Raw genomic sequence first — 144179 nt, forward strand, 5'->3', positions numbered from 1 at the left:
TCCCCAGATTGTACAAACACCTTTCTACACTCTTCTCTGAAGTTGCGAAGGCATATTCTCTTGTCTCCCAACTATGTTTTACAGTTTACTGCTACTTTTTAGGAAATCTAGTGGTTTCAAAGACTGCTTTAATGTGCTTATTGCTCTATTTCAAGGATTTTCCACATTGTACGAAACCCTTTCTATACTATATCCTAACATTGTTAAGTCTTTTGCTCTTGTTCTCTAACTATTCTCACCAATTTACTGCCATTTTCCACTGAATTCCTAGTGGTTTCTTGCACTGTCCTATATTTAGCTTTCTGCTCTACTTACGGGACTTCTCCGCATTGTATAAACACCTTTCTAACTCTTCCCTGAAGTTGAGAAGCGATATTAACTTATCTCCCAACTATGTTTTACCATTTTTTGCTACTTTTTGGGAATTCTAGTGGTTTTAAAGACTGGTTTAATGTGCTTATTGCTCTATTTCAACTATTTCCCGCATTGTACGAAACCCTTTGTATACTATATCCTGACAGTTAGAAGGCTTTTCCACTTGTTCTCTAACTATTCTGTCCAATTTGCTGGTATTTTCCACTGAATTTTCAGTGGTTTCTTGCAGTGTCCTATAAGTGACTGTCTGCTATACCTATGGGACTTCCCCGCATTATACAAACACCTTTCTACACTCTTCTCTGAAGTTGAGAAGCGATATACACTTGTCTCACAACTATGATTTAGAGTTTGATGCTACTTTTCAGTGAATTCTAGTGGTTTTCAAAGTCTGGTGTAATATACTTATTGCTCTATTTGAAGAATTTCGTGCATTGTACGAAACCCTTTGTATACTATATCCTGACATTGAGAAGGCTTTTCCACGTGTTCTCTAACTATTCTGTCCAATTTACTGCCATTTTCCACTGAATTGATAGTTGTTTCTAGCAGTGTCCTATAATTGGCTTTGTGCTCTTTATAGGACTTTCCCGGATTGTACAAACACCTTTCTACACACTCTTCTCTGAAGTTGCGAAGGCATATTCTCTTGTCAACCTACTATGTTTTACAGTTCACTGCTACTTTTTAGGAATTCTAGTGATTTCAAAGACTGATTTAATGTGCTTATAGCTCTATTTCAAGCATTTTCCACATTGTACGAAACCCTTTGTATACTATATCCTGACAATTAGAGGGCGTTTCCACTTGTTCTCTAACTATTCTCTCCAATTTACTGCCATTTCCCACTGAATTCCTAGTGGTTTCGTCCACTGTCCTATATTTAGCTTTCTGCTCTACTTACAAGCCTTTCCCACATAGTAAAAACACCTTTCTACACTCTTCTCTGAAGTTGAGAAGCGATATTCACTTGTCTCCCAACTATGTTTTACAGTGTACTGCTACTTTTCAGTTAATTCTAGTGGTTTCAAAAACAGGTTTAATGTGCTTATTGCTCTATTTCAAGGATTTCCTGTATTGTATGAAACCCGTTTTATACTATATCCTTTCATTGAGAAGGCTTTTCCACTTGTTCTCGAACTATTCTGTCCAATTTACTGCCATTTTCCACTGAATTGCTGGTGGTTTCTAGCAGTGTCCTATAATTGCCTTGGTATTCTTTATAGTGCTTCCCCGGATTGTACAACCACCTTTCTACACTCTTCTCTGAAGTTGCGAAGGCATATTCTCTTGTCTCCCAACTATGTTTTACAGTTTACTGCTACTTTTTAGGAAATCTAGTGGTTTCAAAGACTGGTTTAATGTGCTTATTGCTCTATTTCAAGGATTTTCCACATTGTATGAAACCCTTTCTATACTATATCCTGACATTGTGAAGTCTTTTGCTCTTGTTCTCTAACTATTCTCTCCAATTTACTGCCATTTTCCACTGAATTCTTAGTGGTTTCTTGTAGTGTCCTATAATTGGCTTTATGCTCTACTTACGGGACTTATGTGGATTGTACAAATACCTTTCTAATGCTTCTCTGAAGTTTAGAAGCGATATTAACATGTCTCCCATCTATATTTTACTGCTTAATGTTACTTTTATGTATTCTAGTGGTTTCAAAGACTGGTTTAATGTGCTTATTGCTCTATTTCATGGATTTGCTGCATGGTATAAAACACTTTCTAAACTATATCCTGACACTGAGATGGCGTTTCCACTTGTTCTCTCACTATTCTGTCCAATTTACTGCCATTTTCCACTGAATTCATAGTGCTTTCTTGCACTGTTCTATATTTAGCTTTCTGCTCTACTTACGGAATTCCCCGCATTGTAAAAATACATTTTTACACTCTTCTCTGAAGTTGAGAAGGGATATACACCTGTTTCCAACTATGTTTTACTGTTTATTGCTACTTATCGGAAATTCTAGTGGTTTCAAAGACTGCTTAATTGTGCTTATTGCTCTATTTCAAGGATTTTCCACATTGTACGAAACACTTTCTATACTATACCCTGACATTGCGAAGTCTTTTGCTCCTGTTCTCTAACTATTCTGTCAAATTGACTGCTATTTTCCTCAGAATTCCTAGTGGTTTCTTGCACTGTCCTATAAGTGGTTTACTGCTCTACTTACAAAACTTCCCCACACTGTACAAACACCATTCTACACCCTGCTGTGCAATTGAGAACCCATATACACTGGTCTCCCAACTATGTATTTCAGTTTACTGTTACTTATCAGGAATTCTAGTGGTTTCAACGACTGGTGGAAGATGCTTTTTGCTCTATCTCAAGAATTTCTGGCATCGTACAAAATCCTTTCTATACTGTAGCTTTACATTGAGAAGTCTTTTCCACTTGATATCTAACTATTCTGTCCAAATGACTGCCATTTTCCTCTGAATTCCTAGTGGTTTCTTGCACTGTCCTATAAGTGGATTACTGCTCTACTTACAAAACTTCAATGCATTGTACAAACACCATTCTACACTCTGCTGTGCAATTGTTTCAGTTTACTGCTACTTTCCAGGAATTCTAGTGGTTTCAAAAATGGATTAAGGTGCTTATTACTCTATTTCCAAGAAATCCCGCATTGTACTAAAGCCTTTCTATACTATAGTCTGTCATTGAGAAGTCTTTTCCACTTGTTCTCTAATTATTCTGTCCCATTGACTGCTATTTTCCTCAGAATTCCTAGTGGTTTCTTGCACTGCCCTATAAGTGGCTTACTGCACTACTAACAAATCTTCCCCAAATTGTACAAACACCCCTGTACACTCTACTCTGCAGTTGAGAACCGATATTCACTGATCCCCAAAAAAAATATTTTACCATTTATTGCTACTTTTCAGGAATTCTAGTGGTTTCAAGGACTGGTTGAATGTGCTATTTGCTCTATCTCAAGAATTTCTGGCATCATACGAAGTACTTTCTATACTGTAGCCTGACATTGAGAAGTCTTTTCCACTTGATCTCTGACTATTCCTTCCAATTGAAGGCTATTTTCCTCTGAATTCCTAGTGTTTCTTGCACTGTCCTATAAGTGGCTTACCGCTCTACTTACAAAACTTCCCCACATTGTACAAACACAATTGTACACTCTTCTCCGCAGTTGAGGACACTTATACACTTGTCTTTCAACTATGTTTTACAATTTACTGCTAATTTTAGGAATTCCAGTCATTTCAAAGACTGGTTTAAGGTGTTTTTTGCTCTATGTCAAGGATTTCAGGTATCATACTAAATCCTTTCTATACTGTGGATTGACATACAGAAGTCTTTTCCAGTTGTTCTCTGACTATTCTGTCCCATACATTGTGATTTTGAATTACTGTTCTCCTTAAAAAACTTCACTGCATTGTACAAATACCATTGTACACTCTTTACCGCAGTTTAGAACCCTTACACACTTGTCTTTCAACTATGTTTTACAATTTACTGCTAATTTCAGGAATTCCAGTCGTTCCAGACAGGTTCAGGGTGCTTATTGCTCTATGTCAAGGATTTCTGGTATCATACTAATTCCTTTCTATACTGTGGATTGACATAGAGAAGTCTTTTCCACTTGTTGTCTAACTATTCTGTCCCATTCTTTCCTATTTTCCTTTGAATTCCTAGTGGTTACTGGCACTGTCCTATAATGGTTTACTGTTATACTTAAAAAACTTCCCTGCATTGGACAAACTGCATTCTAAATGCTTCTCTAGATTTGAGAAACAATATACACTGGTGCCTAAAAATATTTTACAGTTTACTGCTACTTTTCAGTAATTCTAGTGGTTTCAAACATCCCTGCATTATACTAGCACCATTCTAAACTCTTCTCTGCAGTTGAGAACCCTTAAACACTTGTCTTTCAACTATATTTTACAATTTAGTGCTACCTTTCTGGAATTCCAGTGGTTTCAAAGACTGCTTTAAGATGCACTGTCCTATAAATGGCTTACTGTTCCTCTTAAAAAACTTCCCTGCATTGTACAAAAACAATTGTACACTCTTCTCTGCAGTTTAGAACCCTTATACACTTGTCTTTCAACTATATTATGCAATTTACTGATACATTTAAGGAATTCTAGTGGTTTCAAAGACTGGTTTAAGGTGCTTATTGGTCTATTTCCTGGATTTCTCGCATCGTACGAAATCCTATTTATACTACAGCCTGACAGTTAGAAGTCTTATCCACTTGTTCTCAATTATTCTTTCCCATTGACTGCTATTTTCCTTTGAATTCCTAGTGTTTTATGGCACTGTCTTATAAGTGGCTTACTGTTCTATTTCAAAAACTTCCCTGCATTGCACAAACACCATTCTAAACTCTTCTATGCAGTTGAGAACCCTTAAGCACTTGTCTTTCAACTATATTTTACAATTTATTGCTACTTTCTGGAATTCCAGTGGTTTCAAAGACTGCTTTAAGATCCTTATTGCTCTATTTCAAAGATTCCTGGATCATACTAAACCCTTTCTATACTGTAGCTTGATATAGAGAAGTCTTTTCCACTTGTTCTCTAACTATTCTGTCCAATTCACTGCGATATTCCTCTGAATTCCTAGTGGTTTCTTCCACTGTCCTGTAAGTGGCTTACTGCTCTACTTACAAAATTACCCTGCATTGTACAAACACGTTAGTACACTCATCCTTGCAGGTGAGAACCCTTATACACCTGTCTTTCAACTATGTTTTACAATTTACAGCTACTTTAAAGGAATTGTAGTGGTTTCAAAGACTGGTTTAAGGTGCTGAGTGCTCTTTTTCAGGGATCTCTAGTATCATTCTAAATCCTTTCTATACTGTGGCTTGACATAGAGAAGTCTTTTGCACTGGTTTTCTAACTATTCTGTCCAATTGACTGCAATTTTCCTCTGAATTCCTAGTGGTTTTTTGCACTGTCCTGTAAGTGGCTTACTGCTCTACTTACAAAACTTCCCCACATTGTACAAACACCATTGTACAATTGTCTTTAAACTATGTTTTAAAATTTACTGGTAATTTCAGGAATTCCAGTTGTTTCAAAGACTGGTTTAAGGTGTTTATTGCTCTATTTAAAGGATTTCTGGTGTCATACGAAATCCTTTCTATACTGTGGATTGACACAGAGAAGTCTTTACAACTTGTCCTCTAAGAATTCTGTCCCATTCATTGCTATTTTCCTTTGAATTCCCAGTGGTTTCTGTCACTGTCCTATAAGTGGCTTATGTTGTCCTTAAAAAACTTCACTGCATTGTATAAACACAATTGTACACTCTTTTCCACAGATTAGAACCCTTACACACTTGTCTTTCAACTATGTTTTATAATTTACTGCAAATTTCAGGAATTCCAGTCATTCTAGACTCATTCAAGGTGCTTATCGCTCCATGTCAAGGATTTCTGGTATCATACTAATTCCTTTCTATACTGTGGATTGACATAGAGAACGCTTTCCTCTTGTTCTCTAACAATTCTGTCCCTTTCATTCTTATTTTCCTTTGAATTCCTAGTGGTTTCAGGCACTGTCCTATAATGGTTTACTGTTATACTTAAAAAACTTCGCTGCATTGTACAAACTGCATTCTAAACTCTTCTCTAGATTTGAGAAGTGATATACACTGGTCCCCAAAAATATTTTACAGTTTACTGCTACTTTTCAGTAATTCTAGTGGTTTCAAAGACTGGTTTACGGTGCTTATTGCTCTATTTCAAAGATTTCTGGTATCATAATAAACCCTTTCTATACTGTAGCTTGATATAGAGAAGTCTTTTCCACTGGTTCTCTAACTATTCTGTCCAATTGACTATGATTTTCCTCTGAATTCCTAGTGGTTTTTTGCACCGTCCTTTAAGTGACTTACTGCTCTACCTACAAAACTTCCCCGCATTGTACAAGCACCATTGTACACTCTTCTCTGCAGTTGAGAACCCTTATACAATTGTATTTAAACTATGTTTTACAATTTACTGCTACATTTAAGGAATTCTAGACTTTTTTAAGGTGCTTATTGCTCTATTTCAAAGATTTTTGGTATCATACTAAATCCTTTCTATAGTGTGGATTGACATAGAGAAGGCTTTTCCACTTGTTCTCTGACTATACTGTCCCATTCATTGTGATTTTCCTTTGAATTCCTAGTGGTTTCTGGCACTGTCCTATAAGTGCCTTACTGTTCTCCTTAATAAACTTCCCTGCATTGTACAAACATCATTGTACACTCTTCTCTGCAGTTTATAACCCTTATACACTTGTCTTTCAACTATATTTTACAATTTACTGATACTTTTAAGGAATTCTAGTGGTTTCAAAGACTGGCTTAATGTGCTTACTGGTATATTTCCTGGATTTCACGCATCATACGAAATCCTGTCTATACTATAGCCTGACATTTGAGAAGCCTTATCCACTTGTTCCCTTAACTCTTCTTTCCCATTGACTGCTATTTTCCTTTGAATTCCTAGTGGTTTATGGCACTGTCCTATAAGTGGCTTACTATTCTATTTCAGAAACTTCCCTCATTGTAGAAGCACCATTCTAAACTCTTCTCTGCAGTTGAGAACCCTTAAACACTTGTCTTTCAAATATATTTTGCAATTTACTGCTACTTTTGCAGAATTCTAGTGGTTTTAAAGACTGCTTTAAGGTGCTTATTGCTCTATTTCAAGGATTTCTGGTATCATACTAAAACCTCTCTATACTGTGGATTGACATAGAGAAGTCTTTTCCACTTGTTCTCTAACAATTCTGTCCAATTGACTGCGATTATCCTCTGAATTCCTAGTGGTTTCTTGCACCGTCCTTTAAGTGGCTTACTGCTCTACTTACAAAACTTCCCCGCATTGTACAAACACCATTGTACACTCTTCTCTGCAGTGGAGAACCCTTATACAATTGTCTTTAAACTATGTTTTACAATTTATACCTACTTTAAAGGAATTGTAGTGGTTTAAAATACTGGTTTAAGGTGCTTATTGCTCTATTTCAATGATTCCTGGATCATACTAAACCCTTTCTATACTCTAGCTTGATATAGAGAAGACTTTTCCACTTGTTCTCTAACTATTCTGTCCAATTGACTGCGATTTTCCTCTGAATACCTGGTGTTTTCTTGCACTGTCCTGTAAGTGGCTTACTGCGCTACTTACAAAACTTTCCTGCATTGGAGAAACACCATTGCACACTCTTCTCTGCAGTTGAGAACCCTTATACACTTCTCTTTCAACTATATTTTACAATTTGCTGCTAATTTTCACTAATTCTAGTCATTTCAAAGACTGGTTTAAGGTGCGTATTTCTGTAGTTCAAGGATTTCTGGTATTATACTAAAACCTTTCTATAATGTGGATTGACATAGAGAAGTCTTTTCCACTTGTTCTCTAACTATTCTGTCCCATTCATTGCTATTTTCCTTTGAATTCCTAGTGTTTTCTGGCACTCTCCTATAAGTCGCTGTCACTTCTCCTTAAAAAACTTCCCTGCATTGTACAAGCACCATTGGACACTCTTCTCTGCAGTTGAGATCCCTTTTACACTTCTCTTTCAACTATATTTTACAATTTGCTGCTAATTTTCAGTAATTTTAGTGGTTTCAGATACTGGTTTATGGTGCTTATTGGTCTATTTCCTGGATATCCCGCATCGTACGAAATCTAGTCTATACTATATCCTGACATTGAAAAGTCTTATCCACATGTTCTCTTAACTATTCTTTCCCATTGACTGCTATTTTCCTTTGAATTTGTAGTGGTTTCTGGCACTGTCCTATAAGTGGCTTACTGTTCTATTTCAAAAACTTCCCTGCATTGTACAAGCACTATTCTAAACTCTTCTATGCAGTTGAGAACCCTTAAACAGTTGTCTTTCAACCTTATTATAAAATTTACTACTATTTTTCTGGAACTGTAGTGGTTTCAACGACTGCTTTAAGGTGCTTAATGCTCTATTTCAAGGATTTCTGGCATCATACTAAATCCTTTTTATACTATGGATTGACATAGTGAAGTCTTTTCCACTTGTTGTTCTCTAACTATTCTGTCCCATTCTTTACTATTTTCCTTTGAATTCCTAGTGGTTTCTGGCACTGTCCTGTAAGTGGCTTACTGTTCTATTTCAAAAACTTCCCTGCATTTTACAAACACAATTCTAAACTCTTCTCTGCAGTTGAGAACCCTTCTACACTTTTCCTTCAAGTATAGTTTACAATTTACTGCTACTTTTCTGGAATTCTAGTAGTTTCAAAGACTGGTTTAAGGTGCTGATTGCTCTTTTTCAAGGATTTCTAGTATCATTCTAAATCCTTCCTAAACTGTGGCTTGACATAGAGAAGTCTTTTCCACTTGTTCTCTAACTATTCTGTCCAATTGACTGCGATTTTCCTCTGAATTCCTAGTAGTTTCTTGCACTGTCCTGTAAGTGGCTTACTGCTCTACTTACTTAACTTCCCCGCATTGTACAAACACCATTGTACACTCTTCTCTGCAGTTGAGAACCCTTATACAATTGTCTTTAAACTATGTTTTACAATTTACTGGTACATTTAAGGAAATCTAGTGGTTTCAAAGACTGGTTTAAGGTGCTTATTGGTCTATTTCCTGGATTTCCCGCATCGTATGAAATCTTGTCTATACTATATTCTGACATTGAAAAGTCTTATCCACGTGTTCTCTTAACTATTCCTTCCCATTGACTGCTATTTTCCTTTGAATTCCTAGTGGTTTCTGGCACTGTCCTATAAGTGGCTTACTGCTCTATTTAAAAAACTTCCCTGCATTGTACAAGCACCATTCTAAACTCTTCTCTGCAGTTGAGAACCCTTAAGCACTTGTCTTTCAAATATGTTTTACAATTTACTGCTACTTTTAAGGAATTATAGTGGTTTTAAAGACTGGTTCAAGGTGCTTATTACTCTATTTCAAGGATTTCTGGTATCATACTAAATCCTTTCTATACTGTGGATTGACATAGAGAAGTCTTTTCCACTTGTTCTCTAACTGTTCTTTCCCATTCATTGCAATTTTCCTTTGAATTCCTAGTGGTTTCTGTCACTGTCCTATAAGTGGCTTACTGTTCCCCTTAAAAAACTTCCCTGCTTTGTACAAACACCATTGTACACTCTTCTCTGCAGTTTCGGACACTTATACACTTGTCTTTCAACTATGTTTTACAATTTACTGCTCATTTCAGGAAATCTAGTGTTGTCAAAGACTGTTTTAAGGTGCTTATTGCTCTATTTCAAGGATTATTGGTATCATACTTAATCCTTTCTATACTTCGGATTGACATCAAGAAGTCTTTTCCACTTGTTCTCTATTCTGTCCCATTCATTGTTATTTTCCTTTGAATTCCTAGTGGATTCTGTACTGTCCTATAAGTGGCTTACAGTTCTCTTTAAAAAACTTCCCTGCATTATTGAAACACCATTCTAAACTCTTCTCTGCAGTTGAGAACCCTTATACAATTGTCTTTCTTTTTTTATTTTATTTATTTTTATTTTTATTTTTTTCATTGTTTGAAGTATTACAAATAGTAGTACATCTGTCTTCTTTTTTCCCCCCTCATTGACCTCCCCCCGGCCTCCCCTTCTCCCCACCCCAGTACATGCCTTTACCTGCCCCCCCACCCCCAGTGTCTTGTATCCATTGGTTATGCTTAAATGCATGCGTACTAGTCCTTCGGTTGATCTCTTACAGCCCCACCGCCCAACCTCCCCTGCCTTCCTGCTGTAGTTTGACAGTCTGTTCAATGCTTCTTTGCCTCTGTATCTATTTTCCCCCCATTTCTTTCCTTTAAAAAATCTTGCCTCTGCAGACTAGAAATAAACATATAATAACAAAAAATGTTTGAGTCCCAATTTCAATGTCCAACAGTTCTGAGTCCCCGTTTCAATGTCAAACAGTTCCTTATGTGTACATGTCAGCAATGATATCTGGATGGTGGTCACATGGTGGCAATGCAGGTCCGACCCTCTCTGGTTTGGTCCTAGTCAACCTGCTGCGTCACACAGCTGCTGACTGCTACCGTGGCAAAGCGTCGTCAGCGTCTTCCATCTCTGGACTGTTTCTCCTCTTGTCTTTATGGTTGGAGCAGACCTGTCAATTCCTCTCTGTTGCAGGAATCCACATGGTCTTGGAGTTGTTTTCTGAAAATATACAAACATATTCTCGACCAAAAGTTAATAAAGGAATCTTTTCTATATAATTGATTTGGGATCCTTTTTATTTTTGTCCAAACGATTTTCCTTTGTCTTATTTAGACACCATGTGTGTTTTTCATGGGTGTCCTGCTATTAGCATCACAAATGAAAATTAATTTTGTAAAGTAAAAATTTTCTAGATGTAATTTACTTATAGGATATTTTCCTTACATGATATTACCCTACCATCCCCCCTTTTTTGATTAATGGAGGCTTTTGTAAATTTTATAATGCAGTCTTGATAACTTTAAATTTTAATTTTTTGCACAAAAATATGACTGCTTTAGTTTTATTGCATGTTCAGGAATTTTACCATGAGATGAACTACCAATAGAAATTTTAGTTACCACTTTAGGAACAGCTTTTTGTCCAGTACAATTAAATTTTCTTGAATATTCACTTATTTCAATTAGCCTATTTAAATTAATCTGAAAACTTGATTATTATTTTACTGTCAAATTTAATACTCTACCAACAATCTTAGTTTACCCTGTAAATATTAGTGGAAAGGATTATTTGCATTCTTGAGTAGGCCCTGAGCATTCCTGGTGCTAGGCTGGATTTAGATATAGGGCAGCTGCTGTCGGCCAAGTCTCTGTTACCTAGGTCCCAATCTGAGCTGGTCCAAGTCACTGTCTGTCACTTGTAACCAGATCTGAGCTGGGCGTGGGAAGCAAAGCAGCCATGGGGGAAGGAGACCTCCCTCAGACGGGGTGAGGGTTCAGGCCCCTGCAAGGTTGGGGGGGTGAAGGTCTGTGCCCCACCTCTGTTGATCCCCATGTTCTCTCCTGATGGCCCCTCTGCGACTGTGCCTGTCAGGTTGTTCCTTCCCTGAGGAATCTTACCCGTCTCTGGCTAACCAGTCATCCTCCGGGGCCAAGCAGGGTGATGTGAGGTTCAGTTCTGTCTCCTTGGTAGCCTATGCCCCCGTGGCCTCCATGCCCAGCACCTGCCTTTGGATCTCCTGGCCTGCTGGCGGTGCCCCAGCACTGATCACATATCTCGGGGAACTCAGGTTTCTTCTCCAGGGAGGCCCCAGTTCACATGATTGGGCGAGAGACAGATCCATGGTACCAGCCACCACGAGGCTTCAAGCTCAGCATGAACAGAAAGCTCAGGCAATAGCTGAGGGCAATTGGATTGTGAGAAGAGGGTCCCTCTTGGCACAAAAGGCAAGAGGGGCCAATATAGAATGCTCAAATGCCTTCCCAGCACCTTAATTCCTTCTGAAAGGGATTAAATCCTTTGATGTCCTTTTTTTTAAAATTGCTGCCAAACATTCAAAGAATTAGTTTGTAAGTTTGTTTGGGATAATTGTACAATATGCTGTTGTAAAATATCTAAAATTATAATGACATTGTAGAATAATATCATGTAAGGATATACTTTGCTCTAGGCCATGGCAATTCAATTTCAAACTGGCTGTCAATTTCTTTTTGTAACTTTATATAAACTTTGTCAGGGAGGCAAAAATACAAATTACTTACTTTAGTTCAAGAGGCCAAATATATTGACTTTCAATTACAATCCTTACGACTTTTGAATGAAACTTCTCTTTGTTTCCTTCCAAAATAATTTTCGGGCTACAGAGAGTTTCATTTAAAAATCTTTGTCACATGAAGTAATTTCTCTTATGGTTATGGTGACCACTAGTATGGATTAGATTTAATATTTTATTTAAATTTAATTTAATTTTTTAATAATTTTTTTAAATTGTTATTTTTTACATATGTGTCCTTATTCCCCCATAACCCCCCACCCCCACTTATGCCCCACCCCCTTGTTGTCTGTGTCCTTTGATTAAGCTCATATGCATGCACACAAGTCCCTTGGTTGATCTCTCTCCCTTACCCCCACACTCCCCTACCTTCCCTGAGGTATGACCTGCTATTTGACGTTTCTCAGTCTCTGGATCTGTTCTTGTTCATCAGTCTATGCCGTTCATTATATTCCACAAATGAGTGAGATGATGTGATATTTATCTTTCTCTGCCTGGCTTATTTCACTTAACATAATACTCTCCATCTCCATCCATGTTGTTGCAAATGGTAGGAACTCCTTCTTTTTTAACGCAGCGTAGTATTCCATTGTGTAGATATACCACAGTTTTTTAATCCACTCATCTGCTGATGGGCATTTAGGCTGTTTCCAAATCTTAGCTATGGTGAATTGTGCTGCTATGAACATAGGGGTGCATATATCCTTTCTGATTCGTGATTCTAGTTTCTTGGGATATATTCCTAGAAGTGAGATCACTGGGTCAAATGGGAGTTCCATTTTTAGTTTTTTGAGGAAACTCCATACTATTCTCCACAGTGGCTGCACCAGTCTGCATTCCCACCAGCAGTGCACGAGGGTTCTTTTTTCTCCACATCCTGGCCAGCACTTGTCATTTGTTGATTTGTTGATAATAGCCATTCTGACAGGTGTGAGATGGTACCGCATTGTTGTTTTGATTTGCATCTCTCTGATGATTAGTGACTGTGAGCAGGTTTTCATATGTCTCTTGGCCTTCCTTTTGTCTTCTTTCAAAAAGTGTCTATTTAGATCAGTTGCCCATTTTTTGATTGGGTTGTTTATCTTCTTTTTGTTAAGCTGCATGAGTTCCCTGTAAATGTTGGAGATTAAACCCTTATCGTTGATATCATTGGCAAATACGTTCTCCCATGCAGTGGGCTTTCTTGCTGTTTTATTGATGGTTTCCTTTGCTGTGCAAAAGCTTTTTATTTTCATGTAGTCCCATTTGTTTATTTTCTCTTTAGTTTCCATTGCCCTAGGGGCAGTATCAGTGAAGAAGTTCCTTTGGCATATGTCTGAGATTTTTCTGCCTATGGATTCCTCTAGTATTTTTATGGTTTCCCGTCTTATGTTTAAGTCCTTTATCCATTTTGAGTTTATTTTTGTGTATGGTGTAAGTTGGTGTTCTAGCTTCATTTTTTTGCATGTATCTGTCCAATTTTCCCAACACCATTTGTTGAAGAGTCTGTCTTGACTCCATTGTATGTTCGTTCCTCCTTTGTCAAATATTAATTGAGCATAGTGATTTGGGTCAATTTCTGGGTTCTCTATTCTATTCCATTGATCTATATGTCTGTTCTTGTGCCAGTACCAGGCTGTTTTAAGAACAGTGGCTTTGTAATACAGCTTGAAATCTGGTATTGAGATCCCACCTACTTTGTTCTTCTTTCTCAGGATTGCTGCGGCTATTTGGAGTCTTTTTTTATTCCAGGTGAATTTTTGGAAAGTTCGTTCTAGGTCTGTGAAATATGTCATTGGTATTTTAATGGGAAGTGCATTGAATTTATAGATTGTTTTGGGTAGTATGGACATTTTGATTATGTTGATTCTACCAATTCATGAACATGGTATGTACTTCCATCTGTTTATGTCTTCCTCTATCTCTTTTTTCAGTGTCGTGTAGTTTTCCGCGTATAGGTCTTTTACCTCCTTGATTAAGTTTATTCCTAGGTATCTTGATTTTTTTGGTGTGATGGAAAATGGGATTGCTTTTTTAGTCTCTCTTTCTGTAAGTTCATTATTGGTGTATAGAAATGCCATAGATTTCTTGGCATTAATTTTGTATCCTGCTACATTGCCAATTTCATTTATTAAGACTAGTAATTTTTTGATGGAGTCTTTAGGGTTTTCTATGTACAGTATCATGTCATCTGCGAATAAGGACAATTTTACTTCTTCTTTTCCAATTTGGATGCTTTTTATTTCTTCTTCTTGTCTGATCACAATGGCCAGTACTTCCAGCTCCATATTGAACAGGAGTGGTGAGAGTGGGCATCCCTGTCTTGTTCCTGTTCTTAGGGGAAATGGTTTTAGTTTTAGCCCATTGAGTATGATGTTGGCTGTGGGTTTGTCATATATGGCTTTTATTATGTTCAGGTATGATCCTTCTATTCCCACCTTGCTGAGAGTTTTTATCAAGAAAGGGTTTTGGATTTTATCAAATGCTTTTTCTGCATCAATTGATATGACTATGTGGTTTTGATCTCTCAGTTTGTTTATGTGATGTATCACTTTTATTGATTTGTGAATATTGTACCATCCTTGCATCCCCGGGATAAATCCTACTTGGTCATGGTGTATGATCTTTCTGATGTACTGCTGGATTCGATTTGCTAGAATTTTGTTGAGGATTTTGGCATCTATATTCATGAGGGATATTGGCCTGTAATTCTCTTTCATTGTGTTATCTTTATCTGGTTTTGGTATTAGGTTGGTGCTGGCTTCATAGAAGGAGCTTGGAAGTGTTCCTTCCTCTTGAATTTTCTGGAATAGCCTGAGGAGGATAGGTTTTAGTTCTTCCTTGAATGTTTGGTAAAATTCCCCTATGAAGCCGTCTGGCCCCGGGCTTTTGTTTGCTGAGAGCTTTTTGATGACCGCTTCAATTTCTTCCATAGTTATCAGCCTATTGAGATTTTTAGAATCTTCCTGAGTGAGTTTTGGAAGATTGTATTTTTCTAGGAATGTGTCCATTTCCTCCAGTTTGTCTAGTTTGTTACAATAGAGTTGTTCATAGTATTTTTTAACCATCCTTTGTATTTCTGTGGGGGTCTGTTGTTATTTCACCTCTTTCATTTCTGATTTTGTTTATTTGGGTCCTCTCTCTTTGCTTCTTGGTGAGCCTGGCTAGAGGTTCATCAATCTTGTTTATCCTTTTGAAGAACCAGCTCTTGGTTTTTTTTTATCTTTTGTATTGTTTTTTTTTTTTTTGTCTCTATGTTGTTTATCTCTGCTCTGATCTTTATTATGTCCTTCCTTCTGCTCACTGTGGGCTTTTCTTGTTGCTCTCTTTCTAACTCTTTGAGTTGTTGAGTTAGATTATTTATTAGCATTTTTTCTTGTTTTTTGAGATAGGCTTGTAGAGCTATAAACTTCCCTCTCAGGACTGCTTTCATTGTGTCCCATAGGTTTTGGATTGTTCTTTTTTTATTGTCATTAGTCTCCAGGATGTTTTTAATTTCTTCTTTGATCTCGTTGCTCACCCAATCATTGTTTAATAGCATGCTATTCAGCTTCCAAGTGTTTGAATTTTTTTGGAATGTTTTCATTATAGTTTATTTCTAATATTATGCCATTTTGGTCTGAGAAAATGCTTGATATGATTTCAATCTTTTTGAATTTGGGGAGACTTTGCTTGTGACCCAGTATGTGGTCTATTTTTGAAAATGTCCCATGTGCACCTGAGAAGAACGTATATTCCATGGCTTTGGTGTGAAATGCTCTGAAGATGTCAGTTAGGTCCATTTGATCTAGTGTGTCATTTAGAATTGCTGTTTCTTTGTTGATTTTTTGTCTAGAGGATTTATCCAGTGATGCCAGTGGTGTATTAAAGTCTCCTACTATGATTGTATTGTTGTCTATCTCTCCCTTAATATCTTCCAGGAGTTTTTTTTTATGTATTTGGGTGCTCCTGCATTGGGTGAATATATGTTTACCAGAGTTATATCTTCTTGTTGAATTGCTCCCTTTAGTATTATGTAATGGCCTTCCTTATCTCTTGTTACGGCCTTTACTTTGAGGTCTATTTTATCAAATATAAGTATCACAACCCCAGCTTTTTTCTCATTTTCATTTGCCTGAAAAATGTTTTTCCATCCCTTTACTCTCAGTCTGTGTGAATCCTTTGCTCTGAGGTGGGTCTCTTGTAGACAGCAAATATATGGGTCATGTTTTCTTATCCATTCAGCTACCCTATGTCTTTTGATTGGTGCATTTAATCCATTTACGTTTAATGTTATTATTGACAAGTACATGTTTGTTGTCATATTTTTCCTTAGTGTTTCTGTTTCTTTTTGCCTTTCTCTTTCTTCTTTTTACAGCAGTCCCTTTAGCATCTCTTGCATTGCTGGCTTGGTAGTGATAAACTCTCTTAGCCCTTTTTTGTCTGTGAAGCTCCTGATTACACCTTCAATTTTGAATGATAGCCTTGCTGGGTATAGTATTCTTGGATTCAGACCCTTGCTTTGCATCACTTTGTATATTTCATTCCATTCCCTTCTGGCCTGGTGTGTTTCTGTTGAGAAATCAGTTGATATTCTAATAGGAGATCCCTTGTAGGTAACTTTCTGTCTCTCTCTGGCAGCCTTTAAGATTCTTCTTTGTCGTTAGTGTTCGCCAATTTAATTATGATGTGTCTTGGTGTCGGTCTTTTGGGGTTCAACTTGTTTTTTTGGGGTTCAACTTGTTTGGGACTCTATGTACTTCTCGGACTTGCATAGTTTTTTTCTTGCCAATATCAGGGAAGTTTTCTGTCATTATTTCTTCAAACAGGTTTTCTATTCCTTGCTTCTCTTCCTCTCCTTCTGGTATCCCTATTATTCTAATATTATTTCATTTTGTGTTGTCCCAAAGCTCCCTTAGGCTCTCCTCTTGTTTTTTAAGTCTTCTTTCCAGTTGCTGCTGTGTTTGTGTGTTTTTTCCTACCTTGTCTTCTAATTCGCTGATGCGGTCCTCAGCCTCTTCTAGTCTACTGTTTAAGCCTTCCAATGTGTTCTTTATTGCAGCTGTGTCATTCTTCATCTCCTCTTGGTGTCTTTTCATGTTGGTGACATTCTCATTCAGCTCCTTATAGTTCTCAATGAGTTGTGTGTATTTGTCATTGAGTTGTGTGTATTTGTCATCCATCCGTTTAAACATCCTTATAACCATTACTCTGAATTCTTTCTCTGTTAAACTGCTAGCGTCAATTTCATTTAACTCCCTTTCTGGTGATTCCTCTTTTTCTTTCCTTTGGGAGTTGCTTTTTTGTCTCCCCATGTTTTCCTGTAATGTTTTAATTGTAGATCCAATTGTTTTGCTACCCAGGTTCTTTTGGTGATGGTGCTACTGGTTTAATTTCTCAGTTCTCCTGGGCTTGGTAATCTAGTGTAGCTCCCTACTTGAGCTGTTTGGGTTCTCTTGATGTAGGCCTGCAAGCTTGAGAGGCACAACTGCGGTGTCTAGAAGTCAGCAGCCGTGGAGGGAAGTGTCCCAATTTTTGCTGTCTTGCACCCTTAATTGAATTCACGTGTGCCCAGTGGGGACTCACGGTGGCACCAAGGAACTGTCTGTTGGGGTGATGAGGCTCAGGGGGCCTGCACTCTGGAAAGGTGTGACTGTGATGCCCAGAGTTCTGTAGTATGGAGTGGGCAGACTCAGCTTTCACTGCTGCCCCTGTGGTGGATAGGCACTTATTCCCAGTGGCAGCTCACAGGAGCACCCGTGGTAAGTTTGCCAGCGAGGCACACTGAAGCACTCTGAAAGGCCCTGGCAGTGTAGCTGTGTAATTGAGGTGCCTAGCTTCTAAAGATTTCTCTTTATGGCAGATCCTATGGCCTCAGGGAGTATTCAGATTCCATGGTGTTAATCAGTGTGGGATCTGGGTGTGGTTATATTGGTTGCCTGGAGACTGGAGGGAGGGGCTATCTCTCAGGAGAAAATGGTGACTGGGGCTTAGATATGACTCAGCACCAGACTCTCTACCACATCTCCTGGACCGACCGCTGCCTACTCTCCCCAGATTCCAGAACCCCACACCTTCTTCTGCACCTCAGCCTCAGGTAAGTGTCTGTATCCTAAAGGTCCTACGAACTAGGTTCAGTGGAGAAAGGTGCAGGCCCCAGTGCGAGGAGGGACCGCGTCTCTGCAAGTTCCTCTCTTGCCAGCCCTGCGTGGTCCAGCAGCTCTTCAGGGCTGCCTTTGAGCTCAGATCCCTAATCCAGACTCCAAGGTCTAAAATCCCCTACCTCCCGCAGTCCCGTGGACCCTTTTTTTTTTTTTCAGTCAGAGGCTTTGCGTGTCCTCAGGGACTCGGCTTGGCACCCTGTAGTTTCTCCCTGACCTTCTGGGCACAGAGGTCCTGCAGATTCTACTGCCTAGATCTTTGATTTTACATTTATCAGGGGGATCTCTGTCTTCCCGGCTGCAAAGTGTCTCACCAGCTGTGCCTCCTTTGCCAATTCGGGCTGGATTCCACTCTTTCAGCTGCTCCCTCTATTTGCTCCGGGACAAGGTTCAGGACACATCCAGCTATTCCGCCACCATTTTGTCTCTCCTATACAATTGTCTTTCAACTGTGTTTTAAAATTTACTGCTACTTTTAAGGAATTCTAGTGGTTTCAAGGACTGGTTCATGGTGTATATTGGTCTATTTCCTGGATTTCCCGCATCGTACAAAATCATGTCTAGACTATAAGTGGCTTACTGTTCTACTTAAATAACTTCCCTGGACTGTACAAACACCATTCTAAACTCTTTTCTGGAGTTGAGAACCGATATACAGTGGTCCCCAAAAATATTTTACTGTTTACTGCTACTTTTCGGTAACTGTAGTGGTTCCAAAGACTGGTTTACGGTGCTTATTGCTCTATTTCAAAGATTCCTGGATCAAACCCTTTCTATACTGTACCTTGATATAGAGAAGTCTTTTCACTTGTTCTCTAACTATTCTGTCCAATTGACTGCGATTTTCCTCTGAATTCCTAGTGGTTTCTTGCACTGTCCTATAAGTGGCCTACTGCTCTACTTACAAAATTTCCCTGCATTGTACAAACACATTAGTACACCCTTCCTTTCAGGTGAGAACCTTATACACTTGTCTTTCAACTATGTTTTACATTTTACAGCTATTTTAAAGGAATTATAGTGGTTTCAAAGACTGGTTTAAGGTGCTTATTGCTCTATTTCAAGAATTTCTGGTATCATACTAAATCCTTTCTACACTGTAGATTGACATAGATAAGTCTTTTCTTAAACTATTCTATCCAATTGTCTGCGATTTTCCTCTGAGTTCCTAGTGGTTTCTGGCACTGTCCTATAAGTGGCTTACTGTTCTATTTCAGAAACATCCCTGCATTATACAAACACCATTCTAAACTCTTCTCTGCAGTTGAGAACCCTTATACAATTTTCTTTAAACTATGTTTTACAATTTACTGTTACATTAAAGGAATTCTAGTGGTTTCATAGACTGGCTTAAGATGCTTATTGCTCTATTTCATGGATTTCTGGTTTCATACTAAATCCTTTCTATACTGTGGATTGACATAGAGAAGTCTTTTCCACTTGTTCTCTAACTATTCTGTCCCATTCATTCCTATTTTCTTTGGAATTCCTAGTGGTTTCTGGCACTGTCCTATAAGTGGCTTACTGTCCTCCTTAAAACACTTCCCTGCATTGTACAAACTGCATCCTAAACCCTTCTCTGGAGTTGAGAAACGATATACACTGATCCCCAAAAATATTTTAGATTTTACAGCTACTTTCCAGTAATTCTAGTGGTTTCAAAGACTGGTTTACGGTGCTCAATGCTCTATTTCAAAGATTTCTGGTATCATACTAAACCCTTTTTATACTGTAGATTGATATAGACAAGTCTTTTCCACTTGTTCTCTAACTATTCTGTCCAATTGACTGTGATTTTCCTCTGAATTCCTAGTGGTTCCTTGCACAGTCCTGTAAGTGGCTTACTGCTCTACTTACCAAACATCCCCTCATTGTACAAATACAATTGTACACTCTTCTCTGGAGTTGAGAACCCTTATACAATTGTCTTTCACCTATGTTTTACAATTTACTGCTAGATTTAATGAATTCTAGTGGTTTCAAAGACTGATTAAAGGTGCTTATTGCTCTATTTCAAGGATTTCTGGTATCATATTAAATCCTTTCTATACTGTAGATTGACATAGAGAAGTCTTTTCCACTTGTTCTCTAACTATTCTTTCCCATTCATTCCTATTTTCCTTTGAATTCCTAGTGGTTTCTGGCACTGTCCTTTAAGTGCTTTATTGTTATAGTTTAAAAAAATTCCCTGTTCTGTACAAACTGAATTCTAAACTCTTCTCTGGAGTTGAGGACCGAGATACAGTGGTCCCCAAAAATATTTTACAGTTTACTGCTAATTTTCAGTAATTGTAGTGGTTTCAAAGATGGGTTTACGGTGCTTATTGCTCTATTTCAAGATTTCTGGTATCATACTAAACCCTTTCTATACTGTAGCTTGATATAGAGAAGTCTTTTCACTTGTTCTCTAACTATTCTGTCCAATTGACTGCGATTTTCCTCTGAATTCCTTGTGATTTCTTCCACTGTCCTGTAAGTGGCCTACTGCTCTACATAAAAAATTTCCCTGCATTGTATAAACACATTAGTACACCCTTCCTTTCAGGTGAAAACCTTATACACTTGTCTTACAACTATGTTTTACATTTTACAGCTACTTTAAAGGAATTGTAGTGGTTTCAAAGACTGGTTTAAGGTGCTTATGGCTCTATTTCAAGGATTTCTGGTATCATACTAAATCCCTTCTATACTGTGGATTGACATAGAGAAGTCTTTCCCACTGGTTCTTAAACTATTCTATCCAATTGTCTGTGATTTTCCTCTGAGTTCCTAGTGGTTTCTGGCACTGTCCTATAAGTGGCTTACTTTTCTACTTCAAAAACTTCCCTGCATTATAAAAACACCATTCTAATCTCTTCTTTGCAGTTTAGAACCCTTATACAATTGTTTTTCAACTATGTTTTACAGTTTACTGCTACTCTTAAGGAATTCTAGTGGTTTCAAGGACTGGCTTAAGGTGTATTTTGGTCTATTTCCTGGATTTCCTGCATCGTACGAAATCCTGTGTAGTCTATAGTCTTATATTCAGAATTCTTATCCACTTGTTGTCTTAACTATTCTTTCCATGGACTGCTATTTTCCTTGGAATTCCTAGTGGTTTATGGCACTGTCCTATAAGTGGCTTACTGTTCTATTTCAAAACTTCCCTGCATTGTACAAGCTCCATTCTAAACTCTTCTCTGCAGTTGAGAACCCTTAAACACTTGTCTTTCAACTATATTTTACTATTTACTCCTACTTTTTTGGAATTCTAGTGTTTTCAAAGACTGCTTTAAGGTGCTCATTAATATATTTCAAGGATTTCTGGTATCATACTAAATCCTTTCCATATTGTGGATGGACATAGAGAAGTGTTTTCCTCTGTTCTCTAAGTATTCTGTCCCATTCATTGCTATTTTCCTTTGAATTCCTAGTGGTTTCTGGCACTGTCCTATAAGTGGCTTACTGTTCTACTTAAATAACTTCCCTGGACTGTACAAACACCATTCTAAACGCTTATCTGGAGTTGAGAACCGATATACAGTGGCCCCAAAAAATATTTTACAGTTTACTGCTATTTTTCAATAATTCTACTGGTATCAAAGACTGGTTTACGGTGCTTATTGCTCTATTTCAAAGATTCCTGGGTCATACTAAAACTTTCTATACTGTAGCTTAATATAGAGAACTCTTTTCCACTTGTTCTCTAACCTGTCCAATTGACTGCGATTTTCCTCTGATTTGCTAGTGGTTTCTTGCACTGTCCTGTAAGGGCTTACTGCTCTACTTACAAAATTTCCCTGAATTGTACAAACACATTAGTACACCCTTCCTTTCAGGTGAGAACCCTTATAACACTTGTCTTTCAACTATGTTTTACATTTTACAGCTGCTTTAAAGGAATTGCAGTGGTTTCAAAGACTGGTTTAAGGTGCTTATTGCTCTATTTCAAGGATTTCTGGTATCATACTAAATCCCTTCTATACTGTGGATTGACATAGAGAAGTCTTTCCCACTGGTTCTTAAACTATTCTATCCAATTGACTGCAATTTTCCTCTGAATTCCTAGTGGTTTCCGGCACTTTCCTATAAGTGGCTTTCTTTTCTATTTCAAAAACTTCCCTGCATTATACAAACACCATTCTAAACTCTTCTCTGCAGTTGAGAACCCTTCTACACTTTTCTTTCAACTATGTTTTACAATTTACTGCTATGTTTAAGGAATTCTAGTTCTTTCAGAGTGGATTAAGGTGCTGATTGCTCTTTTCAAGGATTTCTAATATCATTCTAAATCCTTTCTGTACTGTGGCTTTACATAGAGAAGTCTTATCCACTTGTTCTCTAACTATTCTGTCCATTAGACTGTGATTTTCCTCTGAATTCCTAGTGGTTTCTTGCACTATCCCGTAAGTGTCTTACTGCTCTACTTACAAAAGTTGCCCGCATTGTACAAACACCATTGTACACTCTTCTTTGCAGTTGAGAACGCTTATACAATTGTCTTTAAACTATGTGTTACAATTTACTGCTACATTTAAGGAATTCTAGTGGTTTCAAAGACTGGTTAAAGGTGCTTATTGCGCTGTTTCAAGGATTTCTGTTATCATATTAAATCCTTTCTATACTGTGGATTGACGTAGAGAAGTCTTTTCCACTTGTTCTCTCACAATTCTGTCCCATTTTCTCCTATTTTCCTTTGAATTCCTATTGGTTTCTGGCACTGTCCTGTAAGTGGTTAACTGTTATAGTTAAAAAACTTCACTGCATTGTACAAACTGAATTCTAAACTCTTCTCTGGAGTTGAGAACCAATATACACTGGTTCCCAAAAATATTTTACAGTTTACTGGTACTTTTAAGTAATTGTAGTGGTTTCAAAGACAGCTTTACAGTGCTTATTGCTCTATTTCAAAGATTTCTGGTATCAGACTAAACCATTTCTATACTGTAGGTTGAAATAGAGAAGTCTTTTCCCTTGTTCTCTAATTATTCTGTCCAATTGACTGCCATTTTCCTCTAAATTCCTAGTGTTTTCTTGCACTGTCCTATTAGTGGCTTATTGCTCTTCTTACAAAATTTCCCTGCATTGTACAAACACATTAGTACACTCCTCCTTTCAGTTGAGAACCATTATACACTTGTCTTTCAACTATGTTTTCCAATTTACAGATGCTTTAGAGGAATTGTTGTGGTTTCAATGACTGGTTTAAGGTGCTTATTGCTCTTTTTCAAGAATTTCTGGTATCATACTAACTCCTTTCTATACTGTGGAGTGACATAGAGAAGTCTTTTCCACTGGTTCTTAAAGTATTCTATCCCATTGATTCCGATTTTCCTCTGAGTTCCTACTGGTTTCTGGCACTGTCCTATAAGTGGCTTACTATTCTCCTTAAAACACTTCCCTGCATTGTACAAACTGCATTCTAAATTCTTCCCTGGAATTGAGAACCGATATACACTGGTCCCCAAAAATGTTTTACAGTTTACTGCTACTTTCCAGTAATTCTAGTGGTTTCAAAGACTGGTTTACGGTGCTTATTGCTATATTTCAAAGATTTCTGGTATCATACTAAAGTTACTAAACACTTTCTATACTGTAGCTTGATATAGAGAAGCCTTTTCCACTTGTTCTCTAACGATTCTGTCCAACTGACTGCGATTTTCCTCTGAATTCCTAGTGGTTTCTTGCACCGCCCTTTAAGTGGCTTACTGCTCTACTTACAAAACTTCCCCGCATTGTACAAACACCATTGTACACTATTCTCTGCAGTTGAGAACCCTTATACAATTGTCTTTCAACTATGTTTTACAATTTACTGCTACTTTTAAGGAATTCTAGTGGTTTCAAAAACTGTTTTAAGGTGCTTATTGCACTATTTCAGGGATTTCTGGTATCATATTAAATCCTTTCCACTTGTTCTCTAACTATTCTGTCCCATTCATTCCTTTTTTCCTTTGAATTCCTAGTGGTTTCTGGCACTGTCCTTTAAGTGGTTTACTGTTATAGTTAAAAAACTTCCCTGCATTGTACAAACTGAATTCAAACCCTTCTTGGAGTTGAGACCCGATATACACTGTTCTCCAATAATATTTTACAGTTCACTGCTACTTTTCAGTAATTCTAGTGCTTTCAAAGAGTGGTTAATGTGCTGATTGCTCTTTTTCAAGGAATTCTGGTATCATACTAAATCCTTTCTATACTGTGGATTGACACAGAGAATTCTTTTCCACTGGTTCTTAAACCATTCTATCCCATTGACTGCGATTTTCCTCTGAATTCCTAGTGCTTTCTGGCACTGGCGTTGGCTTACCATTTTATTTCAAAAACTACCCTGCATTATACAAACACCATTCTAAACTCTTCTCTGCAGTTGAGAACCCTAATACAATTGTCTTTCAACCATGTTTTACAATTTACTGCTATTTTTAAGGAATTTTAGTGGTTTCAAGAACTGATTTAAGGTGTATATTGGTCTATTTCGTGGAAGTCCCACATCGTACAAAATCCTGTCTAGACTATAGCCTGTCATTGAGAAGTCTTATCCACTTGCTGTTTAACTATTCTTTCCATTGACTGTTATTTTCCTTTGAATTTCCTAGTGGTTTCTAGCACTGTCCTGTAAGGGGCTTACTGTTCTATTTCAAAAACATCCCTGCATTGTACAAATACCATTCTAAACTCCTCTCTGCAGTTGAGAACCCTCATACACTTGTCTTACAACTAGAACACTAAGCCACTTATATGAGAGTGCCAAAACCACTGCAAATTCAGAGGAAAATAGCAGTCAAAGGCACAGAATAATTAGAGAACAAGTAGATAACACTTCTCAATATCAGGCAATAGTATAGAAAGAATTTCGTATGAAGCGGAAAAAACAGGAAATAGAGCAGTAAGTACCTTAAACCAGTCTTTGAAAGAACTAAAACTCAGGAAATGTAGCAGTAAACAGTGGTTTCTGGCACTCTCCTGTAAGTCGCTAACTTTAATACTACTTTCATCTTTATTTTATAGTTTATTGCTCATTTTCAGGAAATCTAGTGGTTTCAAAAACTACTTTAAAGTGCTTGTTGATCTATCTGAAGGATTTCTGGTATCATACTAAGTTACTTCTATACTGTAGCTTAACATAGAGAAGTGTTTTCCACTTGTTCTCTAACTATTCTGTTGAATAAACTGCTATTTTCCTTTGAATTCGCATTGGTTTCTGGCACTGTCCTATATTTCGCTTACTGTTCTACTTGAATAACCTATGTGCATGAACAAACACAATTGCACACACTTCTATGCTGTTGTTTCAAAGAGTGGTTTAAGGTCCTCACAGCTCTATTTCCTGGATATCCGGCTTCGTACGAAATTCTTTCTATACTATTGCCTGTTATTGAGAACTCTTATCTACTTGTTCTCTAACTATTCTGTGCCATTAACTGCTATTTTCCTTTGAATTTGCGGTGATTTCTGACACTGTGCTATAAGTGGCTTACTGTTCTACTTAAATAACTTCCCTGCATGTACAAACACCATTGTACTCTCTTCTCTGCTGTTGAGAACCCTAATATACTTGTCTTTGAACTTTGTTTTACAGTTTATTGCTCCATATAAGGAATTGTAGTTGTCGAATACTACTTTAAAGTACTTGTTGAATTATCTGAAGGATTTCTGTTATCATACTAAGTAATTTCCATACTGTAGCTTGACATAGAGAAGGGTTTTCTACTTGTTCTCTAACTATTCTGTTGAATTAACTGCTATTTTCATTTGAATTCGCGGTGGTTTATGGCACTGTCCTGTAAGATGCTTAGTGTTCTACTTGAATAAGCTTTGTGCATGTACAAACACCATTGTACACTGTTCTGTGCAGTTGTGAACCCTCATACACTTGTTTTCACTCTATGTTTTACAGTTTACTTCATTTCCCTCGTCGTACGAAATTCTTTCTATTCTATTGCCTGTTATTGAGAATAATTATCTACGTGTTCTCTAATTATTCTGTGCCTTTGATTTCCACTTTCCTCTGATTTTGGTCTGGTATCTGGAACTCTCCTATAAGTGGCTTACGGTTCTACTTGAATAACCTTGGTGCATGTACAAACCCAACTGTACACTGTTCTATGCAATTGAGAACCCTCATACACTTGTCTTCAAACTATGTTTTACAGTTTACTTCTATATTTCAGCAGTTCTAGTGTTTCAAATAGTGGTTTAGGTCCATTCTGCTCTATTTCCCGGATTTCCCGCTTCTTACGAAATACTTTCCATACTATTTCTAGTTATTGAGAAATCTTATCTACTTGTTCTCTAACTATTCTGTGCCATTGACTGCTATTTTCCTTTGATTTGCGGTGATTTCTGGCACTGTCCTATAAGTGGCTTACTGTTCTACTTAAATAACTTCCCTGCATGTACAAACACAATTGTTCTGTCTTCTCTGTTGTTGGGAACCCTAAGAAACTTGCCTTTTAACCTTGTTTTACAGTTTATTGCTCCTTATAAGGTATTCTAGTGGTCGAATACTACATTAAAGTGCTTGTTGATCTATCTGAAGGATTTCTGGTATCATACTAAGTTATTTATGTATTGAAGCTTGACATAGAGAAGTGTTTTCCACTTGTTTTCTAACCATTCGTTCGAATTAACTGCTATTTTCATTTGAATTAGCGGTGGTTTATGGCACTGGCCTGTAAGTTGCTTACTGTTCTACTTAATAACCTTTGTGCATGTACAAACACCATTGTACACTGTTCTGTGCAGTTGTGAACCCTCATACACTTGTTTTCACTCTGTTTTACAGTTTACTTCATTTCCTCGTCATACGAAATTCTTTCTATACTATTGCCAGATATTGAGAACTCTTATCTACTTGTTCTCTAACTGTACTGTGCCATTGATTGCTATTTTACTCTGATTTTGAACTGGTATCTGGACTCTCCTATAAGTTGCTTACTGTTCTACTTAAATATCTTCCCTCCATGAACAACCACCATTGTATTCTGTTCTCTGTTGTTGAGAACTCTAATACACTGTCTTTCAACGTTGTTTTATATTTAATTGCTCCTTTTCAGAGATTCCAGTGGTCAAATACTACTTTAAAGTGCTTGTTGATCTATCGAAAGGATTTCTGGTATCATGCTAAGTTATTTCTGTACTGTAGCTTGACATAGAGAAGTGTTTTCCACTTGTTTTCTATCTACTCTTTCGAATTAACCGCTATTTTCCTTTGAATTCGCGGTGGTTTATGGCACTTTCCTGTAAGTTGCTTACTGTTCTACTTGAATAACCTTTGTGCATGTACAAACAACTGTACACTGTTCTATGCAATTGAGAACCCTCATACACTTGCCATCAAACTGTGTTTTACAGTTTACTTCTTTATTTCAGCAGTTCTGGTGTTTCAAATACTGGTTTAGGTCCTTTCTGCTCTATTTCCCGGATTTCCCGCTTCGTACGAAATTCTTTCTATACTATTGCTAGTTATTGAGAAATCTTATCTACTTGTTCTCTAACTATTCTGTGCCATTGACTGCTATATTCCTTTGAATTTGCGGTGATTTCTGGCACTGTCCTATAAGTGCCTTACTGTTCTACTTAAATAACTTGCTTGCATGTACAAACACAATTGTTCTCTCTTCTCTGTTGTTAGGAACCTAAGAAACTTTCCTTTCAACCTTGTTTTACAGTTTATTGCTCCTTGTAAGGAATTCTAGTGGTCGAATACTACTTTAAAGTGCTTGTTGCTCTATCTGAAGGATTTCTGGTATCATACTAAGTAATTTCTATACTGTAGCTTGACATAGAGATGGGTTTTCCAGTTTTTCTGTAACTCTTCTCTAACTAACTGCTATATTCCTTTGAATTCGAATTGGTTTCTGGCACTTTCCTGTAAGTTGCTTACTGTTCTACTTGCATAACATTTGTGCATGTAAAAACACCTTTGTACAGTGTTCTGTGCAGTTGAGAACCCTCATACACTTGTCTCCAAACTATGTTTTACAATTTACTGCTACGTTTAGCCATTCTAGTGTTTCAAATACTGCTTTAAGGTCCTTACTGCTCTATTTCCTGGATTTCCCGCTCCTACGAAATTCTTTCTATACTATTGCCTGTTATTGAGAATAATTATCTACGTGTTCTCTAATTATTCTGTGCCTTTTATTTCCACTTTCCTCTGATTTTGGTCTGGTATCTGGAACTCTCCTATAAGTGGCATACGGTTCTACTTGAATAACCTTTGTGCATGTACAAACCCAACTGTACACTGTTCTATGCAATTGAGAACCCTCATACACTTGTCTTCAAACTATGTTTTACAGTTTACTTCTATATTTCAGCAGTTCTAGTGTTTCAAATAGTGGTTTAGGTCCATTCTGCTCTATTTCCCGGATTTCCCGCTTCTTACGAAATACTTACTATACTATTGCTAGTTATTGAGAAATCTTATCTACATGTTCTCTAACTATTCTGTGCCATTGACTGCTATATTCCTCTGATTTTGAACTGGTTTCTGGCACTCTCCTATAAGTGGCTTACTGTTCTACTTAAATATCTGCCCTGCATGAACAACCACCATTGTACTCTCTGCTGTTGAAAAACCTAATGCAATGTCTTTCAAGTTTTTTTTTACCTTTAATTGCTCCTTTTCAGAAATTCCAGTGGTGAAATACTACTTTAAAGTGCTTGTTAATCTATCTGAAGGATTTCTGGTATCCTACTAAGTTATTTCTATACTGTAGCTTGACATACAGAAGGGTTTTCCACTTGTTCTCTAACTCTTCTCTAATTAACTGTTATATTCCTTTGAATTCGCATTGGTTTCTGGCACTTTCCTGTAAGTTGCTTACTGTTCTACTTGCATAGCCTTTGTGCATGTACAAACACCTTTGTACAGTGTTCTATGCAGTTGAGAACCCTCATACACTTGTCTCCAAACTATGTTTTACAATTTACTGCTATATTTCAGCTGTTCTAGTGTTTCAAATACTGGTTTAGGTCCTTTCTGCTCTATTTGCCGCTTTGTACGAAATTCTTTCTATACTATTGCTAGTTATTGAGAAATCTTATCTACTTGTTCTCTAACTATTCTGTGCCATTAACTGCTATTTTCCTTTGAATTTGCGGTGATTTCTGACACTGTGCTATAAGTGGCTTACTGTTCTACTTAAATAACTTCCTTGCATGTACAAACACAATTGTTCTCTCTTCTCTGCTGTTGGGAACCCTAAGAAACTTTCCTTTTAACCTTGTTTTACAGTTTATTGCTCCTTATAAGGAATTCTAGTGGTTGAATACTACTTTAAAGTGCTTGTTGATCTATCTGAAGGATTTCTGGTATCATACTAAGTAATTTCTATACTGTAGCTTGACATAGAGAAGTGTTTTCCACTTGTTTTCTAACCATTCGTTCGAATTAACTGCTATTTTCCTTTGAATTAGCGGTGGTTTATGGCACTGGCCTGTAAGTTGCTTACTGTTCTACTTGAATAACCTTTGTGCATGTACAAACACCATTGTACACTGTTCTGTGCAGTTGTGAACCCTCATACACTTGTTTTCACTCTATGTTTTACAGTTTACTTCATTTCCCTCGTCATACGAAATTCTTTCTATACTATTGCCAGATATTGAGAACTCTTATCTACCTGTTCTCTAAATGTACTGTGCAATTGATTGCTATTTTACTCTGATTTTGAACTGGTATCTGGACTCTCCTATAAGTTGCTTACTGTTCTACTTAACTATCTTCCCTCCATGAACAACCACCATTGTATTCTGTTCTCTGTTGTTGAGAACTCTAATGCACTGTCTTTCAACATTGTTTTACATTTAATTGCTCCTTTTCAAAAATTCCAGTGGTCAAATACTACGTTAAAGTGCTTGTTGATCTATCGAAAGGATTTCTGGTATCATGCTCAGTTATTTCTCTACTGTAGCTTGACACAGAGAAGTGTTTTCCACTTGTTTTCTATCTACTCTTTCGAATTAACCACTATTTTCCTTTGAATTCGTGGTGGTTTCTGGCACTTTCCTGTAAGTTGCTTACTGTTTTACTTGAATAACCTTTGTGCATGTACAAACAACTGTACACTGTTCTATGCAATTGAGAACCCTCATACACTTGCCTTCAAACTATGTTTTACATTTACTTCTATATTTCAGCCGTTCTAGTGTTTCAAATACTGGTTTAGGTCCTTTCTGCTCTATTTCCCGGATTTCCCGCTTCGTAGGAAATTCTTTTTATACTATTGCTAGTTATTGAGAAATCTTATCTACTTGTTCTCTAACTATTCTGTGCCATTGACTGCTATTTTCCTTTGAATTTGCGGTGATTTCTGGCACTGTCCTATAAGTGGTTTACTGTTCAACTTAAATAACTTCCTTGCATGTAGAAACACAATTGTTCTCTCTTCTTTGCTGTTGGGAACACTAAGAAACTTTCCTTTCAACCTTGTTTTACAGTTTATTGCTCCTTGTAAGGAATTCCAGTGGTCAAATTCTACTTTAAAGTGCTTGGTGCACTATATGAAGGATTTCTGCTATCATACTAAGTTATTTCTATACTGTAGCTTGACATAGAGATGGGTTTTCCAGTTTTTCTGTAACTCTTCTCTAACTAACTGCTATATTCCTTTGAATTCGCATTGGTTTCTGGCACTTTCCTGTAAGTTGCTTACTGTTCTACTTGCATAACCTTTGTGCATGTACAAACATCTTTGTACAGTGTTCTATGCAGTTGAGAACCCTCATACACTTGTCTCCAAACTATGTTTTACAATTTACTGCTATATTTCAGCCGTTCTAGTGTTTCAAATACTGGTTTAAGGTCCTTACTGCTCTATTTCCTGGATTTCCCGCTCCTACGAAATTCTTTCTATACTACTGCCTGTTATTGAGAATAATTATCTACGTGTTCTCTAATTATTCTGTGCCTTTGATTTCTACTTTCCTCTGATTTTGGTCTGGTATCTGGAACTCTCCTATAAGTGGCTTACTGTTCTACTTGAATAACCTTTGTGCATGTACAAACCCAACTGTACACTGTTTATGCAATTGAGAACCCTCATACACTTGTCTTCAAACTATGTTTTACAGTTTACTTCTATATTTCAGCAGTTCTAGTGTTTCAAATAGTGGTTTAGGTCCATTCTGCTCTAGTTCCTGGATTTCCCGCTTCTTACAAAATTCTTTCTATACTATTGCTAGTATAGAGAAATCTTATCTACATGTTCTCTAACTATTCTATGCCATTGACTGCTATATTCCTCTGATTTTGAACTGGTTTCTGGCACTCTCCTATAAGTGGCTGACTGTTCTATTAAATAACTTCCCTGCATGTACAAACAAAATTGTTCTCTCTTCTCTGCTGTTGGGAACCCTAAGAAAATTTCCTTTTAACCTTCTTTTACAGTTTATTGCTCCTTATAAGGAATTCTAGTGGTCGAATACTACATTAAAGTGCTTGTTATCTATCTGAAGGCTTTCTGGTATCATACTAAGTTATTTATGTATTGTAGCTTGACATAGAGAAGGGTTTTCCACTTGTTTTCTAACCATTCGTTCGAATTAACTGCTATTTTCCTTTGAATTAGCGGTGGTTTATGGCACTGTCCTGTAAGTTGCTTAGTGTTCTACTTGAATAACCTTTGTGCATGTACAAACACCATTGTACACTGGTCTGTGCAGTTGTGAACCCTCATACACTTGTTTTCACTCTATGTTTTACAGTTTACTTCATTTCCTCGTCGTACGAAATTCTTTCTATACTATTGCCTGATATTGAGAACTCTTATCTACCTGTTCTCTAACTATACTGTGCCATTGATTGCTATTTGCCTCTGATTTTGAACTGGTATCTGGACTCTACTATAAGTGGCTTTCTGTTCTACTTAAATATCTTCCCTCTATGAACAACCACCATTGTTTTCTGTTCTCTGTTGTTGAGAACTCTAATGCACTGTCTTTCAACGTTGTTTTACATTTAATTGCTCCTTTCAGAAATTCCAGTGGTCAAATACTACTTTAAAGTGCTTGTTGATCTATCTGAAAGATTTCTGGTATCATACTACGTAATTTCTATACTGTAGCTTGACATAGAGAAGGGTTTTCTACATGTTCTCTTACTACTCTGTTGAATTAACTGCTATTTTCCTTTGAATTCGCGTTGGTTTCTGGCACTGTCCTATAAGTGGCTGACTGTTCTATTAAATAACTTCCGTGCATGTACAAACACAATTGTTCTCTCTTCTCTGCTGTTGGGAACCCTAAGAAAATTTCCTTTTAACCTTGTTTTACAGTTTATTGCTCCTTATAAGGAATTCTAGTGGTCGAATACTACATTAAAGTGCTTGTTGATCTATCTGAAGGATTTCTGGTATCATGCTAAGTTATTTCTGTACTGTAGCTTGACATAGAGAAGTGTTTTCCACTTGTTTTCTATCTACTCTTTTGAATTAACCGCTATTTTCCTTTGAATTCGTGGTGGTTTATGGCATCCTGTAAGGTGCTTACTGTTCTACTTGAATAACCTTTGTGCGTGTACAAACAACTGTACACTGTTCTATGCAAATGAGAACCCTCATACACTTGCCTTCAAACTATGTTTTACAGTTTACTTCTATATTTTAGCCGTTCTAGTGTTTCAAATACTGGTTTAGGTCCTTTCTGCTCTATTTCCCGGATTTCCCGCTTCATACGAAATTCTTTCTATACTATTGCTAGTTATTGAGAAATCTTATCTACTTGTTCTCTAACTATTCTGTGCCATTAACTGCTATTTCCCTTTGAATTCGCGTTGGTTTCTGGCACTGTCCTATAAGTGGCTGACTGTTCTATTAAATAACTTCCCTGCATGTACAAACACAATTGTTCTCTCTTCTCTGCTGTTGGGAACCCTAAGAAAATTTCCTTTTAACCTTGTTTTACAGTTTATTGCTCCTTATAAGGAATTCTAGTGGTCGAATACTACATTAAAGTGCTGGTTGATCTATCAGAAGGATTTCTGGTATCATGCTAAGTTATTTCTGTACTGTAGCTTGACATAGAGAAGTGTTTTCCACTTGTTTTCTATCTACTCTTTCGAATTAACCGCTATTTTCCTTTGAATTCGCGGTGGTTTATGGCACTTTCCTGTACGTTGCTTACTGTTCTACTTGAATATCCTTTGTGCATGTACAAACAACTGTACACTGTTCTATGCAATTGAGAACCCTCATACACTTGCCTTCAAACTATGTTTTACAGTTTACTTCTATATTTCAGCCGTTCTAGTGTTTCAAATACTGGTTTAGGTCCTTTCTGCTCTATTTCCCAGATTTCCCGCTTCGTACGAAATTCTTTCTATACTATTGCTAGTTATTGAGAAATCTTATCTACTTGTTCTCTAACTATTCTGTGCCATTGACTGCTATTTTCCTTTGAATCTGTGGTGATTTCTGGCACTGTCCTATAAGTGGCTTACTGTTCTTCTTGAATAACTTCCATGCATGTACAAACACAATTTTTCTCTCTTCTCTGCTGTTAGGAACCCTAAGAAACTTTCCTTTCAACCTTGTTTTACAGTTTATTTCTCCTTATGAGGAATTCTAGTGGTCGAATACTACTTTAAAGTGCTTGTTGATGTATCTGAAGGATTTCTGGTATCATACTACGTAATTTCTATACTGTAGCTTGACATAGAGAAGGGTTTTCTACTTTTTCTCTTACTATTCTGTTGAATTAACTGCTATTTTCCTTTGAATTCCCGTTGGTTTCTGGCACTGTCCTATAAGTGGCTGACTGTTCTATTAAATAACTTCCCTGCATGTACAAACACAATTGTTCTCTCTTCTCTGCTGTTGGGAACCCTAAGAAAATTTCCTTTTAACCTTCTTTTACAGTTTATTGCTCCTTATAAGGAATTCTACTGGTCGAATACTACATTAAAGTGCTTGTTATCTATCTGAAGGCTTTCTGGTATCATACTAAGTCATTTATGTTTTGTAGCTTGACATACAGAAGTGTTTTCCACTTGTTTTCTATCTACTCTTTCGAATTAACCGCTATTTTCCTTTGAATTCGCGGTGGTTTATGACACTTTCCTGTAAGTTGCTTACTGTTCTACTTGAATAACCTTTGTGCATGTACAAACCCCACTGTACACTGTTCTATGCAATTGAGAACCCTCATACACTTGCCTTCAAACTATGTTTTACAGTTTACTTCTATATTTCAGCCGTTCTAGTGTTTCAAATACTGGTTTAGGTCCTTTCTTCTCTATTTCCCGGATTTCCCGCTTCGTACGAAATTCTTTCTATACTATTGCTAGTAGAGAGAAATCTTATCTACTTGTTCTCTAACTATTCTGTGCCATTGACTGCTATTTTCCTTTGAATTTGCGGTGATTTCTGGCACTGTCCTATAAGTGGCTTACTGTTCTACTTAAATAACTTCCCTGCATGTACAAACACAATTGTTCTGTCTTCTCTGTTGTTGGGAACCCTAAGAAACTTGCCTTTTAACCTTGTTTTACAGTTTATTGCTCCTTATAAGGTATTCTAGTGGTCGAATACTACATTAAAGTGCTTGTTGATCTATCTGAAGGATTTCTGGTATCATACTAAGTTATTTATGTATTGAAGCTTGACATAGAGAAGTGTTTTCCACTTGTTTTCTAACCATTCGTTCGAATTAACTGCTATTTTCATTTGAATTAGCGGTGGTTTATGGCACTGGCCTGTAAGTTGCTTACTGTTCTACTTAATAACCTTTGTGCATGTACAAACACCATTGTACACTGTTCTGTGCAGTTGTGAACCCTCATACACTTGTTTTCACTCTGTTTTACAGTTTACTTCATTTCCTCGTCATACGAAATTCTTTCTATACTATTGCCAGATATTGAGAACTCTTATCTACTTGTTCTCTAACTGTACTGTGCCATTGATTGCTATTTTACTCTGATTTTGAACTGGTATCTGGACTCTCCTATAAGTTGCTTACTGTTCTACTTAAATATCTTCCCTCCATGAACAACCACCATTGTATTCTGTTCTCTGTTGTTGAGAACTCTAATACACTGTCTTTCAACGTTGTTTTATATTTAATTGCTCCTTTTCAGAGATTCCAGTGGTCAAATACTACTTTAAAGTGCTTGTTGATCTATCGAAAGGATTTCTGGTATCATGCTAAGTTATTTCTGTACTGTAGCTTGACATAGAGAAGTGTTTTCCACTTGTTTTCTATCTACTCTTTCGAATTAACCGCTATTTTCCTTTGAATTCGCGGTGGTTTATGGCACTTTCCTGTAAGTTGCTTACTGTTCTACTTGAATAACCTTTGTGCATGTACAAACAACTGTACACTGTTCTATGCAATTGAGAACCCTCATACACTTGCCATCAAACTGTGTTTTACAGTTTACTTCTTTATTTCAGCAGTTCTGGTGTTTCAAATACTGGTTTAGGTCCTTTCTGCTCTATTTCCCGGATTTCCCGCTTCGTACGAAATTCTTTCTATACTATTGCTAGTTATTGAGAAATCTTATCTACTTGTTCTCTAACTATTCTGTGCCATTGACTGCTATATTCCTTTGAATTTGCGGTGATTTCTGGCACTGTCCTATAAGTGCCTTACTGTTCTACTTAAATAACTTGCTTGCATGTACAAACACAATTGTTCTCTCTTCTCTGTTGTTAGGAACCTAAGAAACTTTCCTTTCAACCTTGTTTTACAGTTTATTGCTCCTTGTAAGGAATTCTAGTGGTCGAATACTACTTTAAAGTGCTTGTTGCTCTATCTGAAGGATTTCTGGTATCATACTAAGTAATTTCTATACTGTAGCTTGACATAGAGATGGGTTTTCCAGTTTTTCTGTAACTCTTCTCTAACTAACTGCTATATTCCTTTGAATTCGAATTGGTTTCTGGCACTTTCCTGTAAGTTGCTTACTGTTCTACTTGCATAACATTTGTGCATGTAAAAACACCTTTGTACAGTGTTCTGTGCAGTTGAGAACCCTCATACACTTGTCTCCAAACTATGTTTTACAATTTACTGCTACGTTTAGCCATTCTAGTGTTTCAAATACTGCTTTAAGGTCCTTACTGCTCTATTTCCTGGATTTCCCGCTCCTACGAAATTCTTTCTATACTATTGCCTGTTATTGAGAATAATTATCTACGTGTTCTCTAATTATTCTGTGCCTTTTATTTCCACTTTCCTCTGATTTTGGTCTGGTATCTGGAACTCTCCTATAAGTGGCATACGGTTCTACTTGAATAACCTTTGTGCATGTACAAACCCAACTGTACACTGTTCTATGCAATTGAGAACCCTCATACACTTGTCTTCAAACTATGTTTTACAGTTTACTTCTATATTTCAGCAGTTCTAGTGTTTCAAATAGTGGTTTAGGTCCATTCTGCTCTATTTCCCGGATTTCCCGCTTCTTACGAAATACTTACTATACTATTGCTAGTTATTGAGAAATCTTATCTACATGTTCTCTAACTATTCTGTGCCATTGACTGCTATATTCCTCTGATTTTGAACTGGTTTCTGGCACTCTCCTATAAGTGGCTTACTGTTCTACTTAAATATCTGCCCTGCATGAACAACCACCATTGTACTCTCTGCTGTTGAAAAACCTAATGCAATGTCTTTCAAGTTTTTTTTTACCTTTAATTGCTCCTTTTCAGAAATTCCAGTGGTGAAATACTACTTTAAAGTGCTTGTTAATCTATCTGAAGGATTTCTGGTATCCTACTAAGTTATTTCTATACTGTAGCTTGACATACAGAAGGGTTTTCCACTTGTTCTCTAACTCTTCTCTAATTAACTGTTATATTCCTTTGAATTCGCATTGGTTTCTGGCACTTTCCTGTAAGTTGCTTACTGTTCTACTTGCATAGCCTTTGTGCATGTACAAACACCTTTGTACAGTGTTCTATGCAGTTGAGAACCCTCATACACTTGTCTCCAAACTATGTTTTACAATTTACTGCTATATTTCAGCTGTTCTAGTGTTTCAAATACTGGTTTAGGTCCTTTCTGCTCTATTTGCCGCTTTGTACGAAATTCTTTCTATACTATTGCTAGTTATTGAGAAATCTTATCTACTTGTTCTCTAACTATTCTGTGCCATTAACTGCTATTTTCCTTTGAATTTGCGGTGATTTCTGACACTGTGCTATAAGTGGCTTACTGTTCTACTTAAATAACTTCCTTGCATGTACAAACACAATTGTTCTCTCTTCTCTGCTGTTGGGAACCCTAAGAAACTTTCCTTTTAACCTTGTTTTACAGTTTATTGCTCCTTATAAGGAATTCTAGTGGTTGAATACTACTTTAAAGTGCTTGTTGATCTATCTGAAGGATTTCTGGTATCATACTAAGTAATTTCTATACTGTAGCTTGACATAGAGAAGTGTTTTCCACTTGTTTTCTAACCATTCGTTCGAATTAACTGCTATTTTCCTTTGAATTAGCGGTGGTTTATGGCACTGGCCTGTAAGTTGCTTACTGTTCTACTTGAATAACCTTTGTGCATGTACAAACACCATTGTACACTGTTCTGTGCAGTTGTGAACCCTCATACACTTGTTTTCACTCTATGTTTTACAGTTTACTTCATTTCCCTCGTCATACGAAATTCTTTCTATACTATTGCCAGATATTGAGAACTCTTATCTACCTGTTCTCTAAATGTACTGTGCAATTGATTGCTATTTTACTCTGATTTTGAACTGGTATCTGGACTCTCCTATAAGTTGCTTACTGTTCTACTTAACTATCTTCCCTCCATGAACAACCACCATTGTATTCTGTTCTCTGTTGTTGAGAACTCTAATGCACTGTCTTTCAACATTGTTTTACATTTAATTGCTCCTTTTCAAAAATTCCAGTGGTCAAATACTACGTTAAAGTGCTTGTTGATCTATCGAAAGGATTTCTGGTATCATGCTCAGTTATTTCTCTACTGTAGCTTGACACAGAGAAGTGTTTTCCACTTGTTTTCTATCTACTCTTTCGAATTAACCACTATTTTCCTTTGAATTCGTGGTGGTTTCTGGCACTTTCCTGTAAGTTGCTTACTGTTTTACTTGAATAACCTTTGTGCATGTACAAACAACTGTACACTGTTCTATGCAATTGAGAACCCTCATACACTTGCCTTCAAACTATGTTTTACATTTACTTCTATATTTCAGCCGTTCTAGTGTTTCAAATACTGGTTTAGGTCCTTTCTGCTCTATTTCCCGGATTTCCCGCTTCGTAGGAAATTCTTTTTATACTATTGCTAGTTATTGAGAAATCTTATCTACTTGTTCTCTAACTATTCTGTGCCATTGACTGCTATTTTCCTTTGAATTTGCGGTGATTTCTGGCACTGTCCTATAAGTGGTTTACTGTTCAACTTAAATAACTTCCTTGCATGTAGAAACACAATTGTTCTCTCTTCTTTGCTGTTGGGAACACTAAGAAACTTTCCTTTCAACCTTGTTTTACAGTTTATTGCTCCTTGTAAGAATTCCAGTGGTCAAATTCTACTTTAAAGTGCTTGGTGCACTATATGAAGGATTTCTGCTATCATACTAAGTTATTTCTATACTGTAGCTTGACATAGAGATGGGTTTTCCAGTTTTTCTGTAACTCTTCTCTAACTAACTGCTATATTCCTTTGAATTCGCATTGGTTTCTGGCACTTTCCTGTAAGTTGCTTACTGTTCTACTTGCATAACCTTTGTGCATGTACAAACATCTTTGTACAGTGTTCTATGCAGTTGAGAACCCTCATACACTTGTCTCCAAACTATGTTTTACAATTTACTGCTATATTTCAGCCGTTCTAGTGTTTCAAATACTGGTTTAAGGTCCTTACTGCTCTATTTCCTGGATTTCCCGCTCCTACGAAATTCTTTCTATACTACTGCCTGTTATTGAGAATAATTATCTACGTGTTCTCTAATTATTCTGTGCCTTTGATTTCTACTTTCCTCTGATTTTGGTCTGGTATCTGGAACTCTCCTATAAGTGGCTTACTGTTCTACTTGAATAACCTTTGTGCATGTACAAACCCAACTGTACACTGTTTATGCAATTGAGAACCCTCATACACTTGTCTTCAAACTATGTTTTACAGTTTACTTCTATATTTCAGCAGTTCTAGTGTTTCAAATAGTGGTTTAGGTCCATTCTGCTCTAGTTCCTGGATTTCCCGCTTCTTACAAAATTCTTTCTATACTATTGCTAGTATAGAGAAATCTTATCTACATGTTCTCTAACTATTCTATGCCATTGACTGCTATATTCCTCTGATTTTGAACTGGTTTCTGGCACTCTCCTATAAGTGGCTGACTGTTCTATTAAATAACTTCCCTGCATGTACAAACAAAATTGTTCTCTCTTCTCTGCTGTTGGGAACCCTAAGAAAATTTCCTTTTAACCTTCTTTTACAGTTTATTGCTCCTTATAAGGAATTCTAGTGGTCGAATACTACATTAAAGTGCTTGTTATCTATCTGAAGGCTTTCTGGTATCATACTAAGTTATTTATGTATTGTAGCTTGACATAGAGAAGGGTTTTCCACTTGTTTTCTAACCATTCGTTCGAATTAACTGCTATTTTCCTTTGAATTAGCGGTGGTTTATGGCACTGTCCTGTAAGTTGCTTAGTGTTCTACTTGAATAACCTTTGTGCATGTACAAACACCATTGTACACTGGTCTGTGCAGTTGTGAACCCTCATACACTTGTTTTCACTCTATGTTTTACAGTTTACTTCATTTCCCTCGTCGTACGAAATTCTTTCTATACTATTGCCTGATATTGAGAACTCTTATCTACCTGTTCTCTAACTATACTGTGCCATTGATTGCTATTTGCCTCTGATTTTGAACTGGTATCTGGACTCTACTATAAGTGGCTTTCTGTTCTACTTAAATATCTTCCCTCTATGAACAACCACCATTGTTTTCTGTTCTCTGTTGTTGAGAACTCTAATGCACTGTCTTTCAACGTTGTTTTACATTTAATTGCTCCTTTCAGAAATTCCAGTGGTCAAATACTACTTTAAAGTGCTTGTTGATCTATCTGAAAGATTTCTGGTATCATACTACGTAATTTCTATACTGTAGCTTGACATAGAGAAGGGTTTTCTACATGTTCTCTTACTACTCTGTTGAATTAACTGCTATTTTCCTTTGAATTCGCGTTGGTTTCTGGCACTGTCCTATAAGTGGCTGACTGTTCTATTAAATAACTTCCGTGCATGTACAAACACAATTGTTCTCTCTTCTCTGCTGTTGGGAACCCTAAGAAAATTTCCTTTTAACCTTGTTTTACAGTTTATTGCTCCTTATAAGGAATTCTAGTGGTCGAATACTACATTAAAGTGCTTGTTGATCTATCTGAAGGATTTCTGGTATCATGCTAAGTTATTTCTGTACTGTAGCTTGACATAGAGAAGTGTTTTCCACTTGTTTTCTATCTACTCTTTTGAATTAACCGCTATTTTCCTTTGAATTCGTGGTGGTTTATGGCATCCTGTAAGGTGCTTACTGTTCTACTTGAATAACCTTTGTGCGTGTACAAACAACTGTACACTGTTCTATGCAAATGAGAACCCTCATACACTTGCCTTCAAACTATGTTTTACAGTTTACTTCTATATTTTAGCCGTTCTAGTGTTTCAAATACTGGTTTAGGTCCTTTCTGCTCTATTTCCCGGATTTCCCGCTTCATACGAAATTCTTTCTATACTATTGCTAGTTATTGAGAAATCTTATCTACTTGTTCTCTAACTATTCTGTGCCATTAACTGCTATTTCCCTTTGAATTCGCGTTGGTTTCTGGCACTGTCCTATAAGTGGCTGACTGTTCTATTAAATAACTTCCCTGCATGTACAAACACAATTGTTCTCTCTTCTCTGCTGTTGGGAACCCTAAGAAAATTTCCTTTTAACCTTGTTTTACAGTTTATTGCTCCTTATAAGGAATTCTAGTGGTCGAATACTACATTAAAGTGCTGGTTGATCTATCAGAAGGATTTCTGGTATCATGCTAAGTTATTTCTGTACTGTAGCTTGACATAGAGAAGTGTTTTCCACTTGTTTTCTATCTACTCTTTCGAATTAACCGCTATTTTCCTTTGAATTCGCGGTGGTTTATGGCACTTTCCTGTACGTTGCTTACTGTTCTACTTGAATATCCTTTGTGCATGTACAAACAACTGTACACTGTTCTATGCAATTGAGAACCCTCATACACTTGCCTTCAAACTATGTTTTACAGTTTACTTCTATATTTCAGCCGTTCTAGTGTTTCAAATACTGGTTTAGGTCCTTTCTGCTCTATTTCCCAGATTTCCCGCTTCGTACGAAATTCTTTCTATACTATTGCTAGTTATTGAGAAATCTTATCTACTTGTTCTCTAACTATTCTGTGCCATTGACTGCTATTTTCCTTTGAATTTGCGGTGATTTCTGGCACTGTCCTATAAGTGCCTTACTGTTCTACTTAAATAACTTGCTTGCATGTACAAACACAATTGTTCTCTCTTCTCTGTTGTTAGGAACCTAAGAAACTTTCCTTTCAACCTTGTTTTACAGTTTATTGCTCCTTGTAAGGAATTCTAGTGGTCGAATACTACTTTAAAGTGCTTGTTGCTCTATCTGAAGGATTTCTGGTATCATACTAAGTAATTTCTATACTGTAGCTTGACATAGAGATGGGTTTTCCAGTTTTTCTGTAACTCTTCTCTAACTAACTGCTATATTCCTTTGAATTCGAATTGGTTTCTGGCACTTTCCTGTAAGTTGCTTACTGTTCTACTTGCATAACATTTGTGCATGTAAAAACACCTTTGTACAGTGTTCTGTGCAGTTGAGAACCCTCATACACTTGTCTCCAAACTATGTTTTACAATTTACTGCTACGTTTAGCCATTCTAGTGTTTCAAATACTGCTTTAAGGTCCTTACTGCTCTATTTCCTGGATTTCCCGCTCCTACGAAATTCTTTCTATACTATTGCCTGTTATTGAGAATAATTATCTACGTGTTCTCTAATTATTCTGTGCCTTTTATTTCCACTTTCCTCTGATTTTGGTCTGGTATCTGGAACTCTCCTATAAGTGGCATACGGTTCTACTTGAATAACCTTTGTGCATGTACAAACCCAACTGTACACTGTTCTATGCAATTGAGAACCCTCATACACTTGTCTTCAAACTATGTTTTACAGTTTACTTCTATATTTCAGCAGTTCTAGTGTTTCAAATAGTGGTTTAGGTCCATTCTGCTCTATTTCCCGGATTTCCCGCTTCTTACGAAATACTTACTATACTATTGCTAGTTATTGAGAAATCTTATCTACATGTTCTCTAACTATTCTGTGCCATTGACTGCTATATTCCTCTGATTTTGAACTGGTTTCTGGCACTCTCCTATAAGTGGCTTACTGTTCTACTTAAATATCTGCCCTGCATGAACAACCACCATTGTACTCTCTGCTGTTGAAAAACCTAATGCAATGTCTTTCAAGTTTTTTTTTACCTTTAATTGCTCCTTTTCAGAAATTCCAGTGGTGAAATACTACTTTAAAGTGCTTGTTAATCTATCTGAAGGATTTCTGGTATCCTACTAAGTTATTTCTATACTGTAGCTTGACATACAGAAGGGTTTTCCACTTGTTCTCTAACTCTTCTCTAATTAACTGTTATATTCCTTTGAATTCGCATTGGTTTCTGGCACTTTCCTGTAAGTTGCTTACTGTTCTACTTGCATAGCCTTTGTGCATGTACAAACACCTTTGTACAGTGTTCTATGCAGTTGAGAACCCTCATACACTTGTCTCCAAACTATGTTTTACAATTTACTGCTATATTTCAGCTGTTCTAGTGTTTCAAATACTGGTTTAGGTCCTTTCTGCTCTATTTGCCGCTTTGTACGAAATTCTTTCTATACTATTGCTAGTTATTGAGAAATCTTATCTACTTGTTCTCTAACTATTCTGTGCCATTAACTGCTATTTTCCTTTGAATTTGCGGTGATTTCTGACACTGTGCTATAAGTGGCTTACTGTTCTACTTAAATAACTTCCTTGCATGTACAAACACAATTGTTCTCTCTTCTCTGCTGTTGGGAACCCTAAGAAACTTTCCTTTTAACCTTGTTTTACAGTTTATTGCTCCTTATAAGGAATTCTAGTGGTTGAATACTACTTTAAAGTGCTTGTTGATCTATCTGAAGGATTTCTGGTATCATACTAAGTAATTTCTATACTGTAGCTTGACATAGAGAAGTGTTTTCCACTTGTTTTCTAACCATTCGTTCGAATTAACTGCTATTTTCCTTTGAATTAGCGGTGGTTTATGGCACTGGCCTGTAAGTTGCTTACTGTTCTACTTGAATAACCTTTGTGCATGTACAAACACCATTGTACACTGTTCTGTGCAGTTGTGAACCCTCATACACTTGTTTTCACTCTATGTTTTACAGTTTACTTCATTTCCCTCGTCATACGAAATTCTTTCTATACTATTGCCAGATATTGAGAACTCTTATCTACCTGTTCTCTAAATGTACTGTGCAATTGATTGCTATTTTACTCTGATTTTGAACTGGTATCTGGACTCTCCTATAAGTTGCTTACTGTTCTACTTAACTATCTTCCCTCCATGAACAACCACCATTGTATTCTGTTCTCTGTTGTTGAGAACTCTAATGCACTGTCTTTCAACATTGTTTTACATTTAATTGCTCCTTTTCAAAAATTCCAGTGGTCAAATACTACGTTAAAGTGCTTGTTGATCTATCGAAAGGATTTCTGGTATCATGCTCAGTTATTTCTCTACTGTAGCTTGACACAGAGAAGTGTTTTCCACTTGTTTTCTATCTACTCTTTCGAATTAACCACTATTTTCCTTTGAATTCGTGGTGGTTTCTGGCACTTTCCTGTAAGTTGCTTACTGTTTTACTTGAATAACCTTTGTGCATGTACAAACAACTGTACACTGTTCTATGCAATTGAGAACCCTCATACACTTGCCTTCAAACTATGTTTTACATTTACTTCTATATTTCAGCCGTTCTAGTGTTTCAAATACTGGTTTAGGTCCTTTCTGCTCTATTTCCCGGATTTCCCGCTTCGTAGGAAATTCTTTTTATACTATTGCTAGTTATTGAGAAATCTTATCTACTTGTTCTCTAACTATTCTGTGCCATTGACTGCTATTTTCCTTTGAATTTGCGGTGATTTCTGGCACTGTCCTATAAGTGGTTTACTGTTCAACTTAAATAACTTCCTTGCATGTAGAAACACAATTGTTCTCTCTTCTTTGCTGTTGGGAACACTAAGAAACTTTCCTTTCAACCTTGTTTTACAGTTTATTGCTCCTTGTAAGGAATTCCAGTGGTCAAATTCTACTTTAAAGTGCTTGGTGCACTATATGAAGGATTTCTGCTATCATACTAAGTTATTTCTATACTGTAGCTTGACATAGAGATGGGTTTTCCAGTTTTTCTGTAACTCTTCTCTAACTAACTGCTATATTCCTTTGAATTCGCATTGGTTTCTGGCACTTTCCTGTAAGTTGCTTACTGTTCTACTTGCATAACCTTTGTGCATGTACAAACATCTTTGTACAGTGTTCTATGCAGTTGAGAACCCTCATACACTTGTCTCCAAACTATGTTTTACAATTTACTGCTATATTTCAGCCGTTCTAGTGTTTCAAATACTGGTTTAAGGTCCTTACTGCTCTATTTCCTGGATTTCCCGCTCCTACGAAATTCTTTCTATACTACTGCCTGTTATTGAGAATAATTATCTACGTGTTCTCTAATTATTCTGTGCCTTTGATTTCTACTTTCCTCTGATTTTGGTCTGGTATCTGGAACTCTCCTATAAGTGGCTTACTGTTCTACTTGAATAACCTTTGTGCATGTACAAACCCAACTGTACACTGTTTATGCAATTGAGAACCCTCATACACTTGTCTTCAAACTATGTTTTACAGTTTACTTCTATATTTCAGCAGTTCTAGTGTTTCAAATAGTGGTTTAGGTCCATTCTGCTCTAGTTCCTGGATTTCCCGCTTCTTACAAAATTCTTTCTATACTATTGCTAGTATAGAGAAATCTTATCTACATGTTCTCTAACTATTCTATGCCATTGACTGCTATATTCCTCTGATTTTGAACTGGTTTCTGGCACTCTCCTATAAGTGGCTGACTGTTCTATTAAATAACTTCCCTGCATGTACAAACAAAATTGTTCTCTCTTCTCTGCTGTTGGGAACCCTAAGAAAATTTCCTTTTAACCTTCTTTTACAGTTTATTGCTCCTTATAAGGAATTCTAGTGGTCGAATACTACATTAAAGTGCTTGTTATCTATCTGAAGGCTTTCTGGTATCATACTAAGTTATTTATGTATTGTAGCTTGACATAGAGAAGGGTTTTCCACTTGTTTTCTAACCATTCGTTCGAATTAACTGCTATTTTCCTTTGAATTAGCGGTGGTTTATGGCACTGTCCTGTAAGTTGCTTAGTGTTCTACTTGAATAACCTTTGTGCATGTACAAACACCATTGTACACTGGTCTGTGCAGTTGTGAACCCTCATACACTTGTTTTCACTCTATGTTTTACAGTTTACTTCATTTCCCTCGTCGTACGAAATTCTTTCTATACTATTGCCTGATATTGAGAACTCTTATCTACCTGTTCTCTAACTATACTGTGCCATTGATTGCTATTTGCCTCTGATTTTGAACTGGTATCTGGACTCTACTATAAGTGGCTTTCTGTTCTACTTAAATATCTTCCCTCTATGAACAACCACCATTGTTTTCTGTTCTCTGTTGTTGAGAACTCTAATGCACTGTCTTTCAACGTTGTTTTACATTTAATTGCTCCTTTCAGAAATTCCAGTGGTCAAATACTACTTTAAAGTGCTTGTTGATCTATCTGAAAGATTTCTGGTATCATACTACGTAATTTCTATACTGTAGCTTGACATAGAGAAGGGTTTTCTACATGTTCTCTTACTACTCTGTTGAATTAACTGCTATTTTCCTTTGAATTCGCGTTGGTTTCTGGCACTGTCCTATAAGTGGCTGACTGTTCTATTAAATAACTTCCGTGCATGTACAAACACAATTGTTCTCTCTTCTCTGCTGTTGGGAACCCTAAGAAAATTTCCTTTTAACCTTGTTTTACAGTTTATTGCTCCTTATAAGGAATTCTAGTGGTCGAATACTACATTAAAGTGCTTGTTGATCTATCTGAAGGATTTCTGGTATCATGCTAAGTTATTTCTGTACTGTAGCTTGACATAGAGAAGTGTTTTCCACTTGTTTTCTATCTACTCTTTTGAATTAACCGCTATTTTCCTTTGAATTCGTGGTGGTTTATGGCATCCTGTAAGGTGCTTACTGTTCTACTTGAATAACCTTTGTGCGTGTACAAACAACTGTACACTGTTCTATGCAAATGAGAACCCTCATACACTTGCCTTCAAACTATGTTTTACAGTTTACTTCTATATTTTAGCCGTTCTAGTGTTTCAAATACTGGTTTAGGTCCTTTCTGCTCTATTTCCCGGATTTCCCGCTTCATACGAAATTCTTTCTATACTATTGCTAGTTATTGAGAAATCTTATCTACTTGTTCTCTAACTATTCTGTGCCATTAACTGCTATTTCCCTTTGAATTCGCGTTGGTTTCTGGCACTGTCCTATAAGTGGCTGACTGTTCTATTAAATAACTTCCCTGCATGTACAAACACAATTGTTCTCTCTTCTCTGCTGTTGGGAACCCTAAGAAAATTTCCTTTTAACCTTGTTTTACAGTTTATTGCTCCTTATAAGGAATTCTAGTGGTCGAATACTACATTAAAGTGCTGGTTGATCTATCAGAAGGATTTCTGGTATCATGCTAAGTTATTTCTGTACTGTAGCTTGACATAGAGAAGTGTTTTCCACTTGTTTTCTATCTACTCTTTCGAATTAACCGCTATTTTCCTTTGAATTCGCGGTGGTTTATGGCACTTTCCTGTACGTTGCTTACTGTTCTACTTGAATATCCTTTGTGCATGTACAAACAACTGTACACTGTTCTATGCAATTGAGAACCCTCATACACTTGCCTTCAAACTATGTTTTACAGTTTACTTCTATATTTCAGCCGTTCTAGTGTTTCAAATACTGGTTTAGGTCCTTTCTGCTCTATTTCCCAGATTTCCCGCTTCGTACGAAATTCTTTCTATACTATTGCTAGTTATTGAGAAATCTTATCTACTTGTTCTCTAACTATTCTGTGCCATTGACTGCTATTTTCCTTTGAATCTGTGGTGATTTCTGGCACTGTCCTATAAGTGGCTTACTGTTCTTCTTGAATAACTTCCATGCATGTACAAACACAATTTTTCTCTCTTCTCTGCTGTTAGGAACCCTAAGAAACTTTCCTTTCAACCTTGTTTTACAGTTTATTTCTCCTTATGAGGAATTCTAGTGGTCGAATACTACTTTAAAGTGCTTGTTGATGTATCTGAAGGATTTCTGGTATCATACTACGTAATTTCTATACTGTAGCTTGACATAGAGAAGGGTTTTCTACTTTTTCTCTTACTATTCTGTTGAATTAACTGCTATTTTCCTTTGAATTCCCGTTGGTTTCTGGCACTGTCCTATAAGTGGCTGACTGTTCTATTAAATAACTTCCCTGCATGTACAAACACAATTGTTCTCTCTTCTCTGCTGTTGGGAACCCTAAGAAAATTTCCTTTTAACCTTCTTTTACAGTTTATTGCTCCTTATAAGGAATTCTACTGGTCGAATACTACATTAAAGTGCTTGTTATCTATCTGAAGGCTTTCTGGTATCATACTAAGTCATTTATGTTTTGTAGCTTGACATACAGAAGTGTTTTCCACTTGTTTTCTATCTACTCTTTCGAATTAACCGCTATTTTCCTTTGAATTCGCGGTGGTTTATGACACTTTCCTGTAAGTTGCTTACTGTTCTACTTGAATAACCTTTGTGCATGTACAAACCCCACTGTACACTGTTCTATGCAATTGAGAACCCTCATACACTTGCCTTCAAACTATGTTTTACAGTTTACTTCTATATTTCAGCCGTTCTAGTGTTTCAAATACTGGTTTAGGTCCTTTCTTCTCTATTTCCCGGATTTCCCGCTTCGTACGAAATTCTTTCTATACTATTGCTAGTAGAGAGAAATCTTATCTACTTGTTCTCTAACTATTCTGTGCCATTGACTGCTATTTTCCTTTGAATTTGCGGTGATTTCTGGCACTGTCCTATAAGTGGCTTACTGTTCTACTTAAATAACTTCCCTGCATGTACAAACACAATTGTTCTGTCTTCTCTGTTGTTGGGAACCCTAAGAAACTTGCCTTTTAACCTTGTTTTACAGTTTATTGCTCCTTATAAGGTATTCTAGTGGTCGAATACTACATTAAAGTGCTTGTTGATCTATCTGAAGGATTTCTGGTATCATACTAAGTTATTTATGTATTGAAGCTTGACATAGAGAAGTGTTTTCCACTTGTTTTCTAACCATTCGTTCGAATTAACTGCTATTTTCATTTGAATTAGCGGTGGTTTATGGCACTGGCCTGTAAGTTGCTTACTGTTCTACTTAATAACCTTTGTGCATGTACAAACACCATTGTACACTGTTCTGTGCAGTTGTGAACCCTCATACACTTGTTTTCACTCTGTTTTACAGTTTACTTCATTTCCTCGTCATACGAAATTCTTTCTATACTATTGCCAGATATTGAGAACTCTTATCTACTTGTTCTCTAACTGTACTGTGCCATTGATTGCTATTTTACTCTGATTTTGAACTGGTATCTGGACTCTCCTATAAGTTGCTTACTGTTCTACTTAAATATCTTCCCTCCATGAACAACCACCATTGTATTCTGTTCTCTGTTGTTGAGAACTCTAATACACTGTCTTTCAACGTTGTTTTATATTTAATTGCTCCTTTTCAGAGATTCCAGTGGTCAAATACTACTTTAAAGTGCTTGTTGATCTATCGAAAGGATTTCTGGTATCATGCTAAGTTATTTCTGTACTGTAGCTTGACATAGAGAAGTGTTTTCCACTTGTTTTCTATCTACTCTTTCGAATTAACCGCTATTTTCCTTTGAATTCGCGGTGGTTTATGGCACTTTCCTGTAAGTTGCTTACTGTTCTACTTGAATAACCTTTGTGCATGTACAAACAACTGTACACTGTTCTATGCAATTGAGAACCCTCATACACTTGCCATCAAACTGTGTTTTACAGTTTACTTCTTTATTTCAGCAGTTCTGGTGTTTCAAATACTGGTTTAGGTCCTTTCTGCTCTATTTCCCGGATTTCCCGCTTCGTACGAAATTCTTTCTATACTATTGCTAGTTATTGAGAAATCTTATCTACTTGTTCTCTAACTATTCTGTGCCATTGACTGCTATATTCCTTTGAATTTGCGGTGATTTCTGGCACTGTCCTATAAGTGCCTTACTGTTCTACTTAAATAACTTGCTTGCATGTACAAACACAATTGTTCTCTCTTCTCTGTTGTTAGGAACCTAAGAAACTTTCCTTTCAACCTTGTTTTACAGTTTATTGCTCCTTGTAAGGAATTCTAGTGGTCGAATACTACTTTAAAGTGCTTGTTGCTCTATCTGAAGGATTTCTGGTATCATACTAAGTAATTTCTATACTGTAGCTTGACATAGAGATGGGTTTTCCAGTTTTTCTGTAACTCTTCTCTAACTAACTGCTATATTCCTTTGAATTCGAATTGGTTTCTGGCACTTTCCTGTAAGTTGCTTACTGTTCTACTTGCATAACATTTGTGCATGTAAAAACACCTTTGTACAGTGTTCTGTGCAGTTGAGAACCCTCATACACTTGTCTCCAAACTATGTTTTACAATTTACTGCTACGTTTAGCCATTCTAGTGTTTCAAATACTGCTTTAAGGTCCTTACTGCTCTATTTCCTGGATTTCCCGCTCCTACGAAATTCTTTCTATACTATTGCCTGTTATTGAGAATAATTATCTACGTGTTCTCTAATTATTCTGTGCCTTTTATTTCCACTTTCCTCTGATTTTGGTCTGGTATCTGGAACTCTCCTATAAGTGGCATACGGTTCTACTTGAATAACCTTTGTGCATGTACAAACCCAACTGTACACTGTTCTATGCAATTGAGAACCCTCATACACTTGTCTTCAAACTATGTTTTACAGTTTACTTCTATATTTCAGCAGTTCTAGTGTTTCAAATAGTGGTTTAGGTCCATTCTGCTCTATTTCCCGGATTTCCCGCTTCTTACGAAATACTTACTATACTATTGCTAGTTATTGAGAAATCTTATCTACATGTTCTCTAACTATTCTGTGCCATTGACTGCTATATTCCTCTGATTTTGAACTGGTTTCTGGCACTCTCCTATAAGTGGCTTACTGTTCTACTTAAATATCTGCCCTGCATGAACAACCACCATTGTACTCTCTGCTGTTGAAAAACCTAATGCAATGTCTTTCAAGTTTTTTTTTACCTTTAATTGCTCCTTTTCAGAAATTCCAGTGGTGAAATACTACTTTAAAGTGCTTGTTAATCTATCTGAAGGATTTCTGGTATCCTACTAAGTTATTTCTATACTGTAGCTTGACATACAGAAGGGTTTTCCACTTGTTCTCTAACTCTTCTCTAATTAACTGTTATATTCCTTTGAATTCGCATTGGTTTCTGGCACTTTCCTGTAAGTTGCTTACTGTTCTACTTGCATAGCCTTTGTGCATGTACAAACACCTTTGTACAGTGTTCTATGCAGTTGAGAACCCTCATACACTTGTCTCCAAACTATGTTTTACAATTTACTGCTATATTTCAGCTGTTCTAGTGTTTCAAATACTGGTTTAGGTCCTTTCTGCTCTATTTGCCGCTTTGTACGAAATTCTTTCTATACTATTGCTAGTTATTGAGAAATCTTATCTACTTGTTCTCTAACTATTCTATGCCATTAACTGCTATTTTCCTTTGAATTTGCGGTGATTTCTGACACTGTGCTATAAGTGGCTTACTGTTCTACTTAAATAACTTCCTTGCATGTACAAACACAATTGTTCTCTCTTCTCTGCTGTTGGGAACCCTAAGAAACTTTCCTTTTAACCTTGTTTTACAGTTTATTGCTCCTTATAAGGAATTCTAGTGGTTGAATACTACTTTAAAGTGCTTGTTGATCTATCTGAAGGATTTCTGGTATCATACTAAGTAATTTCTATACTGTAGCTTGACATAGAGAAGTGTTTTCCACTTGTTTTCTAACCATTCGTTCGAATTAACTGCTATTTTCCTTTGAATTAGCGGTGGTTTATGGCACTGGCCTGTAAGTTGCTTACTGTTCTACTTGAATAACCTTTGTGCATGTACAAACACCATTGTACACTGTTCTGTGCAGTTGTGAACCCTCATACACTTGTTTTCACTCTATGTTTTACAGTTTACTTCATTTCCCTCGTCATACGAAATTCTTTCTATACTATTGCCAGATATTGAGAACTCTTATCTACCTGTTCTCTAAATGTACTGTGCAATTGATTGCTATTTTACTCTGATTTTGAACTGGTATCTGGACTCTCCTATAAGTTGCTTACTGTTCTACTTAACTATCTTCCCTCCATGAACAACCACCATTGTATTCTGTTCTCTGTTGTTGAGAACTCTAATGCACTGTCTTTCAACATTGTTTTACATTTAATTGCTCCTTTTCAAAAATTCCAGTGGTCAAATACTACGTTAAAGTGCTTGTTGATCTATCGAAAGGATTTCTGGTATCATGCTCAGTTATTTCTCTACTGTAGCTTGACACAGAGAAGTGTTTTCCACTTGTTTTCTATCTACTCTTTCGAATTAACCACTATTTTCCTTTGAATTCGTGGTGGTTTCTGGCACTTTCCTGTAAGTTGCTTACTGTTTTACTTGAATAACCTTTGTGCATGTACAAACAACTGTACACTGTTCTATGCAATTGAGAACCCTCATACACTTGCCTTCAAACTATGTTTTACATTTACTTCTATATTTCAGCCGTTCTAGTGTTTCAAATACTGGTTTAGGTCCTTTCTGCTCTATTTCCCGGATTTCCCGCTTCGTAGGAAATTCTTTTTATACTATTGCTAGTTATTGAGAAATCTTATCTACTTGTTCTCTAACTATTCTGTGCCATTGACTGCTATTTTCCTTTGAATTTGCGGTGATTTCTGGCACTGTCCTATAAGTGGTTTACTGTTCAACTTAAATAACTTCCTTGCATGTAGAAACACAATTGTTCTCTCTTCTTTGCTGTTGGGAACACTAAGAAACTTTCCTTTCAACCTTGTTTTACAGTTTATTGCTCCTTGTAAGGAATTCCAGTGGTCAAATTCTACTTTAAAGTGCTTGGTGCACTATATGAAGGATTTCTGCTATCATACTAAGTTATTTCTATACTGTAGCTTGACATAGAGATGGGTTTTCCAGTTTTTCTGTAACTCTTCTCTAACTAACTGCTATATTCCTTTGAATTCGCATTGGTTTCTGGCACTTTCCTGTAAGTTGCTTACTGTTCTACTTGCATAACCTTTGTGCATGTACAAACATCTTTGTACAGTGTTCTATGCAGTTGAGAACCCTCATACACTTGTCTCCAAACTATGTTTTACAATTTACTGCTATATTTCAGCCGTTCTAGTGTTTCAAATACTGGTTTAAGGTCCTTACTGCTCTATTTCCTGGATTTCCCGCTCCTACGAAATTCTTTCTATACTACTGCCTGTTATTGAGAATAATTATCTACGTGTTCTCTAATTATTCTGTGCCTTTGATTTCTACTTTCCTCTGATTTTGGTCTGGTATCTGGAACTCTCCTATAAGTGGCTTACTGTTCTACTTGAATAACCTTTGTGCATGTACAAACCCAACTGTACACTGTTTATGCAATTGAGAACCCTCATACACTTGTCTTCAAACTATGTTTTACAGTTTACTTCTATATTTCAGCAGTTCTAGTGTTTCAAATAGTGGTTTAGGTCCATTCTGCTCTAGTTCCTGGATTTCCCGCTTCTTACAAAATTCTTTCTATACTATTGCTAGTATAGAGAAATCTTATCTACATGTTCTCTAACTATTCTATGCCATTGACTGCTATATTCCTCTGATTTTGAACTGGTTTCTGGCACTCTCCTATAAGTGGCTGACTGTTCTATTAAATAACTTCCCTGCATGTACAAACAAAATTGTTCTCTCTTCTCTGCTGTTGGGAACCCTAAGAAAATTTCCTTTTAACCTTCTTTTACAGTTTATTGCTCCTTATAAGGAATTCTAGTGGTCGAATACTACATTAAAGTGCTTGTTATCTATCTGAAGGCTTTCTGGTATCATACTAAGTTATTTATGTATTGTAGCTTGACATAGAGAAGGGTTTTCCACTTGTTTTCTAACCATTCGTTCGAATTAACTGCTATTTTCCTTTGAATTAGCGGTGGTTTATGGCACTGTCCTGTAAGTTGCTTAGTGTTCTACTTGAATAACCTTTGTGCATGTACAAACACCATTGTACACTGGTCTGTGCAGTTGTGAACCCTCATACACTTGTTTTCACTCTATGTTTTACAGTTTACTTCATTTCCCTCGTCGTACGAAATTCTTTCTATACTATTGCCTGATATTGAGAACTCTTATCTACCTGTTCTCTAACTATACTGTGCCATTGATTGCTATTTGCCTCTGATTTTGAACTGGTATCTGGACTCTACTATAAGTGGCTTTCTGTTCTACTTAAATATCTTCCCTCTATGAACAACCACCATTGTTTTCTGTTCTCTGTTGTTGAGAACTCTAATGCACTGTCTTTCAACGTTGTTTTACATTTAATTGCTCCTTTCAGAAATTCCAGTGGTCAAATACTACTTTAAAGTGCTTGTTGATCTATCTGAAAGATTTCTGGTATCATACTACGTAATTTCTATACTGTAGCTTGACATAGAGAAGGGTTTTCTACATGTTCTCTTACTACTCTGTTGAATTAACTGCTATTTTCCTTTGAATTCGCGTTGGTTTCTGGCACTGTCCTATAAGTGGCTGACTGTTCTATTAAATAACTTCCGTGCATGTACAAACACAATTGTTCTCTCTTCTCTGCTGTTGGGAACCCTAAGAAAATTTCCTTTTAACCTTGTTTTACAGTTTATTGCTCCTTATAAGGAATTCTAGTGGTCGAATACTACATTAAAGTGCTTGTTGATCTATCTGAAGGATTTCTGGTATCATGCTAAGTTATTTCTGTACTGTAGCTTGACATAGAGAAGTGTTTTCCACTTGTTTTCTATCTACTCTTTTGAATTAACCGCTATTTTCCTTTGAATTCGTGGTGGTTTATGGCATCCTGTAAGGTGCTTACTGTTCTACTTGAATAACCTTTGTGCGTGTACAAACAACTGTACACTGTTCTATGCAAATGAGAACCCTCATACACTTGCCTTCAAACTATGTTTTACAGTTTACTTCTATATTTTAGCCGTTCTAGTGTTTCAAATACTGGTTTAGGTCCTTTCTGCTCTATTTCCCGGATTTCCCGCTTCATACGAAATTCTTTCTATACTATTGCTAGTTATTGAGAAATCTTATCTACTTGTTCTCTAACTATTCTGTGCCATTAACTGCTATTTCCCTTTGAATTCGCGTTGGTTTCTGGCACTGTCCTATAAGTGGCTGACTGTTCTATTAAATAACTTCCCTGCATGTACAAACACAATTGTTCTCTCTTCTCTGCTGTTGGGAACCCTAAGAAAATTTCCTTTTAACCTTGTTTTACAGTTTATTGCTCCTTATAAGGAATTCTAGTGGTCGAATACTACATTAAAGTGCTGGTTGATCTATCAGAAGGATTTCTGGTATCATGCTAAGTTATTTCTGTACTGTAGCTTGACATAGAGAAGTGTTTTCCACTTGTTTTCTATCTACTCTTTCGAATTAACCGCTATTTTCCTTTGAATTCGCGGTGGTTTATGGCACTTTCCTGTACGTTGCTTACTGTTCTACTTGAATATCCTTTGTGCATGTACAAACAACTGTACACTGTTCTATGCAATTGAGAACCCTCATACACTTGCCTTCAAACTATGTTTTACAGTTTACTTCTATATTTCAGCCGTTCTAGTGTTTCAAATACTGGTTTAGGTCCTTTCTGCTCTATTTCCCAGATTTCCCGCTTCGTACGAAATTCTTTCTATACTATTGCTAGTTATTGAGAAATCTTATCTACTTGTTCTCTAACTATTCTGTGCCATTGACTGCTATTTTCCTTTGAATCTGTGGTGATTTCTGGCACTGTCCTATAAGTGGCTTACTGTTCTTCTTGAATAACTTCCATGCATGTACAAACACAATTTTTCTCTCTTCTCTGCTGTTAGGAACCCTAAGAAACTTTCCTTTCAACCTTGTTTTACAGTTTATTTCTCCTTATGAGGAATTCTAGTGGTCGAATACTACTTTAAAGTGCTTGTTGATGTATCTGAAGGATTTCTGGTATCATACTACGTAATTTCTATACTGTAGCTTGACATAGAGAAGGGTTTTCTACTTTTTCTCTTACTATTCTGTTGAATTAACTGCTATTTTCCTTTGAATTCCCGTTGGTTTCTGGCACTGTCCTATAAGTGGCTGACTGTTCTATTAAATAACTTCCCTGCATGTACAAACACAATTGTTCTCTCTTCTCTGCTGTTGGGAACCCTAAGAAAATTTCCTTTTAACCTTCTTTTACAGTTTATTGCTCCTTATAAGGAATTCTACTGGTCGAATACTACATTAAAGTGCTTGTTATCTATCTGAAGGCTTTCTGGTATCATACTAAGTCATTTATGTTTTGTAGCTTGACATACAGAAGTGTTTTCCACTTGTTTTCTATCTACTCTTTCGAATTAACCGCTATTTTCCTTTGAATTCGCGGTGGTTTATGACACTTTCCTGTAAGTTGCTTACTGTTCTACTTGAATAACCTTTGTGCATGTACAAACCCCACTGTACACTGTTCTATGCAATTGAGAACCCTCATACACTTGCCTTCAAACTATGTTTTACAGTTTACTTCTATATTTCAGCCGTTCTAGTGTTTCAAATACTGGTTTAGGTCCTTTCTTCTCTATTTCCCGGATTTCCCGCTTCGTACGAAATTCTTTCTATACTATTGCTAGTAGAGAGAAATCTTATCTACTTGTTCTCTAACTATTCTGTGCCATTGACTGCTATTTTCCTTTGAATTTGCGGTGATTTCTGACACTGTCCTATAAGTGGCTTACTGTTCTACTTAAATAACTTCCATGTATGTACAAACACAATTTTTCTCTCTTCTCTGCTGTTAGGAACCCTAAGAAACTTTCCTTTCAACCTTGTTTTACAGTTTATTTCTCCTTATGAGGAATTCTAGTGGTCGAATACTACTTTAAAGTGCTTGTTGATCTATCTGAAGGATTTCTCTATCATACTACGTAATTTCTATACTGTAGCTTGACATAGAGAATGGTTTTCTACTTGTTCTCTTACTATTCTGTTGAATTAACTGCTATTTTCCTTTGAATTCGCGTTGATTTCTGGCACTGTTATAAGTGGCTGACTGTTCTATTAAATAACTTCCCTGCATGTACAAACACAATTGTTCTCTCTTCTCTGCTGTTGGGAACCCTAAGAAAATTTCCTTTTAACCTTGTTTTACAGTTTATTGCTCCTTATAAGGAATTCTAGTGGTTGAATACTACATTAAAGTGCTTGTTATCTATCTGAAGTCTTTCTGGTATCATACTAAGTTATTTATGTATTGTAGCTTGACATAGAGAAGGGTTTTCCACTTGTTTTCTAACCATTCGTTCGAATTAACTGCTATTTTCCTTTGAATTAGCGGTGGTTTATGGCACTGTCCTGTAAGTTGCTTAGTGTTCTACTTGAATAACCTTTGTGCATGTACAAACACCATTGTACAGTGTTCTGTGCAGTTGTGAACCCTCATACACTTGTTTTCACTTTATGTTTTACAGTTTACTTCATTTCCCTCGTCGTACGAAATTCTTTCTATACTATTGCCAGATATTGAGAACTCTTATCTACCTGTTCTCTAACTATACTGTGCCATTGATTGCTATTTTCCTCTGATTTTGAACTGGTATCTGGACTCTGCTATAAGTGGCTTTCTGTTCTACTTAAATATCTTCCCTCCATGAACAACCACCATTGTTTTCTGTTCTCTGACGTTGAGAACTCTAATGCACTGTCTTTCAACGTTGTTTTACATTTAATTGCTCATTTTCAGAAATTCCAGTGGTCAAATACTACTTTAAAGTGCTTGTTGATCTATCTGAAGCATTTCTGGTATCATGCTAAGTTATTTCTGTACTGTAGCTTGATATAGAGAAGTGTTTTCCACTTGTTTTCTATCTACTCTTTCGAATTAACCGCTATTTTCCTTTGAATTCGCGGTGTTTTATGGCACTTTCCTGTACGTTGCTTACTGTTCTACTTGAATAACCTTTGTGCATGTACAAACAACTGTACACTGTTCTATGCAATTGAGAACCCTCATACACTTGCCTTCAAACTATGTTTTACAGTTTACTTCTATATTTCAGCCGTTCTAGTGTTTCAAATACTGGTTTAGGTCCTTTCTGCTCTATTTCCCGGATTTCCCGCTTCGTACGAAATTCTTTCTATACTATTGCTAGTTATTGAGAAATCTTATCTACTTGTTCTCTAACTATTCTGTGCCATTGACTGCTATTTTCCTTTGAATCTGTGGTGATTTCTGGCACTGTCCTATAAGTGGCTTACTGTTCTTCTTGAATAACTTCCATGCATGTACAAACACAATTTTTCTCTCTTCTCTGCTGTTAGGAACCCTAAGAAACTTTCCTTTCAACCTTGTTTTACAGTTTATTTCTCCTTATGAGGAATTCTAGTGGTCGAATACTACTTTAAAGTGCTTGTTGATGTATCTGAAGGATTTCTGGTATCATACTACGTAATTTCTATACTGTAGCTTGACATAGAGAAGGGTTTTCTACTTTTTCTCTTACTATTCTGTGCCATTAACTGCTATTTCCCTTTGAATTCGCGTTGGTTTCTGGCACTGTCCTATAAGTGGCTGACTGTTCTATTAAATAACTTCCCTGCATGTACAAACACAATTGTTCTCTCTTCTCTGCTGTTGGGAACCCTAAGAAAATTTCCTTTTAACCTTGTTTTACAGTTTATTGCTCCTTATAAGGAATTCTAGTGGTCGAATACTACATTAAAGTGCTTGTTGATCTATCTGAAGGATTTCTGGTATCATGCTAAGTTATTTCTGTACTGTAGCTTGACATAGAGAAGTGTTTTCCACTTGTTTTCTATCTACTCTTTTGAATTAACCGCTATTTTCCTTTGAATTCGTGGTGGTTTATGGCATCCTGTAAGGTGCTTACTGTTCTACTTGAATAACCTTTGTGCGTGTACAAACAACTGTACACTGTTCTATGCAAATGAGAACCCTCATACACTTGCCTTCAAACTATGTTTTACAGTTTACTTCTATATTTTAGCCGTTCTAGTGTTTCAAATACTGGTTTAGGTCCTTTCTGCTCTATTTCCCGGATTTCCCGCTTCATACGAAATTCTTTCTATACTATTGCTAGTTATTGAGAAATCTTATCTACTTGTTCTCTAACTATTCTGTGCCATTAACTGCTATTTCCCTTTGAATTCGCGTTGGTTTCTGGCACTGTCCTATAAGTGGCTGACTGTTCTATTAAATAACTTCCCTGCATGTACAAACACAATTGTTCTCTCTTCTCTGCTGTTGGGAACCCTTAGAAAATTTCCTTTTAACCTTGTTTTACAGTTTATTGCTCCTTATAAGGAATTCTAGTGGTCGAATACTACATTAAAGTGCTGGTTGATCTATCAGAAGGATTTCTGGTATCATGCTAAGTTATTTCTGTACTGTAGCTTGACATAGAGAAGTGTTTTCCACTTGTTTTCTATCTACTCTTTCGAATTAACCGCTATTTTCCTTTGAATTCGCGGTGGTTTATGGCACTTTCCTGTACGTTGCTTACTGTTCTACTTGAATATCCTTTGTGCATGTACAAACAACTGTACACTGTTCTATGCAATTGAGAACCCTCATACACTTGCCTTCAAACTATGTTTTACAGTTTACTTCTATATTTCAGCCGTTCTAGTGTTTCAAATACTGGTTTAGGTCCTTTCTGCTCTATTTCCCAGATTTCCCGCTTCGTACGAAATTCTTTCTATACTATTGCTAGTTATTGAGAAATCTTATCTACTTGTTCTCTAACTATTCTGTGCCATTGACTGCTATTTTCCTTTGAATCTGTGGTGATTTCTGGCACTGTCCTATAAGTGGCTTACTGTTCTTCTTGAATAACTTCCATGCATGTACAAACACAATTTTTCTCTCTTCTCTGCTGTTAGGAACCCTAAGAAACTTTCCTTTCAACCTTGTTTTACAGTTTATTTCTCCTTATGAGGAATTCTAGTGGTCGAATACTACTTTAAAGTGCTTGTTGATGTATCTGAAGGATTTCTGGTATCATACTACGTAATTTCTATACTGTAGCTTGACATAGAGAAGGGTTTTCTACTTTTTCTCTTACTATTCTGTTGAATTAACTGCTATTTTCCTTTGAATTCCCGTTGGTTTCTGGCACTGTCCTATAAGTGGCTGACTGTTCTATTAAATAACTTCCCTGCATGTACAAACACAATTGTTCTCTCTTCTCTGCTGTTGGGAACCCTAAGAAAATTTCCTTTTAACCTTCTTTTACAGTTTATTGCTCCTTATAAGGAATTCTACTGGTCGAATACTACATTAAAGTGCTTGTTATCTATCTGAAGGCTTTCTGGTATCATACTAAGTCATTTATGTTTTGTAGCTTGACATACAGAAGTGTTTTCCACTTGTTTTCTATCTACTCTTTCGAATTAACCGCTATTTTCCTTTGAATTCGCGGTGGTTTATGACACTTTCCTGTAAGTTGCTTACTGTTCTACTTGAATAACCTTTGTGCATGTACAAACCCCACTGTACACTGTTCTATGCAATTGAGAACCCTCATACACTTGCCTTCAAACTATGTTTTACAGTTTACTTCTATATTTCAGCCGTTCTAGTGTTTCAAATACTGGTTTAGGTCCTTTCTTCTCTATTTCCCGGATTTCCCGCTTCGTACGAAATTCTTTCTATACTATTGCTAGTAGAGAGAAATCTTATCTACTTGTTCTCTAACTATTCTGTGCCATTGACTGCTATTTTCCTTTGAATTTGCGGTGATTTCTGACACTGTCCTATAAGTGGCTTACTGTTCTACTTAAATAACTTCCATGTATGTACAAACACAATTTTTCTCTCTTCTCTGCTGTTAGGAACCCTAAGAAACTTTCCTTTCAACCTTGTTTTACAGTTTATTTCTCCTTATGAGGAATTCTAGTGGTCGAATACTACTTTAAAGTGCTTGTTGATCTATCTGAAGGATTTCTCTATCATACTACGTAATTTCTATACTGTAGCTTGACATAGAGAATGGTTTTCTACTTGTTCTCTTACTATTCTGTTGAATTAACTGCTATTTTCCTTTGAATTCGCGTTGATTTCTGGCACTGTTATAAGTGGCTGACTGTTCTATTAAATAACTTCCCTGCATGTACAAACACAATTGTTCTCTCTTCTCTGCTGTTGGGAACCCTAAGAAAATTTCCTTTTAACCTTGTTTTACAGTTTATTGCTCCTTATAAGGAATTCTAGTGGTTGAATACTACATTAAAGTGCTTGTTATCTATCTGAAGTCTTTCTGGTATCATACTAAGTTATTTATGTATTGTAGCTTGACATAGAGAAGGGTTTTCCACTTGTTTTCTAACCATTCGTTCGAATTAACTGCTATTTTCCTTTGAATTAGCGGTGGTTTATGGCACTGTCCTGTAAGTTGCTTAGTGTTCTACTTGAATAACCTTTGTGCATGTACAAACACCATTGTACAGTGTTCTGTGCAGTTGTGAACCCTCATACACTTGTTTTCACTTTATGTTTTACAGTTTACTTCATTTCCCTCGTCGTACGAAATTCTTTCTATACTATTGCCAGATATTGAGAACTCTTATCTACCTGTTCTCTAACTATACTGTGCCATTGATTGCTATTTTCCTCTGATTTTGAACTGGTATCTGGACTCTGCTATAAGTGGCTTTCTGTTCTACTTAAATATCTTCCCTCCATGAACAACCACCATTGTTTTCTGTTCTCTGACGTTGAGAACTCTAATGCACTGTCTTTCAACGTTGTTTTACATTTAATTGCTCATTTTCAGAAATTCCAGTGGTCAAATACTACTTTAAAGTGCTTGTTGATCTATCTGAAGCATTTCTGGTATCATGCTAAGTTATTTCTGTACTGTAGCTTGATATAGAGAAGTGTTTTCCACTTGTTTTCTATCTACTCTTTCGAATTAACCGCTATTTTCCTTTGAATTCGCGGTGGTTTATGGCACTTTCCTGTACGTTGCTTACTGTTCTACTTGAATAACCTTTGTGCATGTACAAACAACTGTACACTGTTCTATGCAATTGAGAACCCTCATACACTTGCCTTCAAACTATGTTTTACAGTTTACTTCTATATTTCAGCCGTTCTAGTGTTTCAAATACTGGTTTAGGTCCTTTCTGCTCTATTTCCCGGATTTCCCGCTTCGTACGAAATTCTTTCTATACTATTGCTAGTTATTGAGAAATCTTATCTACTTGTTCTCTAACTATTCTGTGCCATTGACTGCTATTTTCCTTTGAATCTGTGGTGATTTCTGGCACTGTCCTATAAGTGGCTTACTGTTCTTCTTGAATAACTTCCATGCATGTACAAACACAATTTTTCTCTCTTCTCTGCTGTTAGGAACCCTAAGAAACTTTCCTTTCAACCTTGTTTTACAGTTTATTTCTCCTTATGAGGAATTCTAGTGGTCGAATACTACTTTAAAGTGCTTGTTGATGTATCTGAAGGATTTCTGGTATCATACTACGTAATTTCTATACTGTAGCTTGACATAGAGAAGGGTTTTCTACTTTTTCTCTTACTATTCTGTGCCATTAACTGCTATTTCCCTTTGAATTCGCGTTGGTTTCTGGCACTGTCCTATAAGTGGCTGACTGTTCTATTAAATAACTTCCCTGCATGTACAAACACAATTGTTCTCTCTTCTCTGCTGTTGGGAACCCTAAGAAAATTTCCTTTTAACCTTGTTTTACAGTTTATTGCTCCTTATAAGCAATTCGAGTGGTCGAATACTACATTAAAGTGCTTGTTGATCTATCTGAAGGATTTCTGGTATCATGCTTAGTTATTTCTGTACTGTAGCTTGACATAGAGAAGTGTTTTCCACTTGTTTTCTATCTACTCTTTCGAATTAACCGCTATTTTCCTTTGAATTAGCGGTGGTTTATGGCACTGGCCTGTAAGTTGCTTAGTGTTCTACTTGAATAACCTTTGTGCATGTACAAACACCATTGTACACTGTTCTGTGCAGTTGTGAACCCTAATACACTTGTTTTCACTCTATGTTTTACAGTTTACTTCATTTCCCTCGTCGTACGAAATTCTTTCTATACTATTGCCAGATATTGAGAACTCTTATCTACCTGTTCTCTAACTATACTGTGCCATTGATTGCTATTTTCCTCTGATTTTGAACTGGTATCTGGACTCTACTATAAGTGGCTTTCTGTTCTACTTAAATATCTTCCCTCCATGAACAACCACCATTGTTTTCTGTTCTCTGTTGTTGAGAACTCTAATGCACTGTCTTTCAACGTTGTTTTACATTTAATTGCTCCTTTTCAGAAATTCCAGTGGTCAAATACTACTTCTAAGTGCTTGTTGATCTATCTGAAGGATTTCTGGTATCATGCTAAGTTATTTCTGTACTGTAGCTTGACATAGAGAAGTGTTTCCCACTTGTTTTCTATCTACTCTTTCGAATTAACCGCTATTTTCCTTTGAATTCGCGGTGGTTTATGACACTTTCCTGTAAGTTGCTTACTGTTCTACTTGAATAACCTTTGTGCATGTACAAACCCCACTGTACACTGTTCTATGCAATTGAGAACCCTCATACACTTGCCTTCAAACTATGTTTTACAGTTTACTTCTATATTTCAGCTGTTCTAGTGTTTCAAATAGTGGTTTAGGTCCATTCTGCTCTATTTCCCGGATTTCCAGCTTCTTACGATATTCTTTCTATACTATTGCTAGTTATTGAGAAATCTTATCTACACGTTCTCTAACTATTCTGTGCCTTTGACTGCTATATTCCTCTGATTTTGAACTGGTTTCTGGCACTCTCCTATAAGTGGCTTACTGTTCTACTTAAATATCTGCCCTGCATGAACAACCACCATTGTACTCTCTGCTGTTGAAAAACCTAATGCAATGTCTTTCAAGTTTTTTTTACCTTTATTTGCTCCTTTTCAGATATTCCAGTGGTGAAATACTACTTTAAAGTGCTTGTTAATCTATCTGAAGGATTTCTGGTATCCTACTAAGTTATTTTTATACTGTAGCTTGACTTACAGAAGGGTAATTAACTGTTATATTCCTTTGAATTTGCATTGGTTTCTGGCACTTTCTTGTAAGTTGCTTACTGTTCTACTTGCATAACCTTTGTGCATGTACAAACACCTTTGTACAGTGTTCTATGCAGTTGAGAACCCTCATACACTTGTCTCCAAACTATGTTTTACAATTTACTGCTATATTTCAGCTGTTCTAGTGTTTCAAATACTGGTTTAGGTCCTTTCTGCTCTATTTGCTGCTTTGTACGAAATTCTTTCTATACTATTGCTAGTTATTGAGAAATCTTATCTACTTTTTCTCTAACTATTCTGTGCCATTGACTGCTATTTTCCTTTGAATTTGCGGTGATTTCTGACACTGTGCTATAAGTGGCTTACTGTTCTACTTAAATAACTTCCTTGCATGTACAAACACAATTGTTCTCTCTTCTCTGCTGTTGGGAACCCTAAGAAACTTTCCTTTTAACCTTGTTTTACAGTTTATTGCTCCTTATAAAGAATTCTAGTGGTCAAATACTACTTTAACGTGCTTGTTGATCTATCTGAAGGATTTCTGGTATCATACTAACTAATTTCTATACTGTAGCTTGACATAGAGAAGTGTTTTCCACTTGTTTTCTAACCATTCGTTCGAATTAACTGCTATTTTCCTTTGAATTAGCGGTGGTTTATGGCACTGGCCTGTAAGTTGCTTACTGTTCTACTTGAATAACCTTTGTGCATGTACAAACACCATTGTACACTGTTCTGTGCAGTTGTGAACCCTCATACTCTTGTTTTCACTCTATGTTTTACAGTTTACTTCATTTCCCTCGTCGTACGAAATTCTTTCTATACTATTGCCAGATATTGAGAACTCTTATCTACCTGTTGTCTAACTATACTGTGCCATTGATTGCTATTTTCCTCTGATTTTGAGCTGGTATCTGGACTCTACTATAAGTGGCTTTCTGTTCTACTTAAATATCTTCCCTCCATGAACAACCACCATTGTTTTCTGTTCTCTGTTGTTGAGAACTCTAATGCACTGTCTTTCAACGTTGTTTTACATTTAATTGCTCCTTTTCAGAAATTCCAGTGGTCAAATACTACTTCTAAGTGCTTGTTGATCTATCTGAAGGATTTCTGGTATCATGCTAAGTTATTTCTGTACTGTAGCTTGACATAGAGAAGTGTTTCCCACTTGTTTTCTATCTACTCTTTCGAATTAACCGCTATTTTCCTTTGAATTCGCGGTGGTTTATGACACTTTCTTGTAAGTTGCTTACTGTTCTACTTGAATAACCTTTGTGCATGTACAAACCCAACTGTACACTGTTTATGCAATTGAGAACCCTCATACACTTGTTTTAAAACTATGTTTTACAATTTACTTCTATATTTCAGCAGTTCTAGTGTTTCAAATAGTGGTTTAGGTCCATTCTGCTCTATTTCCCGGATTTCCCGCTTCTTACGATATTCTTTCTATACTATTGCTAGTTATTGAGAAATCTTATCTACATGTTCTCTAACTATTCTGTGCCTTTGACTGCTATATTCCTCTGATTTTGAACTGGTTTCTGGCACTCTCCTATAAGTGGCTTACTGTTCTACTTAAATATCTGCCCTGCATGAACAACCACCATTGTACTCTCTGCTGTTGAAAAACCTAATGCAATGTCTTTCAACTTTTTTTACCTTTAATTGCTCCTTTTCAGAAATTCCAGTGGTGAAATACTACTTTAAAGTGCTTGTTAATCTATCTGAAGGATTTCTGGTGTCCTACTAAGTTATTTCTATACTGTAGCTTGACATACAGAAGTGTTTTCCACTTGTTCTCTAACTCTTCTCTAACTGTTATATTCCTTTGAATTCGCATTGGTTTCTGGCACTTTCCTGTAAGTTTCTTACTGTTCTACTTGCATAACCTTTGTGCAAGAACAAACAACTGTATACTGTTCTATGCAATTGAGAACCCTCATACACTTGCCTTCAAACTATGTTTTACAGTTTACTTCTATATTTTAGCCATTCTAGTGTTTCAAATACTGGTTTAGGTCCTTTCTGCTCTAGTTCCCGGATTTCCCGCTTCTTACAAAATTCTTTCTATACTATTGCTAGTATAGAGAAATCTTATCTACATGTTCTCTAACTATTCTATGCCATTGACTGCTATATTCCTCTGATTTTGAACTGGTTTCTGGCACTCTCCTATAAGTGGCTTACTGTTCTACTTAAATATCTGCCCTGCATGAACAACCACCATTGTACTCTCTGCTGTTGAAAAACCTAATGCAATGTCTTTCAAGTTTTTTTTACCTTTAATTGCTCCTTTTCAGAAATTCCAGTGGTGAAATACTACTTTAAAGTGCTTGTTAATCTATCTGAAGGATTTCTGGTATCCTACTAAGTTATTTCTATACTGTAGCTTGAAATACAGAAGGGTTTTCCACTTGTTCTCTAACTTTTCTCTAATTAACTGTTATATTCCTTTGAATTCGCATTGGTTTCTGGCACTTTCCTGTAAGTTGCTTACTGTTCTACTTGCATAACCTTTGTGCATGTACAAACATCTTTGTACAGTGTTCTATGCAGTTGAGAACCCTCATACACTTGTCTCCAAACTATGTTTTACAATTTACTGCTATATTTCAGCCGTTCTAGTGTTTCAAATACTTGTTTAAGGTCCTTACTGCTCTATTTCCTGGATTTCCCGCTCCTACGAAATTCTTTCTATACTATTGCCTGTTATTGAGAATAATTATCTAAGTTTTCTCTAATTATTCTGTGCCTTTAATTTCTACTTTCCTCTGATTTTGGTCTGGTATCTGGAACTCTCCTATAAGTGGCTTACTGTTCTACTTGAATAACCTTTGTGCATGTACAAACAACTGTACACTGTTCTATGCAATTGAGAACCCTCATACACTTGCCTTCAAACTATGTTTTACAGTTTACTTCTATATTTAAGCCATTCTAGTGTTTCAAATACTGGTTTAGGTCCTTTCTGCTCTAGTTCCCGGATTTCCCGCTTCGTACGAAATTCTTTCTATACTATTGCTAGCTATTGAGAAATCTTATCTATTTGTTCTCTAACTATTCTGTGCCATTGACTGCAATTTTCCTTTGAATTTGCGGTGATTTCTGGCACTGTCCTATAAGTGGCTGACTGTTCTATTAAATAACTTCCCTGCATGTACAAACACAATTGTTCTCTCTTCTCTGCTTTTGGGAACCCTAAGAAACTTTCCTTTTAACCTTGTTTTACAGTTTATTGCTCCTTATAAGGAATTCTATTGGTCGAATACTACTTTAAAGTGCTTGTTGATCTATCTGAAGGATTTCTGGTATCATACTAAGTAATTTCTATACTGTAGCTTGACATAGAGAAGGGTTTTCCACTTGTTCTCTTACTATTCTGTTGAATTAACTGCTATTTTCCTTTGAATTCGCGTTGGTTTCTGGCACTGTCCTATAAGTGGCTGACTGTTCTATTAAATATCTTCCCTGCATGTACAAACACAATTGTTCTCTCTTCTCTGCTGTTGGGAACCCTAAGAAACTTTCCTTTCAACCTTGTTTTACAGTTTATTGCTCCTTATAAGGAATTCTAGTGGTCGAATACTACATTAAAGTGCTTGTTATCTATCTGAAGGCTTTCTGGTATCATACTAAGTTATGTATGTATTGTAGCTTGACATGGAGAAGTGTTTTCCACTTGTTTTCTAACCATTCGTTTGAATTAACTGCTATTTTCCTTTGAATTAGCGGTTGTTTATGGCACTGGCCTGTAAGTTGCTTACTATTCTACTTGCATAACACTTGTGCATGTACAAACACCATTGTCCACTGTTCTGTGCAGTTGTGAACCCTCATACACTTGTTTTCACTGTATGTTTTACAGTTTACTTCATTTCCCTCGTCGTACGAAATTCTTTCTATACTATTGCCAGATATTGAGAACTCTTATCTACCTGTTCTCTAACTATACTGTGCCATTGATTGCTATTTTCCTCTGATTTTGAACTGGTATCTGGACTCTACTATAAGTGGCTTTCTGTTCTACTTAAATATCTTCCCTCCATGAACAACCAACATTGTATTCTGTTCTCTGTTGTTGAGAACTCTAATGCACTGTCTTTCAACGTTGTTTTACATTTAATTGCTCCTTTTCAGAAATTCCAGTGGTCAAATACTACTTTAAAGTGCTTGTTGATCTATCTGAAGGATTTCTGGTATCATACTAAGTTATTTCTGTACTGTAGCTTGACATAGAGAAGTGTTTTCCACTTGTTTTCTATCTACTCTTTCGAATTAACCGCTATTTTCCTTTGAATTCGCGGTGGTTTATGGCACTTTCCTGTAAGTTGCTTACTGTTCTACATGAATAACCTTTGTGCATGTACAAACCCAACTGTACACTGTTCTATGCAATTGAGAACCCTCATACACTTGCCTTCAAACTATGTTTTACAGTTTACTTCTATATTTCAGCCGTTCTAGTGTTTCAAATACTGGTTTAGGTCCTTTCTGCTCTATTTCCCGGATTTCCCGCTTCGTACGAAATTCTTTCTATACTATTGCTAGTTATTGAGAAATCTTATCTACTTGTTCTCTAACTATTCTGTGCCATTGACTGCAATTTTCCTTTGAATTTGCGGTGATTTCTGGCACTGTCGTATAAGTAGCTGACTGTTTTACTTAAATAACTCCCTTGCATGTACAAACACAATTGTTCTCTTGGCTGTTGGGAACCCTAAGAAACTTTCCTTTTAACCTTGTTTTACAGTTTATTACTCCTTATAAGGAATTCTAGTGGTCGAATACTACTTTAAAGTGCTTGTTGATCTATATGAAGGATTTCTGGTATCCTACTAAGTTATTTCTATACTGTAGCTTGACATAGAGATGGGTTTTCCAGTTTTTCTGTAACTCTTCTCTAACTAACTGCTATATTCCTTTGAATTCGCATTGGTTTCTGGCACTTTCCTGTAAGTTGCTTACTGTTCTACTTGCATAACCTTTGTGCATGTACAAACATCTTTGTACAGTGTTCTATGCAGTTGAGAACCCTCATACACTTGTCTCCAAACTATGTTTTACAATTTACTGCTATATTTCAGCCGTTCTAGTGTTTCAAATACTTGTTTAAGGTCCTTACTGCTCTATTTCCTGGATTTCCCGCTCCTACAAAATTCTTTCTATACTATTGCCTGTTATTGAGAATAATTATCTACGTGTTCTCTAATTATTCTGTGCCATTGACTGCAATTTTCCTTTGAATTTGCGGTGATTTCTGGCACTGTCGTATAAGTGGCTGACTGTTTTACTTAAATAACTTTCTTGCTTCTACAAACACAATTGTTCTCTTTGCTGTTGGGAACCCTAAGAAACTTTCCTTTCAATCTTGTTTTACAGTTTATTGCTCCTTATAAGGAATTCTAGTGGTAGAATACTACTTTAAAGTGCTTGTTAATCTATATGAAGGATTTCTGGTGTCCTACTAAGTTATTTCTATACTGTAGCTTGACATACAGAAGTGTTTTCCACTTGTTCTCTAACTCTTCTCTAATTAACTGTTATATTCCTTTGAATTCGCATTGGTTTCTGCACTTTCCTGTAAGTTGCTTACTGTTCTACTTGCATAACCTTTGTGCATGTACAAAAAACTGTATACTGTTCTATGCAATTGAGAACCCTCATACACTTGTCTTAAAACTATGTTTTACAATTTACTTCTATATTTCAGCAGTTCTAGTGTTTCAAATAGTGGTTTAGGTCCATTCTGCTCTAGTTCCTGGATTTCCCGCTTCTTACAAAATTCTTTCTATACTATTGCTAGTATAGAGAAATCTTATCTACATGTTCTCTAACTATTCTATGCCATTGACTGCTATATTCCTCTGATTTTGAACTGGTTTCTGGCACTCTCCTATAAGTGGCTTACTGTTCTACTTAAATATCTGCCCTGCATGAACAACCACCATTGTACTCTCTGCTGTTGAAAAACCTAATGCAATGTCTTTCAAGTTTTTTTTACCTTTAATTGCTCCTTTTCAGAAATTCCAGTGGTGAAATACTACTTTAAAGTGCTTGTTAATCTATCTGAAGGATTTCTGGTATCCTACTAAGTTATTTCTATACTGTAGCTTGACATACAGAAGGGTTTTCCACTTGTTCTCTAACTTTTCTCTTATTAACTGTTATATTCCTTTGAATTCGCATTGGTTTCTGGCACTTTCCTGTAAGTTGCTTACTGTTCTACTTGCATAACCTTTGTGCATGTACAAACATCTTTGTACAGTGTTCTATGCAGTTGAGAACCCTCATACACTTGTCTCCAAACTATGTTTTACAATTTACTGCTATATTTCAGCCGTTCTAGTGTTTCAAATACTTGTTTAAGGTCCTTACTGCTCTATTTCCTGGATTTCCCGCTCCTACAAAATTCTTTCTATACTATTGCCTGTTATTGAGAATAATTATCTACGTGTTCTCTAATTATTCTGTGCCTTTGATTTCTACTTTCCTCTGATTTTGGTCTGGTATCTGGAACTCTCCTATAAGTGGCTTACGGTTCTACTTGAATAACCTTTGTGCATGTACAAACAACTGTACACTGTTCTATGCAATTGAGAACCCTCATACACTTGCCTTCAAACTATGTTTTACAGTTTACTTCTATATTTAAGCCATTCTAGTGTTTCAAATACTGGTTTAGGTCCTTTCTGCTCTAGTTCCCGGATTTCCCGCTTCGTACGAAATTCTTTCTATACTATTGCTAGTTATTGAGAAATCTTATCTACTTGTTCTCTAACTATTCTGTGCCATTGACTGCAATTTTCCTTTGAATTTGCGGTGATTTCTGGCACTGTCCTATAAGTGGCTAACTGTTCAACTTAAATAACTTCCCTGCATGTACAAACACAATTGTTCTCTCTTCTCTGCTTTTGGGAACCCTAAGAAACTTTCCTTTTAACCTTGTTTTGCAGTTTATTGCTCCTTATAAGGAATTCTATTGGTCGAATACTACTTTAAAGTGCTTGTTGATCTATCTGAAGGATTTCTGGTATCATACTAAGTAATTTCTATACTGTAGCTTGACATAGAGAAGGGTTTTCCACTTGTTCTCTTACTATTCTGTTGAATTAACTGCTATTTTCCTTTGAATTCGCGTTGGTTTCTGGCACTGTCCTATAAGTGGCTGACTGTTCTATTAAATATCTTCCCTGCATGTACAAACACAATTGTTCTCTCTTCTCTGCTGTTGGGAACCCTAAGAAACTTTCCTTTCAACCTTGTTTTACAGTTTATTGCTCCTTATAAGGAATTCTAGTGGTCGAATACTACATTAAAGTGCTTGTTATCTATCTGAAGGCTTTCTGGTATCATACTAAGTTATGTATGTATTGTAGCTTGACATGGAGAAGTGTTTTCCACTTGTTTTCTAACCATTCGTTCGAATTAACTGCTATTTTCCTTTGAATTAGCGGTTGTTTATGGCACTGGCCTGTAAGTTGCTTACTATTCTACTTGCATAACACTTGTGCATGTACAAACAACATTGTCCACTGTTCTGTGCAGTTGTGAACCCTCATACACTTGTTTTCACTGTATGTTTTACAGTTTACTTCATTTCCCTCGTCGTATGAAATTCTTTCTATACTATTGCCAGATATTGAGAACTCTTATCTACCTGTTCTCTAACTATACTGTGCCATTGATTGCTATTTTCCTCTGATTTTGAACTGGTATCTGGACTCTACTATAAGTGGCTTTCTGTTCTACTTAAATATCTTCCCTCCATGAACAACCAACATTGTATTCTGTTCTCTGTTGTTGAGAACTCTAATGCACTGTCTTTCAACGTTGTTTTACATTTAATTGCTCCTTTTCAGAAATTCCAGTAATCAAATACTACTTTAAAGTGCTTGTTGATCTATCTGAAGGATTTCTGGTATCATACTAAGTTATTTCTGTACTGTAGCTTGACATAGAGAAGTGTTTTCCACTTGTTTTCTATCTACTCTTTCGAATTAACCGCTATTTTCCTTTGAATTCGCGGTGGTTTATGGCACTTTCCTGTAAGTTGCTTACTGTTCTACATGAATAACCTTTGTGCATGTACAAACCCAACTGTACACTGTTCTATGCAATTGAGAACCCTCATACACTTGCCTTCAAACTATGTTTTACAGTTTACTTCTATATTTCAGCCGTTCTAGTGTTTCAAATACTGGTTTAGGTCCTTTCTGCTCTATTTCCCGGATTTCCCGCTTCGTACGAAATTCTTTCTATACTATTGCTAGTTATTGAGAAATCTTATCTACTTGTTCTCTAACTATTCTGTGCCATTGACTGCAATTTTCCTTTGAATTTGCGGTGATTTCTGGCACTGTCGTATAAGTAGCTGACTGTTTTACTTAAATAACTTCCTTGCATGTACAAACACAATTGTTCTCTTTGCTGTTGGGAACCCTAAGAAACTTTCCTTTTAACCTTGTTTTACAGTTTATTACTCCTTATAAGGAATTCTAGTGGTCGAATACTACTTAAAAGTGCTTGTTGATCTATATGAAGGATTTCTGGTATCCTACTAAGTTATTTCTATACTGTAGCTTGACATAGAGATGGGTTTTCCAGTTTTTCTTTAACTCTTCAACTGACTGCTATATTCCTTTGAATTCGCATTGGTTTCTGGCACTTTCTTGTAAGTAGCTTACTGTTCTACTTGAATAACCTTTGTGCATGTACAAACCCAACTGTACACTGTTCTATGCAGTTGAGAACCCTCATACACTTGTCTCCAAACTATGTTTTACAATTTACTGCTATATTTCAGCCGTTCTAGTGTTTCAAATACTTGTTTAAGGTCCTTACTGCTCTATTTCCTGGATTTCCCGCTCCTACGAAATTCTTTCTATACTATTGCCTGTTATTGAGAATAATTATCTACGTGTTCTCTAATTATTCTGTGCCTTTGATTTCTACTTTCCTCTGATTTTGGTCTGGTATCTGGAACTCTCCTATATGTGGCTTACTGTTCTACTTGAATAACCTTTGTGCATGTACAAACAACTGTACACTGTTCTATGCAATTGAGAACCCTCATACACTTGCCTTCAAACTATGTTTTACAGTTTACTTCTATATTTAAGCCATTCTAGTGTTTCAAATACTGGTTTAGGTCCTTTCTGCTCTAGTTCCCGGATTTCCCGCTTCGTACGAAATTCTTTCTATACTATTGCTAGTTATTGAGAAATCTTATCTACTTGTTCTCTAACTATTCTGTGCCATTGACTGCAATTTTCCTTTGAATTTGCGGTGATTTCTGGCACTGTCGTATAAGTGGCTGACTGTTCTATTAAATAACTTCCCTGCATGTACAAACACAATTGTTCTCTCTTCTCTGCTGTTGGGAACCCTAAGAAACTTTCCTTTTAACCTTGTTTTACAGTTTATTGCTCCTTATAAGGAATTCTATTGGTCGAATACTACTTTAAAGTGCTTGTTGATCTATATGAAGGATTTCTGGTATCATACTAAGTTATTTCTATACTGTAGCTTGACATAGAGATGGGTTTTCCAGTTTTTCTTTAACTCTTCAACTGACTGCTATATTCCTTTGAATTCGCATTGGTTTCTGGCAATTTCCTGTAAGTTGCTTACTGTTCTACTTGAATAACCTTTGTGCATGTACAAACCCAACTGTACACTGTTCTATGCAATTGAGAACCCTCATACAGTTGTCTTAAAACTATGTTTTACAATTTACTTCTATATTTCAGCAGTTCTAGTGTTTCAAATAGTGGTTTAGGTCCATTCTGCTCTAGTTCCTGGATTTCCCGCTTCTTACAAAATTCTTTCTATACTATTGCTAGTATAGAGAAATCTTATCTACATGTTCTCTAACTATTCTATGCCATTGACTGCTATATTCCTCTGATATTGAACTGGTTTCTGGCACTCTCCTATAAGTGGCTTACTGTTCTACTTAAATATCTGCCCTGCATGAACAACCACCATTGTACTCTCTGCTGTTGAAAAACCTAATGCAATGTCTTTCAACTTTTTTTTACCTTTAATTGCTCCTTTTCAGAAATTCCAGTGGTGAAATACTACTTTAAAGTGCTTGTTAATCTATCTGAAGGATTTCTGGTATCCTACTAAGTTATTTCTATACTGTAGCTTGACATACAGAAGGGTTTTCCACTTGTTCTCTAACTTTTCTCTTATTAACTGTTATATTCCTTTGAATTCGCATTGGTTTCTGGCACTTTCCTGTAAGTTGCTTACTGTTCTACTTGCATAACCTTTGTGCATGTACAAACATCTTTGTACAGTGTTCTATGCAGTTGAGAACCCTCATACACTTGTCTCCAAACTATGTTTTACAATTTACTGCTATATTTCAGCCATTCTAGTGTTTCAAATACTTGTTTAAGGTCCTTACTGCTCTATTTCCTGGATTTCCCGCTCCTACGAAATTCTTTCTATACTATTGCCTGTTATTGAGAAAAATTATCTACGTGTTCTCTAATTATTCTGTGCCATTGACTGCAATTTTCCTTTGAATTTGCGGTGATTTCTGGCACTGTCGTATAAGTGGCTGACTGTTTTACCTAAATAACTTTCTTGCTTGTACAAACACAATTGTTCTCTTTGCTGTTGGGAACACTAAGAAACTTTCCTTTCAATCTTGTTTTACAGTTTATTGCTCCTTATAAGTAATTCTAGTGGTAGAATACTACTTTAAAGTGCTTGTTGATCTATATGAAGGATTTCTGGTATCATACTAAGTTATTTCTATACTGTAGCTTGACTTAGAGATGGGTTTTCCAGTTTTTCTTTAACTCTTCAACTGACTGCTATATTCCTTTGAATTCGCATTGGTTTCTGGCACTTTCCTGTAAGTTGCTTACTGTTTTACTTGAATAACCTTTGTGCATGTACAAACCCAACTGTACACTGTTTATGCAATTGAGAACCCTCATACACTTGTCTTCAAACTATGTTTTACAGTTTACTTCTATATTTCAGCAGTTCTAGTGTTTCAAATAGTGGTTAGGTCCATTCTGCTCTATTTCCCGGATTTCCCGCTTCTTACGATATTCTTTCTATACTATTGCTAGTTATTGAGAAATCTTATCTACATGTTCTCTAACTATTCTGTGCCTTTGACTGCTATATTCCTCTGATTTTGAACTGGTTTCTGGCACTCTACTATAAGTGGCTTACTGTTCTACTTAAATATCTGCCCTGCATGAACAACCACCATTGTACTCTCTGCTGTTGAGAAACCTAATGCAATGTCTTTCAACTTTTTTTACCTTTAATTGCTCCTTTTCAGAAATTCCAGTGGTGAAATACTACTTTAAAGTGCTTGTTAATCTATATGAAGGATTTCTGGTGTCCTACTAAGTTATTTCTATACTGTAGCTTGACATACAGAAGTGTTTTCCACTTGTTCTCTAACTCTTCTCTAATTAACTGTTATATTCCTTTGAATTCGCATTGGTTTCTGGCACTTTCCTGTAAGTTGCTTACTGTTCTACTTGCATAACCTTTGTGCATGTACAAACAACTGTATACTGTTCTATGCAATTGAGAACCCTCATACACTTGCCTTCAAACTATGTTTTACAGTTTACTTCTATATTTTAGCCATTCTAGTGTTTCAAATACTGGTTTAGGTCCTTTCTCCACTATTTCCTGGATTTCCCGCTTCTTACAAAATTCTTTCTATACTATTGCTAGTATAGGGAAATCTTATCTACATGTTCTCTAACTATTCTATGCCATTGACTGCTATATTCCTCTGATATTGAACTGGTTTCTGGCACTCTCCTATAAGTGGCTTACTGTTCTACTTAAATATCTGCCCTGCATGAACAACCACCATTGTACTCTCTGCTGTTGAAAAACCTAATGCAATGTCAAGTTTTTTTTACCTTTAATTGCTCCTTTTCAGAAATTCCAGTGGTGAAATACTACTTTAAAGTGCTTGTTAATCTATCTGAAGGATTTCTGGTATCCTACTAAGTTATTTCTATACTGTAGCTTGACATACAGAAGGGTTTTCCACTTGTTCTCTAACTTTTCTCTTATTAACTGTTATATTCCTTTGAATTCGCATTGGTTTCTGGCACTTTCCTGTAAGTTGCTTACTGTTCTACTTGCATAACCTTTGTGCATGTACAAACATCTTTGTACAGTGTTCTATGCAGTTGAGAACCCTCATACACTTGTCTCCAAACTATGTTTTACAATTTACTGCTATATTTCAGCCATTCTAGTGTTTCAAATACTTGTTTAAGGTCCTTACTGCTCTATTTCCTGGATTTCCCGCTCCTACGAAATTCTTTCTATACTATTGCCTGTTATTGAGAATAATTATCTACGTGTTCTCTAATTATTCTGTGCCATTGACTGCAATTTTCCTTTGAATTTGCGGTGATTTCTGGCACTGTCGTATAAGTGGCTGACTGTTTTACCTAAATAACTTTCTTGCTTGTACAAACACAATTGTTCTCTTTGCTGTTGGGAACACTAAGAAACTTTCCTTTCAATCTTGTTTTACAGTTTATTGCTCCTTATAAGGAATTCTAGTGGTAGAATACTACTTTAAAGTGCTTGTTGATCTATATGAAGGATTTCTGGTATCATACTAAGTTATTTCTATACTGTAGCTTGACATAGAGATGGGTTTTCCAGTTTTTCTTTAACTCTTCAACTGACTGCTATATTCCTTTGAATTCGCATTGGTTTCTGGCACTTTCCTGTAAGTTGCTTACTGTTCTACTTTGAATAACCTTTGTGCATGTACAAACCCAACTGTACACTGTTTATGCAATTGAGAACCCTCATACACTTGTCTTCAAACTATGTTTTACAGTTTACTTCTATATTTCAGCAGTTCTAGTGTTTCAAATAGTGGTTTAGGTCCATTCTGCTCTATTTCCCGGATTTCCCGCTTCTTACGATATTCTATCTATACTATTGCTAGTTATTGAGAAATCTTATCTACATGTTCTCTAACTATTCTGTGCCTTTGACTGCTATATTCCTCTGATTTTGAACTGGTTTCTGGCACTCTCCTATAAGTGGCTTACTGTTCTACTTAAATATCTGCCCTGCATGAACAACCACCATTGTACTCTCTGCTGTTGAGAAACCTAATGCAATGTCTTTCAACTTTTTTTACCTTTAATTGCTCCTTTTCAGAAATTCCAGTGGTGAAATACTACTTTAAAGTGCTTGTTAATCTATATGAAGGATTTCTGGTGTCCTACTAAGTTATTTCTATACTGTAGCTTGACATACAGAAGTGTTTTCCACTTGTTCTCTAACTCTTCTCTAATTAACTGTTATATTCCTTTGAATTCGCATTGGTTTCTGGCACTTTCCTGTAAGTTGCTTACTGTTCTACTTGCATAACCTTTGTGCATGTACAAACAACTGTATACTGTTCTATGCAATTGAGAACCCTCATACACTTGCCTTCAAACTATGTTTTACAGTTTACTTCTATATTTTAGCCATTCTAGTGTTTCAAATACTGGTTTAGGTCCTTTCTGCTCTATTTCCTGGATTTCCCGCTTCTTACAAAATTCTTTCTATACTATTGCTAGTATAGAGAAATCTTATCTACATGTTCTCTAACTATTCTATGCCATTGACTGCTATATTCCTCTGATTTTGAACTGGTTTCTGGCACTCTCCTATAAGTGGCTTACTGTTCTACTTAAATATCTGCCCTGCATGAACAACCACCATTGTACTCTCTGCTGTTGAAAAACCTAATGCAATGTTTTTCAAGTTTTTTTTACCTTTAATTGCTCCTTTTCAGAAATTCCAGTGGTGAAATACTACTTTAAAGTGCTTGTTAACCTATCTGAAGGATTTCTGGTATCCTACTAAGTTATTTCTATACTGTAGCTTGACATACAGAAGGGTTTTCCACTTGTTCTCTAACTTTTCTCTAATTAACTGTTATATTCCTTTGAATTCGCATTGGTTTCTGGCACTTTCCTGTAAGTTGCTTACTGTTCTACTTGCATAACCTTTGTGCATGTACAAACATCTTTGTACAGTGTTCTATGCAGTTGAGAACCCTCATACACTTGTCTCCAAACTATGTTTTACAATTTACTGCTATATTTCAGCCGTTCTAGTGTTTCAAATACTTGTTTAAGGTCCTTACTGCTCTATTTCCTGGATTTCCCGCTCCTACGAAATTCTTTCTATACTATTGCCTGTTATTGAGAATAATTATCTACGTGTTCTCTAATTATTCTGTGCCTTTGATTTCTACTTTCCTCTGATTTTGGTCTGGTATCTGGAACTCTCCTATATGTGGCTTACTGTTCTACTTGAATAACCTTTGTGCATGTACAAACAACTGTACACTGTTCTATGCAATTGAGAACCCTCATACACTTGCCTTCAAACTATGTTTTACAGTTTACTTCTATATTTAAGCCATTCTAGTGTTTCAAATACTGGTTTAGGTCCTTTCTGCTCTAGTTCCCGGATTTCCCGCTTCGTACGAAATTCTTTCTATACTATTGCTAGTTATTGAGAAATCTTATCTACTTGTTCTCTAACTATTCTGTGCCATTGACTGCAATTTTCCTTTGAATTTGCGGTGATTTCTGGCACTGTCGTATAAGTGGCTGACTGTTCTATTAAATAACTTCCCTGCATGTACAAACACAATTGTTCTCTCTTCTCTGCTGTTGGGAACCCTAAGAAACTTTCCTTTTAACCTTGTTTTACAGTTTATTGCTCCTTATAAGGAATTCTATTGGTCGAATACTACTTTAAAGTGCTTGTTGATCTATATGAAGGATTTCTGGTATCATACTAAGTTATTTCTATACTGTAGCTTGACATAGAGATGGGTTTTCCAGTTTTTCTTTAACTCTTCAACTGACTGCTATATTCCTTTGAATTCGCATTGGTTTCTGGCAATTTCCTGTAAGTTGCTTACTGTTCTACTTGAATAACCTTTGTGCATGTACAAACCCAACTGTACACTGTTCTATGCAATTGAGAACCCTCATACAGTTGTCTTAAAACTATGTTTTACAATTTACTTCTATATTTCAGCAGTTCTAGTGTTTCAAATAGTGGTTTAGGTCCATTCTGCTCTAGTTCCTGGATTTCCCGCTTCTTACAAAATTCTTTCTATACTATTGCTAGTATAGAGAAATCTTATCTACATGTTCTCTAACTATTCTATGCCATTGACTGCTATATTCCTCTGATATTGAACTGGTTTCTGGCACTCTCCTATAAGTGGCTTACTGTTCTACTTAAATATCTGCCCTGCATGAACAACCACCATTGTACTCTCTGCTGTTGAAAAACCTAATGCAATGTCTTTCAACTTTTTTTTACCTTTAATTGCTCCTTTTCAGAAATTCCAGTGGTGAAATACTACTTTAAAGTGCTTGTTAATCTATCTGAAGGATTTCTGGTATCCTACTAAGTTATTTCTATACTGTAGCTTGACATACAGAAGGGTTTTCCACTTGTTCTCTAACTTTTCTCTTATTAACTGTTATATTCCTTTGAATTCGCATTGGTTTCTGGCACTTTCCTGTAAGTTGCTTACTGTTCTACTTGCATAACCTTTGTGCATGTACAAACATCTTTGTACAGTGTTCTATGCAGTTGAGAACCCTCATACACTTGTCTCCAAACTATGTTTTACAATTTACTGCTATATTTCAGCCATTCTAGTGTTTCAAATACTTGTTTAAGGTCCTTACTGCTCTATTTCCTGGATTTCCCGCTCCTACGAAATTCTTTCTATACTATTGCCTGTTATTGAGAAAAATTATCTACGTGTTCTCTAATTATTCTGTGCCATTGACTGCAATTTTCCTTTGAATTTGCGGTGATTTCTGGCACTGTCGTATAAGTGGCTGACTGTTTTACCTAAATAACTTTCTTGCTTGTACAAACACAATTGTTCTCTTTGCTGTTGGGAACACTAAGAAACTTTCCTTTCAATCTTGTTTTACAGTTTATTGCTCCTTATAAGTAATTCTAGTGGTAGAATACTACTTTAAAGTGCTTGTTGATCTATATGAAGGATTTCTGGTATCATACTAAGTTATTTCTATACTGTAGCTTGACTTAGAGATGGGTTTTCCAGTTTTTCTTTAACTCTTCAACTGACTGCTATATTCCTTTGAATTCGCATTGGTTTCTGGCACTTTCCTGTAAGTTGCTTACTGTTTTACTTGAATAACCTTTGTGCATGTACAAACCCAACTGTACACTGTTTATGCAATTGAGAACCCTCATACACTTGTCTTCAAACTATGTTTTACAGTTTACTTCTATATTTCAGCAGTTCTAGTGTTTCAAATAGTGGTTAGGTCCATTCTGCTCTATTTCCCGGATTTCCCGCTTCTTACGATATTCTTTCTATACTATTGCTAGTTATTGAGAAATCTTATCTACATGTTCTCTAACTATTCTGTGCCTTTGACTGCTATATTCCTCTGATTTTGAACTGGTTTCTGGCACTCTACTATAAGTGGCTTACTGTTCTACTTAAATATCTGCCCTGCATGAACAACCACCATTGTACTCTCTGCTGTTGAGAAACCTAATGCAATGTCTTTCAACTTTTTTTACCTTTAATTGCTCCTTTTCAGAAATTCCAGTGGTGAAATACTACTTTAAAGTGCTTGTTAATCTATATGAAGGATTTCTGGTGTCCTACTAAGTTATTTCTATACTGTAGCTTGACATACAGAAGTGTTTTCCACTTGTTCTCTAACTCTTCTCTAATTAACTGTTATATTCCTTTGAATTCGCATTGGTTTCTGGCACTTTCCTGTAAGTTGCTTACTGTTCTACTTGCATAACCTTTGTGCATGTACAAACAACTGTATACTGTTCTATGCAATTGAGAACCCTCATACACTTGCCTTCAAACTATGTTTTACAGTTTACTTCTATATTTTAGCCATTCTAGTGTTTCAAATACTGGTTTAGGTCCTTTCTGCTCTATTTCCTGGATTTCCCGCTTCTTACAAAATTCTTTCTATACTATTGCTAGTATAGAGAAATCTTATCTACATGTTCTCTAACTATTCTATGCCATTGACTGCTATATTCCTCTGATTTTGAACTGGTTTCTGGCACTCTCCTATAAGTGGCTTACTGTTCTACTTAAATATCTGCCCTGCATGAACAACCACCATTGTACTCTCTGCTGTTGAAAAACCTAATGCAATGTTTTTCAAGTTTTTTTTACCTTTAATTGCTCCTTTTCAGAAATTCCAGTGGTGAAATACTACTTTAAAGTGCTTGTTAACCTATCTGAAGGATTTCTGGTATCCTACTAAGTTATTTCTATACTGTAGCTTGACATACAGAAGGGTTTTCCACTTGTTCTCTAACTTTTCTCTAATTAACTGTTATATTCCTTTGAATTCGCATTGGTTTCTGGCACTTTCCTGTAAGTTGCTTACTGTTCTACTTGCATAACCTTTGTGCATGTACAAACATCTTTGTACAGTGTTCTATGCAGTTGAGAACCCTCATACACTTGTCTCCAAACTATGTTTTACAATTTACTGCTATATTTCAGCCGTTCTAGTGTTTCAAATACTTGTTTAAGGTCCTTACTGCTCTATTTCCTGGATTTCCCGCTCCTACGAAATTCTTTCTATACTATTGCCTGTTATTGAGAATAATTATCTACGTGTTCTCTAATTATTCTGTGCCTTTGATTTCTACTTTCCTCTGATTTTGGTCTGGTATCTGGAACTCTCCTATATGTGGCTTACTGTTCTACTTGAATAACCTTTGTGCATGTACAAACAACTGTACACTGTTCTATGCAATTGAGAACCCTCATACACTTGCCTTCAAACTATGTTTTACAGTTTACTTCTATATTTAAGCCATTCTAGTGTTTCAAATACTGGTTTAGGTCCTTTCTGCTCTAGTTCCCGGATTTCCCGCTTCGTACGAAATTCTTTCTATACTATTGCTAGTTATTGAGAAATCTTATCTACTTGTTCTCTAACTATTCTGTGCCATTGACTGCAATTTTCCTTTGAATTTGCGGTGATTTCTGGCACTGTCGTATAAGTGGCTGACTGTTCTATTAAATAACTTCCCTGCATGTACAAACACAATTGTTCTCTCTTCTCTGCTGTTGGGAACCCTAAGAAACTTTCCTTTTAACCTTGTTTTACAGTTTATTGCTCCTTATAAGGAATTCTATTGGTCGAATACTACTTTAAAGTGCTTGTTGATCTATATGAAGGATTTCTGGTATCATACTAAGTTATTTCTATACTGTAGCTTGACATAGAGATGGGTTTTCCAGTTTTTCTTTAACTCTTCAACTGACTGCTATATTCCTTTGAATTCGCATTGGTTTCTGGCAATTTCCTGTAAGTTGCTTACTGTTCTACTTGAATAACCTTTGTGCATGTACAAACCCAACTGTACACTGTTCTATGCAATTGAGAACCCTCATACAGTTGTCTTAAAACTATGTTTTACAATTTACTTCTATATTTCAGCAGTTCTAGTGTTTCAAATAGTGGTTTAGGTCCATTCTGCTCTAGTTCCTGGATTTCCCGCTTCTTACAAAATTCTTTCTATACTATTGCTAGTATAGAGAAATCTTATCTACATGTTCTCTAACTATTCTATGCCATTGACTGCTATATTCCTCTGATATTGAACTGGTTTCTGGCACTCTCCTATAAGTGGCTTACTGTTCTACTTAAATATCTGCCCTGCATGAACAACCACCATTGTACTCTCTGCTGTTGAAAAACCTAATGCAATGTCTTTCAACTTTTTTTTACCTTTAATTGCTCCTTTTCAGAAATTCCAGTGGTGAAATACTACTTTAAAGTGCTTGTTAATCTATCTGAAGGATTTCTGGTATCCTACTAAGTTATTTCTATACTGTAGCTTGACATACAGAAGGGTTTTCCACTTGTTCTCTAACTTTTCTCTTATTAACTGTTATATTCCTTTGAATTCGCATTGGTTTCTGGCACTTTCCTGTAAGTTGCTTACTGTTCTACTTGCATAACCTTTGTGCATGTACAAACATCTTTGTACAGTGTTCTATGCAGTTGAGAACCCTCATACACTTGTCTCCAAACTATGTTTTACAATTTACTGCTATATTTCAGCCATTCTAGTGTTTCAAATACTTGTTTAAGGTCCTTACTGCTCTATTTCCTGGATTTCCCGCTCCTACGAAATTCTTTCTATACTATTGCCTGTTATTGAGAAAAATTATCTACGTGTTCTCTAATTATTCTGTGCCATTGACTGCAATTTTCCTTTGAATTTGCGGTGATTTCTGGCACTGTCGTATAAGTGGCTGACTGTTTTACCTAAATAACTTTCTTGCTTGTACAAACACAATTGTTCTCTTTGCTGTTGGGAACACTAAGAAACTTTCCTTTCAATCTTGTTTTACAGTTTATTGCTCCTTATAAGTAATTCTAGTGGTAGAATACTACTTTAAAGTGCTTGTTGATCTATATGAAGGATTTCTGGTATCATACTAAGTTATTTCTATACTGTAGCTTGACTTAGAGATGGGTTTTCCAGTTTTTCTTTAACTCTTCAACTGACTGCTATATTCCTTTGAATTCGCATTGGTTTCTGGCACTTTCCTGTAAGTTGCTTACTGTTTTACTTGAATAACCTTTGTGCATGTACAAACCCAACTGTACACTGTTTATGCAATTGAGAACCCTCATACACTTGTCTTCAAACTATGTTTTACAGTTTACTTCTATATTTCAGCAGTTCTAGTGTTTCAAATAGTGGTTAGGTCCATTCTGCTCTATTTCCCGGATTTCCCGCTTCTTACGATATTCTTTCTATACTATTGCTAGTTATTGAGAAATCTTATCTACATGTTCTCTAACTATTCTGTGCCTTTGACTGCTATATTCCTCTGATTTTGAACTGGTTTCTGGCACTCTACTATAAGTGGCTTACTGTTCTACTTAAATATCTGCCCTGCATGAACAACCACCATTGTACTCTCTGCTGTTGAGAAACCTAATGCAATGTCTTTCAACTTTTTTTACCTTTAATTGCTCCTTTTCAGAAATTCCAGTGGTGAAATACTACTTTAAAGTGCTTGTTAATCTATATGAAGGATTTCTGGTGTCCTACTAAGTTATTTCTATACTGTAGCTTGACATACAGAAGTGTTTTCCACTTGTTCTCTAACTCTTCTCTAATTAACTGTTATATTCCTTTGAATTCGCATTGGTTTCTGGCACTTTCCTGTAAGTTGCTTACTGTTCTACTTGCATAACCTTTGTGCATGTACAAACAACTGTATACTGTTCTATGCAATTGAGAACCCTCATACACTTGCCTTCAAACTATGTTTTACAGTTTACTTCTATATTTTAGCCATTCTAGTGTTTCAAATACTGGTTTAGGTCCTTTCTCCACTATTTCCTGGATTTCCCGCTTCTTACAAAATTCTTTCTATACTATTGCTAGTATAGGGAAATCTTATCTACATGTTCTCTAACTATTCTATGCCATTGACTGCTATATTCCTCTGATATTGAACTGGTTTCTGGCACTCTCCTATAAGTGGCTTACTGTTCTACTTAAATATCTGCCCTGCATGAACAACCACCATTGTACTCTCTGCTGTTGAAAAACCTAATGCAATGTCAAGTTTTTTTTACCTTTAATTGCTCCTTTTCAGAAATTCCAGTGGTGAAATACTACTTTAAAGTGCTTGTTAATCTATCTGAAGGATTTCTGGTATCCTACTAAGTTATTTCTATACTGTAGCTTGACATACAGAAGGGTTTTCCACTTGTTCTCTAACTTTTCTCTTATTAACTGTTATATTCCTTTGAATTCGCATTGGTTTCTGGCACTTTCCTGTAAGTTGCTTACTGTTCTACTTGCATAACCTTTGTGCATGTACAAACATCTTTGTACAGTGTTCTATGCAGTTGAGAACCCTCATACACTTGTCTCCAAACTATGTTTTACAATTTACTGCTATATTTCAGCCATTCTAGTGTTTCAAATACTTGTTTAAGGTCCTTACTGCTCTATTTCCTGGATTTCCCGCTCCTACGAAATTCTTTCTATACTATTGCCTGTTATTGAGAATAATTATCTACGTGTTCTCTAATTATTCTGTGCCATTGACTGCAATTTTCCTTTGAATTTGCGGTGATTTCTGGCACTGTCGTATAAGTGGCTGACTGTTTTACCTAAATAACTTTCTTGCTTGTACAAACACAATTGTTCTCTTTGCTGTTGGGAACACTAAGAAACTTTCCTTTCAATCTTGTTTTACAGTTTATTGCTCCTTATAAGGAATTCTAGTGGTAGAATACTACTTTAAAGTGCTTGTTGATCTATATGAAGTATTTCTGGTATCATACTAAGTTATTTCTATACTGTAGCTTGACATAGAGATGGGTTTTCCAGTTTTTCTTTAACTCTTCAACTGACTGCTATATTCCTTTGAATTCGCATTGGTTTCTGGCACTTTCCTGTAAGTTGCTTACTGTTCTACTTTGAATAACCTTTGTGCATGTACAAACCCAACTGTACACTGTTTATGCAATTGAGAACCCTCATACACTTGTCTTCAAACTATGTTTTACAGTTTACTTCTATATTTCAGCAGTTCTAGTGTTTCAAATAGTGGTTTAGGTCCATTCTGCTCTATTTCCCGGATTTCCCGCTTCTTACGATATTCTATCTATACTATTGCTAGTTATTGAGAAATCTTATCTACATGTTCTCTAACTATTCTGTGCCTTTGACTGCTATATTCCTCTGATTTTGAACTGGTTTCTGGCACTCTCCTATAAGTGGCTTACTGTTCTACTTAAATATCTGCCCTGCATGAACAACCACCATTGTACTCTCTGCTGTTGAGAAACCTAATGCAATGTCTTTCAACTTTTTTTACCTTTAATTGCTCCTTTTCAGAAATTCCAGTGGTGAAATACTACTTTAAAGTGCTTGTTAATCTATATGAAGGATTTCTGGTGTCCTACTAAGTTATTTCTATACTGTAGCTTGACATACAGAAGTGTTTTCCACTTGTTCTCTAACTCTTCTCTAATTAACTGTTATATTCCTTTGAATTCGCATTGGTTTCTGGCACTTTCCTGTAAGTTGCTTACTGTTCTACTTGCATAACCTTTGTGCATGTACAAACAACTGTATACTGTTCTATGCAATTGAGAACCCTCATACACTTGCCTTCAAACTATGTTTTACAGTTTACTTCTATATTTTAGCCATTCTAGTGTTTCAAATACTGGTTTAGGTCCTTTCTGCTCTATTTCCTGGATTTCCCGCTTCTTACAAAATTCTTTCTATACTATTGCTAGTATAGAGAAATCTTATCTACATGTTCTCTAACTATTCTATGCCATTGACTGCTATATTCCTCTGATTTTGAACTGGTTTCTGGCACTCTCCTATAAGTGGCTTACTGTTCTACTTAAATATCTGCCCTGCATGAACAACCACCATTGTACTCTCTGCTGTTGAAAAACCTAATGCAATGTTTTTCAAGTTTTTTTTACCTTTAATTGCTCCTTTTCAGAAATTCCAGTGGTGAAATACTACTTTAAAGTGCTTGTTAACCTATCTGAAGGATTTCTGGTATCCTACTAAGTTATTTCTATACTGTAGCTTGACATACAGAAGGGTTTTCCACTTGTTCTCTAACTTTTCTCTAATTAACTGTTATATTCCTTTGAATTCGCATTGGTTTCTGGCACTTTCCTGTAAGTTGCTTACTGTTCTACTTGCATAACCTTTGTGCATGTACAAACATCTTTGTACAGTGTTCTATGCAGTTGAGAACCCTCATACACTTGTCTCCAAACTATGTTTTACAATTTACTGCTATATTTCAGCCGTTCTAGTGTTTCAAATACTTGTTTAAGGTCCTTACTGCTCTATTTCCTGGATTTCCCGCTCCTACGAAATTCTTTCTATACTATTGCCTGTTATTGAGAATAATTATCTACGTGTTCTCTAATTATTCTGTGCCTTTGATTTCTACTTTCCTCTGATTTTGGTCTGGTATCTGGAACTCTCCTATATGTGGCTTACTGTTCTACTTGAATAACCTTTGTGCATGTACAAACAACTGTACACTGTTCTATGCAATTGAGAACCCTCATACACTTGCCTTCAAACTATGTTTTACAGTTTACTTCTATATTTAAGCCATTCTAGTGTTTCAAATACTGGTTTAGGTCCTTTCTGCTCTAGTTCCCGGATTTCCCGCTTCGTACGAAATTCTTTCTATACTATTGCTAGTTATTGAGAAATCTTATCTACTTGTTCTCTAACTATTCTGTGCCATTGACTGCAATTTTCCTTTGAATTTGCGGTGATTTCTGGCACTGTCGTATAAGTGGCTGACTGTTCTATTAAATAACTTCCCTGCATGTACAAACACAATTGTTCTCTCTTCTCTGCTGTTGGGAACCCTAAGAAACTTTCCTTTTAACCTTGTTTTACAGTTTATTGCTCCTTATAAGGAATTCTATTGGTCGAATACTACTTTAAAGTGCTTGTTGATCTATATGAAGGATTTCTGGTATCATACTAAGTTATTTCTATACTGTAGCTTGACATAGAGATGGGTTTTCCAGTTTTTCTTTAACTCTTCAACTGACTGCTATATTCCTTTGAATTCGCATTGGTTTCTGGCAATTTCCTGTAAGTTGCTTACTGTTCTACTTGAATAACCTTTGTGCATGTACAAACCCAACTGTACACTGTTCTATGCAATTGAGAACCCTCATACAGTTGTCTTAAAACTATGTTTTACAATTTACTTCTATATTTCAGCAGTTCTAGTGTTTCAAATAGTGGTTTAGGTCCATTCTGCTCTAGTTCCTGGATTTCCCGCTTCTTACAAAATTCTTTCTATACTATTGCTAGTATAGAGAAATCTTATCTACATGTTCTCTAACTATTCTATGCCATTGACTGCTATATTCCTCTGATATTGAACTGGTTTCTGGCACTCTCCTATAAGTGGCTTACTGTTCTACTTAAATATCTGCCCTGCATGAACAACCACCATTGTACTCTCTGCTGTTGAAAAACCTAATGCAATGTCTTTCAACTTTTTTTTACCTTTAATTGCTCCTTTTCAGAAATTCCAGTGGTGAAATACTACTTTAAAGTGCTTGTTAATCTATCTGAAGGATTTCTGGTATCCTACTAAGTTATTTCTATACTGTAGCTTGACATACAGAAGGGTTTTCCACTTGTTCTCTAACTTTTCTCTTATTAACTGTTATATTCCTTTGAATTCGCATTGGTTTCTGGCACTTTCCTGTAAGTTGCTTACTGTTCTACTTGCATAACCTTTGTGCATGTACAAACATCTTTGTACAGTGTTCTATGCAGTTGAGAACCCTCATACACTTGTCTCCAAACTATGTTTTACAATTTACTGCTATATTTCAGCCATTCTAGTGTTTCAAATACTTGTTTAAGGTCCTTACTGCTCTATTTCCTGGATTTCCCGCTCCTACGAAATTCTTTCTATACTATTGCCTGTTATTGAGAAAAATTATCTACGTGTTCTCTAATTATTCTGTGCCATTGACTGCAATTTTCCTTTGAATTTGCGGTGATTTCTGGCACTGTCGTATAAGTGGCTGACTGTTTTACCTAAATAACTTTCTTGCTTGTACAAACACAATTGTTCTCTTTGCTGTTGGGAACACTAAGAAACTTTCCTTTCAATCTTGTTTTACAGTTTATTGCTCCTTATAAGTAATTCTAGTGGTAGAATACTACTTTAAAGTGCTTGTTGATCTATATGAAGGATTTCTGGTATCATACTAAGTTATTTCTATACTGTAGCTTGACTTAGAGATGGGTTTTCCAGTTTTTCTTTAACTCTTCAACTGACTGCTATATTCCTTTGAATTCGCATTGGTTTCTGGCACTTTCCTGTAAGTTGCTTACTGTTTTACTTGAATAACCTTTGTGCATGTACAAACCCAACTGTACACTGTTTATGCAATTGAGAACCCTCATACACTTGTCTTCAAACTATGTTTTACAGTTTACTTCTATATTTCAGCAGTTCTAGTGTTTCAAATAGTGGTTAGGTCCATTCTGCTCTATTTCCCGGATTTCCCGCTTCTTACGATATTCTTTCTATACTATTGCTAGTTATTGAGAAATCTTATCTACATGTTCTCTAACTATTCTGTGCCTTTGACTGCTATATTCCTCTGATTTTGAACTGGTTTCTGGCACTCTACTATAAGTGGCTTACTGTTCTACTTAAATATCTGCCCTGCATGAACAACCACCATTGTACTCTCTGCTGTTGAGAAACCTAATGCAATGTCTTTCAACTTTTTTTACCTTTAATTGCTCCTTTTCAGAAATTCCAGTGGTGAAATACTACTTTAAAGTGCTTGTTAATCTATATGAAGGATTTCTGGTGTCCTACTAAGTTATTTCTATACTGTAGCTTGACATACAGAAGTGTTTTCCACTTGTTCTCTAACTCTTCTCTAATTAACTGTTATATTCCTTTGAATTCGCATTGGTTTCTGGCACTTTCCTGTAAGTTGCTTACTGTTCTACTTGCATAACCTTTGTGCATGTACAAACAACTGTATACTGTTCTATGCAATTGAGAACCCTCATACACTTGCCTTCAAACTATGTTTTACAGTTTACTTCTATATTTTAGCCATTCTAGTGTTTCAAATACTGGTTTAGGTCCTTTCTCCACTATTTCCTGGATTTCCCGCTTCTTACAAAATTCTTTCTATACTATTGCTAGTATAGGGAAATCTTATCTACATGTTCTCTAACTATTCTATGCCATTGACTGCTATATTCCTCTGATATTGAACTGGTTTCTGGCACTCTCCTATAAGTGGCTTACTGTTCTACTTAAATATCTGCCCTGCATGAACAACCACCATTGTACTCTCTGCTGTTGAAAAACCTAATGCAATGTCAAGTTTTTTTTACCTTTAATTGCTCCTTTTCAGAAATTCCAGTGGTGAAATACTACTTTAAAGTGCTTGTTAATCTATCTGAAGGATTTCTGGTATCCTACTAAGTTATTTCTATACTGTAGCTTGACATACAGAAGGGTTTTCCACTTGTTCTCTAACTTTTCTCTTATTAACTGTTATATTCCTTTGAATTCGCATTGGTTTCTGGCACTTTCCTGTAAGTTGCTTACTGTTCTACTTGCATAACCTTTGTGCATGTACAAACATCTTTGTACAGTGTTCTATGCAGTTGAGAACCCTCATACACTTGTCTCCAAACTATGTTTTACAATTTACTGCTATATTTCAGCCATTCTAGTGTTTCAAATACTTGTTTAAGGTCCTTACTGCTCTATTTCCTGGATTTCCCGCTCCTACGAAATTCTTTCTATACTATTGCCTGTTATTGAGAATAATTATCTACGTGTTCTCTAATTATTCTGTGCCATTGACTGCAATTTTCCTTTGAATTTGCGGTGATTTCTGGCACTGTCGTATAAGTGGCTGACTGTTTTACCTAAATAACTTTCTTGCTTGTACAAACACAATTGTTCTCTTTGCTGTTGGGAACACTAAGAAACTTTCCTTTCAATCTTGTTTTACAGTTTATTGCTCCTTATAAGGAATTCTAGTGGTAGAATACTACTTTAAAGTGCTTGTTGATCTATATGAAGGATTTCTGGTATCATACTAAGTTATTTCTATACTGTAGCTTGACATAGAGATGGGTTTTCCAGTTTTTCTTTAACTCTTCAACTGACTGCTATATTCCTTTGAATTCGCATTGGTTTCTGGCACTTTCCTGTAAGTTGCTTACTGTTCTACTTTGAATAACCTTTGTGCATGTACAAACCCAACTGTACACTGTTTATGCAATTGAGAACCCTCATACACTTGTCTTCAAACTATGTTTTACAGTTTACTTCTATATTTCAGCAGTTCTAGTGTTTCAAATAGTGGTTTAGGTCCATTCTGCTCTATTTCCCGGATTTCCCACTTCTTACGATATTCTATCTATACTATTGCTAGTTATTGAGAAATCTTATCTACATGTTCTCTAACTATTCTGTGCCTTTGACTGCTATATTCCTCTGATTTTGAACTGGTTTCTGGCACTCTCCTATAAGTGGCTTACTGTTCTACTTAAATATCTGCCCTGCATGAACAACCACCATTGTACTCTCTGCTGTTGAGAAACCTAATGCAATGTCTTTCAACTTTTTTTACCTTTAATTGCTCCTTTTCAGAAATTCCAGTGGTGAAATACTACTTTAAAGTGCTTGTTAATCTATATGAAGGATTTCTGGTGTCCTACTAAGTTATTTCTATACTGTAGCTTGACATACAGAAGTGTTTTCCACTTGTTCTCTAACTCTTCTCTAATTAACTGTTATATTCCTTTGAATTCGCATTGGTTTCTGGCACTTTCCTGTAAGTTGCTTACTGTTCTACTTGCATAACCTTTGTGCATGTACAAACAACTGTATACTGTTCTATGCAATTGAGAACCCTCATACACTTGCCTTCAAACTATGTTTTACAGTTTACTTCTATATTTTAGCCATTCTAGTGTTTCAAATACTGGTTTAGGTCCTTTCTGCTCTATTTCCTGGATTTCCCGCTTCTTACAAAATTCTTTCTATACTATTGCTAGTATAGAGAAATCTTATCTACATGTTCTCTAACTATTCTATGCCATTGACTGCTATATTCCTCTGATTTTGAACTGGTTTCTGGCACTCTCCTATAAGTGGCTTACTGTTCTACTTAAATATCTGCCCTGCATGAACAACCACCATTGTACTCTCTGCTGTTGAAAAACCTAATGCAATGTTTTTCAAGTTTTTTTTACCTTTAATTGCTCCTTTTCAGAAATTCCAGTGGTGAAATACTACTTTAAAGTGCTTGTTAACCTATCTGAAGGATTTCTGGTATCCTACTAAGTTATTTCTATACTGTAGCTTGACATACAGAAGGGTTTTCCACTTGTTCTCTAACTTTTCTCTAATTAACTGTTATATTCCTTTGAATTCGCATTGGTTTCTGGCACTTTCCTGTAAGTTGCTTACTGTTCTACTTGCATAACCTTTGTGCATGTACAAACATCTTTGTACAGTGTTCTATGCAGTTGAGAACCCTCATACACTTGTCTCCAAACTATGTTTTACAATTTACTGCTATATTTCAGCCGTTCTAGTGTTTCAAATACTTGTTTAAGGTCCTTACTGCTCTATTTCCTGGATTTCCCGCTCCTACGAAATTCTTTCTATACTATTGCCTGTTATTGAGAATAATTATCTACGTTTTCTCTAATTATTCTGTGCCTTTGATTTCTACTTTCCTCTGATTTTGGTCTGGTATCTGGAACTCTCCTATAAGTGGCTTACTGTTCTACTTGAATAACCTTTGTGCATGTACAAACAACTGTACACTGTTCTATGCAATTGAGAACCCTCATACACTTGCCTTCAAACTATGTTTTACAGTTTACTTCTATATTTAAGCCATTCTAGTGTTTCAAATACTGGTTTAGGTCCTTTCTGCTCTAGTTCCCGGATTTCCCACTTCGTACGAAATTCTTTCTATACTATTGCTAGTTATTGAGAAATCTTATCTACTTGTTCTCTAACTATTCTGTGCCATTGACTGCAATTTTCCTTTGAATTTGCGGTGATTTCTGGCACTGTCGTATAAGTGGCTGACTGTTCTATTAAATAACTTCCCTGCATGTACAAACACAATTGTTCTCTCTTCTCTGCTGTTGGGAACCCTAAGAAACTTTCCTTTTAACCTTGTTTTACAGTTTATTGCTCCTTATAAGGAATTCTATTGGTCGAATACTACTTTAAAGTGCTTGTTGATCTATATGAAGGATTTCTGGTATCATACTAAGTTATTTCTATACTGTAGCTTGACATAGAGATGGGTTTTCCAGTTTTTCTTTAACTCTTCAACTGACTGCTATATTCCTTTGAATTCGCATTGGTTTCTGGCAATTTCCTGTAAGTTGCTTACTGTTCTACTTGAATAACCTTTGTGCATGTACAAACCCAACTGTACACTGTTCTATGCAATTGAGAACCCTCATACACTTGTCTTAAAACTATGTTTTACAATTTACTTCTATATTTCAGCAGTTCTAGTGTTTCAAATAGTGGTTTAGGTCCATTCTGCTCTAGTTCCTGGATTTCCCGCTTCTTACAAAATTCTTTCTATACTATTGCTAGTATAGAGAAATCTTATCTACATGTTCTCTAACTATTCTATGCCATTGACTGCTATATTCCTCTGATTTTGAACTGGTTTCTGGCACTCTCCTATAAGTGGCTTACTGTTCTACTTAAATATCTGCCCTGCATGAACAACCACCATTGTACTCTCTGCTGTTGAAAAACCTAATGCAATGTCTTTCAAGTTTTTTTTACCTTTAATTGCTCCTTTTCAGAAATTCCAGTGGTGAAATACTACTTTAAAGTGCTTGTTAATCTATCTGAAGGATTTTTGGTATCCTACTAAGTTATTTCTATACTGTAGCTTGACATAGAGATGGGTTTTCCAGTTTTTCTTTAACTCTTCAACTGACTGCTATATTCCTTTGAATTCGCATTGGTTTCTGGCACTTTCCTGTAAGTTGCTTACTGTTCTACTTTGAATAACCTTTGTGCATGTACAAACCCAACTGTACACTGTTTATGCAATTGAGAACCCTCATACACTTGTCTTCAAACTATGTTTTACAGTTTACTTCTATATTTCAGCAGTTCTAGTGTTTCAAATAGTGGTTTAGGTCCATTCTGCTCTATTTCCCGGATTTCCCGCTTCTTACGATATTCTATCTATACTATTGCTAGTTATTGAGAAATCTTATCTACATGTTCTCTAACTATTCTGTGCCTTTGACTGCTATATTCCTCTGATTTTGAACTGGTTTCTGGCACTCTCCTATAAGTGGCTTACTGTTCTACTTAAATATCTGCCCTGCATGAACAACCACCATTGTACTCTCTGCTGTTGAAAAACCTAATGCAATGTCTTTCAACTTTTTTTACCTTTAATTGCTCCTTTTCAGAAATTCCAGTGGTGAAATACTACTTTAAAGTGCTTGTTAATCTATATGAAGGATTTCTGGTGTCCTACTAAGTTATTTCTATACTGTAGCTTGACATACAGAAGTGTTTTCCACTTGTTCTCTAACTCTTCTCTAATTAACTGTTATATTCCTTTGAATTCGCATTGGTTTCTGGCACTTTCCTGTAAGTTGCTTACTGTTCTACTTGCATAACCTTTGTGCATGTACAAACATCTTTGTACAGTGTTCTATGCAGTTGAGAACCCTCATACACTTGTCTCCAAACTATGTTTTACAATTTACTGCTATATTTCAGCCGTTCTAGTGTTTCAAATACTTGTTTAAGGTCCTTACTGCTCTATTTCCTGGATTTCCCGCTCCTACGAAATTCTTTCTATACTATTGCCTGTTATTGAGAATAATTATCTACGTTTTCTCTAATTATTCTGTGCCTTTGATTTCTACTTTCCTCTGATTTTGGTCTGGTATCTGGAACTCTCCTATAAGTGGCTTACTGTTCTACTTGAATAACCTTTGTGCATGTACAAACAACTGTACACTGTTCTATGCAATTGAGAACCCTCATACACTTGCCTTCAAACTATGTTTTACAGTTTACTTCTATATTTAAGCCATTCTAGTGTTTCAAATACTGGTTTAGGTCCTTTCTGCTCTAGTTCCCGGATTTCCCACTTCGTACGAAATTCTTTCTATACTATTGCTAGTTATTGAGAAATCTTATCTACTTGTTCTCTAACTATTCTGTGCCATTGACTGCAATTTTCCTTTGAATTTGCGGTGATTTCTGGCACTGTCGTATAAGTGGCTGACTGTTCTATTAAATAACTTCCCTGCATGTACAAACACAATTGTTCTCTCTTCTCTGCTGTTGGGAACCCTAAGAAACTTTCCTTTTAACCTTGTTTTACAGTTTATTGCTCCTTATAAGGAATTCTATTGGTCGAATACTACTTTAAAGTGCTTGTTGATCTATATGAAGGATTTCTGGTATCATACTAAGTTATTTCTATACTGTAGCTTGACATAGAGATGGGTTTTCCAGTTTTTCTTTAACTCTTCAACTGACTGCTATATTCCTTTGAATTCGCATTGGTTTCTGGCAATTTCCTGTAAGTTGCTTACTGTTCTACTTGAATAACCTTTGTGCATGTACAAACCCAACTGTACACTGTTCTATGCAATTGAGAACCCTCATACACTTGTCTTAAAACTATGTTTTACAATTTACTTCTATATTTCAGCAGTTCTAGTGTTTCAAATAGTGGTTTAGGTCCATTCTGCTCTAGTTCCTGGATTTCCCGCTTCTTACAAAATTCTTTCTATACTATTGCTAGTATAGAGAAATCTTATCTACATGTTCTCTAACTATTCTATGCCATTGACTGCTATATTCCTCTGATTTTGAACTGGTTTCTGGCACTCTCCTATAAGTGGCTTACTGTTCTACTTAAATATCTGCCCTGCATGAACAACCACCATTGTACTCTCTGCTGTTGAAAAACCTAATGCAATGTCTTTCAAGTTTTTTTTACCTTTAATTGCTCCTTTTCAGAAATTCCAGTGGTGAAATACTACTTTAAAGTGCTTGTTAATCTATCTGAAGGATTTCTGGTATCCTACTAAGTTATTTCTATACTGTAGCTTGACATAGAGATGGGTTTTCCAGTTTTTCTTTAACTCTTCAACTGACTGCTATATTCCTTTGAATTCGCATTGGTTTCTGGCACTTTCCTGTAAGTTGCTTACTGTTCTACTTTGAATAACCTTTGTGCATGTACAAACCCAACTGTACACTGTTTATGCAATTGAGAACCCTCATACACTTGTCTTCAAACTATGTTTTACAGTTTACTTCTATATTTCAGCAGTTCTAGTGTTTCAAATAGTGGTTTAGGTCCATTCTGCTCTATTTCCCGGATTTCCCGCTTCTTACGATATTCTATCTATACTATTGCTAGTTATTGAGAAATCTTATCTACATGTTCTCTAACTATTCTGTGCCTTTGACTGCTATATTCCTCTGATTTTGAACTGGTTTCTGGCACTCTCCTATAAGTGGCTTACTGTTCTACTTAAATATCTGCCCTGCATGAACAACCACCATTGTACTCTCTGCTGTTGAAAAACCTAATGCAATGTCTTTCAACTTTTTTTACCTTTAATTGCTCCTTTTCAGAAATTCCAGTGGTGAAATACTACTTTAAAGTGCTTGTTAATCTATATGAAGGATTTCTGGTGTCCTACTAAGTTATTTCTATACTGTAGCTTGACATACAGAAGTGTTTTCCACTTGTTCTCTAACTCTTCTCTAATTAACTGTTATATTCCTTTGAATTCGCATTGGTTTCTGGCACTTTCCTGTAAGTTGCTTACTGTTCTACTTGCATAACCTTTGTGCATGTACAAACAACTGTATACTGATCTATGCAATTGAGAACCCTCATACACTTGCCTTCAAACTATGTTTTACAGTTTACTTCTATATTTTAGCCATTCTAGTGTTTCAAATACTGGTTTAGGTCCTTTCTGCTCTATTTCCTGGATTTCCCGCTTCTTACAAAATTCTTTCTATACTATTGCTAGTATAGAGAAATCTTATCTACATGTTCTCTAACTATTCTATGCCATTGACTGCTATATTCCTCTGATTTTGAACTGGTTTCTGGCACTCTCCTATAAGTGGCTTACTGTTCTACTTAAATATCTGCCCTGCATGAACAACCACCATTGTACTCTCTGCTGTTGAAAAACCTAATGCAATGTCTTTCAAGTTTTTTTTACCTTTAATTGCTCCTTTTCAGAAATTCCAGTGGTGAAATACTACTTTAAAGTGCTTGTTAACCTATCTGAAGGATTTCTGGTATCCTACTAAGTTATTTCTATACTGTAGCTTGACATACAGAAGGGTTTTCCACTTGTTCTCTAACTTTTCTCTAATTAACTGTTTTTTTTTTTTTTTTTTTTTTTTTTTTTTTTTTTTTTTTTTCAAATTTTTATTAAGGTATTACATGTGTACATATCTTATCATTGCCCCCGACCCCCACCCCACTCCCATATATGCCCTCACCCCCCAATGTTTTGCATCCGTTGGTTACTCTTATATACATGCATATAAGTCCTTCAGTTGATCTCTTATTTCCCCCACCTCTCCCTAACCTTACCACTGTAATTTGACAGTCTGTTTGATGCTTTACTGCCTCTGTAACTATCTTTTTGTTCATCAGTTTATAATGTTTTTCATTATCCCCAAATGAGTGGGATCATGTGGTATTTTTCTTTCATTGACTGGCTTATTTCACTTAGCATAATGTTCTCTAATTCCATCCAAGTGCCTACAAATGGTAGTAATTCCTTCTTTTTTACGGCAGCATAGTATTCCATTGTGTAGATGTACCATAGTTTTCTGATCCAGTCATCTGCTGATGGGCATTTAGGCTGTTTCCAAATCTTAGCTATTGTAAATTGTGCTGCTATGAACATAGGGGTGCATATATCCTTTCTGATTGGTGTTTCTGGTTTCTTAGGATATATTCCTAGGAGTGGGATTACTGGGTCAAATGGGAGTTCCATTTTCAGTTTTTTGAGGAAACTCCATACTGTTCTCCACAGTGGCTGCACCAGTCTGCATTCCCACCAGCAGTGCACGAGGGTTCCTTTTTCTCCGCATCCTCGCCAACACTTGTCGTTTGTTGATTTGTTGATGATAGCCATTCTGACAGGTGTGAGATGGTATCGCATTGTTGTTTTGATTTGCATCTCTCGGATAATTAGTGACTTTGAGCATGTTTTCATGTGTCTCTTGGCCTTCCTTCTGTCTTCTTTCGAAAAGCTTCTATTTAGGTCCGTTGCCCATTTTTTTATTGGATCATTTATCTTCCTTTTATTAAGTTGTATAAGCTGCCTGTAGATGTTGGAAATTAAACCTTTATCAGTGATACCATTTGCAAATATGTTCTCCCATACAGTGGGGTTTCTTGTTGTTTTGTTGATGGTTTCTTTTGCTGTGCAAAAGCTTTTTATTTTGATGTAGTCCCATTTGTTTATTTTCTGTTTGGCTTCCATTACCCTAGGGGCAGTATCACTGAAAAAGTTCTTTTGGCATATGTCTGAGATTTTGCTGCCTGTGGATTCCTCTAGTATTTTTATGGTTTCCCGTCTTATATTTAAGTCCTGTACCCATTTTGAGTTTATTTTTGTGTATGGTGTAAGTTGGTGATCTAGTTTCATTTTTTTGCATGTATCTGTCCAATTTTCCCAACACCATTTATTAAAGAGACTGTCTTGACTCCATTGTATGCTCATGCCTCCTTTGTCAAATATTAAATGCGCATATTGGTTTGGGTCGATATCTGGATTCTCTATTCTGTTCCATTGATCTATATGTCTGTTCTTGTGCCAGTACCAGGCTGTTTTGAGGACAGTGGCTTTGTAATACAGCTTGAAATCTGGTATTGAGATCCCTCCTACTTTATTCTTCTTTCTCAGGATTGCTGTGGCTATTCGGGGTCTTTTTTTATTCCAGATGAAATTTTGGAGAGTTCTTTCTAGGTCTGTGAAATACGCCGTTGGTATTTTAATGGGGAGTGCATTGAATCTATAGATTGCTTTGGGTAGTATGGACATTTTAATGATGTTGATTCTACCAATCCATGAACATGGTATGTTCTTCCATCTGTTTACATCTTCCTCTATCTCTTTTTTCAGTGTCCTGTAGTTTTCCGCATATAGGTCTTTTACCTCCTTGGTTAGGTTTATTCCTAAGTATCTTAATTTTTTTGGTGCGATGGAAAATGGGATTGCTTTTTTAGTCTCTCTTTCTGTAAGTTCATTGTTGGTGTATAGAAATGCCATAGATTTCTTGGTGTTAATTTTGTATCCTGCTACATTGCCGAATTCATTTATTAAGTCTGTTAGTTTTTTGATGGAGTCTTTCGGGTTTTTTATGTACAATATCATGTCATCTGCAAATAAGGACAGCTTTACTTCTTCTTTTCCAATTTGGATGCCTTTTATTTCTTCTTCTTGTCTAATTGCAGTGGCTAATACTTCCAGTACTATGTCAAACAGGAGTGGTGAGAGTGGGCATCCCTGTCTTGTTCCTGTTCTTAGGGGAAATGGTTTTAGTTTTTGCCCATTGAGTATGATGTTAGCTGTGGGTTTATCATATATAGCTTTTATGATGTTGAGGTATGATCCTTCTATTCCCACCTTGTTGAGAGTTTTTATCAAGAAAGGGTGTTGGATTTTGTCAAATGCTTTTTCTGCATCAATTGATATGACTATGTGATTTTTATCTCTCAATTTGTTTATGTGATGTATCACATTTATTGATTTGCGGATATTGAACCATCCTTGCATTCCTGGGATAAATCCTACTTGGTCATGGTGTATGATCTTTCTGATGTACTGCTGGATCCTATTTGCTAGAATTTTATTGAGGATTTTGGCATCTACATTCATGAGAGATATTGGCCTGTAATTCTCCTTCATTGTGTTGTCTTTATCTGGTTTTTGTATTAGGGTGATGCTGGCTTCATAGAAGGAGCTGGGAAGTGTTCCTTCCTCTTGAATTTTTTGGAATAGTCTGAGGAGGATAGGTTTTAGTTCTTCCTTGAATGTTTGGTAGAACTCTCCTGTGAAGCCGTCTGGCCCCGGGCTTTTGTTTGCCGGAAGCTCTTTGATGACTGCTTCAATTTCTTCCATAGTTACTGGCATGTTGAGCTGTTTAGATTCTTCCTGATTGAGTTTTGGAAGGTTATATTTTTCTAGGAATATGTCCATTTCCTCCAGGTTGTCCAGTTTGTTGGAATAGAGTTGTTCGTAGTAATTTTTAACAATCCTTTGTATTTCGGCGGGATCTGTTGTTATTTCACCTCTTTCATTTCTGATCTTGTTTATTTGGGTCCTCTCCCTTTGCTTCTTGGTGAGCCTGGCTAGAGGTTCATCAATCTTGTTTATCCTTTCAAAGAACCAGCTCTTGGTTTTGTTGATCTTTTGTATTGTTTCTTTGGTCTCTATGTCGTTTATCTGTGCTCTGATCTTTATTATTTCCTTCCTTCTGCTTACACTGGGCTTTTCTTGTTGCTCTTTTTCTAACTCTTTGAGTTGTTGGGTTAGGTAATTTATTACCCCTGTTTCTTGTTTTTTGCAGTAGGCTTGTAGAGCTATGAACTTCCCTCTCAAGACTGCTTTCGCTGTGTCCCATAGATTTTGGATTGTAGTGTTTTCATTGTCATTTGTTGTCATGATGTTTTTTATTTCTTCTTTGATCTCTCTGGTAACCCAGTCATGGTTTAATAGCATGCTGTTTAATCTCCATGTGTTTGATTTCTTTGGGTTGTTTTTATTGTAGTTGATTTCCAGTTTTATGCCACTGTGGTCTGAGAAGATGCTTGATATGATTTCTATCTTCTTGAATTTGAAGAGACTTTGCCTATGTCCCAACATATGGTCTATCTTTGAAAATGACCCATGTGCACTTGAGAAGAATGTATATTCTGTGGCTTTGGGGTGAAATGTTCTGAAGATGTCAATTAATTCCATCTGGTCTAGTGAGTCATTTAGGATTGATGTTTCTTTGCTGATGTTTTGTTTAGAGGATTTGTCCAATGGTGATAGTGGGGTATTAAAGTCTCCTACTATGATTGTATTGCTGTCAATGTCTCCCTTAATATCCTCCAGGAGTTTTTTTATGTATTTGGGTGCTCCTGTATTGGGTGCATATATGTTTACCAGAGTTATTTCTTCTTGTTGGATTGCTCCCTTTAGTATTATGAAATGGCCTTCCTTATCTCTTGTTATGTCCTTCAGTTTGAGATCTAATTTGTCAGAAATAAGTATTGCTACCCCAGCTTTTTTTTCAGTTCCATTTGCCTGGAAAACCTTTTTCCATCCCTTCACCCTCAGTCTGTGTGCGTCTTTTTTTCTGAGGTGGGTTTCTTGTAGACAGCAGATATATGGGTCGTGTTTTCTTATCCAATCTGTTACCCTATGTCTTTTGATTGGGGCATTTAATCCATTTACATTTAAAGTTATTATTGATAGGTACTTATTTGTCGCCATTCCTATTCTTTACCCCTGTGTTACTTCTTCGCTTCCTGTTTCTTTCTTTCTTTCTTTTTTTTTTACAGTAGACCCTTTAGCATTTCTTGCATTGCTGGTTTGGTGGTAATAAATTCCCTTAGTCCTTTTTTGTCTGTGAAGCTCCTGATTTCACCTTCAATTTTGATTGACAGCCTTGCTGGGTACAGTATTCTTGGATTCAGCCCCTTCCTTTGCATGACTTTGTATATTTCATTCCATTCCCTTCTGGCCTGATGAGTTTCTGTTGAGAAATCAGTTGCTAGTCTGATGGGGGTTCCTTTGTATGTAACTTTCTGTCTCTCTCTTGCTGCTTTTAAGATTCTTACTTTGTCGTTGGTGTTTGCCAATTTAATTATAATGTGCCTTGGCGTCGGTCTTTTGGGGTTCATTTTGCTTGGGACTCTGTGAGCTTCTTGGATTTGTGTGGGTTTTTTCTTCCCTATATCTGGGAAATTTTCTGTCATTATTTCTTCAAAGAGGTTTTCTATTCCTTGCTCAGCTTCCTTTCCTTCTGGAACCCCTATTATGCGGATGTTGTTTTGTTTCGTGTTGTCCCAAAGTTCCCTTAGACTCTCCTCCTGCCTTTTAATTTTTTTTTCTAGAAGTTGCTTTTCTTGGGTATTTTTTTCCATCTTGTCTTCTAGCTCACTGATGCGGTCCTCTGCTTCTTCTAGTCTACTCTTGATGCTTTCTATTGAGTTCTTTACAGCAGCGATGTCATTTTTCATTTCTTCTTGGTTCTTCTTCATTTCCTCTTGGTTCTTGCTCATATTGTCGAATTTGTCTTCCATTCTTTTCAGCCACCTTATGACCATTTCTCTGAATTCTTTTTCTGGAAGGTTGCTTGCCTCCATTTCGTTTACTTCCTTTTCTGGTGATGCCTGCTTTTCTTTCATATGCGGGCTGCTTCTTTGTCTCCCCATGGTCTCTCTTCTCTGGGTGTCTGGTTATGTAGTTCTCTCTCTCCTGGGTTGATTTAAAGGCACAAAATACAGCACTACCAGGTACAACTCACAAGGCACTGAACAGAAATGTATTCACGATATTAATAACCTCCAATAAAGGTGACCACCAGAGAAAGGCAAATTAGGTGATAGGAGAGAAAGAAGAAGAGGAAAAAAGAAAGAAAGAAAGAAAAAAAGAAAAAAGGAGTGTGAAAATGAAATTGGGAAAAGGGAAAGTAAAGAGAAAAAAAAAAGTAAGAGAGACAAGAAAGTGACTAAGAGAGAAAGGGGAACAGACTATATATATTGGGGATAAAACTCCAATAGAACAATCACTAATCCCGGCAAATGCCAGCAACAAGTGCCTGGGGATTAATACAAACTACAACACCAACTAATATGGATTGAGGCAAGGGAAAGCTGAAGCACAAAACAAACAAAAAAATAAACAAAAGAAGAATAAGCAAAACAATCTCACAAAAACAGCATAAAAATTGGATATAATCTACATTCAAGCAAACAACAACAAAAGGACAGAGAGAAGGACAAGTTTATGGATAGCTCAGACAGCGAAGGGAGAGGTGTATGTGGACTTGGAGCAGGGGATTAGAGATTAGATATGTAAGTAGGGTGAAATTTTAACAAGGGGTAAACAGAAAGAATAGGGAAAATCTAAAGCAGTAAAAGGGTAAGACAAACAGGACACTGAAAAGGGGGAGGTTAGGAAGAGAGTGATGGCCTAAAGGTAGAGTTGAGATAGAGTAAAACGATGCTAAAGGAAAGATAAAAAATAGAATGTAGAACCCTAATCCCAAAATAAAATGAAGAGAAAATAAAATGACACTTTAAAAAAAAAAAAAAAAAAAAAAAGATAAAATAGCAGTAGTAATAATACGGATTGAAAATAAAAATGTAATCATTAAAAAGGTAAAATCAAGTGATGAAAAAAGAAAAAAAAGTTTCTTGATTAAAGGATGCAAAAAATGAAAATAAAAAAAAATAAAAAAATAAAAAAATAAAAGGTAAAAATAAAATGTGAAGTAGTGAAGGTCATTCACTTCCTCTGTTTTTCTGTTTGGCACGCCTGTTTCTCAGTCCAGACAGTATTGCAGTTCCCTGCGATCCACTGCTCTTCGGTGTTGTAAGCCAGTCCTGATTTTAAGCAGGCGGTGTGTCTTAATTTCTCGTATTCCTTTATTTTTGATTACGCAAGAGTCAATTTGTGATTCAGCCCCTGGGTGGCAGTGTTTCTGGATTGACTTCCGGGTCTATCTATGGCCTCTCTAGGCAGTGTTAGAGCCTTTTTTCTCTGTGGCACTGCCACCGGCCTGTGGGCGTGGTCTGCCTCAGAGCTGACTCTCTGATGGTCACTCCCCGCTCCGATCCCCAGGTTCCAGAAAAACAACTTTCCCCTGCAGTCTCCCAGGGTGTCCCCAACTGGGTGATCCTATGTATTGGGCTTAGTAATCAGAAGCAAGGATTTGAAGAGGAAAAAGCCCAAGTGTGCGAACTCCAGGACTGCGAGTAAACCCAGGCACAAAGGGAGCGCACGGGCTGCGCGTAAGTCTGGACAGCCTGAAATTCTTAGGGTGTCCCTGCACTTCAGATCAAAATGGGTTGCTTTTTAGAGTGCCCTTCTCTTAGCAGCTCTGAGGACCCCTTTCCACAATCACAGATCACGCCAGCCCCTACAGCCACGGATTTTTCTAGGCACAGACTTCCCTGGTCCTCCAGCTCCCGCAAAACGCGCGTTCCTCTCTCCCGCCGGGACCAGAGACCTCACCTTATCCCAGGCGAAATCTGACCTTTCCGTGGTGGAGTGTAGAGCTCCTCTGAACCCGTGTGCTTGCGCCAGTTGGGGAGCGTTGTTCTGGGGCTCGCAGCTGTTCCTGGGGTGCCGCAGTTGTGGATTCTCAGGCTTCAGGTAAGCTCCACTTTCCGGATCAAGATGGCGCAGACTCCGCGTCCAAGCCCGCAGCTCCGGGAGGGGACCCAGCCGCAGTTGGTGCTGCCAGGTCAGGGGAACCCCGTTCAGCAGTCCCCCACCTCCTTCTGGAATTCAGCTGTCTCCCAACCAGCCAACAAACACTCCTTGTGCGTCCCTCAGCTGTTCTTTCTTTCTGCTCCGGGACAAGGCTCGGAACACGTCTGTCTATTCCGCCGCCATTATTCCCTCTCTCTAATTAACTGTTATATTCCTTTGAATTCGCATTGGTTTCTGGCACTTTCCTGTAAGTTGCTTACTGTTCTACTTGCATAACCTTTGTGCATGTACAAACATCTTTGTACAGTGTTCTATGCAGTTGAGAACCCTCATACACTTGTCTCCAAACTATGTTTTACAATTTACTGCTATATTTCAGCCGTTCTAGTGTTTCAAATACTTGTTTAAGGTCCTTACTGCTCTATTTCCTGGATTTCCCGCTCCTACGAAATTCTTTCTATACTATTGCCTGTTATTGAGAAAAATTATCTACGTTTTCTCTAATTATTCTGTGCCTTTGATTTCTACTTTCCTCTGATTTTGGTCTGGTATCTGGAACTCTCCTATAAGTGGCTTACTGTTCTACTTGAATAACCTTTGTGCATGTACAAACAACTGTACACTGTTCTATGCAATTGAGAACCCTCATACACTTGCCTTCAAACTATGTTTTACAGTTTACTTCTATATTTAAGCCATTCTAGTGTTTCAAATACTGGTTTAGGTCCTTTCTGCTCTAGTTCCCGGATTTCCCGCTTCGTACGAAATTCTTTCTATACTATTGCTAGTTATTGAGAAATCTTATCTACTTGTTCTCTAACTATTCTGTGCCATTGACTGCAATTTTCCTTTGAATTTGCGGTGATTTCTGGCACTGTCGTATAAGTGGCTGACTGTTCTATTAAATAACTTCCCTGCATGTACAAACACAATTGTTCTCTCTTCTCTGCTGTTGGGAACCCTAAGAAACTTTCCTTTTAACCTTGTTTTGCAGTTTATTGCTCCTTATAAGGAATTCTATTGGTCGAATACTACTTTAAAGTGCTTGTTGATCTATCTGAAGGATTTCTGGTATCATACTAAGTAATTTCTATACTGTAGCTTGACATAGAGAAGGGTTTTCCACTTGTTCTCTTACTATTCTGTTGAATTAACTGCTATTTTCCTTTGAATTCGCGTTGGTTTCTGGCACTGTCCTATAAGTGGCTGACTGTTCTATTAAATATCTTCCCTGCATGTACAAACACAATTGTTCTCTCTTCTCTGCTGTTGGGAACCCTAAGAAACTTTCCTTTCAACCTTGTTTTACAGTTTATTGCTTCTTATAAGGAATTCTAGTGGTCGAATACTACATTAAAGTGCTTGTTATCTATCTGAAGGCTTTCTGGTATCATACTAAGTTATGTATGTATTGTAGCTAGACATGGAGAAGTGTTTTCCACTTGTTTTCTAACCATTCGTTCGAATTAACTGCTATTTTCCTTTGAATTAGCGGTTGTTTATGGCACTGGCCTGTAAGTTGCTTACTATTCTACTTGCATAACACTTGTGCATGTACAAACAACATTGTCCACTGTTCTGTGCAGTTGTGAACCCTCATACACTTGTTTTCACTCTATGTTTTACAGTTTACTTCATTTCCCTCGTCGTACGAAATTCTTTCTATACTATTGCCAGATATTGAGAACTCTTATCTACCTGTTCTCTAACTATACTGTGCCATTGATTGCTATTTTCCTCTGATTTTGAACTGGTATCTGGACTCTACTATAAGTGGCTTTCTGTTCTACTTAAATATCTTCCCTCCATGAACAACCAACATTGTATTCTGTTCTCTGTTGTTGAGAACTCTAATGCACTGTCTTTCAACGTTGTTTTACATTTAATTGCTCCTTTTCAGAAATTCCAGTGGTCAAATACTACTTTAAAGTGCTTGTTGATCTATCTGAAGGATTTCTGGTATCATACTAAGTTATTTCTGTACTGTAGCTTGACATAGAGAAGTGTTTTCCACTTGTTTTCTATCTACTCTTTCGAATTAACCGCTATTTTCCTTTGAATTCGCGGTGGTTTATGGCACTTTCTTGTAAGTTGCTTACTGTTCTACTTGAATAACCTTTGTGCATGTACAAACCCAACTGTACATTGTTCTATGCAATTGAGAACCCTCATACACTTGTTTTAAAACTATGTTTTACAATTTACTTCTATATTTCAGCAGTTCTAGTGTTTCAAATAGTGGTTTAGGTCCATTCTGCTCTATTTCCTGGATTTCCCGCTTCTTACAAAATTCTTTCTATACTATTGCTAGTATAGAGAAATCTTATCTACATGTTCTCTAACTATTCTATGCCATTGACTGCTATATTCCTCTGATTTTGAACTGGTTTCTGGCACTCTCCTATAAGTGGCTTACTGTTCTACTTAAATATGTGCCCTGCATGAACAACCACCATTGTACTCTCTGCTGTTGAAAAACCTAATGCAATGTCTTTCAAGTTTTTTTTACCTTTAATTGCTCCTTTTCAGAAATTCCAGTGGTGAAATACTACTTTAAAGTGCTTGTTAATCTATCTGAAGGATTTCTGGTATCCTACTAAGTTATTTCTATACTGTAGCTTGACATAGAGATGGGTTTTCCAGTTTTTCTTTAACTCTTCAACTGACTGCTATATTCCTTTGAATTCGCATTGGTTTCTGGCACTTTCCTGTAAGTTGCTTACTGTTCTACTTTGAATAACCTTTGTGCATGTACAAACCCAACTGTACACTGTTTATGCAATTGAGAACCCTCATACACTTGTCTTCAAACTATGTTTTACAGTTTACTTCTATATTTCAGCAGTTCTAGTGTTTCAAATAGTGGTTTAGGTCCATTCTGCTCTATTTCCCGGATTTCCCGCTTCTTACGATATTCTATCTATACTATTGCTAGTTATTGAGAAATCTTATCTACATGTTCTCTAACTATTCTGTGCCTTTGACTGCTATATTCCTCTGATTTTGAACTGGTTTCTGGCACTCTCCTATAAGTGGCTTACTGTTCTACTTAAATATCTGCCCTGCATGAACAACCACCATTGTACTCTCTGCTGTTGAAAAACCTAATGCAATGTCTTTCAACTTTTTTTACCTTTAATTGCTCCTTTTCAGAAATTCCAGTGGTGAAATACTACTTTAAAGTGCTTGTTAATCTATATGAAGGATTTCTGGTGTCCTACTAAGTTATTTCTATACTGTAGCTTGACATACAGAAGTGTTTTCCACTTGTTCTCTAACTCTTCTCTAATTAACTGTTATATTCCTTTGAATTCGCATTGGTTTCTGGCACTTTCCTGTAAGTTGCTTACTGTTCTACTTGCATAACCTTTGTGCATGTACAAACATCTTTGTACAGTGTTCTATGCAGTTGAGAACCCTCATACACTTGTCTCCAAACTATGTTTTACAATTTACTGCTATATTTCAGCCGTTCTAGTGTTTCAAATACTTGTTTAAGGTCCTTACTGCTCTATTTCCTGGATTTCCCGCTCCTACGAAATTCTTTCTATACTATTGCCTGTTATTGAGAATAATTATCTACGTTTTCTCTAATTATTCTGTGCCTTTGATTTCTACTTTCCTCTGATTTTGGTCTGGTATCTGGAACTCTCCTATAAGTGGCTTACTGTTCTACTTGAATAACCTTTGTGCATGTACAAACAACTGTACACTGTTCTATGCAATTGAGAACCCTCATACACTTGCCTTCAAACTATGTTTTACAGTTTACTTCTATATTTAAGCCATTCTAGTGTTTCAAATACTGGTTTAGGTCCTTTCTGCTCTAGTTCCCGGATTTCCCACTTCGTACGAAATTCTTTCTATACTATTGCTAGTTATTGAGAAATCTTATCTACTTGTTCTCTAACTATTCTGTGCCATTGACTGCAATTTTCCTTTGAATTTGCGGTGATTTCTGGCACTGTCGTATAAGTGGCTGACTGTTCTATTAAATAACTTCCCTGCATGTACAAACACAATTGTTCTCTCTTCTCTGCTGTTGGGAACCCTAAGAAACTTTCCTTTTAACCTTGTTTTACAGTTTATTGCTCCTTATAAGGAATTCTATTGGTCGAATACTACTTTAAAGTGCTTGTTGATCTATATGAAGGATTTCTGGTATCATACTAAGTTATTTCTATACTGTAGCTTGACATAGAGATGGGTTTTCCAGTTTTTCTTTAACTCTTCAACTGACTGCTATATTCCTTTGAATTCGCATTGGTTTCTGGCAATTTCCTGTAAGTTGCTTACTGTTCTACTTGAATAACCTTTGTGCATGTACAAACCCAACTGTACACTGTTCTATGCAATTGAGAACCCTCATACACTTGTCTTAAAACTATGTTTTACAATTTACTTCTATATTTCAGCAGTTCTAGTGTTTCAAATAGTGGTTTAGGTCCATTCTGCTCTAGTTCCTGGATTTCCCGCTTCTTACAAAATTCTTTCTATACTATTGCTAGTATAGAGAAATCTTATCTACATGTTCTCTAACTATTCTATGCCATTGACTGCTATATTCCTCTGATTTTGAACTGGTTTCTGGCACTCTCCTATAAGTGGCTTACTGTTCTACTTAAATATCTGCCCTGCATGAACAACCACCATTGTACTCTCTGCTGTTGAAAAACCTAATGCAATGTCTTTCAAGTTTTTTTTACCTTTAATTGCTCCTTTTCAGAAATTCCAGTGGTGAAATACTACTTTAAAGTGCTTGTTAATCTATCTGAAGGATTTCTGGTATCCTACTAAGTTATTTCTATACTGTAGCTTGACATAGAGATGGGTTTTCCAGTTTTTCTTTAACTCTTCAACTGACTGCTATATTCCTTTGAATTCGCATTGGTTTCTGGCACTTTCCTGTAAGTTGCTTACTGTTCTACTTTGAATAACCTTTGTGCATGTACAAACCCAACTGTACACTGTTTATGCAATTGAGAACCCTCATACACTTGTCTTCAAACTATGTTTTACAGTTTACTTCTATATTTCAGCAGTTCTAGTGTTTCAAATAGTGGTTTAGGTCCATTCTGCTCTATTTCCCGGATTTCCCGCTTCTTACGATATTCTATCTATACTATTGCTAGTTATTGAGAAATCTTATCTACATGTTCTCTAACTATTCTGTGCCTTTGACTGCTATATTCCTCTGATTTTGAACTGGTTTCTGGCACTCTCCTATAAGTGGCTTACTGTTCTACTTAAATATCTGCCCTGCATGAACAACCACCATTGTACTCTCTGCTGTTGAAAAACCTAATGCAATTTCTTTCAACTTTTTTTACCTTTAATTGCTCCTTTTCAGAAATTCCAGTGGTGAAATACTACTTTAAAGTGCTTGTTAATCTATATGAAGGATTTCTGGTGTCCTACTAAGTTATTTCTATACTGTAGCTTGACATACAGAAGTGTTTTCCACTTGTTCTCTAACTCTTCTCTAATTAACTGTTATATTCCTTTGAATTCGCATTGGTTTCTGGCACTTTCCTGTAAGTTGCTTACTGTTCTACTTGCATAACCTTTGTGCATGTACAAACAACTGTATACTGTTCTATGCAATTGAGAACCCTCATACACTTGCCTTCAAACTATGTTTTACAGTTTACTTCTATATTTTAGCCATTCTAGTGTTTCAAATACTGGTTTAGGTCCTTTCTGCTCTATTTCCTGGATTTCCCGCTTCTTACAAAATTCTTTCTATACTATTGCTAGTATAGAGAAATCTTATCTACATGTTCTCTAACTATTCTATGCCATTGACTGCTATATTCCTCTGATTTTGAACTGGTTTCTGGCACTCTCCTATAAGTGGCTTACTGTTCTACTTAAATATCTGCCCTGCATGAACAACCACCATTGTACTCTCTGCTGTTGAAAAACCTAATGCAATGTCTTTCAAGTTTTTTTTACCTTTAATTGCTCCTTTTCAGAAATTCCAGTGGTGAAATACTACTTTAAAGTGCTTGTTAACCTATCTGAAGGATTTCTGGTATCCTACTAAGTTATTTCTATACTGTAGCTTGACATACAGAAGGGTTTTCCACTTGTTCTCTAACTTTTCTCTAATTAACTGTTATATTCCTTTGAATTCGCATTGGTTTCTGGCACTTTCCTGTAAGTTGCTTACTGTTCTACTTGCATAACCTTTGTGCATGTACAAACATCTTTGTACAGTGTTCTATGCAGTTGAGAACCCTCATACACTTGTCTCCAAACTATGTTTTACAATTTACTGCTATATTTCAGCCGTTCTAGTGTTTCAAATACTTGTTTAAGGTCCTTACTGCTCTATTTCCTGGATTTCCCGCTCCTACGAAATTCTTTCTATACTATTGCCTGTTATTGAGAAAAATTATCTACGTTTTCTCTAATTATTCTGTGCCTTTGATTTCTACTTTCCTCTGATTTTGGTCTGGTATCTGGAACTCTCCTATAAGTGGCTTACTGTTCTACTTGAATAACCTTTGTGCATGTACAAACAACTGTACACTGTTCTATGCAATTGAGAACCCTCATACACTTGCCTTCAAACTATGTTTTACAGTTTACTTCTATATTTAAGCCATTCTAGTGTTTCAAATACTGGTTTAGGTCCTTTCTGCTCTAGTTCCCGGATTTCCCGCTTCGTACGAAATTCTTTCTATACTATTGCTAGTTATTGAGAAATCTTATCTACTTGTTCTCTAACTATTCTGTGCCATTGACTGCAATTTTCCTTTGAATTTGCGGTGATTTCTGGCACTGTCGTATAAGTGGCTGACTGTTCTATTAAATAACTTCCCTGCATGTACAAACACAATTGTTCTCTCTTCTCTGCTGTTGGGAACCCTAAGAAACTTTCCTTTTAACCTTGTTTTGCAGTTTATTGCTCCTTATAAGGAATTCTATTGGTCGAATACTACTTTAAAGTGCTTGTTGATCTATCTGAAGGATTTCTGGTATCATACTAAGTAATTTCTATACTGTAGCTTGACATAGAGAAGGGTTTTCCACTTGTTCTCTTACTATTCTGTTGAATTAACTGCTATTTTCCTTTGAATTCGCGTTGGTTTCTGGCACTGTCCTATAAGTGGCTGACTGTTCTATTAAATATCTTCCCTGCATGTACAAACACAATTGTTCTCTCTTCTCTGCTGTTGGGAACCCTAAGAAACTTTCCTTTCAACCTTGTTTTACAGTTTATTGCTTCTTATAAGGAATTCTAGTGGTCGAATACTACATTAAAGTGCTTGTTATCTATCTGAAGGCTTTCTGGTATCATACTAAGTTATGTATGTATTGTAGCTAGACATGGAGAAGTGTTTTCCACTTGTTTTCTAACCATTCGTTCGAATTAACTGCTATTTTCCTTTGAATTAGCGGTTGTTTATGGCACTGGCCTGTAAGTTGCTTACTATTCTACTTGCATAACACTTGTGCATGTACAAACAACATTGTCCACTGTTCTGTGCAGTTGTGAACCCTCATACACTTGTTTTCACTCTATGTTTTACAGTTTACTTCATTTCCCTCGTCGTACGAAATTCTTTCTATACTATTGCCAGATATTGAGAACTCTTATCTACCTGTTCTCTAACTATACTGTGCCATTGATTGCTATTTTCCTCTGATTTTGAACTGGTATCTGGACTCTACTATAAGTGGCTTTCTGTTCTACTTAAATATCTTCCCTCCATGAACAACCAACATTGTATTCTGTTCTCTGTTGTTGAGAACTCTAATGCACTGTCTTTCAACGTTGTTTTACATTTAATTGCTCCTTTTCAGAAATTCCAGTGGTCAAATACTACTTTAAAGTGCTTGTTGATCTATCTGAAGGATTTCTGGTATCATACTAAGTTATTTCTGTACTGTAGCTTGACATAGAGAAGTGTTTTCCACTTGTTTTCTATCTACTCTTTCGAATTAACCGCTATTTTCCTTTGAATTCGCGGTGGTTTATGGCACTTTCCTGTAAGTTGCTTACTGTTCTACATGAATAACCTTTGTGCATGTACAAACCCAACTGTACACTGTTCTATGCAATTGAGAACCCTCATACACTTGCCTTCAAACTATGTTTTACAGTTTACTTCTATATTTCAGCCGTTCTAGTGTTTCAAATACTGGTTTAGGTCCTTTCTGCTCTATTTCCCGGATTTCCCGCTTCGTACGAAATTCTTTCTATACTATTGCTAGTTATTGAGAAATCTTATCTACTTGTTCTCTAACTATTCTGTGCCATTGACTGCAATTTTCCTTTGAATTTGCGGTGATTTCTGGCACTGTCGTATAAGTAGCTGACTGTTTTACTTAAATAACTTCCTTGCATGTACAAACACAATTGTTCTCTTTGCTGTTGGGAACCCTAAGAAACTTTCCTTTTAACCTTGTTTTACAGTTTATTACTCCTTATAAGGAATTCTAGTGGTCGAATACTACTTTAAAGTGCTTGTTGATCTATATGAAGGATTTCTGGTATCCTACTAAGTTATTTCTATACTGTAGCTTGACATAGAGATGGGTTTTCCAGTTTTTCTTTAACTCTTCAACTGACTGCTATATTCCTTTGAATTCGCATTGGTTTCTGGCACTTTCTTGTAAGTTGCTTACTGTTCTACTTGAATAACCTTTGTGCATGTACAAACCCAACTGTACATTGTTCTATGCAATTGAGAACCCTCATACACTTGTTTTAAAACTATGTTTTACAATTTACTTCTATATTTCAGCAGTTCTAGTGTTTCAAATAGTGGTTTAGGTCCATTCTGCTCTATTTCCTGGATTTCCCGCTTCTTACAAAATTCTTTCTATACTATTGCTAGTATAGAGAAATCTTATCTACATGTTCTCTAACTATTCTATGCCATTGACTGCTATATTCCTCTGATTTTGAACTGGTTTCTGGCACTCTCCTATAAGTGGCTTACTGTTCTACTTAAATATGTGCCCTGCATGAACAACCACCATTGTACTCTCTGCTGTTGAAAAACCTAATGCAATGTCTTTCAAGTTTTTTTTACCTTTAATTGCTCTTTTTCAGAAATTCCAGTGGTGAAATACTACTTTAAAGTGCTTGTTAACCTATCTGAAGGATTTCTGGTATCCTACTAAGTTATTTCTATACTGTAGCTTGACATACAGAAGGGTTTTCCACTTGTTCTCTAACTTTTCTCTAATTAACTGTTATATTCCTTTGAATTCGCATTGGTTTCTGGCACTTTCCTGTAAGTTGCTTACTGTTCTACTTGCATAACCTTTGTGCATGTACAAACATCTTTGTACAGTGTTCTATGCAGTTGAGAACCCTCATACACTTGTTTCCAAACTATGTTTTACAATTTACTGCTATATTTCAGCCGTTCTAGTGTTTCAAATACTTGTTTAAGGTCCTTACTGCTCTATTTCCTGGATTTCCCGCTCTTACGAAATTCTTTCTATACTATTGCCTGTTATTGAGAATAATTATCTACGTGTTCTCTAATTGTTCTGTGCCATTGACTGCAATTTTCCTTTGAATTTGCGGTGATTTCTGGCACTGTCGTATAAGTGGCTGACTGTTTTACTTAAATAACTTTCTTGCTTGTACAAACACAATTGTTCTCCTTGCTGTTGGGAACCCTAAGAAACTTTCCTTTCAATCTTGTTTTACAGTTTATTGCTCCTTATAAGGAATTCTAGTGGTAGAATACTACTTTAAAGTGCTTGTTGATCTATATGAAGGATTTCTGGTATCATACTAAGTTATTTCTATACTGTAGCTTGACTTAGAGATGGGTTTTCCAGTTTTTCTTTAACTCTTCTACTGACTGCTATTTTCCTTTGAATTCGCATTGGTTTCTGGCACTTTCCTGTAAGTTGCTTACTGTTTTACTTGAATAACCTTTGTGCATGTACAAACCCAACTGTACACTGTTTATGCAATTGAGAACCCTCATACACTTGCCTTCAAACTATGTTTTACAGTTTACTTCTATATTTTAGCCATTCTAGTGTTTCAAATACTGGTTTAGGTCCTTTCTGCTCTATTTCCTGGATTTCCCGCTTCTTACAAAATTCTTTCTATACTATTGCTAGTATAGGGAAATCTTATCTACATGTTCTCTAACTATTCTATGCCATTGACTGCTATATTCCTCTGATATTGAACTGGTTTCTGGCACTCTCCTATAAGTGGCTTACTGTTCTACTTAAATATCTGCCCTGCATGAACAACCACCATTGTACTCTCTGCTGTTGAAAAACCTAATGCAATGTCAAGTTTTTTTTACCTTTAATTGCTCCTTTTCAGAAATTCCAGTGGTGAAATACTACTTTAAAGTGCTTGTTAATCTATCTGAAGGATTTCTGGTATCCTACTAAGTTATTTCTATACTGTAGCTTGACATACAGAAGGGTTTTCCACTTGTTCTCTAACTTTTCTCTTATTAACTGTTATATTCCTTTGAATTCGCATTGGTTTCTGGCACTTTCCTGTAAGTTGCTTACTGTTCTACTTGCATAACCTTTGTGCATGTACAAACATCTTTGTACAGTGTTCTATGCAGTTGAGAACCCTCATACACTTGTCTCCAAACTATGTTTTACAATTTGCTGCTATATTTCAGCCGTTCTAGTGTTTCAAATACTTGTTTAAGGTCCTTACTGCTCTATTTCCTGGATTTCCCGCTCCTACGAAATTCTTTCTATACTATTGCCTGTTATTGAGAATAATTATCTACGTGTTCTCTAATTATTCTGTGCCTTTGATTTCTACTTTCCTCTGATTTTGGTCTGGTATCTGGAACTCTCCTATAAGTGGCTTACGGTTCTACTTGAATAACCTTTGTGCATGTACAAACAACTGTACACTGTTCTATGCAATTGAGAACCCTCATACACTTGCCTTCAAACTATGTTTTACAGTTTACTTCTATATTTAAGCCATTCTAGTGTTTCAAATACTGGTTTAGGTCCTTTCTGCTCAAGTTCCCGGATTTCCCGCTTCGTACGAAATTCTTTCTATACTATTGCTAGTTATTGAGAAATCTTATCTACTTGTTCTCTAACTATTCTGTGCCATTGACTGCAATTTTCCTTTGAATTTGCGGTGATTTCTGGCACTGTCCTATAAGTGGCTAACTGTTCAACTTAAATAACTTCCCTGCATGTACAAACACAATTGTTCTCTCTTCTCTGCTGTTGGGAACCCTAAGAAACTTTCCTTTTAACCTTGTTTTACAGTTTATTGCTCCTTATAAGGAATTCTATTGGTCGAATACTACTTTAAAGTGCTTGTTGATCTATATGAAGGATTTCTGGTATCATACTAAGTTATTTCTATACTGTAGCTTGACATAGAGATGGGTTTTCCAGTTTTTCTTTAACTCTTCAACTGACTGCTATATTCCTTTGAATTCGCATTGGTTTCTGGCAATTTCCTGTAAGTTGCTTACTGTTCTACTTGAATAACCTTTGTGCATGTACAAACCCAACTGTACACTGTTCTATGCAATTGAGAACCCTCATACACTTGTCTTAAAACTATGTTTTACAATTTACTTCTATATTTCAGCAGTTCTAGTGTTTCAAATAGTGGTTTAGGTCCATTCTGCTCTAGTTCCTGGATTTCCCGCTTCTTACAAAATTCTTTCTATACTATTGCTAGTATAGAGAAATCTTATCTACATGTTCTCTAACTATTGTATGCCATTGACTGCTATATTCCTCTGATTTTGAACTGGTTTCTGGCACTCTCCTATAAGTGGCTTACTGTTCTACTTAAATATCTGCCCTGCATGAACAACCACCATTGTACTCTCTGCTGTTGAAAAACCTAATGCAATGTCTTTCAAGTTTTTTTTACCTTTAATTGCTCCTTTTCAGAAATTCCAGTGGTGAAATACTACTTTAAAGTGCTTGTTAATCTATCTGAAGGATTTCTGGTATCCTACTAAGTTATTTCTATACTGTAGCTTGACATAGAGATGGGTTTTCCAGTTTTTCTTTAACTCTTCAACTGACTGCTATATTCCTTTGAATTCGCATTGGTTTCTGGCACTTTCCTGTAAGTTGCTTACTGTTCTACTTTGAATAACCTTTGTGCATGTACAAACCCAACTGTACACTGTTTATGCAATTGAGAACCCTCATACACTTGTCTTCAAACTATGTTTTACAGTTTACTTCTATATTTCAGCAGTTCTAGTGTTTCAAATAGTAGTTTAGGTCCATTCTGCTCTATTTCCCGGATTTCCCGCTTCTTACGATATTCTATCTATACTATTGCTAGTTATTGAGAAATCTTATCTACATGTTCTCTAACTATTCTGTGCCTTTGACTGCTATATTCCTCTGATTTTGAACTGGTTTCTGGCACTCTCCTATAAGTGGCTTACTGTTCTACTTAAATATCTGCCCTGCATGAACAACCACCATTGTACTCTCTGCTGTTGAAAAACCTAATGCAATGTCTTTCAACTTTTTTTACCTTTAATTGCTCCTTTTCAGAAATTCCAGTGGTGAAATACTACTTTAAAGTGGTTGTTAATCTATATGAAGGATTTCTGGTGTCCTACTAAGTTATTTCTATACTGTAGCTTGACATACAGAAGTGTTTTCCACTTGTTCTCTAACTCTTCTCTAATTAACTGTTATATTCCTTTGAATTCGCATTGGTTTCTGGCACTTTCCTGTAAGTTGCTTACTGTTCTACTTGCATAACCTTTGTGCATGTACAAACAACTGTATACTGTTCTATGCAATTGAGAACCCTCATACACTTGCCTTCAAACTATGTTTTACAGTTTACTTCTATATTTTAGCCATTCTAGTGTTTCAAATACTGGTTTAGGTCCTTTCTGCTCTATTTCCTGGATTTCCCGCTTCTTACAAAATTCTTTCTATACTTTTGCTAGTATAGAGAAATCTTATCTACATGTTCTCTAACTATTCTATGCCATTGACTGCTATATTCCTCTGATTTTGAACTGGTTTCTGGCACTCTCCTATAAGTGGCTTACTGTTCTACTTAAATATCTGCCCTGCATGAACAACCACCATTGTACTCTCTGCTGTTGAAAAACCTAATGCAATGTCTTTCAAGTTTTTTTTACCTTTAATTGCTCCTTTTCAGAAATTCCAGTGGTGAAATACTACTTTAAAGTGCTTGTTAACCTATGTGAAGGATTTCTGGTATCCTACTAAGTTATTTCTATACTGTAGCTTGACATACAGAAGGGTTTTCCACTTGTTCTCTAACTTTTCTCTAATTAACTGTTATATTCCTTTGAATTCGCATTGGTTTCTGGCACTTTCCTGTAAGTTGCTTACTGTTCTACTTGCATAACCTTTGTGCATGTACAAACATCTTTGTACAGTGTTCTATGCAGTTGAGAACCCTCATACACTTGTTTCCAAACTATGTTTTACAATTTACTGCTATATTTCAGCCGTTCTAGTGTTTCAAATACTTGTTTAAGGTCCTTACTGCTCTATTTCCTGGATTTCCCGCTCTTACGAAATTCTTTCTATACTATTGCCTGTTATTGAGAATAATTATCTACGTGTTCTCTAATTGTTCTGTGCCATTGACTGCAATTTTCCTTTGAATTTGCGGTGATTTCTGGCACTGTCGTATAAGTGGCTGACTGTTTTACTTAAATAACTTTCTTGCTTGTACAAACACAATTGTTCTCTTTGCTGTTGGGAACCCTAAGAAACTTTCCTTTCAATCTTGTTTTACAGTTTATTGCTCCTTATAAGGAATTCTAGTGGTAGAATACTACTTTAAAGTGCTTGTTGATCTATATGAAGGATTTCTGGTATCATACTAAGTTATTTCTATACTGTAGCTTGACTTAGAGATGGGTTTTCCAGTTTTTCTTTAACTCTTCTACTGACTGCTATTTTCCTTTGAATTCGCATTGGTTTCTGGCACTTTCCTGTAAGTTGCTTACTGTTTTACTTGAATAACCTTTGTGCATGTACAAACCCAACTGTACACTGTTTATGCAATTGAGAACCCTCATACACTTGCCTTCAAACTATGTTTTACAGTTTACTTCTATATTTTAGCCATTCTAGTGTTTCAAATACTGGTTTAGGTCCTTTCTGCTCTATTTCCTGGATTTCCCGCTTCTTACAAAATTCTTTCTATACTATTGCTAGTATAGGGAAATCTTATCTACATGTTCTCTAACTATTCTATGCCATTGACTGCTATATTCCTCTGATATTGAACTGGTTTCTGGCACTCTCCTATAAGTGGCTTACTGTTCTACTTAAATATCTGCCCTGCATGAACAACCACCATTGTACTCTCTGCTGTTGAAAAACCTAATGCAATGTCAAGTTTTTTTTACCTTTAATTGCTCCTTTTCAGAAATTCCAGTGGTGAAATACTACTTTAAAGTGCTTGTTAATCTATCTGAAGGATTTCTGGTATCCTACTAAGTTATTTCTATACTGTAGCTTGACATACAGAAGGGTTTTCCACTTGTTCTCTAACTTTTCTCTTATTAACTGTTATATTCCTTTGAATTCGCATTGGTTTCTGGCACTTTCCTGTAAGTTGCTTACTGTTCTACTTGCATAACCTTTGTGCATGTACAAACATCTTTGTACAGTGTTCTATGCAGTTGAGAACCCTCATACACTTGTCTCCAAACTATGTTTTACAATTTGCTGCTATATTTCAGCCGTTCTAGTGTTTCAAATACTTGTTTAAGGTCCTTACTGCTCTATTTCCTGGATTTCCCGCTCCTACGAAATTCTTTCTATACTATTGCCTGTTATTGAGAATAATTATCTACGTGTTCTCTAATTATTCTGTGCCTTTGATTTCTACTTTCCTCTGATTTTGGTCTGGTATCTGGAACTCTCCTATAAGTGGCTTACGGTTCTACTTGAATAACCTTTGTGCATGTACAAACAACTGTACACTGTTCTATGCAATTGAGAACCCTCATACACTTGCCTTCAAACTATGTTTTACAGTTTACTTCTATATTTAAGCCATTCTAGTGTTTCAAATACTGGTTTAGGTCCTTTCTGCTCAAGTTCCCGGATTTCCCGCTTCGTACGAAATTCTTTCTATACTATTGCTAGTTATTGAGAAATCTTATCTACTTGTTCTCTAACTATTCTGTGCCATTGACTGCAATTTTCCTTTGAATTTGCGGTGATTTCTGGCACTGTCCTATAAGTGGCTAACTGTTCAACTTAAATAACTTCCCTGCATGTACAAACACAATTGTTCTCTCTTCTCTGCTGTTGGGAACCCTAAGAAACTTTCCTTTTAACCTTGTTTTACAGTTTATTGCTCCTTATAAGGAATTCTATTGGTCGAATACTACTTTAAAGTGCTTGTTGATCTATATGAAGGATTTCTGGTATCATACTAAGTTATTTCTATACTGTAGCTTGACATAGAGATGGGTTTTCCAGTTTTTCTTTAACTCTTCAACTGACTGCTATATTCCTTTGAATTCGCATTGGTTTCTGGCAATTTCCTGTAAGTTGCTTACTGTTCTACTTGAATAACCTTTGTGCATGTACAAACCCAACTGTACACTGTTCTATGCAATTGAGAACCCTCATACACTTGTCTTAAAACTATGTTTTACAATTTACTTCTATATTTCAGCAGTTCTAGTGTTTCAAATAGTGGTTTAGGTCCATTCTGCTCTAGTTCCTGGATTTCCCGCTTCTTACAAAATTCTTTCTATACTATTGCTAGTATAGAGAAATCTTATCTACATGTTCTCTAACTATTCTATGCCATTGACTGCTATATTCCTCTGATTTTGAACTGGTTTCTGGCACTCTCCTATAAGTGGCTTACTGTTCTACTTAAATATCTGCCCTGCATGAACAACCACCATTGTACTCTCTGCTGTTGAAAAACCTAATGCAATGTCTTTCAAGTTTTTTTTACCTTTAATTGCTCCTTTTCAGAAATTCCAGTGGTGAAATACTACTTTAAAGTGCTTGTTAATCTATCTGAAGGATTTCTGGTATCCTACTAAGTTATTTCTATACTGTAGCTTGACATAGAGATGGGTTTTCCAGTTTTTCTTTAACTCTTCAACTGACTGCTATATTCCTTTGAATTCGCATTGGTTTCTGGCACTTTCCTGTAAGTTGCTTACTGTTCTACTTTGAATAACCTTTGTGCATGTACAAACCCAACTGTACACTGTTTATGCAATTGAGAACCCTCATACACTTGTCTTCAAACTATGTTTTACAGTTTACTTCTATATTTCAGCAGTTCTAGTGTTTCAAATAGTAGTTTAGGTCCATTCTGCTCTATTTCCCGGATTTCCCGCTTCTTACGATATTCTATCTATACTATTGCTAGTTATTGAGAAATCTTATCTACATGTTCTCTAACTATTCTGTGCCTTTGACTGCTATATTCCTCTGATTTTGAACTGGTTTCTGGCACTCTCCTATAAGTGGCTTACTGTTCTACTTAAATATCTGCCCTGCATGAACAACCACCATTGTACTCTCTGCTGTTGAAAAACCTAATGCAATGTCTTTCAACTTTTTTTACCTTTAATTGCTCCTTTTCAGAAATTCCAGTGGTGAAATACTACTTTAAAGTGGTTGTTAATCTATATGAAGGATTTCTGGTGTCCTACTAAGTTATTTCTATACTGTAGCTTGACATACAGAAGTGTTTTCCACTTGTTCTCTAACTCTTCTCTAACTGTTATATTCCTTTGAATTCGCATTGGTTTCTGGCACTTTCCTGTAAGTTGCTTACTGTTCTACTTGCATAACCTTTGTGCATGTACAAACAACTGTATACTGTTCTATGCAATTGAGAACCCTCATACACTTGCCTTCAAACTATGTTTTACAGTTTACTTCTATATTTTAGCCATTCTAGTGTTTCAAATACTGGTTTAGGTCCTTTCTGCTCTATTTCCTGGATTTCCCGCTTCTTACAAAATTCTTTCTATACTTTTGCTAGTATAGAGAAATCTTATCTACATGTTCTCTAACTATTCTATGCCATTGACTGCTATATTCCTCTGATTTTGAACTGGTTTCTGGCACTCTCCTATAAGTGGCTTACTGTTCTACTTAAATATCTGCCCTGCATGAACAACCACCATTGTACTCTCTGCTGTTGAAAAACCTAATGCAATGTCTTTCAAGTTTTTTTTACCTTTAATTGCTCCTTTTCAGAAATTCCAGTGGTGAAATACTACTTTAAAGTGCTTGTTAACCTATGTGAAGGATTTCTGGTATCCTACTAAGTTATTTCTATACTGTAGCTTGACATACAGAAGGGTTTTCCACTTGTTCTCTAACTTTTCTCTAATTAACTGTTATATTCCTTTGAATTCGCATTGGTTTCTGGCACTTTCCTGTAAGTTGCTTACTGTTCTACTTGCATAACCTTTGTGCATGTACAAACATCTTTGTACAGTGTTCTATGCAGTTGAGAACCCTCATACACTTGTCTCCAAACTATGTTTTACAATTTACTGCTATATTTCAGCCGTTCTAGTGTTTCAAATACTTGTTTAAGGTCCTTACTGCTCTATTTCCTGGATTTCCCGCTCCTACGAAATTCTTTCTATACTATTGCCTGTTATTGAGAATAATTATCTACGTTTTCTCTAATTATTCTGTGCCTTTGATTTCTACTTTCCTCTGATTTTGGTCTGGTATCTGGAACTCTCCTATAAGTGGCTTACTGTTCTACTTGAATAACCTTTGTGCATGTACAAACAACTGTACACTGTTCTATGCAATTGAGAACCCTCATACACTTGCCTTCAAACTATGTTTTACAGTTTACTTCTATATTTAAGCCATTCTAGTGTTTCAAATACTGGTTTAGGTCCTTTCTGCTCTAGTTCCCGGATTTCCCGCTTCGTACGAAATTCTTTCTATACTATTGCTAGTTATTGAGAAATCTTATCTACTTGTTCTCTAACTATTCTGTGCCATTGACTGCAATTTTCCTTTGAATTTGCGGTGATTTCTGGCACTGTCGTATAAGTGGCTGACTGTTCTATTAAATAACTTCCCTGCATGTACAAACACAATTGTTCTCTCTTCTCTGCTGTTGGGAACCCTAAGAAACTTTCCTTTTAACCTTGTTTTACAGTTTATTGCTCCTTATAAGGAATTCTAGTGGTCGAATACTACTTTAAAGTGCTTGTTGATCTATATGAAGGATTTCTGGTATCATACTAAGTTATTTCTATACTGTAGCTTGACATAGAGATGGGTTTTCCAGTTTTTCTTTAACTCTTCAACTGACTGCTATATTCCTTTGAATTCGCATTGGTTTCTGGCAATTTCCTGTAAGTTGCTTACTGTTCTACTTGAATAACCTTTGTGCATGTACAAACCCAACTGTACACTGTTCTATGCAATTGAGAACCCTCATACACTTGTCTTAAAACTATGTTTTACAATTTACTTCTATATTTCAGCAGTTCTAGTGTTTCAAATAGTGGTTTAGGTCCATTCTGCTCTAGTTCCTGGATTTCCCGCTTCTTACAAAATTCTTTCTATACTATTGCTAGTATAGAGAAATCTTATCTACATGTTCTCTAACTATTCTATGCCATTGACTGCTATATTCCTCTGATTTTGAACTGGTTTCTGGCACTCTCCTATAAGTGGCTTACTGTTCTACTTAAATATCTGCCCTGCATGAACAACCACCATTGTACTCTCTGCTGTTGAAAAACCTAATGCAATGTCTTTCAAGTTTTTTTTACCTTTAATTGCTCCTTTTCAGAAATTCCAGTGGTGAAATACTACTTTAAAGTGCTTGTTAATCTATCTGAAGGATTTCTGGTATCCTACTAAGTTATTTCTATACTGTAGCTTGACATAGAGATGGGTTTTCCAGTTTTTCTTTAACTCTTCAACTGACTGCTATATTCCTTTGAATTCGCATTGGTTTCTGGCACTTTCCTGTAAGTTGCTTACTGTTCTACTTTGAATAACCTTTGTGCATGTACAAACCCAACTGTACACTGTTTATGCAATTGAGAACCCTCATACACTTGTCTTCAAACTATGTTTTACAGTTTACTTCTATATTTCAGCAGTTCTAGTGTTTCAAATAGTGGTTTAGGTCCATTCTGCTCTATTTCCCGGATTTCCCGCTTCTTACGATATTCTATCTATACTATTGCTAGTTATTGAGAAATCTTATCTACATGTTCTCTAACTATTCTGTGCCTTTGACTGCTATATTCCTCTGATTTTGAACTGGTTTCTGGCACTCTCCTATAAGTGGCTTACTGTTCTACTTAAATATCTGCCCTGCATGAACAACCACCATTGTACTCTCTGCTGTTGAAAAACCTAATGCAATGTCTTTCAACTTTTTTTACCTTTAATTGCTCCTTTTCAGAAATTCCAGTGGTGAAATACTACTTTAAAGTGCTTGTTAATCTATATGAAGGATTTCTGGTGTCCTACTAAGTTATTTCTATACTGTAGCTTGACATACAGAAGTGTTTTCCACTTGTTCTCTAACTCTTCTCTAATTAACTGTTATATTCCTTTGAATTCGCATTGGTTTCTGGCACTTTCCTGTAAGTTGCTTACTGTTCTACTTGCATAACCTTTGTGCATGTACAAACATCTTTGTACAGTGTTCTATGCAGTTGAGAACCCTCATACACTTGTCTCCAAACTATGTTTTACAATTTACTGCTATATTTCAGCCGTTCTAGTGTTTCAAATACTTGTTTAAGGTCCTTACTGCTCTATTTCCTGGATTTCCCGCTCCTACGAAATTCTTTCTATACTATTGCCTGTTATTGAGAATAATTATCTACGTTTTCTCTAATTATTCTGTGCCTTTGATTTCTACTTTCCTCTGATTTTGGTCTGGTATCTGGAACTCTCCTATAAGTGGCTTACTGTTCTACTTGAATAACCTTTGTGCATGTACAAACAACTGTACACTGTTCTATGCAATTGAGAACCCTCATACACTTGCCTTCAAACTATGTTTTACAGTTTACTTCTATATTTAAGCCATTCTAGTGTTTCAAATACTGGTTTAGGTCCTTTCTGCTCTAGTTCCCGGATTTCCCACTTCGTACGAAATTCTTTCTATACTATTGCTAGTTATTGAGAAATCTTATCTACTTGTTCTCTAACTATTCTGTGCCATTGACTGCAATTTTCCTTTGAATTTGCGGTGATTTCTGGCACTGTCGTATAAGTGGCTGACTGTTCTATTAAATAACTTCCCTGCATGTACAAACACAATTGTTCTCTCTTCTCTGCTGTTGGGAACCCTAAGAAACTTTCCTTTTAACCTTGTTTTACAGTTTATTGCTCCTTATAAGGAATTCTATTGGTCGAATACTACTTTAAAGTGCTTGTTGATCTATATGAAGGATTTCTGGTATCATACTAAGTTATTTCTATACTGTAGCTTGACATAGAGATGGGTTTTCCAGTTTTTCTTTAACTCTTCAACTGACTGCTATATTCCTTTGAATTCGCATTGGTTTCTGGCAATTTCCTGTAAGTTGCTTACTGTTCTACTTGAATAACCTTTGTGCATGTACAAACCCAACTGTACACTGTTCTATGCAATTGAGAACCCTCATACACTTGTCTTAAAACTATGTTTTACAATTTACTTCTATATTTCAGCAGTTCTAGTGTTTCAAATAGTGGTTTAGGTCCATTCTGCTCTAGTTCCTGGATTTCCCGCTTCTTACAAAATTCTTTCTATACTATTGCTAGTATAGAGAAATCTTATCTACATGTTCTCTAACTATTCTATGCCATTGACTGCTATATTCCTCTGATTTTGAACTGGTTTCTGGCACTCTCCTATAAGTGGCTTACTGTTCTACTTAAATATCTGCCCTGCATGAACAACCACCATTGTACTCTCTGCTGTTGAAAAACCTAATGCAATGTCTTTCAAGTTTTTTTTACCTTTAATTGCTCCTTTTCAGAAATTCCAGTGGTGAAATACTACTTTAAAGTGCTTGTTAATCTATCTGAAGGATTTCTGGTATCCTACTAAGTTATTTCTATACTGTAGCTTGACATAGAGATGGGTTTTCCAGTTTTTCTTTAACTCTTCAACTGACTGCTATATTCCTTTGAATTCGCATTGGTTTCTGGCACTTTCCTGTAAGTTGCTTACTGTTCTACTTTGAATAACCTTTGTGCATGTACAAACCCAACTGTACACTGTTTATGCAATTGAGAACCCTCATACACTTGTCTTCAAACTATGTTTTACAGTTTACTTCTATATTTCAGCAGTTCTAGTGTTTCAAATAGTGGTTTAGGTCCATTCTGCTCTATTTCCCGGATTTCCCGCTTCTTACGATATTCTATCTATACTATTGCTAGTTATTGAGAAATCTTATCTACATGTTCTCTAACTATTCTGTGCCTTTGACTGCTATATTCCTCTGATTTTGAACTGGTTTCTGGCACTCTCCTATAAGTGGCTTACTGTTCTACTTAAATATCTGCCCTGCATGAACAACCACCATTGTACTCTCTGCTGTTGAAAAACCTAATGCAATGTCTTTCAACTTTTTTTACCTTTAATTGCTCCTTTTCAGAAATTCCAGTGGTGAAATACTACTTTAAAGTGCTTGTTAATCTATATGAAGGATTTCTGGTGTCCTACTAAGTTATTTCTATACTGTAGCTTGACATACAGAAGTGTTTTCCACTTGTTCTCTAACTCTTCTCTAATTAACTGTTATATTCCTTTGAATTCGCATTGGTTTCTGGCACTTTCCTGTAAGTTGCTTACTGTTCTACTTGCATAACCTTTGTGCATGTACAAACAACTGTATACTGTTCTATGCAATTGAGAACCCTCATACACTTGCCTTCAAACTATGTTTTACAGTTTACTTCTATATTTTAGCCATTCTAGTGTTTCAAATACTGGTTTAGGTCCTTTCTGCTCTATTTCCTGGATTTCCCGCTTCTTACAAAATTCTTTCTATACTATTGCTAGTATAGAGAAATCTTATCTACATGTTCTCTAACTATTCTATGCCATTGACTGCTATATTCCTCTGATTTTGAACTGGTTTCTGGCACTCTCCTATAAGTGGCTTACTGTTCTACTTAAATATCTGCCCTGCATGAACAACCACCATTGTACTCTCTGCTGTTGAAAAACCTAATGCAATGTCTTTCAAGTTTTTTTTACCTTTAATTGCTCCTTTTCAGAAATTCCAGTGGTGAAATACTACTTTAAAGTGCTTGTTAACCTATCTGAAGGATTTCTGGTATCCTACTAAGTTATTTCTATACTGTAGCTTGACATACAGAAGGGTTTTCCACTTGTTCTCTAACTTTTCTCTAATTAACTGTTATATTCCTTTGAATTCGCATTGGTTTCTGGCACTTTCCTGTAAGTTGCTTACTGTTCTACTTGCATAACCTTTGTGCATGTACAAACATCTTTGTACAGTGTTCTATGCAGTTGAGAACCCTCATACACTTGTTTCCAAACTATGTTTTACAATTTACTGCTATATTTCAGCCGTTCTAGTGTTTCAAATACTTGTTTAAGGTCCTTACTGCTCTATTTCCTGGATTTCCCGCTCTTACGAAATTCTTTCTATACTATTGCCTGTTATTGAGAATAATTATCTACGTTTTCTCTAATTGTTCTGTGCCATTGACTGCAATTTTCCTTTGAATTTGCGGTGATTTCTGGCACTGTCGTATAAGTGGCTGACTGTTTTACTTAAATAACTTTCTTGCTTGTACAAACACAATTGTTCTCTTTGCTGTTGGGAACCCTAAGAAACTTTCCTTTCAATCTTGTTTTACAGTTTATTGCTCCTTATAAGGAATTCTAGTGGTAGAATACTACTTTAAAGTGCTTGTTGATCTATATGAAGGATTTCTGGTATCATACTAAGTTATTTCTATACTGTAGCTTGACTTAGAGATGGGTTTTCCAGTTTTTCTTTAACTCTTCTACTGACTGCTATTTTCCTTTGAATTCGCATTGGTTTCTGGCACTTTCCTGTAAGTTGCTTACTGTTTTACTTGAATAACCTTTGTGCATGTACAAACCCAACTGTACACTGTTTATGCAATTGAGAACCCTCATACACTTGCCTTCAAACTATGTTTTACAGTTTACTTCTATATTTTAGCCATTCTAGTGTTTCAAATACTGGTTTAGGTCCTTTCTGCTCTATTTCCTGGATTTCCCGCTTCTTACAAAATTCTTTCTATACTATTGCTAGTATAGGGAAATTTTATCTACATGTTCTCTAACTATTCTATGCCATTGACTGCTATATTCCTCTGATATTGAACTGGTTTCTGGCACTCTCCTATAAGTGGCTTACTGTTCTACTTAAATATCTGCCCTGCATGAACAACCACCATTGTACTCTCTGCTGTTGAAAAACCTAATGCAATGTCAAGTTTTTTTTACCTTTAATTGCTCCTTTTCAGAAATTCCAGTGGTGAAATACTACTTTAAAGTGCTTGTTAATCTATCTGAAGGATTTCTGGTGTCCTACTAAGTTATTTCTATACTGTAGCTTGACATACAGAAGGGTTTTCCACTTGTTCTCTAACTCTTCTCTAATTAACTGTTATATTCCTTTGAATTCGCATTGGTTTCTGGCACTTTCCTGTAAGTTGCTTACTGTTCTACTTGCATAACCTTTGTGCATGTACAAACAACTGTATACTGTTCTATGCAATTGAGAACCCTCATACACTTGCCTTCAAACTATGTTTTACAGTTTACTTCTATATTTTAGCCATTCTAGTGTTTCAAATACTGGTTTAGGTCCTTTCTGCTCTATTTCCTGGATTTCCCGCTTCTTACAAAATTCTTTCTATACTTTTGCTAGTATAGAGAAATCTTATCTACATGTTCTCTAACTATTCTATGCCATTGACTGCTATATTCCTCTGATTTTGAACTGGTTTCTGGCACTCTCCTATAAGTGGCTTACTGTTCTACTTAAATATCTGCCCTGCATGAACAACCACCATTGTACTCTCTGCTGTTGAAAAACCTAATGCAATGTCTTTCAAGTTTTTTTTACCTTTAATTGCTCCTTTTCAGAAATTCCAGTGGTGAAATACTACTTTAAAGTGCTTGTTAACCTATGTGAAGGATTTCTGGTATCCTACTAAGTTATTTCTATACTGTAGCTTGACATACAGAAGGGTTTTCCACTTGTTCTCTAACTTTTCTCTAATTAACTGTTATATTCCTTTGAATTCGCATTGGTTTCTGGCACTTTCCTGTAAGTTGCTTACTGTTCTACTTGCATAACCTTTGTGCATGTACAAACATCTTTGTACAGTGTTCTATGCAGTTGAGAACCCTCATACACTTGTCTCCAAACTATGTTTTACAATTTACTGCTATATTTCAGCCGTTCTAGTGTTTCAAATACTTGTTTAAGGTCCTTACTGCTCTATTTCCTGGATTTCCCGCTCCTACGAAATTCTTTCTATACTATTGCCTGTTATTGAGAATAATTATCTACGTTTTCTCTAATTATTCTGTGCCTTTGATTTCTACTTTCCTCTGATTTTGGTCTGGTATCTGGAACTCTCCTATAAGTGGCTTACTGTTCTACTTGAATAACCTTTGTGCATGTACAAACAACTGTACACTGTTCTATGCAATTGAGAACCCTCATACACTTGCCTTCAAACTATGTTTTACAGTTTACTTCTATATTTAAGCCATTCTAGTGTTTCAAATACTGGTTTAGGTCCTTTCTGCTCTAGTTCCCGGATTTCCCGCTTCGTACGAAATTCTTTCTATACTATTGCTAGTTATTGAGAAATCTTATCTACTTGTTCTCTAACTATTCTGTGCCATTGACTGCAATTTTCCTTTGAATTTGCGGTGATTTCTGGCACTGTCGTATAAGTGGCTGACTGTTCTATTAAATAACTTCCCTGCATGTACAAACACAATTGTTCTCTCTTCTCTGCTGTTGGGAACCCTAAGAAACTTTCCTTTTAACCTTGTTTTACAGTTTATTGCTCCTTATAAGGAATTCTAGTGGTCGAATACTACTTTAAAGTGCTTGTTGATCTATATGAAGGATTTCTGGTATCATACTAAGTTATTTCTATACTGTAGCTTGACATAGAGATGGGTTTTCCAGTTTTTCTTTAACTCTTCAACTGACTGCTATATTCCTTTGAATTCGCATTGGTTTCTGGCAATTTCCTGTAAGTTGCTTACTGTTCTACTTGAATAACCTTTGTGCATGTACAAACCCAACTGTACACTGTTCTATGCAATTGAGAACCCTCATACACTTGTCTTAAAACTATGTTTTACAATTTACTTCTATATTTCAGCAGTTCTAGTGTTTCAAATAGTGGTTTAGGTCCATTCTGCTCTAGTTCCTGGATTTCCCGCTTCTTACAAAATTCTTTCTATACTATTGCTAGTATAGAGAAATCTTATCTACATGTTCTCTAACTATTCTATGCCATTGACTGCTATATTCCTCTGATTTTGAACTGGTTTCTGGCACTCTCCTATAAGTGGCTTACTGTTCTACTTAAATATCTGCCCTGCATGAACAACCACCATTGTACTCTCTGCTGTTGAAAAACCTAATGCAATGTCTTTCAAGTTTTTTTTACCTTTAATTGCTCCTTTTCAGAAATTCCAGTGGTGAAATACTACTTTAAAGTGCTTGTTAATCTATCTGAAGGATTTCTGGTATCCTACTAAGTTATTTCTATACTGTAGCTTGACATAGAGATGGGTTTTCCAGTTTTTCTTTAACTCTTCAACTGACTGCTATATTCCTTTGAATTCGCATTGGTTTCTGGCACTTTCCTGTAAGTTGCTTACTGTTCTACTTTGAATAACCTTTGTGCATGTACAAACCCAACTGTACACTGTTTATGCAATTGAGAACCCTCATACACTTGTCTTCAAACTATGTTTTACAGTTTACTTCTATATTTCAGCAGTTCTAGTGTTTCAAATAGTGGTTTAGGTCCATTCTGCTCTATTTCCCGGATTTCCCGCTTCTTACGATATTCTATCTATACTATTGCTAGTTATTGAGAAATCTTATCTACATGTTCTCTAACTATTCTGTGCCTTTGACTGCTATATTCCTCTGATTTTGAACTGGTTTCTGGCACTCTCCTATAAGTGGCTTACTGTTCTACTTAAATATCTGCCCTGCATGAACAACCACCATTGTACTCTCTGCTGTTGAAAAACCTAATGCAATGTCTTTCAACTTTTTTTACCTTTAATTGCTCCTTTTCAGAAATTCCAGTGGTGAAATACTACTTTAAAGTGCTTGTTAATCTATATGAAGGATTTCTGGTGTCCTACTAAGTTATTTCTATACTGTAGCTTGACATACAGAAGTGTTTTCCACTTGTTCTCTAACTCTTCTCTAATTAACTGTTATATTCCTTTGAATTCGCATTGGTTTCTGGCACTTTCCTGTAAGTTGCTTACTGTTCTACTTGCATAACCTTTGTGCATGTACAAACATCTTTGTACAGTGTTCTATGCAGTTGAGAACCCTCATTCACTTGTCTCCAAACTATGTTTTACAATTTACTGCTATATTTCAGCCGTTCTAGTGTTTCAAATACTTGTTTAAGGTCCTTACTGCTCTATTTCCTGGATTTCCCGCTCCTACGAAATTCTTTCTATACTATTGCCTGTTATTGAGAATAATTATCTACGTTTTCTCTAATTATTCTGTGCCTTTGATTTCTACTTTCCTCTGATTTTGGTCTGGTATCTGGAACTCTCCTATAAGTGGCTTACTGTTCTACTTGAATAACCTTTGTGCATGTACAAACAACTGTACACTGTTCTATGCAATTGAGAACCCTCATACACTTGCCTTCAAACTATGTTTTACAGTTTACTTCTATATTTAAGCCATTCTAGTGTTTCAAATACTGGTTTAGGTCCTTTCTGCTCTAGTTCCCGGATTTCCCACTTCGTACGAAATTCTTTCTATACTATTGCTAGTTATTGAGAAATCTTATCTACTTGTTCTCTAACTATTCTGTGCCATTGACTGCAATTTTCCTTTGAATTTGCGGTGATTTCTGGCACTGTCGTATAAGTGGCTGACTGTTCTATTAAATAACTTCCCTGCATGTACAAACACAATTGTTCTCTCTTCTCTGCTGTTGGGAACCCTAAGAAACTTTCCTTTTAACCTTGTTTTACAGTTTATTGCTCCTTATAAGGAATTCTATTGGTCGAATACTACTTTAAAGTGCTTGTTGATCTATATGAAGGATTTCTGGTATCATACTAAGTTATTTCTATACTGTAGCTTGACATAGAGATGGGTTTTCCAGTTTTTCTTTAACTCTTCAACTGACTGCTATATTCCTTTGAATTCGCATTGGTTTCTGGCAATTTCCTGTAAGTTGCTTACTGTTCTACTTGAATAACCTTTGTGCATGTACAAACCCAACTGTACACTGTTCTATGCAATTGAGAACCCTCATACACTTGTCTTAAAACTATGTTTTACAATTTACTTCTATATTTCAGCAGTTCTAGTGTTTCAAATAGTGGTTTAGGTCCATTCTGCTCTAGTTCCTGGATTTCCCGCTTCTTACAAAATTCTTTCTATACTATTGCTAGTATAGAGAAATCTTATCTACATGTTCTCTAACTATTCTATGCCATTGACTGCTATATTCCTCTGATTTTGAACTGGTTTCTGGCACTCTCCTATAAGTGGCTTACTGTTCTACTTAAATATCTGCCCTGCATGAACAACCACCATTGTACTCTCTGCTGTTGAAAAACCTAATGCAATGTCTTTCAAGTTTTTTTTACCTTTAATTGCTCCTTTTCAGAAATTCCAGTGGTGAAATACTACTTTAAAGTGCTTGTTAATCTATCTGAAGGATTTCTGGTATCCTACTAAGTTATTTCTATACTGTAGCTTGACATAGAGATGGGTTTTCCAGTTTTTCTTTAACTCTTCAACTGACTGCTATATTCCTTTGAATTCGCATTGGTTTCTGGCACTTTCCTGTAAGTTGCTTACTGTTCTACTTTGAATAACCTTTGTGCATGTACAAACCCAACTGTACACTGTTTATGCAATTGAGAACCCTCATACACTTGTCTTCAAACTATGTTTTACAGTTTACTTCTATATTTCAGCAGTTCTAGTGTTTCAAATAGTGGTTTAGGTCCATTCTGCTCTATTTCCCGGATTTCCCGCTTCTTACGATATTCTATCTATACTATTGCTAGTTATTGAGAAATCTTATCTACATGTTCTCTAACTATTCTGTGCCTTTGACTGCTATATTCCTCTGATTTTGAACTGGTTTCTGGCACTCTCCTATAAGTGGCTTACTGTTCTACTTAAATATCTGCCCTGCATGAACAACCACCATTGTACTCTCTGCTGTTGAAAAACCTAATGCAATGTCTTTCAACTTTTTTTACCTTTAATTGCTCCTTTTCAGAAATTCCAGTGGTGAAATACTACTTTAAAGTGCTTGTTAATCTATATGAAGGATTTCTGGTGTCTTACTAAGTTATTTCTATACTGTAGCTTGACATACAGAAGTGTTTTCCACTTGTTCTCTAACTCTTCTCTAATTAACTGTTATATTCCTTTGAATTCGCATTGGTTTCTGGCACTTTCCTGTAAGTTGCTTACTGTTCTACTTGCATAACCTTTGTGCATGTACAAACAACTGTATACTGTTCTATGCAATTGAGAACCCTCATACACTTGCCTTCAAACTATGTTTTACAGTTTACTTCTATATTTTAGCCATTCTAGTGTTTCAAATACTGGTTTAGGTCCTTTCTGCTCTATTTCCTGGATTTCCCGCTTCTTACAAAATTCTTTCTATACTATTGCTAGTATAGAGAAATCTTATCTACATGTTCTCTAACTATTCTATGCCATTGACTGCTATATTCCTCTGATTTTGAACTGGTTTCTGGCACTCTCCTATAAGTGGCTTACTGTTCTACTTAAATATCTGCCCTGCATGAACAACCACCATTGTACTCTCTGCTGTTGAAAAACCTAATGCAATGTCTTTCAAGTTTTTTTTACCTTTAATTGCTCCTTTTCAGAAATTCCAGTGGTGAAATACTACTTTAAAGTGCTTGTTAACCTATCTGAAGGATTTCTGGTATCCTACTAAGTTATTTCTATACTGTAGCTTGACATACAGAAGGGTTTTCCACTTGTTCTCTAACTTTTCTCTAATTAACTGTTATATTCCTTTGAATTCGCATTGGTTTCTGGCACTTTCCTGTAAGTTGCTTACTGTTCTACTTGCATAACCTTTGTGCATGTACAAACATCTTTGTACAGTGTTCTATGCAGTTGAGAACCCTCATACACTTGTTTCCAAACTATGTTTTACAATTTACTGCTATATTTCAGCCGTTCTAGTGTTTCAAATACTTGTTTAAGGTCCTTACTGCTCTATTTCCTGGATTTCCCGCTCTTACGAAATTCTTTCTATACTATTGCCTGTTATTGAGAATAATTATCTACGTGTTCTCTAATTGTTCTGTGCCATTGACTGCAATTTTCCTTTGAATTTGCGGTGATTTCTGGCACTGTCGTATAAGTGGCTGACTGTTTTACTTAAATAACTTTCTTGCTTGTACAAACACAATTGTTCTCTTTGCTGTTGGGAACCCTAAGAAACTTTCCTTTCAATCTTGTTTTACAGTTTATTGCTCCTTATAAGGAATTCTAGTGGTAGAATACTACTTTAAAGTGCTTGTTGATCTATATGAAGGATTTCTGGTATCATACTAAGTTATTTCTATACTGTAGCTTGACTTAGAGATGGGTTTTCCAGTTTTTCTTTAACTCTTCTACTGACTGCTATTTTCCTTTGAATTCGCATTGGTTTCTGGCACTTTCCTGTAAGTTGCTTACTGTTTTACTTGAATAACCTTTGTGCATGTACAAACCCAACTGTACACTGTTTATGCAATTGAGAACCCTCATACACTTGCCTTCAAACTATGTTTTACAGTTTACTTCTATATTTTAGCCATTCTAGTGTTTCAAATACTGGTTTAGGTCCTTTCTGCTCTATTTCCTGGATTTCCCGCTTCTTACAAAATTCTTTCTATACTATTGCTAGTATAGGGAAATCTTATCTACATGTTCTCTAACTATTCTATGCCATTGACTGCTATATTCCTCTGATATTGAACTGGTTTCTGGCACTCTCCTATAAGTGGCTTACTGTTCTACTTAAATATCTGCCCTGCATGAACAACCACCATTGTACTCTCTGCTGTTGAAAAACCTAATGCAATGTCAAGTTTTTTTTACCTTTAATTGCTCCTTTTCAGAAATTCCAGTGGTGAAATACTACTTTAAAGTGCTTGTTAATCTATCTGAAGGATTTCTGGTATCCTACTAAGTTATTTCTATACTGTAGCTTGACATACAGAAGGGTTTTCCACTTGTTCTCTAACTTTTCTCTTATTAACTGTTATATTCCTTTGAATTCGCATTGGTTTCTGGCACTTTCCTGTAAGTTGCTTACTGTTCTACTTGCATAACCTTTGTGCATGTACAAACATCTTTGTACAGTGTTCTATGCAGTTGAGAACCCTCATACACTTGTCTCCAAACTATGTTTTACAATTTGCTGCTATATTTCAGCCGTTCTAGTGTTTCAAATACTTGTTTAAGGTCCTTACTGCTCTATTTCCTGGATTTCCCGCTCCTACGAAATTCTTTCTATACTATTGCCTGTTATTGAGAATAATTATCTACGTGTTCTCTAATTATTCTGTGCCTTTGATTTCTACTTTCCTCTGATTTTGGTCTGGTATCTGGAACTCTCCTATAAGTGGCTTACGGTTCTACTTGAATAACCTTTGTGCATGTACAAACAACTGTACACTGTTCTATGCAATTGAGAACCCTCATACACTTGCCTTCAAACTATGTTTTACAGTTTACTTCTATATTTAAGCCATTCTAGTGTTTCAAATACTGGTTTAGGTCCTTTCTGCTCAAGTTCCCGGATTTCCCGCTTCGTACGAAATTCTTTCTATACTATTGCTAGTTATTGAGAAATCTTATCTACTTGTTCTCTAACTATTCTGTGCCATTGACTGCAATTTTCCTTTGAATTTGCGGTGATTTCTGGCACTGTCCTATAAGTGGCTAACTGTTCAACTTAAATAACTTCCCTGCATGTACAAACACAATTGTTCTCTCTTCTCTGCTGTTGGGAACCCTAAGAAACTTTCCTTTTAACCTTGTTTTACAGTTTATTGCTCCTTATAAGGAATTCTATTGGTCGAATACTACTTTAAAGTGCTTGTTGATCTATATGAAGGATTTCTGGTATCATACTAAGTTATTTCTATACTGTAGCTTGACATAGAGATGGGTTTTCCAGTTTTTCTTTAACTCTTCAACTGACTGCTATATTCCTTTGAATTCGCATTGGTTTCTGGCAATTTCCTGTAAGTTGCTTACTGTTCTACTTGAATAACTTTTGTGCATGTACAAACCCAACTGTACACTGTTCTATGCAATTGAGAACCCTCATACACTTGTCTTAAAACTATGTTTTACAATTTACTTCTATATTTCAGCAGTTCTAGTGTTTCAAATAGTGGTTTAGGTCCATTCTGCTCTAGTTCCTGGATTTCCCGCTTCTTACAAAATTCTTTCTATACTATTGCTAGTATAGAGAAATCTTATCTACATGTTCTCTAACTATTCTATGCCATTGACTGCTATATTCCTCTGATTTTGAACTGGTTTCTGGCACTCTCCTATAAGTGGCTTACTGTTCTACTTAAATATCTGCCCTGCATGAACAACCACCATTGTACTCTCTGCTGTTGAAAAACCTAATGCAATGTCTTTCAAGTTTTTTTTACCTTTAATTGCTCCTTTTCAGAAATTCCAGTGGTGAAATACTACTTTAAAGTGCTTGTTAATCTATCTGAAGGATTTCTGGTATCCTACTAAGTTATTTCTATACTGTAGCTTGACATAGAGATGGGTTTTCCAGTTTTTCTTTAACTCTTCAACTGACTGCTATATTCCTTTGAATTCGCATTGGTTTCTGGCACTTTCCTGTAAGTTGCTTACTGTTCTACTTTGAATAACCTTTGTGCATGTACAAACCCAACTGTACACTGTTTATGCAATTGAGAACCCTCATACACTTGCCTTCAAACTATGTTTTACAGTTTACTTCTATATTTTAGCCATTCTAGTGTTTCAAATACTGGTTTAGGTCCTTTCTGCTCTATTTCCTGGATTTCCCGCTTCTTACAAAATTCTTTCTATACTATTGCTAGTATAGGGAAATCTTATCTACATGTTCTCTAACTATTCTATGCCATTGACTGCTATATTCCTCTGATATTGAACTGGTTTCTGGCACTCTCCTATAAGTGGCTTACTGTTCTACTTAAATATCTGCCCTGCATGAACAACCACCATTGTACTCTCTGCTGTTGAAAAACCTAATGCAATGTCAAGTTTTTTTTACCTTTAATTGCTCCTTTTCAGAAATTCCAGTGGTGAAATACTACTTTAAAGTGCTTGTTAATCTATCTGAAGGATTTCTGGTATCCTACTAAGTTATTTCTATACTGTAGCTTGACATACAGAAGGGTTTTCCACTTGTTCTCTAACTTTTCTCTTATTAACTGTTATATTCCTTTGAATTCGCATTGGTTTCTGGCACTTTCCTGTAAGTTGCTTACTGTTCTACTTGCATAACCTTTGTGCATGTACAAACATCTTTGTACAGTGTTCTATGCAGTTGAGAACCCTCATACACTTGTCTCCAAACTATGTTTTACAATTTGCTGCTATATTTCAGCCGTTCTAGTGTTTCAAATACTTGTTTAAGGTCCTTACTGCTCTATTTCCTGGATTTCCCGCTCCTACGAAATTCTTTCTATACTATTGCCTGTTATTGAGAATAATTATCTACGTGTTCTCTAATTATTCTGTGCCTTTGATTTCTACTTTCCTCTGATTTTGGTCTGGTATCTGGAACTCTCCTATAAGTGGCTTACGGTTCTACTTGAATAACCTTTGTGCATGTACAAACAACTGTACACTGTTCTATGCAATTGAGAACCCTCATACACTTGCCTTCAAACTATGTTTTACAGTTTACTTCTATATTTAAGCCATTCTAGTGTTTCAAATACTGGTTTAGGTCCTTTCTGCTCAAGTTCCCGGATTTCCCGCTTCGTACGAAATTCTTTCTATACTATTGCTAGTTATTGAGAAATCTTATCTACTTGTTCTCTAACTATTCTGTGCCATTGACTGCAATTTTCCTTTGAATTTGCGGTGATTTCTGGCACTGTCCTATAAGTGGCTAACTGTTCAACTTAAATAACTTCCCTGCATGTACAAACACAATTGTTCTCTCTTCTCTGCTGTTGGGAACCCTAAGAAACTTTCCTTTTAACCTTGTTTTACAGTTTATTGCTCCTTATAAGGAATTCTATTGGTCGAATACTACTTTAAAGTGCTTGTTGATCTATATGAAGGATTTCTGGTATCATACTAAGTTATTTCTATACTGTAGCTTGACATAGAGATGGGTTTTCCAGTTTTTCTTTAACTCTTCAACTGACTGCTATATTCCTTTGAATTCGCATTGGTTTCTGGCAATTTCCTGTAAGTTGCTTACTGTTCTACTTGAATAACCTTTGTGCATGTACAAACCCAACTGTACACTGTTCTATGCAATTGAGAACCCTCATACACTTGTCTTAAAACTATGTTTTACAATTTACTTCTATATTTCAGCAGTTCTAGTGTTTCAAATAGTGGTTTAGGTCCATTCTGCTCTAGTTCCTGGATTTCCCGCTTCTTACAAAATTCTTTCTATACTATTGCTAGTATAGAGAAATCTTATCTACATGTTCTCTAACTATTCTATGCCATTGACTGCTATATTCCTCTGATTTTGAACTGGTTTCTGGCACTCTCCTATAAGTGGCTTACTGTTCTACTTAAATATCTGCCCTGCATGAACAACCACCATTGTACTCTCTGCTGTTGAAAAACCTAATGCAATGTCTTTCAAGTTTTTTTTACCTTTAATTGCTCCTTTTCAGAAATTCCAGTGGTGAAATACTACTTTAAAGTGCTTGTTAATCTATCTGAAGGATTTCTGGTATCCTACTAAGTTATTTCTATACTGTAGCTTGACATAGAGATGGGTTTTCCAGTTTTTCTTTAACTCTTCAACTGACTGCTATATTCCTTTGAATTCGCATTGGTTTCTGGCACTTTCCTGTAAGTTGCTTACTGTTCTACTTTGAATAACCTTTGTGCATGTACAAACCCAACTGTACACTGTTTATGCAATTGAGAACCCTCATACACTTGTCTTCAAACTATGTTTTACAGTTTACTTCTATATTTCAGCAGTTCTAGTGTTTCAAATAGTAGTTTAGGTCCATTCTGCTCTATTTCCCGGATTTCCCGCTTCTTACGATATTCTATCTATACTATTGCTAGTTATTGAGAAATCTTATCTACATGTTCTCTAACTATTCTGTGCCTTTGACTGCTATATTCCTCTGATTTTGAACTGGTTTCTGGCACTCTCCTATAAGTGGCTTACTGTTCTACTTAAATATCTGCCCTGCATGAACAACCACCATTGTACTCTCTGCTGTTGAAAAACCTAATGCAATGTCTTTCAACTTTTTTTACCTTTAATTGCTCCTTTTCAGAAATTCCAGTGGTGAAATACTACTTTAAAGTGGTTGTTAATCTATATGAAGGATTTCTGGTGTCCTACTAAGTTATTTCTATACTGTAGCTTGACATACAGAAGTGTTTTCCACTTGTTCTCTAACTCTTCTCTAATTAACTGTTATATTCCTTTGAATTCGCATTGGTTTCTGGCACTTTCCTGTAAGTTGCTTACTGTTCTACTTGCATAACCTTTGTGCATGTACAAACAACTGTATACTGTTCTATGCAATTGAGAACCCTCATACACTTGCCTTCAAACTATGTTTTACAGTTTACTTCTATATTTTAGCCATTCTAGTGTTTCAAATACTGGTTTAGGTCCTTTCTGCTCTATTTCCTGGATTTCCCGCTTCTTACAAAATTCTTTCTATACTTTTGCTAGTATAGAGAAATCTTATCTACATGTTCTCTAACTATTCTATGCCATTGACTTCTATATTCCTCTGATTTTGAACTGGTTTCTGGCACTCTCCTATAAGTGGCTTACTGTTCTACTTAAATATCTGCCCTGCATGAACAACCACCATTGTACTCTATGCTGTTGAAAAACCTAATGCAATGTCTTTCAAGTTTTTTTTACCTTTAATTGCTCCTTTTCAGAAATTCCAGTGGTGAAATACTACTTTAAAGTGCTTGTTAACCTATGTGAAGGATTTCTGGTATCCTACTAAGTTATTTCTATACTGTAGCTTGACATACAGAAGGGTTTTCCACTTGTTCTCTAACTTTTCTCTAATTAACTGTTATATTCCTTTGAATTCGCATTGGTTTCTGGCACTTTCCTGTAAGTTGCTTACTGTTCTACTTGCATAACCTTTGTGCATGTACAAACATCTTTGTACAGTGTTCTATGCAGTTGAGAACCCTCATACACTTGTCTCCAAACTATGTTTTACAATTTACTGCTATATTTCAGCCGTTCTAGTGTTTCAAATACTTGTTTAAGGTCCTTACTGCTCTATTTCCTGGATTTCCCGCTCCTACGAAATTCTTTCTATACTATTGCCTGTTATTGAGAATAATTATCTACGTTTTCTCTAATTATTCTGTGCCTTTGATTTCTACTTTCCTCTGATTTTGGTCTGGTATCTGGAACTCTCCTATAAGTGGCTTACTGTTCTACTTGAATAACCTTTGTGCATGTACAAACAACTGTACACTGTTCTATGCAATTGAGAACCCTCATACACTTGCCTTCAAACTATGTTTTACAGTTTACTTCTATATTTAAGCCATTCTAGTGTTTCAAATACTGGTTTAGGTCCTTTCTGCTCTAGTTCCCGGATTTCCCGCTTCGTACGAAATTCTTTCTATACTATTGCTAGTTATTGAGAAATCTTATCTACTTGTTCTCTAACTATTCTGTGCCATTGACTGCAATTTTCCTTTGAATTTGCGGTGATTTCTGGCACTGTCGTATAAGTGGCTGACTGTTCTATTAAATAACTTCCCTGCATGTACAAACACAATTGTTCTCTCTTCTCTGCTGTTGGGAACCCTAAGAAACTTTCCTTTTAACCTTGTTTTACAGTTTATTGCTCCTTATAAGGAATTCTAGTGGTCGAATACTACTTTAAAGTGCTTGTTGATCTATATGAAGGATTTCTGGTATCATACTAAGTTATTTCTATACTGTAGCTTGACATAGAGATGGGTTTTCCAGTTTTTCTTTAACTCTTCAACTGACTGCTATATTCCTTTGAATTCGCATTGGTTTCTGGCAATTTCCTGTAAGTTGCTTACTGTTCTACTTGAATAACCTTTGTGCATGTACAAACCCAACTGTACACTGTTCTATGCAATTGAGAACCCTCATACACTTGTCTTAAAACTATGTTTTACAATTTACTTCTATATTTCAGCAGTTCTAGTGTTTCAAATAGTGGTTTAGGTCCATTCTGCTCTAGTTCCTGGATTTCCCGCTTCTTACAAAATTCTTTCTATACTATTGCTAGTATAGAGAAATCTTATCTACATGTTCTCTAACTATTCTATGCCATTGACTGCTATATTCCTCTGATTTTGAACTGGTTTCTGGCACTCTCCTATAAGTGGCTTACTGTTCTACTTAAATATCTGCCCTGCATGAACAACCACCATTGTACTCTCTGCTGTTGAAAAACCTAATGCAATGTCTTTCAAGTTTTTTTTACCTTTAATTGCTCCTTTTCAGAAATTCCAGTGGTGAAATACTACTTTAAAGTGCTTGTTAATCTATCTGAAGGATTTCTGGTATCCTACTAAGTTATTTCTATACTGTAGCTTGACATACAGAAGGGTTTTCCACTTGTTCTCTAACTTTTCTCTAATTAACTGTTATATTCCTTTGAATTCGCATTGGTTTCTGGCACTTTCCTGTAAGTTGCTTACTGTTCTACTTGCATAACCTTTGTGCATGTACAAACATCTTTGTACAGTGTTCTATGCAATTGAGAACCCTCATACACTTGTCTCCAAACTATGTTTTACAATTTACTGCTATATTTCAGCCGTTCTAGTGTTTCAAATACTTGTTTAAGGTCCTTACTGCTCTATTTCCTGGATTTCCCGCTCCTACAAAATTCTTTCTATACTATTGCCTGTTATTGAGAATAATTATCTACGTGTTCTCTAATTATTCTGTGCCTTTGATTTCTACTTTCCTCTGATTTTGGTCTGGTATCTGGAACTCTCCTATAAGTGGCTTACGGTTCTACTTGAATAACCTTTGTGCATGTACAAACAACTGTACACTGTTCTATGCAATTGAGAACCCTCATACACTTGCCTTCAAACTATGTTTTACAGTTTACTTCTATATTTAAGCCATTCTAGTGTTTCAAATACTGGTTTAGGTCCTTTCTGCTCTAGTTCCCGGATTTCCCGCTTCGTACGAAATTCTTTCTATACTATTGCTAGTTATTGAGAAATCTTATCTACTTGTTCTCTAACTATTCTGTGCCATTGACTGCAATTTTCCTTTGAATTTGCGGTGATTTCTGGCACTGTCCTATAAGTGGCTAACTGTTCAACTTAAATAACTTCCCTGCATGTACAAACACAATTGTTCTCTCTTCTCTGCTGTTGGGAACCCTAAGAAACTTTCCTTTTAACCTTGTTTTGCAGTTTATTGCTCCTTATAAGGAATTCTTTTGGTCGAATACTACTTTAAAGTGCTTGTTGATCTATCTGAAGGATTTCTGGTATCATACTAAGTAATTTCTATACTGTAGCTTGACATAGAGAAGGGTTTTCCACTTGTTCTCTTACTATTCTGTTGAATTAACTGCTATTTTCCTTTGAATTCGCGTTGGTTTCTGGCACTGTCCTATAAGTGGCTGACTGTTCTATTAAATATCTTCCCTGCATGTAGAAACACAATTGTTCTCTCTTCTCTGCTGTTGGGAACCCTAAGAAACTTTCCTTTCAACCTTGTTTTACAGTTTATTGCTCCTTATAAGGAATTCTATTGGTCGAATACTACTTTAAAGTGCTTGTTGATCTATATGAAGGATTTCTGGTATCATACTAAGTTATTTCTATACTGTAGCTTGACATAGAGATGGGTTTTCCAGTTTTTCTTTAACTCTTCAACTGACTGCTATATTCCTTTGAATTCGCATTGGTTTCTGGCAATTTCCTGTAAGTTGCTTACTGTTCTACTTGAATAACCTTTGTGCATGTACAAACCCAACTGTACACTGTTCTATGCAATTGAGAACCCTCATACACTTGTCTTAAAACTATGTTTTACAATTTACTTCTATATTTCAGCAGTTCTAGTGTTTCAAATAGTGGTTTAGGTCCATTCTGCTCTAGTTCCTGGATTTCCCGCTTCTTACAAAATTCTTTCTATACTATTGCTAGTATAGAGAAATCTTATCTACATGTTCTCTAACTATTCTATGCCATTGACTGCTATATTCCTCTGATTTTGAACTGGTTTCTGGCACTCTCCTATAAGTGGCTTACTGTTCTACTTAAATATCTGCCCTGCATGAACAACCACCATTGTACTCTCTGCTGTTGAAAAACCTAATGCAATGTCTTTCAAGTTTTTTTTACCTTTAATTGCTCCTTTTCAGAAATTCCAGTGGTGAAATACTACTTTAAAGTGCTTGTTAATCTATCTGAAGGATTTCTGGTATCCTACTAAGTTATTTCTATACTGTAGCTTGACATAGAGATGGGTTTTCCAGTTTTTCTTTAACTCTTCAACTGACTGCTATATTCCTTTGAATTCGCATTGGTTTCTGGCACTTTCCTGTAAGTTGCTTACTGTTCTACTTTGAATAACCTTTGTGCATGTACAAACCCAACTGTACACTGTTTATGCAATTGAGAACCCTCATACACTTGTCTTCAAACTATGTTTTACAGTTTACTTCTATATTTCAGCAGTTCTAGTGTTTCAAATAGTAGTTTAGGTCCATTCTGCTCTATTTCCCGGATTTCCCGCTTCTTACGATATTCTATCTAATACTATTGCTAGTTATTGAGAAATCTTATCTACATGTTCTCTAACTATTCTGTGCCTTTGACTGCTATATTCCTCTGATTTTGAACTGGTTTCTGGCACTCTCCTATAAGTGGCTTACTGTTCTACTTAAATATCTGCCCTGCATGAACAACACCATTGTACTCTCTGCTGTTGAAAAACCTAATGCAATGTCTTTCAACTTTTTTTACCTTTAATTGCTCCTTTTCAGAAATTCCAGTGGTGAAATACTACTTTAAAGTGGTTGTTAATCTATATGAAGGATTTCTGGTGTCCTACTAAGTTATTTCTATACTGTAGCTTGACATACAGAAGTGTTTTCCACTTGTTCTCTAACTCTTCTCTAATTAACTGTTATATTCCTTTGAATTCGCATTGGTTTCTGGCACTTTCCTGTAAGTTGCTTACTGTTCTACTTGCATAACCTTTGTGCATGTACAAACAACTGTATACTGTTCTATGCAATTGAGAACCCTCATACACTTGCCTTCAAACTATGTTTTACAGTTTACTTCTATATTTTAGCCATTCTAGTGTTTCAAATACTGGTTTAGGTCCTTTCTGCTCTATTTCCTGGATTTCCCGCTTCTTACAAAATTCTTTCTATACTTTTGCTAGTATAGAGAAATCTTATCTACATGTTCTCTAACTATTCTATGCCATTGACTTCTATATTCCTCTGATTTTGAACTGGTTTCTGGCACTCTCCTATAAGTGGCTTACTGTTCTACTTAAATATCTGCCCTGCATGAACAACCACCATTGTACTCTATGCTGTTGAAAAACCTAATGCAATGTCTTTCAAGTTTTTTTTACCTTTAATTGCTCCTTTTCAGAAATTCCAGTGGTGAAATACTACTTTAAAGTGCTTGTTAACCTATGTGAAGGATTTCTGGTATCCTACTAAGTTATTTCTATACTGTAGCTTGACATACAGAAGGGTTTTC

The sequence above is a fragment of the Plecotus auritus genome, assembly GCF_963455305.1.
Source record: "Plecotus auritus genome assembly, chromosome: 10".
NCBI classification, from domain to species: domain Eukaryota; kingdom Metazoa; phylum Chordata; class Mammalia; order Chiroptera; family Vespertilionidae; genus Plecotus; species Plecotus auritus.